This window comes from Vanellus vanellus, assembly GCF_965231255.1.
Source record: "Vanellus vanellus genome assembly, chromosome: 11".
NCBI classification, from domain to species: domain Eukaryota; kingdom Metazoa; phylum Chordata; class Aves; order Charadriiformes; family Charadriidae; genus Vanellus; species Vanellus vanellus.
This window is the reverse complement of record NC_138916.1, coordinates 11,880,510-12,024,688: the sequence shown is the minus strand read 5'-3', so window position 1 is coordinate 12,024,688 and position 144,179 is coordinate 11,880,510. Positions and strand designations below refer to the sequence as shown.

At 38.5% G+C, this 144,179-nt stretch overlaps 2 protein-coding genes across 2 annotated transcripts; one reads left to right on the top strand and one right to left on the bottom strand.

Moving 5' to 3' along the window:
- Positions 1 to 50,207: 50,207 nt before the first annotated feature.
- Positions 50,208 to 104,600, top strand: DMXL2 (Dmx like 2; the record flags this gene model as incomplete). The annotated part of the gene is given in 44 exon segments (XM_082488539.1): positions 50,208 to 50,294; positions 58,922 to 59,047; positions 60,784 to 60,855; positions 61,554 to 61,632; positions 62,250 to 62,406; positions 63,356 to 63,422; positions 65,265 to 65,440; positions 66,149 to 66,332; positions 67,337 to 67,511; positions 68,300 to 68,533; positions 69,015 to 69,292; positions 69,481 to 70,177; positions 71,965 to 72,086; positions 73,131 to 73,220; positions 74,614 to 74,731; positions 75,464 to 75,583; positions 76,060 to 76,287; positions 77,016 to 78,697; positions 78,988 to 79,093; positions 79,839 to 80,008; positions 81,360 to 81,457; positions 81,617 to 81,782; positions 82,746 to 83,010; positions 83,711 to 84,810; positions 85,888 to 86,079; positions 87,692 to 87,768; positions 88,480 to 88,610; positions 89,311 to 89,559; positions 91,138 to 91,319; positions 91,676 to 91,806; positions 92,722 to 92,807; positions 93,025 to 93,226; positions 94,294 to 94,411; positions 95,237 to 95,299; positions 95,698 to 95,784; positions 95,865 to 95,986; positions 96,739 to 96,877; positions 97,455 to 97,515; positions 97,602 to 97,729; positions 99,268 to 99,345; positions 99,960 to 100,051; positions 100,632 to 100,684; positions 101,819 to 102,036; positions 103,136 to 104,600. Coding segments are annotated over 44 exon segments (9,216 nt in total). The 3' UTR covers positions 103,346 to 104,600.
- Positions 104,601 to 105,952: 1,352 nt separating this feature from the next.
- On the bottom strand, positions 105,953 to 129,956 carry GLDN (gliomedin). Its single transcript, XM_082489033.1, has 10 exons — positions 129,820 to 129,956; positions 125,265 to 125,316; positions 123,167 to 123,184; positions 121,845 to 121,952; positions 119,622 to 119,768; positions 118,894 to 119,019; positions 111,646 to 111,726; positions 111,439 to 111,564; positions 110,593 to 110,743; positions 105,953 to 107,252 (listed from the first exon to the last, which is right to left on the bottom strand). The coding sequence occupies exons 1-10, from the start codon at positions 129,850 to 129,852 to the stop codon at positions 106,793 to 106,795; spliced, it is 1,302 nt and encodes a 433-aa protein (XP_082345159.1). The 5' UTR covers positions 129,853 to 129,956; the 3' UTR covers positions 105,953 to 106,792.
- Between the last annotated feature and the right edge of the window lie 14,223 nt (positions 129,957 to 144,179).

The window sequence follows — 144,179 nt, the reverse complement described above, 5'->3', positions numbered from 1 at the left end:
TTCTGATATTCATGTGCACTTGCAATGATTGCACAGGCAAACACAGGTACACAAAGTAGAATGGAACCCAGGCCCCATTAAAAATACAGCAATCACTACGATTAAATAGAAGGTTTAGGACCAAAGAACAAGAAGTGTCACCAGGTTGAGTCAACTCCCACTACAAACAATAACACCTTGTACCTTTTCTGGGAACTAACAAAGTTCCAGTGTTGACAGTTAAGGGGAAACAGAATTAAAAGGGGTTTTTTTTTAGCACTATTCAGTTACAATTAGAATTTCCCCTTCGATAGGTCAGTTTCAGGCCTTTCTAGAGGGAAAAGTAATAACACCTCAGCAAAGAAGAAAGCCTGTGGTTCTTCCAGCTGTATAAACAAACTTCCAACTTAGTAGCTCTCAGTTTTACAAAGACTACAGATGCTATGCCACATACTTCAACATCCACAGGTGCAAGCTCAGAATCAGCAATATGAAAGCTTTACAACTATATACTAAAGTTTGTGACTGCATTAAATATAGAAGTCAGCTGAGCCCAAGGTTCAATAGAAATTGTTGACAAATCCCACCTCAGAAGAAGTTGTATAAATCAAAATAACATTACTCAGTAACAATATATTCTTTAGCAAATGTTTGAAGTGAAAAAAAGATTAAAGTGCCTTCCTCACCACAGCTGCAATGTGTGTTGGGTTTGTAAAACAGTTAATCAGGTCATCAAAACCCATGAAGAGTAGTTCTTTACATAGCAGTTAAATCATAAAGGAAGGCAACTGTCAATTCAAATTCAAATTGATTTTATCTTTATCTGGACAACAAACAGTTGTCAATCAATACTGTGTTGCACTCATAACAGCTTGAACCCCTGTACAACTTATTCACTGCTCTGATCATACATGCACATTTTAATAAAACCCCATTCAGTGTTTCTGTTTCCTCTCTAGTATAAAAGAAATATAACTTGTCTCATGTTAAAAGGACCCCTAACCAAACAATCATTCTCAAATAATTAAAAGAAGTATAAAATTCAACAGGAATTTCCACCTTCCTAGCTCTCAGTTTATACTTCAGTATAAACTTACAGTAACCCCTTTTCCAGCCCTGAGACATAATACTTTCATATTCCCCAAGTGAAACTCCAAAAAAGATGACTGGAAAGGAGACATCTCTTCAGCTGATTTGCAGATCAAACACAGTGACAGTGTTCTGGTCCTGGTTTTCGTTGTTTGGAGCAGCATTCACAGCAGGCACGTTTGTACAAGTCCCTAAATGTGTATCCTGGGCTTATAGCTGAACTATAGATATATGTATAGGAATATAACAGTTTAGATAAGAATTTCTGTGCTGAATGTGTAAACAGAATCAACTCAGAAAATATTGTGGAATAGTGCACCTTTGCAAGGAAAATAACATTCTATCTTTCTTGGTTATACACACACACACACGTGTACATATATTGGGAAGAAGGTCATTTCAGCTGGCCCCTTTTTAAATTATTCATTGTTGCACACACAGATTTTTCGTACTATAAAAGGTCACTCCTCTTCTGATTCTGCAATGCTTTTTTGTGGAGTAAAGAAGTGTCCCATGAATATGCAGACGCACACCCCTGTAACACTTCAGTCACTGTGCATTAATGTGTGCTCTCTGTATATTTCAAAGTCAAACAAATAATACCTGTCATGAACATGAATTTCTAATATCTTCTATATTTCATTTTAAATGAAATGTCAAAATGATGGAAAATATTTTCCAGAAAGTTTGCAAAGGGCAGTGCTAGTAAAAAGCTGCAATATGTAATTCTGCACTGGTGCAAAACATCATTAAAGGAACATTGCCACAGCTTAAATCAGATTTTTAAAATCATTATTTTACTTACCTTTGTCAATCCTTGCACCGTGTAAACTGAGAACAGAAATCTGTTTGTAATCCTGATTTGTCATTCTCCAATTACAATAGCCAGTGATATTTCCCTGCAGCTGAGAAAATGGATGCCACTATATTCTTTTTCCTTTGTTATGCAGTATCATGTTCACAAAATACTTACAAAACACACGGAGCTAGAAGCCAGGTTTGGATGGATGGTGATTGCAAAAGATTGATTTTCCTGGCTCTGTCACCTGGCATGTATAAAAGTGCTTTTATACATTTATTCACTAACATTGGTTCATGTTATTAAGCACCAAGGAAGTCTTAATCAGTTTATGTGGGTATTCCAGTCACTCATATTCAAAACATAAGCTGCCTTTTACATCAACAAGCCAGGCCCAGCAGCTCTCCTCAGCAGTCCTTAGTTCCTTGACTTTACATCTTTCTCCGGTCCTTGGCAACCCTCCCTTCCTCATAGCACTCAGGTTGTATTTTTTGAAGTCACTCAACAGCCTCCTGGCTTTTGCTTTTCTTCCCTGTCCCGTAGCTAGCAGCTTCTGACACTCAAGGAGGCCACGGTTGGCTATCCTATATGCTCAAGTTCATACTGACCATACCAGAAGCAGCTCTTATCCATTTCTCTCTCAGGCTACAGAAGTTCTGTTTTCCCATCCTCTACTTCTCTCTCCCTAAACTGTCCAGCCCCATCTCCCTATCAACAAGAACATCAGTGCTTAAGTCTACTCAACTCCACCCACCTGGATTTCTTATCTGTCACTTCCCACAAACCCAAATTACCTTCCCCTCAGTAGCAGAGCTTCTCAGAACACTCCCCTAGATGCACCATGATGACAGATGGCAAATGCACAACTCTTTCTTGCAACTGTGAAAGTGTTTAGCCTGAACAACCACCAAAAAAGTAGACAGTGCTACAGTGCTTCTCTAATTCTCTTTAGGATAATCCAACAGTTGCTAAGTAGTTATGCCTGCCTTTAATATGCTGCAGATACAAGTTATTTCTTAGTCAGCCCTTCAAGGCCAATTACAGGTACAGTCTCTCCATTTTAAGTGGTAGAGTCTCTCTCCTCTCAAAGGAGCAGTTCCTGATTGAAAACACTGGACTTCAACTTTAGCAGGTACAATTTACAGCAACACCACTAATTCAAAGGATCTATGTTGACTTATGCCTACAAGGGTTGGTAACAAATGCCTAGCTGATAAATGATGCTGCACCTGATTACAAGTAGCAAAATCATTCCTTTTTAGAACAAATTTGGTGGAGAGAGTCAGATTTCCTTCTTTCTATTTGTATAAACATTTTGCCTTAACTACCAAAGCTTTCTGTATACAACCCTTTTGATCTTCAAGCATTTTTGAAAGATTTGGATGTCCAAGATTGCTTCAACTAGAATTGTACGATCAGCTATTGGATATTGCTCCTGTTTATTAAAAGAGTGTAAACAGATACAGTGCTCCTGAACACACTCTGAACCAAACAGCAATACAATTTCTTTAGTCATTGTTCTAAGCCTTTTGGCAGTCTGCAACTTGCTGAGATGCTAACTCCCACTCAGTTTTTTTTCCATAGCTGTTCTTCAAATGCTTTACTAACTATAGATATAATTCCTTCCTAATCACATTTTGGAGTTTTTGCCTCCCTCAGTTTACCCACCCCAAAAAGAGCCCTTCTTCCACCCAAAGAACAATACTTGACCTCCTCAGCTCTAGAATAAATTCTTAGGCCACATAGCATAGATTCTAGACAACCCAAACACTTTTTCCTTATGTGAGGACTGTCAGCAATTCCCTTTTATTTCTCATAAAGGAACTTAAATTGTGCTGCTTAGGAGGTGAGGGGAATAGGTGTGTATTCCTGGGGGGGGGGGGGGGGGGTAGGGGGGTGAATTGCCTTTCTCCAAAATGAGTTGTAGCATTCACACCTGTGTGTTTCCTCTTTCACCTCACGTACTGTGTGTTTGGTTTGTGTACTATGCCAGTGAATCTTTAACCCAGTAACTTCATCTTTCACTAGATTAGCTATGTTAATAAGAAGAGAATAAGCCATTAAGCCAAGTGACATAATTTTATCACTAGCTAAGGAATACAGGAGTGGATTTTAGTGGGGTTTTTTTGAGGGGTGTGCTGGTGGGTGGGTGTTTGTTTGTTGGGTTTTTTTGTTTTGGGCTTTGTTTTTTTTTTTAGTGTTGGCACAGTCTCAATTTCTTTCAACATTAATATTTCAAACTTGTGATCCATCCAAACACCATTCACATAGATGAAAAGATAAATCTTACCAAAAAGAGAAAGCATTGATTTTCAGGCAGCAAATGAATCTCTAATGTCCACACTACCTGCACTGTGATCTCTGGCAGATAAATTATTAATGCAAGTGTATGAACATCATTTTGTTGTGATTAGATTTCACTTAAATTTTAATTCAAAAAAAGTCACAGGGGAACGAAGAAGCAGTCACATAAGATAAGCAAGTCAGTCAAAGTTTTATTTTTCATGTTTGTGTGCTGGGATTATCTGGAATCTTATCATTCATGCAGCAAATTACCAAGAACTACATTAAAAATGTGTATAGCCATTTTCATTTTTGAAAGATTCAAGACTATAAATAATTAAATGGGTGAGACATCTGTTATTTATGAGCTGAAATGACAGTTTTAATTTAGTTCTTCGTTTAGCTGAGCCTGACATATTGAGACTAAGTAAAAGAAAACATAGGAAATATTTCAAAATGACATCTCTCAGAGCTTAGACCTTCCAAGGGTGCAAATCAAACACTGTTGGGGGGTTTTGTTTGTTTTGTTTTCCTTCAAGGCCCATCAGAAAACACTCTTCATTCATGACCTAGTATTACATGTCCATGTGGATTCTGATGACAAGGTAGAGCAACCACAGTGGCTTCACAAAATAAACTAGCCATGTTACTTCTTTGCAGACATTCTGAAGAGACAAACTGTTTATTTAGCACATGGATACCAATCAGACATGTTGCTCAAAGCACAGCACTATTATGAAGCAGATAATTCCCAACTTTTCCCATTTCTTTTCTCTCTACAACTGCACTCCTGCACTTGTCTATCTAAAATATTACGCTGACCTTTTTCAGTGAACGTGTGAAATTCATAGACTTACTTTCTTGAGGGGCAAACAGGAGCTTGGTTTATTAACAGATAAAAGGGAACATATGCAATAATACTTATAACAATCCTGACACAAGTCATATTGTTGTGAATGGAAATATTCCCTGTGAGAAAATAAGGGACTCCAAAAGCTCCGTAACAAGGTTTCCATAGAGCTGTCTGAGTCAGATATAAATAGAAAGTTCCCATCTCCACCTTGCTTGGTGAAACTTGTGCTTCGGTTTGTGGAGGAGAGGTTAGCTTTTTCTAGAACTCTTGCTTTGCTCTGTCTCTCTTTTTTATTTTAAGAAAAAGACTATGTACTATAAAATGATCCCTTAGGAACAGGCCTTTAAAGCTTCTACCTCAACATTGATTGTTGAAACTACTTAACATCTCATACATCTGCTAGCTATGAAAGAAAAGGGATTTGGCCCAGATTTACTATTCAAAGCACTTCTGCAGACTTTGGTAAACAAAAAGTGACTAGAACATAAAAACAATTTTTTTTAAAGTAAAAAATTTTTTTTTTGTGATCCCAGTTATTTGTATATACCCCAGCTTCAAAAAGCACATGGCCCTGAAAGCCCAAGTACCCAGAAGTCAGAACTCCTAAGCTGAAGAAAAGAGATGCAATTATTTGTATAAATCCATCATTACAATTAATGTCAGATTAAGTTTGCCTTGGAATTGGCTGTTCTTATTCTCTATTTGAGAAAGACAGATTCATAGCTTGAGGGTACCACAGGTTGAAGGATGGGGGCAGAATTCCTCTAAGATGGAAGCTTTCCAATGAAGAGGAATGTCATAATTCTTCTCAAACTCAGAAGACTCAGGTCTGGACTCCCAAGTTATCAACATGGGACAGAACTTATTTTCGGGGATGATGGACATACACAGCTTTCACTGAAGTCAATGGTATTCATCATTGCTCTTTCTCTGAAAAACACTGCTGTGAGAGAAAGGGTTCATGACACGTTGAATCCAGTGATAAAGGAGGGTGGTGGAAAAAAGAACTGGAAAAAGGCCTAAGTCCAGAGACATGAGCTTTGTAATAACAAGCTATCTTTTATTACATCAGTTATGAGAGGCAGACACAAAAGGAGAATATTCTAGCTGGTCACATAAAAAACTTTATCTGTCCCTATGAACGCTGCATTTCTTAAATCCTAGGCCATCACTGACAAAACAACGTTATTACCACGTCTAGAATCTGCAGTAACTTTCTTTTGATATCTTCTAGTTTCACATAGAACCAACTATATATTCAGAATCTCAGGGTAGTATAACCCTCCCAATGTTACACAATTGTAATGGGTTTTTTTGGTGAAGCGTGGAAGAACACCAGTGTCTCAGGTTTTTGTTTCTTCACCTACTGCAATACAAGGATAAAGGCATTTCAAAATCCTGTATGTTTTACATCTTTTCTCTTAAACAAAAAAGGGCAACACAAAGTAATACTGACATTTCATTCCTGCAGAAGAAAATAAGAGTCTTTCTCCACATCTTATCTCATTTCTCATTGATTAATGCCCACTTATTTAGTAGGAGAAAAATGCAAAGTATTGTTTTTTTCCCCCACATACACACAGAAAAAAAAAATTAACAGTGAAAATGAGGGGAAAAAATGGAATCTATTCTTTTTTCACTGGAAGATTACCTTGTCTGAAAAAAAAAAAATTCAGAACTTTTCATATAGTATGTAAACAATTACCTTTCTCCCCACTGCTATATAGCAGTTGAGATACTTTTTAAAAGGGAATCTGGAAGAAGGCAGCAGATGTTGAGGAGCATTCCAGCCAAAGACACCTGCTGTAGATGTCAAGAATATTGAAAGAAATTAGGGACATATGAGAGGACAAACACAGGTGAGAGCTAGAAAAGTAACAAGGTGTCAGGAGAAAAATTGGACAGTACTAATCACACAGATGAAATTAAAAGCTTATTGATAAGCACTGCTGGGATGCACTCCCCTTGAGTATATTCATTTGTAGCCGCAGAAATAAGTCTTCAAATTTGCAGCATGATGTAAACTTGGTCTTATACATCCTATAGCTTTACAAACATGTATGAGTTCATTTCAAAGCCACTTTTTTTTTTTTGTCAGAGGAAACTAATATACGTCCTGAAAACAGCTAATAAAAAGATAAGAACATAAGCAGGACTGCACAAAATAGACTGTTATAAGGTAGTATTTGAGAGCATCTGGAAATCAGATGTCAACTGAGTGACTTTGAGTGAAGAGAGAAACACCTGCTCCAGTCCCAGCATGTGGTAGCTATTTCAGCAGTGAAGCTGCTGACTGCCTGATCTACTGGAATATACTGCATCTGGAAAACACTTTCTCTTTGGCTCTACTTGAAATGCAGACTCATTTGAAGGGCATAGACCATTAAGGCATATTTTAAAATGTATTAATGAATTACAATTTTATTTTTGTAAGTCAAATTTCATTAGGAAACTCTAAAAGCTGTATAGAGCAAAAGTTACATATGAAACTACCAACAGCATTGCTTCTCTTAGCCCTAAAGCAATAGAAGAAACACATGCAAACCCTCTGAGCCAACAGAAGTAATTATAATGTATATGAGCTAAAGCTCAGTGCCTAGCAGTGAGAAGGTATTACCTCTCTTTTAAAGAAAAAGGAGGCCAACTCTATGCATTCATTTTCTGGACATGGCTCAGTGGTTGTCTGTAACAGGCAGAGAAACATTTGACAGGTTGACAGACACACAGAGAAAGTTTGCCTTGCCAGTCAGCAACCCAGTGGCCTTTGGTTCACTCAGGCCTGCAGCAGCACTGAGGGGGGGAAAACCCTGCTACCTCAAGACCCACAGCTATGAACCTACACATAGTTAATACCAACTGCTTTTGCCACTTGCCAGATTTCTGTAGGAAGTCTTGGGGAAAAGCCCTGGTGGCACTCATTAAAGGACAGATAGGTAATATTTGCGGTCACTTAACAGCCCAAGGACAGCAACTGATTAAGAGTTTTGATAATGAGTCTAGGGCACTGAAAATTGAACAGAATACTATGGTCAGATTAGTAAAAAAAATTTTGCCATCATAAAAGATAGGGACTGACCACGCCGTAAAGCAAAGAAAAAGGCAGACAGGTGCTGAAACAGGGAGAGATCTGCTCTATAAACAGGTTTAGAATTCAGTATGCAAAGAAGCTGCTCTCAGCTTATTTCTATACTGAACAAGGTGTACATCTTGTATTGCTGACACTCACACACATTCCTTCCTTCATTTTACTACCATGCTATTTCGCAGTAGAGGTTTTGGGCATTATAGAAAACATTAGAACAGGTATGTTTTTTGTATCAGTATGCACTATATATTAAAAACATCAAAAAGTGTTCAAGATGAATGAAAGGTTTTAATATTTACTGCAAACTCACTTTCTCACAAAAAAAAAAACTATAATAATTTAAATAGCATTAATTTTAAAGCACATAAGTGGAATACTCCACTACTATCAACACTGATCTCAGATTAAAAATGAAGGGAGAGTATGTTAAAAATCAAAGTTAATCAACCCTTCACTTGTACTCTTTCCAATGTACCACTGAAAGAGCTTGTGTGGTAGATCAGACCTTTGCAAAGTCCAAGGATTAAGAATTCTGTAGCTAGATTATGGGTAAAATAACTCCCACAAACTACAGAATACTTATTTTCTCCACCTTAGTGCTACAAAAAGAGTCGCTCAAAACTTGCCATTTCTGCTTCCCCACCAAAAGAATTCAGAACTGAAAAATTTCCCAAACTAGACTAAATCTGGAAAATAAATGCTACTTCAGAAATAAACTCAAAGTTTCATATGAAACAGTCTTTTCTGAAAAACAGTTGTCTCAAAATTTTAGAATATTATGACCTAACACAAAGGTTTTGAAGAAAGTTTTGCCTCTAGTTCATGGTGTGCTCTGTTTTCCTATCAAGTGTCAAAATATCAGATTTTGTCATTACATATACAAGTGTGAGATCTTGATTTTAATTACAGGATGTTTCAGGGAGTGCTAAACTGTGTCCATTAATAAAATGGATTAAAAAATACACTAGCTTGTCTGTTTCTCTGTCAGTAAACAGGACATAGTGTATCCCAGCACAGTATAAGAATGTATATCTTCTCCTGTGCCAATATTCCTGACATATTAGGCAAGCATGGAAGACACAATAAGATATAGGATCTCCTGTGCCAATGCTACTGACTTAATAGTATACCATGAAAAAATAAAGTGACATAAATATTTTTTAAAAATATACTGGAACAAAATTTAATTTTTAAATAAAAGTATTGAAGGGAGAGGGAATTAAGAGATGTTTCTTTGAAGCTGATGTGGTTTCATAACAAAAAATACATTTAATTGGCAACGGAATACTGCTTTCAAATGAAATTCAAACATAAGTGCTTTTTTTGAGTCCACTGATAAAAGTATCCTCATGAGTTAAAATCATAATTATAATCCACCCATGCAATAAAAAGAACAAATCATTTGCCATTCTGTAACAATGCTTCCAAAGTGTGGGAAAACCAAGTTGATGGATTTTAGGTTAGTTTAGTTTATAATTATTATGATACGAAGAAAGAAAATCCAACTCCAAGCTTTGAAAGGATGAACAGCTCTCCATGTGCAAATCATGTTTACCACAGCTTAAGTACATACGTAACTATTTTCAAGCTATTATGTGCAAAACAAAAGTAATGGAAATCTTGTATTCTCCTACATTTGCATAATAGCTGACTGCATTTAACTGAAACCTTCCGCAAAACTTTTGAGCTGAGACTAATGATGGCACTTTTGAGACAGCAGAATTTTTCAAAAACGTAGTTGGTGGGGATAAAAAGAGGGCTATAATGAAAGTCTGTTTGCAACATTAACTAGAGCGTTTACTGGTGCAGAAATACCAGAAATTATCAACATACATCTTTGCCCAGGTAGGCTGCAGATAAAATTTATATGGCAAAAAGGGAAATTTTTCACTGCATTTCCACAAGTGCAAGGTATATCATCCCAAAAGCTTGGTGTGAAAAAGAAAAAATATTAACTTTTATTTCTACAAGCCACTTGCTTGAGGTCCCCAAAGCAGAGAAAACTGCTTATAGATGTACAACACAAAGTCAAGGGCAAATCTTAAACAAATAGGAACTATGTTAGCATTTCTCATGTGAGTTGTCCCAGTTGTTGTTCAGGCATGAAAAAAAGGTTTGCTGATCACAGTAACAAGCAGTAATACTTCAGTACAGTGGACCAGAAACAAAAATTTCTATATAATTAATCAATTTATACAGATAATTTAGTCATATCTGGGATGAAAATAGATCAACTTAACATCAAATATCTATCTGTGAAATAATTCAGTAGTATCTAAGCTAAGGTAAAAGGTACTGAAATTTAAGAAATTGTAACATGTCCCAGTGCATATAAATTTACTGTTTATGGGAGATGGAGGACTAGATGCAGTAAAGGACAGAAGCTCAGAAGCCAGATTTTGACTTAGTACATAACACTAACAGCCTTCCTGTTTAATGTCTTCTATGCCAATGTCAGGACATGTAGGACACCTAGATGCTTGCCTTCTGCCTAGAATCCTGAAACACAGAAATAAAGCATCCCCCATCTTAGGAAGCCACCAAATGAGCAGGTTTAAGTGTTAGGGGTCTGTTTCTACAAAGGTTTAATGATGCATTCTTTGACAGAAGCATGATCTGAATGCACATGTAATCTAGCTGTAGATATAGCACAGGCTAACACTTGCAGACTTACATGTTGTATTCTTGGGTATGTTCTCAAATAGACCCAAGAAAGCCAGATCACAAGCTCTGCTGCCTGATATAAAAGACAGCCAACAAACAGAAGAGGATCAGCAACTTCAGCACAAAACCAGTCCTAGTCAGCATGCTGCAGGGAACAATGATCTCAGAAAACATCAAAAATTGATCTCGGAAACGTCAAAAATGGCACCAAATGAAAAAAGGTATTTTCCCCACTTTCACTACACCCAGCTCCTTATGCTAATTCTGTTCCATCTTAAATAACTGTCTTCCTGACTTTGAATATGTAAAGCATAAATAGGTGAATAAAAATGAATAAGAACACCCAGGCTTTCCTTAGGTATTTAAGAAAGAAAAACAGCAACAACCACCACCCCCCCTCAAAAAAAAAAAACACCAACAAAAAAAAAAAAACCAACAAACTGTTTCATTGTCTACAAGTAAACCACACAGAGAAATATCTGTCATTGTCAAGCTCCTACCCTTGGATTTCTTGCACTGAGAATCCAATTTAGAGGTATATTTCTCTAGTGCAATAATGCTTATTCACCTATTAAGTTAATCAGTGGTATTTGTTCCCTCTGGATATGTTTTTGAAAAATTCTTTTAATCCGACCTTTCTTTTCAAGATGGCAGTCAAGACTGGAGGCAAAACAAAATTAAGTCTGTACTGAGCTACCAAGTTGCATGACTCAGCACTACGGATACTAAAAATTCAGCTGTGAAAAGGCACACAGTGCTCACAAATACCTGACAAGGCCTGCTTTTCTTAATTGAAAAGCTGAGTCTGAGAAATTTCTTAACGGACTTGTAGCAGTGAGGAACAGGAACCTAAGGATATGTTTGTATGGGATGGACAGCCAGCCTTGAGTTGACACAAGCAGTACTTCTCCATAGCATAGCACAGTAACACTCTTAGTGTTACTGCACAGTACTGCATTCAAACAAACAGTTCCTGCTGAGTTCTGCAAGCTTGCATCATTTCTACAACCTCCCACTGCAAAAGGAGCCTGCTTGACATAGGTCAGGGATATTTATCTAGCTTAGTTAAAGAGTATAAAAAAAGCCAGCCAAAATTGTTGCCCCCTGGCATAATGGGATATGGTAAAATACTGCACCATCCAGAATTTCTATCACAGTACCTCCTGTACCTTTTGGCACACCTGGCCACACAAGGGCTTAGCTTGGTTCCTTAAATGTATCCTCAGAACAGTACAAAGAAAACTAACAACTGCAGTAGCCTGCCATAGCTATCATGGAATCACGGAATTTTCAGAGTTGGAAGGGACCTCTAGAGATCATCTAGTCCAACTCCCCTGCTAAAGCAGGATTGCCCAGAGCACATTACTCAGGACTGCATCCAGGCGGGTCTTGAAAATCTCCAGAGAAGGGGACTCCACAACCTCCCTGGGCAGCCTGTTCCAGTGCTCCGTCACCCTCACCGTAAAGAAGTGTTTCCGTGTATTTGAACGGAACTTCCTGTGTTCTAACTTGTGCCCATTACCCCTCGTCCTGTTACTGGGAACCATTGAAAAGAGCCTGGCTCCATCCTCCTTCAATCCACCCTTTAGATACTTGTACGCCATAATAAGGTCTCCCCTCAGCCACTGTAACCACTGGTTACAGGCCTCCAACTAGACTCTGTGCCACTGATCACAGCCCTCTGAGTTCTGTCCCGCAGCCAACTCTCAATCCACCTCACTGTCACCTCATCTAGCCCATACTTCCTCAGCTTCCTAATGAGGATGTCATGGGAGACAGTGTCAAAAGCCTTGCTAAAATCAAGGTAGATGACATCCACGACTCTCCCCTCATCCAGCCAACCAGTTATAACATCATAGAAAGCTATCAGATTTGTCAAGCACGATTTACCCTTGGTAAACCCATGTTGACCACTTCCAATAACTTCCTGTTCCTCAACGTGTTTGGAGATGACATCCAGAATGAGTCGCTCCATTACCTTCCCAGGGACAGAGGTGAGACTAACCAGTCTGTAGTTCCCTGGGTCCTCCTTCTTGCCTTTTTTGAAGATCGGAGTGATGTCAGCCTTCCTCCGGTCCTCAGGCACCTCTCCTGTTCTCCAGGACCGTTCAAAGACGATGGAGAGTGGTCTAGCGATAACACCTGCCAGCTCTCTCAGCACTCGCGGATGCATGCCATCAGGGCCCATGGACTTGTGAATGTCCAGCTTGGCCAAGTGGTCTCTGACACGGTCCTCCTCAACTGAGGGAAAAATCTTCCTCTTTCCAGACCTTCCCCTTTGCCTTCCGAGTATGGGATTCATGAGGGACAGCTTTAGCAGTGAAGACCGAAGAAAAGAAGGCATTCAGTAACTCTGCCTTCTCTGTGTCTTCCACCACTAGGGCACCTGTCTCATTCACCAGTGGGCCTACAATACAAGCTATATAGTGGGCACATTGATTATACCCAGCTGGCAGACTGTTTTGTGTCATTTAGGAAAAGAGCACCTACAATGTCAACCTGTAATTCTATCCAGCTAAATCAGCTGAGGGTTGCTTTGTGTTTATACAAGATTTCACACATTGGATCCCTGACATTTATTTAAGCCTTGCAGTGCTACTGTAATAAGGACCAGTGATAACAGTTAAAGGCACATCAGCTTTAAAAAATTTTTTAAACAAATGTTATCTTGAGGGTGTTTAACCTTTCCTGCCTTTGATGAAAAGAGAAGAAAAAACCCAACCTAAGACCGTTGATCTCACATCTTGTCAGTAACAAGGGGTATGGAAAGGATGTGTGTGCTATGATCCTTTAAGAAACCAAAGTCATAGATATGATTTAGGTCATAAACCTGCCTAGGCAGATATGGGGACATACTGCACTCTGATAACTCCAACAGGTAGCTTCCCACATTTAAAAATCTTCTAGTTCTTCACACTGGGTTTCTGAGCAATATTCCCCTACAGATCTATGTGGCTATGACATATGAAAAGAAACAGTAAAGTGTTTCCACAGACAGGCCAAACTCCATGCTGCATAGGTCAACCTGCTCTAGTCCTGAGATCCATGACCTTACACAGCTTCTGTGGTATGCAGGACTGCAAATCATTACAACTTAATAGAGCTCTAACAGAAGGACCAGATATCTGCTTTGCTCCATGCACCTCTGGAGAGACTGAACAGACATCCAATAGAATGGTAATCAATATATACCTGACAAAAGTGATGTACATAAATTACAGATGAAAGACCATTTAAATACATTCAAACAGCACAGTTAGCCCTTCAGATGCACTTCAAACATACATCTTGTTATACGAAAATTGGTTTGTGGTACATAATTGTACAGGGAACATTTTTCAACAGTCATGCTACAAACTCTGGCATAGGGAAAAGACCAGCTGCTTCAGAGAGACAATACCATCAGACTAAAACCACAGTAAACTGCCAGGTATTTCCTGCTTTCCCAAGGTCCAGCTCCTTTATATTAACTATAATTTCCCTTAAGGTATTGATTGCCTTCACCAAAGTGTTTTTTTGCTTAGTGATTCTACACCATTCATTGCCTGCTTTTTACTTCCATATTTCTGCTTTTCTGATCACTTTGATTGTCCTTCAGGCCAAGGAGTGCTAAAGTCGCTACTAACAACATCATTTGTCTGTTGGCTGTCCCTTTGGCTCAAGGACCTGAGCTAAATAAAGGCACACATTATCATTTTCATCTTGCTTACACCACATTTGCACCAGAATAATTCCTCCTGCAGCAGTTCCTTAGCCATGTCTCCTGTCTTTGCCCGCACTATACTGATTTACACTAGTTAAGCATCCAACCTACGAACTCCACATAAGCACAAGGGAAAAAAAATCAAGGCCACAGAAGACCTCTTCTTTCCGTGGTGCCAGTGAGAAATTATCTGAAGCACTGACATAACTAGTCCATGCATTTGTCATAAGCAAACTTTTCATTTTTTGTCTTCTTTATTCATCTCTCACCCATTTTCCCCTTCACTTATCACTTGTTTCTCCTCTATTCTTTAAGAGCTAACTGAGGAACATGAGAAAGAGCAATCCAATTTGATTCAGAGATATTCCCCCCCTCAGCTGAACAAGGAGTGGGCACCCTCAAAAATAAGAAACTATAAAAGTTTATTTTGCAATAAGTACCGGGGAGTAAGTTATTACTCCAGAGACGATTCTACTTAAATCACAATAGCTGGGTACATTAGATTAGTCTACCTTTATCTTGTCATATACAAGGTGTGGACAATTTCACATGGTAATTAATGCATTAAACAACTGATTAGATCTAATTTGCTCACTAATCAAAAGGTCAGTGATAGAAACACTAAGAAAATCCCAGTTTCTCTTATGTCAAACTTATCTGAAATCTTCTTACTTCTATCCCATGTATAATATACTCACAGCTTCTGCAGTTTCTTCATACTAGGCTCAGAAACACATTATGTGCAGAGGTAATCCAGCAGACACAAGAAGAGAAAACTTGCAAGAGTAACTGATACAGAAAGTTTTGCACCACCAAACACATTTTCATCACTGAGATCACTCCTAGCTTTTTTCCTCATTAACTTATTTTCTTTAGGAATACAACTTGAAAGCCTGTGATGGCTCTTACAATCAAAATTACTTCCTTTATACTTTAATACCTCCCAGCTTTTAATATCTATTCAGCTATATGCAAGAGTGAAATATCCCATTAAAACTTTGACCAAGAAATTCTGTTGAAGAACTTAGTTTTCCCTTCCCGAAAAAAACATTGTCTAGTTTGAATTTAAACTAAGGAAAGTTGCTCTGCTGACAACAGCAAAAAAAGCCCAGAAGCACAAGACTCATTTTGGTTCTAAGAGATTTTCCCTACACAAGATGGCAAAAAGCAGCTAGAAATGTGCTCAACCCTCTCAACCCTGAGCATTCCTGTAGCATAGAGGAAATCCCTGGCTGGCATAGAGCTAATTCTACAGCCAGCACATGTAATAACGTGGTAAATACCTAGAGCTCAGTCTCTGCAACAGCTAAGTGCTTGAGTGCAAGTGCAGAATTAGTGCAACAAAATGGACTCATAAACTGGTTAAATAGTATGTAGCCTGCCTTGAGTTCTGTGCTGCCACATAGCTGTAATCGAGGACAATTCAGGTACATTAATACAAGCTGCAGTTACCACAGCTGTATGTATACCAAAATAGACTCTTTTGATTCCAAGTACCCAGAAATGCATAAAATCAGACCAGAAGCTGTTTGTAATAGATCCAGATTAACACGTGGCATAAGCCCTTTCCAGCCCATATGCAGTCCTGCCTAGAATCACTTAGCACACAAGAGCAGAGAATGACATCTGAATAAAATAACATGGGCTTCACTACATCCTCTAGCCAAGCATAAGCTTTACGGCTTTCATCTAGGCTGTGCCCTTTCCCATAGGAGCAGGGGAGTCACTGTTCCAGCCTAGGACAGTCTACAAAATGCTTTCTCTTACACTCAACTGCCAGCCTAGGGTGCCCCTTCTGTCCAGCTGTCCAGCCACATTGGCCACAGGAACTATTCACATTTCCCCATTCTGCAGCTCTCCCTTCCACTTTCCCACTGGGAAAGCAGGAATGGCAGATTAGCAAAGGGGAAAACTGTTGCTGGCAATTTTTTTTTTTTTTTTTTTTTTTTTTTTTTTTACAAAATTACTATATAACGTGCATTTTTAAAAGAAGGAGCTGTGGGTGCACTTCATTGCTGTGAAATGGGTGTATGTGAAATCAGTTACATAACAATGACTCAAATAGAAAGGAAGGCACAAAGAATTAATAAAGCACATTGAAGTTCACTTGAGTTGCGGTGATAGGATTGCACTGCCAATTGGCAGTCAGACAGTCTGGCAATGTCAGAGATCTTTGTGCCTCCTGATAAGAAAGAAAGCGAGGGCTAAATGAAACCTCTCTGGAGCGGTATCTGATGTGACTGGTGGACATTTGGTTAAGTGTTCATTATGCCTTTTTAGCCAAGACTTCAAAATGCAAGTGTCAGGTACTGTAACTCACAGCAGATCAAGGTAGAAAGTATATTTCTCCATGTATTAAACAGTCAAATAACCTAAGAATATTGTAGGTCAAACTACAATACAGATTTAGATACATGGATGAAGTACACGAAATATGACATCACATATAGACGCTGAATAGTATAGAATAAAACTGCCAGAGTTTAATTGCTCAACAGTCAGTACGACTCCAGGCAGAAATATCTGCAAATTGTATCATATTGTACAAGAAATAAAAGCAGCAAACCCAAACGTTTAAAAGCAGACTTGCAAAATGGAAGCACAGCAACATTCCCAGCCACAACTGTAAATCTGGATACAGCAATTTATTAGTAACACTAAAGAAATTAACTAAATGAAAATTGTAATAACAGCAGTTATGACAATGGACTGGAAGTTCAGAGGAAACTGGGTAATGTCTGACAAAGAATATCAAAACCTTACCGTGACCTCAGTATTTTTCACTCCTATACCACACTAGGGTAATACAGTGACAATGCAATCACACCTTTACACACAACCAGTTCCTGTCATGCATGCCACCATGTTCAGTACAGGCAGATGAAGCAGGGTTTTATTCTAGGTTTAGTAAGCTGGGCTGTAATGGAAGAGAGGGAGAGAGAATGTGAGATCAAATGATGATCGCAGCAAGCCCTGGCAGGAGTAACTGGGCTTAAATAAAAGCTTAGAGGTCAGAGGAGAAAACAGAAGGAGTCAGAGAGACAGGTCTATCTATCTTCTTTGAGTATTGCCAAGACATTCAGGCCACTTCTACTTCCTGGCAACACCTACCAAATATTTAGGGCAGCACTAAGTATGCTAAAGAGTGCTGAATGCACATAGCTTCTCCCCTTTACTTGCTTTCTTTCTTCCTTTTTTATTTTTCCTAGAATGATTGTATTACACTCTTTTCTCCTTTTGTTTCACGTTCCCTTTCAATTTACAATAGTGGGGACTGAGCCTAAAGGGAACGGCCTTGCCAAAGACGCGTTTAAGCCAAGCTTGAGTGTGCATGAGTCTGCCCTCTTGCTGAGGCAGCTGAGTGAAATCAGCAAAAAAACCTCACTGCAGAAAGGAAGAGATTCACTGGTAAACCCAGTTAAAAGTCAGTCAAAACTATTCATGAATGGAGCCAGTATTTTTGGCCAAAGGAGGAAAAAAAAAAAATCTGCATGACCGAAGAATGAAAATACTATGTCAAATATTTAAATTGATCTAGAATTTTAAGCAGGGTTCCAATGGTTAGTTAAATGAAACATCACATTGTTGTTGACTAAAGCAATTTTGTATCTTTCATTTTTATACTTGTCCACTAACAAAAACTCCACTTTTCACAAGTGTGTATTGCAAACCAATGCTGCAGCACAGAACACAGAACCAAAAAGCTGTACAACTTTTTTTTATTAATATAAAAAAAAAAAATCACATTGAGGATGATATTGTCATTAGAATTCAGTCAGCTGGTTCGCTACATAAAATACATTTGTCTCTGAAATAAGTTGGTAAATACTACCAAGAATTCAAAGAGAAAGGGATTTTGCTATTGTACACATCCTCCAGTGGACCTTTAGATGTTGCTGGTCTGGTGATACGCTAAAATAAATTCTTACGTTTTCCCATCTTTTCCCCATCTTATTACAAGTTTGATTTACATAACATTTCTACCTAAATATAGTTTCTATTGTTGAGGCTAATAACCAATATTTCCTACAATTACCTCCATAACATCTATATAGACATGTTACTTTAATGGCTGAAGATCCGGTTGTGGCCAACAGAATCTACAAGCTAGTATCTAACTACTTCCAGTGAATGCAAACGCAGCCCAACTAGATACCTCTACGTATACCTACATGTAGTCTTAACATTGCTCCTGCTTGACAAAGGGTGTCACAGCAGCTTTGTCTGCATGAAGAATTGCGTTACTGAGTAATCCATGGATGATGGGACAATGCAAAGAGGACATGAGCATAACAAGCCAAGGCCAACAGGACAAGAAAAGCTAAAACTGAGCATTATGAGCCTTGGTAGGATTTCTGAGTTAACAAGTGACAGGAGAATACCTGAAATTGCTGGAATGTTGTACCATTGATACCAGCATGGACTAATTTGATCAGCAGCCTGTGCTGATGCCTGGATATTTTTAAAAAAATAACAGGAGGAAGAGCTGGTGTGCACGCATCTGTCACCACAAAGAAGCAGCCGGTGCAAGGTAAAACAGTTATAGACTGGCACTGAGCTGCCACCACAACCTTACACTAAGATGAGTCAGAGCAAGTGTCCAGTGCCCTGAGCTTGCCTACACCTACTTGCTGGAGCAATAATTGAGGCAGGCCTCTTACCTCTGTGCATATTCATTTCTGTTTAAAGCTTCTCTGACATAGTCTATCCCTCACTTGGTCCACCTACTAAATAGAGCTTAACAGTGTCATGTTGTTTAGCGTTCCTTTTCCCATGGGGAAAGGAGAAGGCCAAAGGACTCTCCACACTGGGATATGTGGTTTAGCCAATGAATCCTGCTGATGCCTCATCAGCGTTGCTGACAGCTCTCCAAAGGAGTAAACTGTCAATCTCATTGCTGCTGAGTTAGGATCACTAAACACTACACAATTCAGCACAGACAGTTGGCTAGTAGATGCTCTTGCGTTTTTGCTCATAAGACTACCAAGAAATGAAAGTGGAGAAACACTTTACCTCGATATCCTTAGACTGCTAAAATATGAGTGCTTAAACATTCACAGACAGCTTTTGGCAAATAATCTTACATTTTAAAGTACCACTGCAGATGTCACAGTGATGAACTCACCAATGTAAAAAAAACACACTGACTGTTTGTCAACCCATTTGCTAACCACTGAACCAAAACAGCTCATCATTAAATATTCATAATAAAGCAAGAAATCATGCAAGTTGGCCCATTTTTAGGTTTTGCAATAAGCTTAGAACTCTGGTCACAGTAGGTTAAATCTTCTGATGTTCCAGGTCTGTTGTGAAGTGAACCACAGAAGAATTATGGCTTTCTAGTACCATCACAAGGCAAGAGACCATTTCACGTGATTTCAGAGGAACACAAGTGAAAAGCTGAAGTTCCAAGTTTCGCTCAATTCTGACGATAGAAGTAGATGTGTGAGCAAGTAAAATCAATTAAACTACACGTTGCTAAAGCAAATCTGTGCTTATTACCATGGAATCCAGGCTTTAAAAGTAAAAAAGAAAAAGAAAAAGAACACTTGGTGTCTAAAAAGCAAGCACATCACTTTACACGCATCTAAATCACTGAGAAAGCCACTCTGTCCCAAACTCCACAAGACTTCTGAGGAAAAAACCCTTTGTAAATACTGCTCAAACATTTCAGAAAAACTCCTGAAACTTGCTAATAAAGACTTAAATTCACAATATTCAATGATGCATCTTGTTCTTTTAGAAAGGAAGAGACAAAGAGTACTTCCCCAAATTAAAAAGCTGCCTAAGCACACATAGATGTCTTGGTCTTTATACTGTCCAAAGTTCCATGATACTGCAGATACTAACAGCCTAAGCTTCCACCTTCCAAAAATCAGGATTATTGTTGAAGTCTCACACTATAGCTTCTTCCTAGTTTGTGCGTAGCAAATTCCAGCTCACTAGAAAAGCTATTATCAGTGAGAAGCATGACCTGCTAGGTATATTGAGAATATATCTTGAGGTAAGTCTCAAAAGGCTCCAATGGTGGAAAGCCACTATGCTCAGAAGTTTTGCCCCAGACTGCTGTGCTTTATCAGGAACACTGAAACAAAAACATGACTAAGGGTGCCTAGCAAACATTACTGAGAAAACTGGAATTGCTCTGGACTTTCAGCAGGCTGTTCCATGCTTGGGAAACAAATGAGTTTTGTGGTTTTTTTAAGGACTGCAATTTTGAACTGTGCTCCTAAATCCTTTTAGGTGTCCAGCTTTTTATCTAATTTTGCTCAGTCCCAGTCCCCAATACCATTTGATTATGGAATTTTTTAGTCTGTCTGTTCACAGAGATCCAACATTTGCTTAGTGCTACTATACTCAGTGTCAGCTGAAGCAGGCTATATCCCTGCAAAGGCTTAGAATAACTGTCCTTTTCTATACATCATTGATTCTAACAGAGCTGCAGTAATTCCTTATCACAATAAATTAAGTTTTCTATTCTTGCTCTGTGAGTTAAAGAATTACCTAAACAATTGTTATATGCAAATTCCCTGTAGAAGGGAGGCAGTGGGATATATTGCCATCTCATATGAACAAGCAAGTTCATCTTATAAACAAGAGCCTTGCTATAGAGCTACAGTCCTCCCACCCCCAGACCCTAAAAGCAAAATACCTGCCATATTCATAAATCCCAGATAGCCTGTGAAGTCCCAAGAGCTACTCTGAAATGAGTTTCCACCTTCACAGGAACTATATTATTCAAAAGACCTTGCACTTCTAATTTGTCATTGTAATGTGTTCTTCAATACCTTGCACTGATATTGTGTAATTTGACAGTGTTACATGAATTGGTCTCTGAGGACAAGCTACCCAGTGCTGTTAGTTTCACTGCTGAACATGGCCACTTTTACAAGAAGGACAGAGAATTTAGTAATTGCAGAATAATTATTTCCATATTGGTTAATTTTGTTACAGAGAGTAAGAGCGGCCTCACTAAAGCTTAAAGAACCTCTACCACCCTCTCCCTCTCTGACAGTCTCTTAAAACAAAGCTGAAACTGCTGAGACAGCAGTGATCAAAATTTATCATGTTCTGCAACAAAATGTTCTACTGCTTAAAAGTCTTTGGGGATGACACTACTCTTTTTCATAAAATAGCACCTAAAAGACTTTGTACAGTAGCTCCACAGACTAAAATACATACTTCAAACCATGCATTGCCAACAAATCACTAACCATCATCAGCACTCAGCATACAGCTGAAGTGCTTTACTGAGCAAGGGGCAAAGAAAGGGAAAAGATTCAGGGCCAGTAAAGGAAGAACAGTGATGACAAAAACATGTATACGAAGTTCAGCACATCAAGGGATTTGTTCTTTATCCAGAGCATGCTGTATTCTTCATTCACATTTCTCTTCAAATAACACACTGCTCTAACAGAGTAGTTTGTTGGTTGTTTTTTTTTAATGACTAGGCAAACAATGTTATCACACATGTCCCTTAAAGCATATTTTAACATTGTTTAATTAAGAATTAAGGAACAACTATCACTGCAATCAGGGAAAAGTGCAACTCATTAGACCAGACTATTATGGGTGCAGAAAAAAAACAAACAAAAAAAAAACCCCACCCAACTATAAAACAGGTATTTAGCTATTTGATTATGGTTAAAAAAATACCAAAACAGTGATTATATAAAAATAAGTAGTAACAAATTTGGCAGAAAGATATATTGACATTTCAGAAGAACATCAGTCAGAACAAATAAGTATGTCTAAGTATAGTAATAGAAATTTTCAGCTTTCCATATAGCTTTACTAAACTAGGGGTTGCAAAACTAGCTCAGTTCCCAATAATTCAGTATACTTCTCCCTCTGCTGGAAAATCCATCCTACTACACAATCCAGAAATAAAGATGAAGTATGATTATAACACACTTCTCTGATTCCTCCTGCTGGGAGAGGTCAAAACTCAGTGCTTTTATAATGAATGCTGCATTGCCTCAATAATTTATTAAATTTGACTTGGGGTAGGGGCTTCATTTCTGTGAGCGACTTCCAATCTGAAGTCAAGGTATTATTAACAGTTACTAGTTAAACTCTTAGTTGATGACAACTTTAAAAATTATCATGCTTGAATTTTCATGATTAATGCACACATTGTCTCCTTAGGTTCTTCGTAAGGAGGGAAGAAATGCTGTACTTGAACAAAATTCTAGAAGCCCATTGTTTCTCAAACTGGAGAAAAAAATGAAACAGTATACAATTACTTTCTAAGAACTGCCACACACCAATACATACAAGATAAACTAATTTTAGCTTCTAGAGATGCTGAAGTTCATGCTTAGGTGCAAGCTGATGGTTGGAACAAGTAACAGGGTAACCAAACAAGTAACAGCAAGTAACCATGCTAATTTGGTGAAGAATGTAAGGTGAAGAACTGGTGGAATAAATTGCTCTGTAGAGATATTTCGCAACTAGCATAACCCATGCCACTGTTTAACACTGCAAAGAGGTTCCCCTAACATACGGAAGCACAGGGGTTCTGAGGTAAGCAAACATCTACACAGAGAAAATACATATGCAGACATAGTTTGATACACGCCCATGCTGCTGGAAGTATCTGCTGCCAAAATACAACTCACAGACAGTGATGAATTTGGGTTGGACACCTATTAAGGTTCAAACCACTCCAATGTTTCCAAGAACCAATTACCTAAATTCCACTCAAGTCATCAGAAGAACAATCAGAAAAGGAACAAACGACACATCGAAAAGCAATTTCTTAAATGTGTCATTTATTTTGTTTAATAGCTACATCATACACTTTAGGATGACAGTCTTCAACTTAGTTATCTAAATTGCATCATGATTGATCCCATTTTCTGTAAAGAACAAACTGTAATGAGTTTTGCAAAACAGTAGCTTACTTGCAAGTCAAAAAAATAAGATCTGATTAAATGGAAAAGTAGGACCCCATGAAATCCTGAGAATTGCTTTCAATCAGCAAGGCCCGATTCAGACATCCTCCTGTGTTGTCTCCTCTTGAGGAAAAAAAAAAAAAAATTAAAAAAAAAAAAAATGCAGCACTCTTCCAGCTTTAGAGAACTTTAAATTCTTTGGTTTGCACTCTTGTGTATCTCAGCCGGCTGCATACCAGCTAAAGGGCACCATCTGTCAGGTTTGTCACTGGAAGGTTAAAAGTGCTGAAGGACCTCACTAAAAGTCTTTTGTTCCTATGGCCTTATGGGACAAACGCTTTCAAGTACGATGCAAAAATTTTCATCTTACTCTAGTCTCAATATTGTCTACTTCTCACAAAAAAAAAAGCCAGACAAATTCAAGATGGATCAACACAACTCGTGACAACCCCAAGTCTCTGGACTGAGGATAAACCCAAAAAGTTTACTCAAATCAAGTGCATTTGAATAGTCAGACACAAAATTGTCCCACATCTGTTGACATCAAAACCAGCTCATCTATTAGCAGAATTAGGATGCAAAGGAATTTTGCACCATTGTGCATTTAGGTTAAGGTTTCATCTAAAGGCAGTATTATTGTCATGCAACTATTTATAATAGTATCAAAAATGTCATACTTTGGGAGCCCAGATCTATTTGTGTTCTCAAACCATTATTCAGTCTATAAGATTCCAGCATATAAAAATGCCTGCACTCTTCAGCATCACACAACCTGTGTTCATACTGCCGACCTTTATCAGTGCTCTCTATTGGGAATAGCACCCTCCTGTGCTACCCTCATGGACAGAGGCTGAGTGCCAGCTGGCATGAACCACGGCAGCAAGCATGCTAACAGCTAAACAGTATGGACTACCTCATGTCAATGCATCAGTCCATGTTGACACATTGACAGTTTTCTATTAGACTACTATGACCCTTCAGATGAATGCCAACTAGTATTTAGCATAGCAATCCTGTTCAACCGAAACCAGCTAAAATACCTCATCCCTGCACCAGAAGCCTTAAAAGGCAAAAGCTTGTAGTCTAGTAATAACCATTAAGCACTACAAAATTACATTTTAAAACCAGTCTGGATCACTAGTTTTCCCTTGCAAGTGGCTGATCCACACTCGGCACACGTGGTAAGCAGTGCTGAAGACTGCCTTCTGACAAACAAACTCCACCCAGAACACATAAGCAATACCGTAAGTCCCCATGAATATCAAAGAATGTTTGCATCTCTGCAATTATTACTTTTTCAATCCAGACAAAGGCTCTTAAGAATGAGTTTCAAACTGATGAATTTTGAGCCAGCAGCATGCCCAGGTGGCCAGGGTGGCCAATAGCATCCTGGCTTGTATCAGAAGTAGTGTGGCCAGCAAGACTAAGTCAGCAATTGTCCTGCTGTACTCAGCACTGGTAAGGCCGTACCTCAAGTAGTGTGTTCAGTTTTGGGCCCCTCACTACAAGAAGGACATTGAGGTGCTGGAGCGTGTCTGTCCAGAGAAGGGCAGCGAAGTTGGTGAAGCGTCTAGAGCACAAGTCTTATGAGGAGCAGCTGATTGAACTGGGGTTGTTTAGCTTGGGGAAAAGGAGGCTGAGGGGAGACCTTATTGCTCTCTACAACTAGCTGAAAGGAAGTTGTAGCAGGGTGGGGGTCAGTCTCTTCTCCCACTGTAAGAAGTGACAGGACAAGAGGAAACAGCCTTAAGTTGTGCCAGGGAAGGTTTAGGATGGATATTAGGAAAAATTTCTTCACTGAAAGGGTTATCAAGCATTGGAACAGGCTGCCCAGGGAAGCGGTTGAGTCGCCATCCATGGAGGTATTTAAAAGACAGGTAGATGCGGCACTTTGGGACACGGTTTAGTGGTGGACTTGGCAGTGTTAGGTTAATGGTTGGACTCAAAGGTCTTAGAAGTCTCTTCCAACCTAAACGATTCCATGATTCTATGAATTTTGGACATATAATTTTGGAGCCAGGCTCTTCTCAATGGTTCCCAGAGACAGGACGAGGGGCAATGGGCACAAGTTAGAACACAGGAAGTTCCGTTCAAATACATGGAAACTTCTTTACGGTGAGGGTGACAGAGCACTGGCACAGGCTGCCCAGGGAGGTTGTGGAGTCCCCTTCCCTGGAGATTTTCAAGACCGGCCTGGATGCAGTCCTGAGTAATGTGCTCTAGGCAATCCTGCTTTAGCAGGGGAGTTGGACTAGATGATCTCTAGAGGTCCCTTCCAACTCTGATAATTTCGTGATTACAAGTGACTGGCAACAAGAAACAGCAACAAATGGAAACATACTCACAAACTCGTTTAACTCAGAAGAAAAGGGTAGAGGAACATAAAAAATAATGCAGAAGATCTGAAAATTGAGATAAAATCAACAGAAATATGCAAGAGAAACCAAACCAGAGAGGAACAGGAAACAAATTACCCTGCAAGTTTCACACGCAGCTGCACAATCAATGATAAACCCAGAAACCTCTGAGTAGGAGATGCTTCTGCAGAGCTGTTTAAGAGTAAATCCCAGTTGGCTGATTTCTCTGCAGCACTTTGGGGGTTAGAATTTTACAGTTTTAATTTAAAGAATATAAGAGAATCCAGTATTTTCTCCCACTTGAAAGTGTGATCACAAAAGATGTTGCTATAGCTGCTCTCCAGGGCAGTCTCCTTTATCAAATGAATTCACCACAGTTTTGTTGAAGTAAGGTATTGGACTGGGAATCAAAAGTCATTAAACATTTTAAGTGCTTTGGCAGCATGCATTAAACTGCCATACATCTTTGACCAAAAACGCAAATAAAACCCAGGAACAAAAAGGATACTTACAATAGTACCTGGGAAACACAACTGGTCTCATCATTGCCTACATTTCCCAATAAGTCACTAGGCTGACTTATGTCTGTTAGCTACACTGACCTAACAATTTTAAAAAAAAAAAAAAAAGAAACAACCAAACAAAACCACCTCTTCAAAGTAACAGCACTGATAACTGTCATTTCTTTGTTATTCGTCAGCAAGAGAATGATCACCTAAATATGGGAAGACAGTGTAAGCATTGGTGAGGAGGGTAATTGACAATGAGCATCAAGAATGACTGGGATTCTGTACCATCCAGATCTCATGGGTTATGCTGGACTGGAAGTAACAATCCATCAGCTTTCATATTTGTCCTATCCTATGTCTCAAGCTTCTCCTGAGATTGTCAAAAATGAAGATACTTTTCGTTGCTGCGCTGTCTTACTACAGCAAGAACTGAACACAGAAGAACGTTCATCAACCTTTTCTTCATGGGTTGTCTACTGAGCCCACCAATTATGTACAGCACTTCAAAAAAAGATAAAATAAAAATCAAGTCAATACTTCCTTACTTCAGATTTGCTTTTTCTGATAACTTCTTCCCATATATTGCTCCTAAGTTTTGTAATTAAAAAAAAAAAAATTGATTTTCTGTATCTTTTCCTTCAAGCCAGTCTTTTTCAGATTGCATAAATAGCACAGATCAGCTCCCAGGTAATCTGAATGGTTTCTGTAGATGACGTCCTCTTAAAGGGTTTTACTTAAGCAAGGCCAGCGGGCCACCTAATGAAAAGAGATAGTCTCCTTTGACTTGGGCTCTTTTTTCCAAGGATTTTTTTTTTGAGGACATAAAATAGCCATCAGTTATTAGCAGTTTAATCCATTTAGCAAACCCATATAAGCACTCTATTACAAGTATGATTCTTGTCAAGTGAAAGCTATAGTGGCAGCCCTTTCATTCAAATAAGTAATATTCAATTCAAATACTGTATTTCAGTTACAGCTGTCATAAAACAATATTTTTAGAGTTTTTAATAATTTCTAGGGCAATGCCAGAAATTAAAGTACAAAATACACAGTCCTATCAAATGACTAATCAATCTTTTTTATTTAAATAGGCTTTGGATCAAGCTCCAATATAAAAAAGTTGCTGAGCTTTTTGCTAATACCATTGTAAAAAGTGTTAGAATGGGCCATAAAAATATGTCACATTAAGGGATTTTGTCCTATTGATAAGTGTTTTTCAACAATTTCAGTAAATATTTTAAAATGCAATACAAATAAGATAGATTCTTTGCTACATTTTCAAACCTGGAAATATTTTTCTCCATAAAAGTACCTGTGCACTCAGCTCCTACTCTCATGCTGGGTGAACCTGTCTAAATCTCTTTTTTTTTTTTTTTTTTCATACCAAGCACAGAAGAAACTCAGAACCAGCAGCACAGCTCATTGCATAATTATGAACTCCAGTAGGAGACTGAGTATGCATGAACAGTTTTGGAACTATTTTTTTTTTAAAGACTACCTTGCCTCTAAATCCTGAGTTTGATTTTTATTTTTCACTTTATTACAGGCGCATTTAGTTTGAATTTACTGCTGTTTTGTAAATGCTAGTATTTCTTTAAAAATATATAAACCCATAATTTTGCAACTTATGCTGATTAAATTTGAGAAATATATATTAAATGTAAAGAAATACTTCAGCATTCTCTGGCAGTGACTGTTACGTTTGGAAACAGTTTCTATTCATCTGAAGTTAGAGCTACTACTATTTTTAATAAACAAATACTTTGCTAAATTTAGCCCATTCTTCTTTTCCTGAATTGTTCATGCTGATTATTATTAATTTGAGAAACTACAAACTGTGAATAATGAACGTATATTTGCATGAATACACATAAGCCAACAGGTTGATCGAGAATTGTGTGCTTTTCATTCTTCCCCTTTTACTATGGTGTAATTGTTATTTAACTTGCCCCTTGGTAGTATGATTTATTCTTCTGAATTCAGAAAGATAATAAGAAAAATAGTTTCAAATTAAAGGTAACCAATCCACATTCCATGCACATATGTGTTTCTTCTTACAATAAGGACTGGAAACTCCTGTGTCCAAAAGTAGGAATAACAAATGTAAATGTCCTATTCAAGACCAAACCAAACAGCTGTTTAGAATTCAAACAAATGTGAAAAGGCTGTGTTGTATTGGCTCCAACCCAGCAGAACAACTCCACCCATTCTATTTACATACTGCATTTCTCATATGCAGAATTTTTTGAAAAATACTCTGGGACTGAAATTTTTCAGACATTCTCCCTACCCAAAAATGAACAGTTTGGAGAAAAAAAAAAAAAAAGAAAGAAAAACAACAAACAACCCTACCACACAGCCTCATCCATTTCCGTTATCTGCCTGCTAATGCCAAGAAACTGTAAACATTTCTCAATAGAAAGATACAACTGCTTGAAAATTGGATCCTTGGTACCAACCTCATCATCTGTGTTGGTTGGTGCCCATGTCTGATTTGTACACCAACAAAAAAACCAACAAGACTTAAAAAACTATGTTCTGAGTGTTAAGACTTAAAATTTTGGTACAGTCTAACAAAGTCTTTAAATAACCCACAACCTCCTCATAAAAAAAAGTTATTCAGACCATGCCACTCAGATGTGTTTTTATTTTAAAGAGAGAGCAGCTTTTGCAGTGGTGCTGTTGAGGACGCCTACTCCTCCTAACAGTTGTTCCTCTTCACACTGATGTTCCTGTATTTCTTACAATTGGCTTCTGCGGGTGCAGATTCAGTCTCCTAAGATCTCTCTTATCCACATTCCATTCTTCCAAATAGCTGAACCTAGCCAAGAATTTTAAATACATCTCTTCAGCTGCAGGTTTTTCATGCAAAATCAGAAGAAAGTCCCTTGACAGTTTATTGACATTTTTCTTAATTGTCATGATTTGAGAAGAGAAACACTCTTAGAGAGATTAAAGCCTGACTCAAACTTACAAAGTGTGCACACAGTCAGCCAGAACAATTAATGGCGACAACTCTATGCTAGCTGCACTGATACCTGTGCTCCAGTCCAAACTCTGCCTTGCATCTATACTCTCTTGGTACAAACTGTACTCAACCACTGGATAAGGCAAAAACATTTAAGCCCACAAAACTGGTGGGCCTCCACATATCCATACACTCTTTGGGTGATGTCAAGTGAACAACAGCAGGCAGATATTTCATTTAGAAAGTCCTTCCTTGAAAGATCTGTCAACTAAAACAGATGGGATCTGTAGACAACCAGAACACAGACTGCCTTTGTAACACTGAGAAATGTCACACTGAGCAACAGAAGTCCTATAGCTGTCACTGTGAAGCATCGCTGCTTCATCTTGCTGAGGTGTGCAGGCATATTGTTACACTTTATCTTCTTCCATTCACTTATCTCTTGTCTTTAAGCAGGCTCCCACACAGCACTGTTTCCTATGCACAACAGGAATTTTAGTGGAAGAAACCTCACATTTATAATTTAAAAGCTAGTAGCCTAAGGCCATGTCTATGTGAAAGAAATATGCCTCATCACAACTGTGTTAACGTTGTCATACTGGAACACACATACACATGCTGCATCTTCATGAGCTCAGCTGATACCAGCTTAACTTTATCTGGCAGCAAACCAAAATACATTGTGCCACTATACCAGGAAAAACTGCAAAAACACAGAATAGGCTTAAATAATGAGTTTTTAGAGGTTTGGAGCTGACTGTCTGTAACCGTATCAAGCTTCATAGCCTAACCGAATATATGCTCAGTACTTTAAATATAAAAGAGGGTTAAACTCAGTGTCCCTCAGAATATTCTTAATTCCAGGCTCCTGAACAAGGCCGCCTCCCAGTATTGATAACGTGATGAGACATATCAGACATCACAAATCATAACAAAAGTAGTGATTTTAATTTTGTATTTCTAAGTTTAGTTAATAAGAACAGATGCTGTTCCTTCCCTCTGTACGTTTTTCTCTTTGTGTTGTTTAGAAAGTACAGGCTACATTTACTGCTTTCTAAGTAACTATGAACCTGAAACCTTGTTTCCCAGAATTATTTTTCTTATTTCATCTTGACTGGCACTGTCAGAGCACAGCAATCTGCGAAGCAATCTCCATGCTCATGATTAAATAGGTCCTCAAGGTATTATTCATTTCTCTGGGAGATATGATAAATATATTCTGTAGTTAAAGGCATCCATCTGAAAAAAACATGATATTGGACTATTTCAGCTCAAGTCTTGATAAAGTAAGACAGATATAAGAAAATCAATCCCACACTGGTCTCATTTCATTTTCATGGATTCTCCCCTGCAATCATAAAGCAGAGTACTAGCCAATCTGAATGGAAATATTACCTGTTCCAAATTGATCAATATTACACAGAAATGGACACTAAGGACTATAGATACTACATGCTCAAGACACAAACTTTGTTAGGGCTGAGTGACTATTTTCAGGTTTCTGGTCAGTTCATTCTGCTGATCATTCCAAGACTCAAAACCAGCCACTTTACAACAGCATCTGTTGTGAAACAAGTACTGAAAAAGTGCAGCCACGCTCTCTCAGATCATCCTTAGCATCTTTTGAAAAGGGACTAGCACATTGCAAGGCAAGAAACATACAGGTGTTTCATTTCAAGAAACAAAGGTAATAAAAGTTTCAAACAAATTCCTATAAATTTTGAACAAATTAATACAAAATTTCACACACTGAAATAAGGTCATAAGTCACCCTAGCTAAGCTTTTCTTCTAAAATGGAGATGATAAACCGTAGGGTTTACCATGCTTGGTAAATGATGCATGACTTTGAAGGAAGTCTTGAAGCCCTATAGTATTCCTTAACAGTAGTAGATTTTATCCTGATTAAAAACAATGCCAACAGGCTTTCTCCTCCACAAAGCCTTTTTTTTTTTTTTCATTCCTATCAGTGAGATTCATTTACCTTTCTCAGTGAGAGAGAAGGTACGGTTTAGGACCACTAAACCAAGCATCTGCATACCGCACTGGTCTGGCTCCCATAAAAAATACTCTCGCTAGGCTTTAGTATATTTATTCTCAAAACCAGGGAAACACTGATGTCACTATTTTACAGATGAAGGCCAGACGTATTTAGAACTATATGAACTTCCCTAAGTACGTGTGAGAGTAAGGAACTGAACCCATATCTTCCTCATGAAGCTTCATGTTTACATCATCCCCTAGCTGTTCAGAGATAGGTTCTTAAGATAAGGTTCTATACGCATTAGATTACCTTTTCTCCCCTGCCCCCCATCCACATCCCTCTCAATTTATCTTTTCTTTTCTTCCTCCTAGAAGCCCAGAAGGGTACTAGTAAGAGCATATCACCTTTGTTTTGCTGGGGTATGAAGTCTTGCTGTCTGGCCCCTTTCATATCCTCTGCTGGAATTACTATCCTTGGGACCATCCATATTTAGGAGATTTATTTCCAAGTCTGAGTTTTTAGAGAAATGCTCAGACCACTTGCTAAAGGTTCAATCCAAAAAAATAATCCTAAGAAACTTAGGAATACAAAACTGTCACTGACTTTGGCAGCAGGTTTTGCTTGTGAATAAGGCAAGAGTTGACATAGTAAAAAGATAAATAGTTTATGACCCAAAATTTCAAAACACCTTGAAAACATTAATCAATTAAATATATTTGCAAAATGACAAATCAAGTCCTAGCAAAACAAGCAAGGTACAAAACTACAAAGGTACAGTGTAAAATTGCAAACCCAGCTTTCTGTACAGTTACCTAAGCCATAGCAAAAGAGAAGAATAAATCATATGTTAAAACAGTGCACTACTTTAAAATGTGAAATAAAGAGGGGAGGTAGGGAAGAGAAAGAAAGAAAAAGGAGTGCATTCCTTACAGCACAAGAACACTTTCCCCATTGTCATTAAGTCTTTGATAAAGCGAGAACGATTTCAAAACAAGTATGAAGTGCCTTTTTTTCTTCATTCCCTTTACTTAAGCTTATGCAAATTTGTAAGCCAGACTATGCACTTTACAAAGGCACACTGACCTCAAAAAGTTTTTCCATGGGCTCTCTGAACTCCAGTTTTTATAAGTAAAAAAAGCTTAGAATAAATTTTATAATGCATATTAGTCCATAACCAAATATAACCACTGGGTGTCACTAATGTTCTATAAAAAAGGCAGCCAGTGCTAGCATTTTACTTTTATTTTCTGGTGGAAATATTTCAGCTTGTTTGGCAATCCCCAAGCCTTCACAAAATACCCACATATTTAGGGCCAGCATTAAACAGATGAATAAATGGGACTACAGACTCTCAGGAGCTCTGTGTGTTTTCCCAAGAATCAATACTATCTCTGCCTCAACTCTAACTGAATAGGATTCAATTTAGCAAGCAACAAAATCCTGCCATAGAATAACAATACATGAAAGCAACTGTTTCTATGCAGTCGTTCTGAGAACAGACCAAGCTAATTAGCCAATGTCAACTAGAACAAAAAAGCCAATGTGCTCCTATGGTAGAAATGAACAGATATTTTGTTACCATTTTTTTATCAACTGATACTAAAATCCAGCATTGACAAGAACTTTTCAGTGTGCGTTGTATGTCTGTGTGGTTGATCTGTAAGTGAGGTTTAGAGGTGAGATTCTATAAACAAGTTCTTTTTTTGCTGTCAGTAAATTAACTTTCTACAAGCAAAGCTCTATTTCAGCCTGAATAAAGCAGATGAATTAAAAGGATTTTCTTTCATCAGGCTTAGGGAAGGGGTTTGTCAAGTGTCAGGTTCTCAGCCTTCTAATCACTTAACAAAAGATGTACAAACAATAAATCATTCAGGACAAAATCAACCTTTTAAAAGTGTTTTCACTATAAAATAAGATATAGTTTCTGCCAGAATAGAACAATATTCAGTTTTTTAAGTGCAATACTAAATAGGGGGTTTTTTGTTATTTTGTATTGGAAGGATCAGTTGTGAAAACATTGCTTTAAATCTAAAACTACTGAGTGCTACTACTACCCAGTGCTATGAAACTTTAACATTCAGTATGTATCAACTCACTCCAAGAAACCTGGCAAGGTGACATGAACAGAAGCAGTCTGGTCAAAATAAAACACGTACAAACTAGGGAAGTTATCTTGCAATTTTTCTCCATACTTCTATTTTCCAGTAGATATTAAAATATGTATTTTATGGTTTACTAAAAGAGATATGTATGCATAAAGAAAATATAGATAGATAGATATTTGGATGACATTTTAATGAGATTGAGAATGATCCTGAAGTGATGTAAGCAGATATAGGTCTGTTAAAGACAGCAAAGCAGTGCTAGTATACATCAACAAAGGCCCAAAGTATCTCTTTGGCACAGACTCTTTCTAAATACTCTTTTCTTGACCACAGTTTCAAAAAATATATTCTGGGATCAGAAAAATTACTTCATAACTGAAGGTTCTCTGGTGTCTGGCATCAACAGAAAAACACACATACTTCTGGGAAAAAGAGAGAGCTAAAAGCCTAACTTGCACTAATAGAGAAAGTTGAAGATCTTGTTTCTCTCTTGAGATTGAGGAAGACAGAATTATTCCATAATCACTTCTTGACACAGGAAGCCCTACTCCTAAATAAGTGATTCTATGTAAATTGCAATAGCCTTGGGTATTCCATAGTCTTCATGCTCTTTCAGTTTTGGAGGGGGGGGGGGGGGGGGGGGGGGAAGTTGGTTTCCAGCCATCTATGTCCCTAGAAATATTTTCTTTAACTTATGAAAGCTTATTATAAAAAGTCTGAAAGGCTTCTGTTGTCTCTCCAGATATCCATTCTGTCAGTATGTGTCCTTTCTGGAACATAACATGTTATGTGATGATGCCTCTGAGGGTGCTTAGTCATTTTTCCAAGGCAGCTACCAGAGTATTCCTTGGGAAATTATTCTATTTCACACTATTGCTGCTTACTAATTACGAGCAAGGAGTGACAGATTTGAACTTTGGTACACTAAATTAGAAACTGAATAGTAAATGTTTGAGAACAGCATAACTGAGAACAAAGCTATATAGAGGTGTATTTTTTTGGGCTAGCATAGATCATCGGAATACCATCTTGCAGATCTTGTCCCCAAAGAGTTACTTGAAAATAATCCAGCATTATTCCAGTTCCCCCCCTCCCCCTTCTTTTTGGTTCTTCTACTAGATATCCCATTCCTCGGCTAATCTTCCTACTACTTGTTTCAAAATGGGGAGGAGAGAATTTAATAAAAGTGAAAAATCATTTCTCATTTGATTTGTTACTGTAAACACAAGGTAAAGACAAATTCAGTGAAGAATATTTTTGAGTAGATAATGCAGGTTTTTGAAATAGCAAATTTACGGTCTGTTGAAGCCCGAGACAGAACTACAAGCAAAAATAATTTCTAATTGCATCTCACTGGACAAAGTAACCAGGATGAAAAGTAGCATCATGAGAAATTTCCTTTATGTCCAGCATCACATCTGGTGAGACCAATGCTGGTTTCTACCAGTGACTGGACCAACAAGCCTGAAGCTCCTCAGTTGCCATGACAAATATTTTACCAAATGAATCACAGAACTTTCTCACAGCTAACACCATCTGGCAGAGTTCTGAAACGCTGGTGGTTTTATTACCTTTTAGATGCAACCCTTTCCAAATATAGTAGCACAGACTATTTCCCTTTCTGATATATCCAGGTAGCAACCGAAGAAGTTCTTGAGGCATGGACAAACAACACTCAAAACATACCTGTATATTTTTGCTGCCTTTTCTTCAGTAAGTGCACTGTCCTCCCAAATTAAAAAACAAAACAACAACAACAAAAAACCCCAACCCAAACCCCATAAATTAATCCCACTGTCTGTGCTGGCTTGTCATTTTTTCTCCCACTCCCATCTGTTAAGTTTCTGTCAGCTGGAAATGAGAGAAAAAGCCAGCAACGTTCAACCACTCTGTTCCCTGGAAGTTGGAGCAGTCAAGAGACCAAAGTCTAGAAATGGACCCATGTTGTAGATATGTTTTTTTAAATGCGTTGATAATTTATATATATATTGCATATATGTCTTACCATCAAAAAATACAAATTGTATAGCCTGGTCAACATGACTGTAAAAAGACTGAACATAATAATATTCAGTTATTTTACAGTCATGTAACAGGATAATTCCTAAGGGGATAAGAATGTTACCTGTGCAGGTAACAGGATAATTTCATTCAGCCTTTGGGCTCTATATAGCAAAACACATAAGCCCTCTCACCTCTTTTCCCCATTAAAAAAAAAAAAAAAATTATTAGAGTCACTTTCAGTTTCTGCAGTTGGAAATGGAAATGATTCCCGGTGCTTTTTGCAGCATCAGCTCCCAGGTTTCCCAAGCTACACACCTTAGGTAGTGATGGTGGGAAAAATTACACTTCAGGCAGCTCAGTGTCTGATACTCCCAAATACTTAAAAGAATTATTACTTCAAAATTTCTTTAAGTTTTTTTTTTTTTTAATTCCTGCTTCATATTTGTACTGGTTTATATTTTTTTCAATAAAACATTTCATACTTTTGTTCAGAACAGACATTCTGGTCAGCCAGCTCTATAAATTAATCTGAGCTCTTTACTTCGTTAGTACAACTGCACAGATGGAGAATTTACACTGATGCTAGAGGTCTAAGCACCCAAGCATCAAATTAAGTTGTATAAACCATAATAAATTGCTTTATAACTCAACTGCAAAGTAGTTGATTTATATCTACTGCATTTCTTGGTCATGGCAGGACCAAATAATCCAGTCATTTGCAATGCTGAACCATCTCTCTTGGGCATCTCTCCTTTTCAACATTTTATTTATTTATTTAGGACCAAGAAATAACGGGCATAATTAAACTTTGTGCTGGCAGTGGGCCCAGCTCAAGAACCAAATGGAGAGCACTTGGCTGCTCTTGAGCCTGCCAGCATTACTTTGGCTCTTTGATACAAAGCAGACCAAATTCCAGGTTGACCTAACCCACTACATGCAGCAACAGCTGAGGTGTATTGTGGTGCTACTGGTAAAAAGCAGTTGGAATACACAAGTTCAGCCTGGATGTTTCCTGCTCCAGAGATCCCCAGAGATGAGAAGCAGAAGAGGAAGCAACTACTGTTCTCATCACCTGCAAAACACTGACAGATTCTTCAGCTCAGTGAAAGTTGATGACTCCAGAACAGGTTAACGAGGCACAAAGAGGTGTTGGGAGAGAGAAAATTGGAGACCATTTGAACATCAGAATATATTGTTTACAGATCCCGCATGCTGTACATCAGATCTTCTAGTACGGTTCAGTAATACAGCATAGCTGTTGTCCAAACAGCTACTTGCAGATGGGAAAACAGTCAAAGACGTTTAATGTTCCTACTAATACTTGCTATTACACAGCTGGTCCTCTTAATAAAAATTTGTATTTAAGACCAGCTGACCTTACCTTTACAATATAGTATCTGATACTAAAGGCTGGTAATCTGAGACGCTATACAAACAGACCACTCCACAGCCTTAGATGGGCTGCCCAGTCAATACTAAAAATAAAAATAGGTTAAATAGGTTATTTAGAATCATAGACTGGTTTAGGTTGGAAATTGCCTTGAAGATCATCTAGTTCCAACCTCCCTGCCATAGGCAGAGACACCTTCTGCTAGACCAGGTTGCTTAAAGCCTTATCCAACCTGGCCTTGAACAGGATGGGGCCTCCACAACTTCCCTGGGCAACCTGTTCCAGTGCCTCATCACCCTCAGTGAATTTTTTTTCCTAAAATCTGTTCTAAATCTACCCTCTTCCAGTTTGAGGCCATTACCCCTCATCCTATCACTACATGCCCTTGTAAAAAGTCCCTCTCCAGCCTTCTTGTAGGTGTCTTTCAGATCCTGGAAGGCTGCTATAAGGTCTCCCCGGGGTCTTCTCTTCTCCAGGCTCAACAACCCCAACTTTCTCAGTCTTTCCTCATAGGAGAGGTGCTCCAGCCCTCTGACCATCTTTGTGGCCCTCCTCTGGACCTTCTCCAACAGGTCCATGTCCTTCTAATGGTGGGGGCTCCAGAGCTGGATGCAGTACTCCAGGTGTGGTCTCCCCAGAGCGGAGTAGAGGGGCAGAATCACCTCCTTCAACCTGCTGGTTACGCCAGGATACAGTTGGCCTTCTGGGCTGCAAGTGCACATTGCCGGCTCATGTTGAGTTTTTCATCAACCAACACCTCCAGGTCTTTCTCCTCAGAGCTGCTCTAAATCCATTCTCTGCCCAGCCTGTATTTGTGCTTGGCATTGCCCCAGCACATGTGCAGGGCCTTGCACTTGGCCTTGCTGAACTTCATGAGGTTTGCACAGGCCCACCTCTCAAGTCTGTCTGGGTCTCTCCAGATGGCATCCCTTCCTCCAGCGCGGTGACTGCTCCACACAGCTTGGCATCATCAGCAAACTTGCTGAGGGTGCACTCCATCCCAACAATCCATGTCACCAACAAAGATGTTGAACAGCACTGGTCCCAGTACCGACTCCTGAAGAACATGACTTGCCACTGCTTGCCACTTGGACATGGAGCCATTGACCGCAACTCGTTGAGTGTGACTGTCCAGCCAGTTCCTTACCCACCAAGTGGTCCATTGGTCAAAACCATGTCTCTCCAATTCAGAGACCAGGATGCTGTGTTGAATGGTGTCAAATGCTTTGCACAAGTCCAGGTAGATGGCATCTGTTGATATCCCCTTATCCACTAATGCTGTAACTGCATCATAGAAGGCCACCAAATTTGTCAGGCACGATTTGCCCTAAGTGAAGCCATGCTGGCTGTCACTAATCACCTCCTTATTTTCCATGTGCCTTAGCAGAGTCTCCAGGAGGATCTGCTGCATGATCTTGCCGGGCACAGAGGCGAGATTGACTGGCCTGTAGTTCCCCAGGTCTTTTTTTGTTTGTTTTACCCTTTTTAAAAATGGGGGTTATGTTTCCCCTTTTCCAGTCAGCGGGAACTTCACCAGACTGCCACGACTTCTCAAATATTATGGATAGCGGCTTGGAAACCTCACCCACCAGTTCCCTCAGGACCTGCGGATGAATCTCATCAGGTCCCATGGACTTGTGCACCTTCAGGTTCCTCAGCTGGTCTTGAAGCTGGTTTTCTCCTACAGTGGGCAGTATCTCATTCTCCCAGTCCCTGCCTTTGCTTTCTCCAACTTGGGCAGTGTGGTTAGAGCCCTTCCCAGTGAAGACCGAGGCAAAGAAGTCCTTGAGTATCTCAGCGTTCTCCGTGTCCTGGGTGACCAGGTCTCCCATTTCCTTCTTGAGTGGGTCCACATTTTCCCTAGTCTTCCTTTTGTCACTGATCTACATATAGAAGGCTTTTTTTGTTGCCCCTGATGCCCCTGGCCAGCTTTACCTCTATCTGGGCTTCAGCTTTCATAACCTGATCCCTGCCTGCTCAGACAATATATCTGTATATCTCAGACAATACCTCTGTATACATTAATATGGCCAAGAATAATGGCAAACACCCAGTAACAAATGTGGCAGCAATTGTGATTATTCTATTTATTTGCTTAACTCTAAAAATCAAAATGTAGACTGATAACTATGACTACAAGGTCACTGTGAAATGATCCCTTTTTGGTACATTATCAACAAGATATAAAAATTATTATACCATCCACATAACAGACTGCTTCTCCTGCTACCTTAATTACTGGGTTTACATATTTGCTGGAACAGCAAAGCAAAACAAAAAAAAAAAATCCATGTTGATCAGATATGAAGAAAATATTATTTACGTAACTAAGGCTCCTTTACTTAAGTTTATAACATCTGTGGAAATTTCAAAATATTAAAAATGAAGGGTCTTGACCCAAATTCAGAGAAAATATATATCCAGAGCAAAAACAAAAGCAAGTTTTTCCCACAAGCTTTAACATAAGGAATATTATACAATTTTCTGCTTCTCTAAATGCAGCAAACCTTTGTGAACAGATGGTAGCAGATCTGTGTGATGCAGTGGGCAGCATTTCCATATCACGCTACTGGCAAATATCACCACCATTTTACTCATGTACTCCTGTGCACACCCTCAGAACACACATACACATTGCTGTCCTGTCAGACGTGTTTGGCACATACCACTCAATTCAATGATAATGAGTGCTCAATACTAGCTTCTCCTTATCTTGCACACAATGAACAGTTAGTTTTTTCATTGCTCCTTCAAGGACTACAAAACTAATATTTCCCTCTGTTTTTCAGGCAAAAAGCAGATAACCTCAGTTCACCCATTCTAATGTAGCCAAAAGAAACTGAAGCTGAGATAGGTCAAGAAACCAGCTGCCACACGTATTTGGCTGGTAACACTAGAGGACCCCTTTTCTGTGACATGAGTTGTTACATGAGCTGTTATAGTGGTTTGGTCTATCTCAAACCAGAACAGCAGTAGATCAAATGAAGCCTGCCTGTGAGCTGCCACTTCCTCAGTCCCCTTCTTACTGCCCTGCCATGTGCCTTGTGACATCAACCTTCTCTTTGACACCATCACTTCCTTCCTCTAACCAAAGTACTTCCATCCATTTTCCTCCTGTTCTCAACAAAACAGAACTGTCAGCCTTTCACTGCAGCATTTCCATCAGCGGGGCCCTAATTAGTCTCTTTTCTCTACCTTGTCAAGAATTTCCATAATATGTACAAGGGAATTCAGCATTTGATAAAACTGAGTTAGGGAATTCAAGAGTTTGGGGAGATTGGGGGGGGGGTGGGGGGGGGGAGGGGGGATTACAGAAAAGGAGAAACTGGGAGGGGGGGAGGAGGAACGAGGTAACAAAGCACTACAAAACCCCAAAGACACAAATTACAGAAAACCTGGAACACTATTCCCACCAACCAAGTCACTGGCAAAACCTGTTTGTTTATTTTGACCCAGATTTCACCTTTTATCTTGACTTAAATTAAGGTATATGACCGGATAGCTAAAATGCACTTTCAGAGTATTGGTTGCCTAGCATAATTAATCATGGCTAACATTCAGTTCATTTCTCATATCCTGTTTGCAGTTGTAGGAACCGATAGGATGTTTTTCATATGCATACATCTTTATTACCATCTCAGAATTGTCTGCAAGATCAGAACACACAGTTCACATTCCAAAATAATCCTAGAGATTCTCAATGCTACATAATACAAGGAGTCAAGAAAATTTCACTTTAACACATACTGCAGAATTCTGCAGACCAGTTTGAAGCCTAGAGTAAAATCCACATGTTACTTCCCAATATGTTGACATAGGAATCAACAATCATTAACTGCATCTGCATTGAGAATTTCCACTGTTAGAAACCTGTGGAGACCTCTCACATTCTTTGGAGAGAAGATACAGAGAACTGAGTTGTTCCATATATAGTCTTCTGACAAATATATTTAGTTTATTGTCACCAGTAACTTGCTTTTTATTATTTGAGTAATACAAATCCCCCCAAATAAGCCAGTCCCCAGTTCAAAATTATGAAGTCCACAGAGCTTCACAGATCACATCATCCTTCAACTTACCGCTACGTCTGAGAAACCTTACATGATGCATGATTTTATCAACTGAATACATAGATAACACTTTGCTCAAGATGTCACTTCTAGAATGCCATTTACAAATATATAGTGCATGTACCTTAAGTATTAATGCTCTCTATATTAATGCAAAATATTTTCAAAGGCTCTTCTGTGGACACAAATTATAAGCAGGTGTTACACCAAGAAACCTCTGCTCAAGTTCAGTGAACTCCATGGCAGTTATGGCTCACTAACTCCCCCAAACAAAGATGGCAAACCTCTGCCCTCCTGAAAAACAAATTAGGGTAGCAACAGTTCTAGATAAAATACTCTACAACTAAATGGGCTCAGTGAGAAAGGGTACCTGGGGGTCTCAGTTACAGGACTTCTTAGCGCTTTGAAAAAAAAAAAAAAAACAAACCACAGAAACAATATAAATCAAGATACCAATCTCAATTGCAAGCTCCCCAGGACATATATTAAAGATCTTACATGTTCACTGTCAAAAGAGCAAAGTAGTAAAATCCCAGCCTTTTCTGAGTAAGTCTCTAAATGCTCCGAGTAAACTACCCACTTGCCACTTCAGCTACTAGCACTTAGAAGTAGCATCTAGAAGTCCCACTCATCAGAAGTCATTGAGCCAAACATCAAGCACATATGTCAGTCCCTTTCCTAGTCAGGCAATTCACAATTGACACTGAGCACAGCGCTCTATGCCTCTAAAATGTTTTGTTTTTTATCTAAAAGAATACTAAAAATTATAATTCCATATTTCTTTCATTAAGAAAGTGCCAGTAACTCAAACCTAACTCAGTGGAAGACTGCTCATTGGTGTCACTGACACTTACTACCTCCTAAAGCTTTCTTCACTAAGACTGTTATAGAACAAATGAAAAACAGATGAATAATACTCAGTGGAACCGATTCCAATTAATTTAGTTTTCAGCTAGAGAAGTGTATCAGTTCTTTGCTTCTTAGGGCTGCAAGACAGCCAAAATGGAGGTATTTGGGGGGAAAAAAAAAAAAAAAAAACACCAAAAAAACCAACAACTTTAAAAGGTTATTTTTTAATTTTCCATTTCACAGGAGATTTTGTATTTTCAGCTTCTTGCTCTGATTGATGGTGGGGGACGACTCTCATACAGTCCTAGTTCTTACTAAATGTGTGTTTTGTCCTATATCTCTAGCTTTTTAAAAGTCAATTAGGCACAAGAACCTCCCTCAAGTTTTAAAAATAAATTTCATCACTAAGCAGAGTTTGTGAGAGATGCCTCAAGAGTTATGTTAGTAAGAAGAAATATTGATAACTATTTTACTTTACTTCAGTGATTCATGTCTGTTCTGACAGTCTCACTGGAAATGCATAAAGTAAATTAAATACATGTGGTCCCAAAATTACCCACATTGAACACATTTGTACTGCTTAAGCCACAGTCCATATAGATACATTGCATTGTTGTTCTCAACACAAGAAAATATCATTGGGTTAATTAGCAATGGTCCAGCTTGAGTGTCAACAAGGTCACAAATTTTATGCTCCAGACATGAGTACTTAGAATTTAATTATTAGATCCTCAAAAAAAACCCAAAACACCACACCACAACAAATTAAACCCCAACAATTGAGACACAATACTTCAATTACACTGTACTGTGACATGTTGCACAGTCTTATTTTACAGACCGCTTTTCATAATGTATTCCCTGTATAGTCAAGAAACTAGTAAGATGTTCCAAAGGGCAGTCTGAAAGACCTAGCTAGGTACTCTACGTGAGCTGTTGCTCACATATGCTCTTCAGAGACTTAGCTGAGCATATAAAGAAGAAAAATTAAACAGTGTGGATACTGTTTCTACTCTTCTTCCTCACCCAATGCAAATATACCTTTATATTGAAAGATAGCATTTATTGTTTTTTTAATCTTGCAAACAGAAGAAAATAAGAGGTTCACAGTGACTTTGAACCGCTAAATCCACACGATTGCACACTTTATTTGCATCTGCAGTTTAAAGGAAGCAAAAGTGACAGCTATAACGTTACTAGCTTGGTTGTTTTTACTTTAAAACCCATACTACAATCTTTCGAAGCACAGATAACATTAAAATAGGCTTAAGGTAGTTAAGGTCTCACCAAAAGCCAGCGAGTCTTAAGACTATGTTGCTTTAGGATACATTCAGGTACCATTAGAAAATAAGTTATGCAAAATGACACAGTGCCTAACATGCAGATGCATGTTGTTTTAAAAATAGTCTACGTAAGTGCCAGTAAAATTCAAGCAGGGTACCCTGTGGAAAGCAAAATGAAAACAATACAGGAGAAAAATTATTCCCTTACAGATTCTTTTTTGTTATTAGAAGAATAATTGCTATTATTAGAATAATAGCTATTATTAGAATAATTGAAGTTAGGATGTATTAATGACAGAGCACCTTGAAGTTGAAGAAATATACAGTACAAGAGCTACTAAGAAAGCAACACAAACCTAAACTGATGACACACTTTTCAAATGTCAGTCCAAAATATTTTGGCTTAAGTTTCCCAGAAGGGCTTTTCATTCAAGTCTCCCTCAGGCTTCACTACAGAATTGTTCTCGTGGGTTGGTGTTGAAGATCTGGTCTGTGCCTGAAAACACTGTCATCAGAAGTTCATAATAGGAATCTTCTTCTGGTGTCCTCCAGTTCCTGGACATGAGTCTGTGCTATAAATAGCTCCATGCAACCCCTTTCATTACCTCCTTAACTACAGAAATATCTGCCTTTGAGAGATGCAGAATTGTGCTTTGCTGCAGCACAATATGACTCAGTGTGCATCTGAGGGGTTTTTTGGAGTTTTTTCCTCAATAAAAGATGAACAGGACAAATTCCCAGAGCATCTTTCTTATACACCTAGTGCCATCAGAATGCTCAGTCTGATACAGAATGCTTGTTCAGATGTCAGAAAAGTTATCTGTGTAAAATTGACAATAAAATAATTTGTCATTCTACTAAATCATCATTTAGAGGTGAATTTAAAGAACATGTAATTAGAATGAATAGCATGTGGTCATTTGTGATTTCACTGGAGGGATTCTATTTTCCAGATGCTTTAAAGACACATAGAAAGGCAAGATACACAGATGATCACAACTGCAAGATACAAAGTATTAATTCTTGCATCTGAAGAAAAATATTTGTATTAAAACAACAGTGCCTCCTACTGTATATTAGGATCCAGATGCTCAGAAGATCATTCTAAACATTTTGTTCACTAGAAGTTTCACTAAATTTCTGGATAGCATAAGTATTTAGCAAAGAGCTAAATAATAAATTCAGCCAACGGAAGTAGTTAATACTTAATCCTATGTCATTAAAGTCCAATGTCATGCCACATATCACTACTAGATGTAATCTATGTTTATTCTGTCTTTCCTTTCTTAGCATCTAAGTACTTGCGACTGAACAATCACCAAACTGCTCAATCATTTCTTAGAAAAACCCTATCCCACTACCCCAAAAAACCTCTACTAGTCTGGAACCTCCATCATGATTAGACAGACTGGCAAGAAAACATAAGCCTTGAAGCTTCTGAAGAGAATTAAGAGACAGCACTCCCAGACATAGCCTTCTCCTTAGCCATGGAAAGTCAGCACCTTCAAATAAATGCCTCAACTCCTCTGTGCTGTTTAAAGTATCTGTCCTTTCCCCTGCTCCACTGTTTAATGGATTAGAACTTTCAGTCATTAGTTCTTTCTTCCATAAGTACCTGATTGTGGTTTAAAAGAATTATTGAAAAGGTTTTTTTGTTTTGGTTTGGTTTTTTTATTCTTTAAAATCCGAAGCATGGCTGATTACTCTACAGGACAGCAAGGGTCCAGACAGGGGGAAAATGTTTAGACACCTATGCGCTGCCAGAAGTGTTCAGCATTTAGATACCCCTGGGGAAACAAGACTGCCAGTTCCCACAAACATAATCTTTTAAAAGTATTCAAGCAAAAACTGTGCTGTAGCAGAGTCTTTTCAGTACAGAAGAACTGACCATTCTTCACAGGTGAACGGCTTTAAGGTCTTCTACAGAAATACACAGTGAACAACACTTCACAAATTAAGATCATTATGGGGGCAATCTTGTTCTATCAGTAATAACAAAAGTAGAGCAAAAAAATCTCACACTGCAGTTCAGAAATTAATAGCATAGAAAAGGTGTTGCATCTTATGGATTGAAGAACACAATTTTCTCCAAGCTAAGTTAACAGCTGAATTTGAGTTCTAGAGAAAAACAGGCAAGTAGCTTTTTTTTTTTTTCAGGGAAAAATACAATTTATTCAAGAACACAGTGAACATTTGAGGCAATCACCACGGATCATGATTATCTCTCTTTACCAGCATTGTTGAACCCCGGGCCTTGGGAACAAAAACCCAAGTTGATGCACAGACCCACCACCAGTGAAGGAGGAGTTGATATGCAAACTATTACAGGAGCTTGACCCCTACAAATTGATGGGCCCCAACAATATCCACATGAGGGTGTTGAAAGCTGGCTGACATCATTGCGAGGCCACTCTCCATAGTCTCTGAGAAGTTGTGAAGGTCAGGGGATGTCCCAGAAGACTATAAGGCAGCTAATGTCACCCCCATCTATAAAAAGGGCTTAAAGGAAGATCCAGGAAATTATAGGTCCATCGGCCTTCAGTCCCTGGGAAAGTTATGGAACAAATCCTCCTGGGTGCTACCATAAGTCAAATGAAGCATGTGATTGGGAAAAGCCAGCACAGACTCACCAAGGGCAAATCGTACTTGACAAACCCAATCGCCTTCTACAACAAAGTAACCTGCTCGGTTGATAAGGGGCGAGTGGTGGACATTGTCTACCTGAATTTCTCCAAGGCTTTTGACAAGATTCCCCACAGCCTCCTCCTAGAGAAACAAATGCGTTACGGCCTAGACTGGTCTGTGCAGTGGCTGGGGCACTGGCTGACAGGCCACAACCAGAGGGTGGTGGTCACTAGCTCCTTTTCAAACTGTCAACCTGTCACAAGCAGGGTCCCCCAGGGATCAATACTGGGCGAAACACTGTTTAATATATTTGTAAGTGATCCAGATGATGGGATCAAGTGTACCCTGATAAGTTTCCTGATGACACCAAACTGAACAGGGAACTGGACACTTCAGAAGGGAGAGCCACCCTGCAGGAAGACCTGGATAGGCTGGAAGGGTGGGCTAACAAAAACCTGATGAAGTTCAACGAGGACAAGTGTAAGGTCTTGCACCTGGGAAAACATAATCCAGAAGCACAACACAGGCTGGGATCTACCCAGCTGGGGAACAGCTCTGTGGAAAGGGACCTGGACAAGCAGCTCAATATGAGTAAACAGTGTGCTGCTATGACAAAGAAAGACAACAGAATAGTCAGTTGCATTAACAAGGGCATCACCTTTCCAGGAGACATAAAGAAGTCATAAACCCACTCTACTCAGCATTTGTCAGGCTGCACCTGGAATACCGTGTTCAGTTTTGGTCCCCGCTATGCAAAAAAGATGTGGACAGGCTAGAGAGGGTCCAGAGAAAGGCCACCAAGATGATCAAAGGACTGGGAAGCCTGCCATATGAGGAAGGGCTGAGAAAATTGGGTTTGTTCAGCCTCGAGACAAGAAGGCTTAGGGGAGACCTTATCATCATGTTCCAGTATTAAATGGGTGGCTAGAAAGAAGATTACTCCCTTTTTACAAGGAGTTACATGGAAAAGATGAAGGGTAATGGGTACAAGTTACTCCTGGGGAGATTCTAGTTGGACACGAGGAAAATTTTTCACACCAAGAACAATCAGCCATTGGAATCATCTCCCCAGGGAAGCAGTGGGTTCCCCAACATTGGGCACTTTCAAGATTCAGCTGGACAGGGTGCTCGGCCATCTTGTCTAGACCATGCTTTTGCCAAGAAAGGTTGGACCAGATGATCCTTGAGGTTCCTTTCAATCTCACATTCTACGATTAATAGGAAAATATTCACAGAATCATAAAAGCATTGTGCTCAGAAGCTCTCTGTTTCTTGTGGAAAGCTAAAGGCCTTCAGGAGCACAGAAAACTGACTGAGTGGTTGAAACAGGGTGTGTACTCAGGTTTCAAGATAACAAGGCTGGAGTGCAGCATTTAACCTTTGAAATAAAAGGCAGTCCTTGCCTTGCATGATGCCTCTTATGAGTCTTGCTTTATTTTGCAAGGCTGTGTGCAGCACATTTCTTTTGCATGTGCCTTAGGATTTCTTCCCTATGCAAATTTCACAGTAAAATCTTTTGAATTCTCTCCTTTGTTGTAAAACACTCCACCTTTTTGCCAAAAGCAAGAAAATCTAACTATTTTTTCCAGTTTTTCCTAGGTGTAAAAGATAGGAGGGTATTTTTTATATAATCATGGTTTCTATATCAAAACATGGCATTTCCTTCTGATTATTTTGTCTAATACCACTTTATTTTGCTAAGTGAAAATACGTCTTCCTCCAGCAAATGGAACCAAGATATTTATCCATAGTATCTGTGTAGTTCAGTATCTGTTTTCTAAATTTGGACCTCTTTCCTTTGCCTTCCTCTCTTTTCGGAAGCAGCAGAAAACAAGATGAAAGTCTCAGCCTTTGAATACCTATAGATTATTTTTTTTCCTTAGTTAGAGAAGCAGAAAGCAAACTAGTACAGTCATCCTCATACATGATGCAGACAGGGTCTTGAGAGGTCATCTAATCCATCCTGCTATACCAAGTGTAGAAAAGTACTCTGACCATTCCTAACACATTCCTAAAACTCCACCTATGGCAGCTCCAGCTGCAGCTTATTAGCATAAATTTAATAGACCTTTTGGTTCTATACAGCTGCCACTCTGAGAGCTTCCCCTCCCACAACTCCAATTAATTTCATGCCAGAGCAGGGAATTCCTAGGCAGACAGACTCCAGCAGAGGTACTTTTCCTTAGGGTTAAAAAGAAAGAGTAATTGAACAAAGCAACAAGACAGTCAGGAATTAAAGAAAAAAAAAAAAAAAAAGAGAAGAGAATGAAGGCACCTTAGATTATTTTTTTATTATTATTATTTTTGTATATATGAGAGAGATTGCTTCATGCTCTTGGACATAGAGTTCACTGCACTGAAAAATACTTTAATGTGAGGTATTTAACTCACTAATAAGAAACAACCAACTAAGGTAAATAAAACAAATCTGTCAGAAAAACTCAGGTGAAAATACTTGTTTTCAGGAAGAATGTGAAGGCCTTATCTGCAGATATTTGCTCAAAGATCTGTGTACAGAGCTAGCCATGTCTATAGGTTTCCACAGCCACAAATAAGAGTATTTTACTGTTAAACCCATTGGCATTATTTTTAGTTTAAAGAGGAACTTTGCTTTCTTCAAGATAATACACGTTCTCTGTCCCACAGCAAAGTCTCAGATGAATTAGAGTACCACACAAGTCAAACACTGTGAAAAGTTTCTCACCAACCCAAGCAATAAGATGGAAGTCTCTCTCACAGTTGGCATGCCCAAGAGTTACTGGCAGTCTTACTCTGATTAGGGCTGAAAATCAAAACTCTTCTTCATCATGTCTGTTACCCAGGAAGATTGAACTGATCCTGCAGGTACTCTGCTTTCACTTAAGACTTTTTGCCATCAAAACCAGATAACTTTACTACGCTTAAGACAGGAAAATGTTTTCCTTTAGATCATACTGTTCTATCATCCTGCTTAATATTATGACTGCCTCTGCCAATTCAAAAGCCAGCTCTTTTCAGGCATTAGTTGGACTTTGTTCCACTAATTAAAAAAAAAAAAATGCAAAAGAAAAACCCCACCACATTGCTTTTGCCTCTAAGTCCTGTTGCATGCATTTGAAAAAAAAACTTATCCAAAATAAAAAACAGTTGTAAATTAGCATACATGTGGAAGAGCCTTCAATCAGAAAAGTTATGGAATAGTAAGCATCAGTGGAAGCATATGAATGTTACATAATGGTTTCATAGGTAACCAGATCAACTGAAGATCAAAATGTTTTTTCCCCTTCCACCCCAGCTAGAGATACTGGTCCCTTTAAAAAGAGATTGCCTTTAACAAACATGGGAGTAGACAAAGTCATAAGTGGTATATTACAATTATTTTTTTCCTCATTCAAAAGTAACTTGATTATATCTGCATTTACCTCTACATTCTGAGTAAACTAATTTATTTAGTAAAAGATGTACACTTTCTAGAAGCAGTCTAAGGCAAGATGGATCTTGCAATCCTGACTCAGGCAAAACTGCCATAAACTTTAAAGCAGATTGAGCTTTGCAGCTCCAATCATTAACATCAGTGGTACAACTGCAAGACTACCGTATTGACCCAGTACAAATGGAGAATTTTCCTTATGTCATGACACATAGGATACAGAGTATCTTTACCCCCCTTTAGCGTTTGGAATCCCTCCCAAATAATTTTCAGGATCCAGCCTTCTTCACACCTCTGAGACAGGAAAAGACGGGCACATTTAAAGGCTTTTGTTTTCAACAGTGTTTGGCTGTTACTACAAATAAAGCGGCAAGAGCCTCACCATATTCTGTGCGAGGTCACATAATGTGCATAAAATGCAAACAAACACCTTAATGAAACAAGGTAGACCCCCGCCTACTCGTATTGTACCTTTTAGTACCAAGTACCGGTCATTTTCTCACCAACCTGTAAATGGATATTTACAAGGACCCTGAAACGCGGGCACAGAGCAGCCCCACGCTGGAACCAAGAACACCTGAGGACACCCCCTCAGAGCGCGCGGCGCTGCCGGCTCCCCGCCCGCCAGGCGCTGCCCAGCCTCTCCTCCGACGGCGGGCGCTTCCCTCAGCACCCTCACCGCTCCTCAGGCGGGGGACACGCCTCCCCAGCCCGCCTCACGGCCGGAACGCTGCAGCGAGCGGATAAATCCCCACCACCGCTACACACCCCCCTCTTCTTTCTCCTCCCTCCCGCCCGCCCCCGTGAGGCGCCCTGTCACCCTCTCACCTCCAGGCGCCGGCCCAGCGCACCGCATCCCCCGCCTCCTTGGCCGGCCGTCCCTCCCTTCTCTCCTTTAAACCTAGCGCTCTCCTCTTCCCCCGCCGCCCTGCCCGCCTCAGGCTGCCCGCCGGGCCCCGCACTGACAGACCGGGCTTCCCCCGCCCCGCCCCGCGTTTAACTGCCCCGCGGGCGCGTGCACAACGGCCGCTGCTCGCGCAGCGGCGGTGCCCGCGCGCGCCTCACCTGACTGAGGCGCGTGCGCCGCCTCTTCCCCCCCTCCCCGGCGCGCGCTCGCGGCGGCTGCGCGCGGGGCCGGGGCCCGCGGGGCGGGCGGGAGCGCGGAGCCATCCGGGTCTCCTCCGCTCCTCCTCGGCGGCGGCGGCCGCGGCGCTGCCGTCCCCAGGAGAGCCGGGGGAGGAGGAGGAGGAGGAGGAGGAGGAGGAGAGAGGGGGGGGAAGGGGAAGGGGAAGGGGAAGGCCGCCATGCATCTTCATCAGGTGCTCACCGGCGCCGTCAACCCTGGGGACAACTGCTACTCGGTGGGCAGCGTTGAGGACATCCCCTTCACGGTAATGGTGGCGAGGCGGGGGCGCCCGGGCTGAGGCGGGCGGGCGGGTGGGGGTGGTGGTGGGGGTGGTGTAGGCCCGAGGAGAGCGGTGGGAGGGGCTGGAGGGGATTAACCTGCCGGGGCGGTTTGCGGGCCCTCGTCCCGGGGTCGTTGAGGCGGAGATTACGAGCGAGGGCCTCGGGGCGGGGGGGGTGAGGTGGGAACGCCCCTCCGGGGGAGGCAGCGGGGGGCTCCCGGTCTGGAGAAGGCGGCGCGGCCCCGCCGTTCGCAGCGCCCGCCCGGGAGGGGTCTCGGCGCTCCCTCGTGCCGGGGCGCAGGTGGAGGCTGGGATCGGCGGATGCCGCCGGCCCCTCTGGCCAGCGCTCCCCGCGGCCTCGCCGTTCGGGTAGGGAGCCAGGGAAACCCCCAGCTGTCCGTGCCCAAATTTTGCTGGGTGCTTTTTGGTTGATCTTTTTGGGGGTGGTTTGTTTGGGGGTTTTATTAGCTGTTTGTTGGGGTTCTTTTTTGTGTGTGTGGTTGTTGGTTTTGTTTTTGTTTTTTTTGCTTATGATCCTCCTGCAAAGAGAACATAGTCTGTTGCTCTAGGCTCCTTAAGAAGCCTATCCACTATTGATGAGCGTCTGGCTTCAATTACTGTGGTTAATAAAACACAAATTTGTCCAATGCATTTTGTAAATTAGAGGGGAAAAGAAATGGAAAGAGATACACTAAGTAAATTCCAAGAATCCAGTAATCTATATAATGAAATCTGTTTATCATCCACAGACTATTTTTGTCAATTCTAATGTTAATTTCCACTTTTTTAGCTTATGATACGCTTCTCTGATTTTAATGAGCGATCAGCTTCTGCAGTGTTTTGCATACTGTCATCTAATCAGTATGTTATTATTTTGGAATAAATTGTCTCATTAGATTTTGTATTAACATTTACAAGATTGTATCCCAGCCACAAACCAGTTCCTAGCTAAATGATACAGAGCATCATTTTTAGTCCAAGATAACTGTCAGCAGACTTGTCAAACACTTAAAGCTTGCTTTAGATTATCACAGATGTCTAATTTCTGTAATGAATGCTTGAAAGTCTTAAGAAATAAAAGGTGCTGTATCTGTCTTGATTTTCCTTGTTCTGCTGCTATGCAGCCAAACTGCTATTAAAGGGACCTCTGTTACTTTTGATATTTATATAAGATGTTGTTTACACATATTCATATTCTAATGTGTTTCTTTTTACTGTGATAATTAGAAAAGTCAATCAACTGTTATTATAAAAGACAACTTTATGCTAACTCTCATAGTAGTTTTGATAACATCAAAAATTAATTATGACATACACTATGGTTTATAGAAGAATTTTCCAAGAACAAAAGTCATGTTTTACAAAAAAATGCGGTATCATTTGGTAGCATGTTAACTGTGGAACTGCATATAACAGATCTCACTGTCTTCTCTGGCTGCTGTATCCAATTTTTTTGTAATACAGTAAAGTAGGAACTAAAGGGATAAGTAGGTTTTAATAAAGATATCTTCTGTAATTCCACAGCTTTAACTTTCTTCTTCCCTTTTTCTCCTTTCTCTGTATTCGTGGTATTATTTCCTGTTGTTCTAGACTTTGGTCCTATAGTAAACTGTATCGTTAAAAACATCTGTTTGCAAACAGTTTGGGGTCTTGTATCCAGATTCTTAGGAAATTAGTCACATGAATCCATATGAAGTCAGGCTGTGGCAGAGGAGCCGTTGTTTGTGTGCGCATATGCTTGTTTATGTGTTTGGTTGATGTTAGGGCATTCGTTTAAAATCATAGAATGGTTTAGGTTGGAAAGGACCTTGAAGATCATCGAGTTCCAGCCCCCCACCATAGGCAGGGACACCTCCCACTAGACCAGGTTGCCTAAGGCCATGTCCAGCCTGCCCTTGAACACCTCCAGGGATGGGGCCTCAACAACTTCTCTGGGCAACCTGTGCCAGTACCTTACCACCCTCAGTGAAAAATCTGTCGGAACTAGTTCAAAATTGCTACAAGTGATTCAGTGCAGCGACTTAAAAATATGGCTTTTTTGTGTGCAGAAATGAATCAGTCACATTGAAGTTAATCCACTAAACAGTAGAATGTGTATGTATATATATTCACTAGTTAATAGTTTTGGAACTATTTCCCTTTTTTTGGAGGAGGAATGTCCTCTTAAGATGAACTTGCTTTAGATGCCTAACTCCACTAGTCTTAGGATTCTGAGAGAAGGAACACATTTTCTTCTGACCTGATTAGCGACATCGCAATTCTCAGGTTCTTCTTCATCCTTCCTTTCCTCTATGGTGTGCACTTGGCTTGTTTGCATGGCTGGGAGTAAAGGTAGGCTTTTAATTTCCAAGTCAGTGTAGCCAGAGCTAAGATGATAACTTGTACCTCAATGGTACTTTTTTAAAGCTTTGGTGAAATTAATCTAGTTATTCTGAAAATAAGAAAGGGAAAAGAAATAATTTTGCCATTAACTTTTCTTTACCTGCTAAAAAGCAAGTATTAGTGACTCCATCAAGCAAAACAAATCCAAAGAGCTAGGATCAGACAGTTGCTGTAGGCTGGCGACAAAGGTTTTGTGCATCCTCTCTCTGAAATGCACATGGTGTTCCTTCCTCCCTGTGCTCCTGCATCTGCCTGCAGTATTCCTAACGTGTACCTAGCATTTCCCAAATAAGGGATGAAACACAGAAATGTTTGGTTAACAAACTGGCTTGTGGATGTTGTAGCTGTATTGTGCCCAGTCTAGTAGAGTGCATAATACATAGGAAAAATTGTTTGAAGGGTGAAGTAAAATAGCTTTGTAATGCTGTTTTCTACCAAGCAGTCTCTTCAGCTTCCCTGCCTTTGGGCTCCAAACAGGACCCTGCATAAGCAGAGGGTTTAAGTACAAAATGACGGAAGTTCTGGTTTTCTCATTTCTGGTAATAATTCCGTGCACTATTCAACTTGCTGTTGCTGCATGTTCTCATTTCAGCAAATATTGTTAACCATGTTTCACAAATGAGTTTACAGAAGATCAGAGTTGAGCTTTATACAGAAGGGCCTTACAGCACACACCCTGCCTAGACAGAAGAAGGGTATGTTATTTGAACCCCATAGTCTAACTGGCAGCTAATCAGTTTTCAAAGGTAGTAAATTGCATTTTTCAAACCATGGTTGATTTCACTTAGCTTTTGTTGTTAAGCAGCTGTTTTATGTTGAGCCAATTTCAGTCACTGACCCTAACTGTGAGAGGGGTATATGTTACCGACCTGACTTTCCATGATGTGGAGTAAGGTGGTTTAAAATAAAGAAGATAAACTGTTCTGATTCTGTTTATATAACTTCTGCCCTTTGTCCAAGCTTAGGGTTGTTTTTTTACCCCTGAAACTCTGAACAGAATTTAGCTGTTTCTAAGGTCAGTCTAAGTTTAAAAAAAAATAAAATTGAAAATCCATAGGTATTACCAAAAGGCTGAATTACCTAAAGGCTGAAATACTACCTAAAGGCTAAGTATAAAAATTCCAAGCTTTGGCTAGTGTCCCACAAACAGAAGATAAAGAATATTTACTTCTCTTAAGAGGTGTTACTAAATGCACAAAATACGGAGCTCTAAACATTATTAATGAAAAAATCAGAATATCAGATTGTAGGGGTGTCCGTACATAAGATTTTTTCTGGTAGAAGTGAAAAAAAAATTAATTTCTTATTTGTCATTTTTGAAAAGGACAGGCTTCTTGGCATCTTCCATGCTTGTACTGACACATGGCCTGGAACTGTGTGTAACAAATTTCAGAAGCTATTGCAGATGAGTCTCCCACACCCATGTAAACTTTTTTACCTCATTGAAAACAGCAAAATCTTCATCCACACCATTATGTCCACAAGACACAGGAACTGAGAACAGGTTTTCTCTGCTATGTAGGGTTCTCCTCTACCTCATTCTTCTTGAAAAATTACTTATTAAACCCCTTATTTGCAAATCCCTTTCAGTTATTTATTAATACTTCTACATATCTATGTTCCCCACTGTGTCACGTTTATGTGAACAGGATTACAGATGCTTAACATCTGAATCCTTGGCACATTCCTTTTTCTCTGAAGCTTTGTGTGTAAGCATATTGTAAAGTATTTAATCATGAATTTGTCTCAAATGTCAGTTTAGGAAAGCCTGTTCTACAGGCCACAGGCTCGTAGTGGGTTGACGTTTCTTTCAGTTATCTTGCTAGTTTGCATTAAGTGTGTGTAATTCTACTAGTACTTAGCCAGAGGAGGGGGGAAAGGGTAAGTGTTGTGTCCTTTGATGAGAGTATGGGCATGTCTTGGAATTCAGATGTCTTCGTCACTAACAGGAAGGAAGTGGAACTTCTGCATCTTACGTGTTTACTGCCCATAGCCAAAAACGTATGGATAAGTGTTGTTATACTGGAGGAATACCATAAGCCCAATACAGGCTTTAATTCAGGTTTTAATACAGATTTTAATGAATTTATGTAATTTTAGATGTTTATGAACTTTTTTTAAAAAAATACCATTGTGAGCTGATTGTGTTTCTTCCACATCATTTAACATCTTGAAATGCAGCCATTCCCCTAATAGTACACACTGGAGCTTGAGAACTTCTGGTCTATTTCACTTATGCCAAATTTGTACAGACTTGCAGGTTATAGAAAGAGAAGAATCATTTTTATACAGAGAGAAATATTTATATAAAGAAAAACAAGTAGAAAATGTGAAGTAATGTTGTTTCCCTGTCTGGTAGTTCCAGTCTTCAACGTTAAAATTGGAGAACCAAACAGGAAGCTGGGCAGCTGAAAAAGAGAGATGCATGTGCTGCTTTTGTATTATTTGAAAATTGAGGCTATAGCATAAACTCTTACAGTAGGACAGAATGTCCTACTTCTGTCTGGTGCTCCTGCATTCAATTAGAGCTTTGTCATTGTTCATTTCAGTGGTCCCAGATCTTGACAGTTAGAGCAGATATTGGCAAACCACGGCTTATTAGTTGCTTATGGATCCTGCAAGTCATCCTTGCATTCTGGCAGTTTTGCAACTCCATTTAATTTTCTTTTTGAAGTTATCAGTGACTTTAGAAATGGAGGTTGGCAGATACTCCATGTGGGTGGTTTTTACTGCATTTGCTTCATTCAGTAACTGCTTATAATTCTGTTTATCTAAGGCCTCTGTGCTGTTCTCATCCATTGCAGTATCTCAGCATCTTATTTTCCATGTTTCCTTTTTTGTATGGCTTACCAATTTTCCATTCCTTTTATTACGCTATGCAGATTGTTAATGTGTAGCCACAAATATCGTGGCTGCTGTTATTCTGGCAGGAAGGACCTGTGGTGGCATGAATGATTTCCCTGAAGATGTTTTCAGCTGAATCCTTAAGAAGGAACTACTGATGATACATATTATGACACTTCCCTATTCTTTGCCAATGTAGGGTGCTTCTACTTCATTACCAGTTTAAGGAATGAAAGGACAAAATAAAAAGAGGATTTAATAGAAATGTGCTCTGTTCAAGTATAAACATGTAAATGTATTGAATATATTAGGAAAGCCTCATAAAAGCAATCAAATTGAAAACTTGTATTTAGATGTAGAATATGAAATGTGGAAATATCTTTCAGTACTGAAAAGTATATTGACCTTTTCTGTTCTGAGAAATTTGGAGACTATAAATGTGAAAAAGTGAGCATTTGTTTTAAAATAAGGGGACACCTTTTCTCAAAGTTGGGGTTATAATAAATGTACTTCTTAAACTAAATTTAAGATTTAAGTTAAATATACTTTAATATATTTTCAAGAAATGAGAGACATTCTCAGAATAAAAATCTACACTGAAAAGATGACCCCAGAACCAAGAGACAGCACTTGCTCAAAGCACCTAGAGCTAAAGGCTGATACCGCACTGTTGGGATTGTGTTCTGACTAAGGTCTCTAACAGACTAAATCCTCTCTGTTGGCATAGGACACTTAGGTGTGCTGAGTCACTTGTTGGTGCAGTGCCAAACACAGGCAAAGAGTGGGAGGGATGTGAGTGACAGTAATAAGATTTCACTTAGGAAAGAAGTCTCTACATCTTAATGATTCTTTAAAAAAAAAAAATATACTGTAAGCCACCCTTTTAATTCACAACCACCTTTTCACTTAACTTTGTAAAAAATATGCTAAATAGTATAATTAGCCAGAAAAATACTCCTTTGTTGCTATAATAAGTACGGATGGGGACAGGAGGGAAAGGAAACTAAAACATTTAAAAAGGAAGGCAGTAAATTATTTTGCTTCACGGAGTCAACAGACATACTGAAGTATAAAATATTTTGTTTCATGCATTATCAACTCTATACACACATAGTAACATGCATGTTTAAGTACTGTAAGTGTGAGGAAATTAAAGTTGAGAAGTCTTTTCCTTTCACTTTATCATTTCTGAGGCACATGTCCATATCCTGCTAACAGGATTGCAACTAGTGATAAATTGTGTTTAATTTAGTTTGAAATTTACAAGTCAAGTTATCAATATAACAATGAAAAAATACGGTATCCAAAAGGTCCTTGTTTGAAGTGGATTGGTTCTGGTTTTTTACTATATTAGATAACAATTTAAATCATGGGTTTGTAGGTTTGTATTAGCAGTTACAAGGCAGACTGTTGAAAAGAAGGTGAGTCTTTCAATTCTTTGCAGTCTTAATTGCTCACCATTTGAAATAAATAGTAAACTTGTGAACATTTGCTGGCCTGTCCAGCATTCTACACCGCTGGTGGAGTTTGTTTTGTAACAAATTCCAATATAAAAAATTGGAAAACAACAAAACAAAAAGACTTTCTGTTCAATGCCAGAACTTATCTCAGAATCTCATCTTTCTTTCTCTTACTTTCTGGAAATAATCCTATTCCATTTTAATAATAATTTACTCCCTTCCAGACTGGGTCTCGTAATTGCATAGCCTAGTCATCAAGGAGCTATGATATTCTGTTACATAGATAATCTCCCTCTAACAACCTTTTAGTAGTTGTTTTTTTCCCTCTCCTGCTTGCATTGTGAATAACTCTAGTATCAGTTCCTCAAAGCTTCCCAGAACAATGCTTGTGGGCTTGAGGACTCAGACAGCACCACGTTGCTTTATTTTTGTGAGGTGACCTTGGAAATCTTTTAGACAATCTGTTTTGTATGCAGTTTTCATTTTTGCGTATGCAATTGTATGGTGTGTTAATTTCTGAGGCCTGAGTTTCTGCTTTGCTGCTTGTATTGCTGCTCCTTTCTTGTTTTAGCAGTGACTGTCCTTTCACCAAATTAAGCCTTTTTCCTAAGACTTTCTCACTTGTTCCTTCCCAGGAGGATCAGAAGTAGATCTAAGATCTACTTCTATCTTAGATCTACTTCTATCTTAGATCGTGAGACCTAAATTGTCCATTCTAATTCTTGTGTTTATCTTGCACCATTATATTAGTGTGTCTGTCAATGGGCATTGATCCTGTAAATCTATAGAAATACTCACAATTTCTCATATGCTTCTAAAAAATAATACAGGTAGCCTTTAAGCTGGTTGACCTCAAAGGAGAGGGCTAGGACTCAGTAATTTGGAAATTATTGTGAAAGAAGCAGGGCACAAGTTTAAATGACAAAAGTAATTTTGTACCTTGTGAAACTGACTGTTGAGGACTTGTACGCTCTCTGCTTAATTCAGCTGTCATAAAATTTCTGCCTACCACATTGGAATCAGTGGAAAACTTACTTTAAGGAAAAAGACATCTAGCTATAACAGTTTACTTTAAAAAGGTTTATTGGTAGATTGATGATAGGGAGGGATTTCTGTGCCTGAACATGGGAGTTCAGTGGAATGGGTCGTCTGGAGTCATTAAACTTTTTAAGACTATTCTGGCACACTAGGAGAGGTGAAAGGTTGGCAGACATATATATTTATCTTGACAATAGAAAGTGCTGTAAGCTATCATTGTTCTATAACTTATTCTTAAACAAAGTATTTAGACTGCAGTGTGTACTGCACAAGATACAATATATCCAAGACAAATCTTTGTTGTTTTATAGTCTTATAGTAATGTGCACTTTTTAAAACTCAGAAAAGCCCAGAAATTGGATTCTTATAGAAAAGAATCACTTAATATTCTTTAAAAAAAAAAAAAAAAGGGCAGGGACACACATATTTAAGAAATTTATATGCAAATTCAATAAGTGCACCTGAATACTAAACTCTCGGCTGTCTTGCTCTAAGAGGCAACAAGAATTGGAGAGGAGGAAAAAAAAACCCAACTGAAACCTAAAAAAAACCCCAACCCCACCACAAAACAGAAAAAGTGAATGTATGCACAAAGCTTAAATTCTAGATTAAGTTCGGGGATTGGTTTTTTGTTTTTTGTTTTTTTTTTCTTTTACTGTTTCTGTTTGCAGTGATTTAAACCTTGTAAGATTTAAGGTCTCCTTTGCTACTTTGTTTTTACCATTGCTTATTCTGCTGGTGCTACTGAATTGCTGAGGAATAAACCTGCTACATAGTAACATCTTGTTTCAATGGAGATTTTTCACAGTGCTCTCAAAAATGTAAGTCATCTAATCAGTATTCCATTTTTTTAATAACTTTTTAATTTTATTTTAAAAAATATTTCAGGCATACGGCTCTGGTTGTGACATTGTTATTCTGGCAAATGACTTTGAATGTGTGCAAATTATTCCTGGTGCTAAACATGGAAACATCCAGGTCAGTTGTGTGGAGTGCTCCCAACGACAAGGCAGGGTAAGGATTTTCATAAATTTGTATAGAATTAAAAAAAAAAAATACTCTAAATAATTAAACAGCAACATAATACATTAATGGTTTTAATGAGTTAATTTCATGACAAAGATCATTTTTTACTGATCTGAACTTTCTAAGTAACATCACTTGTGTTTTTCAGACAATTGTTTTAATTTAATAGTAATTTGGAGGGGGGGGGAGGTGAAGCAGGAGGCATGTTTTAGCAATGGTTTTTATTCCATGCCAGGACCATACCAGGTCTCACAAAATGTGGAAATATGTATTAATTACAGTATAGTATCAGAAGTGGAATGATACTAAAAAAAAATGATACTAAAATTATTGTTATTGTCTCCATTATTGCAAACTTTCATGCAGCTAAAGAAGAAATAGATAAATCATTCTTGTATACATATACATACACACACATATGTGCATGTGTGGTTTTGTGTGTCCTGCAAAGTAATAAATTAGAAATAGTTTATTTTTCAGAAAAGCTTAGGCAAGTTTAATGTATTTAGAAATGCTACAGTATGAACTGTCATAACTGCATGGCCCCTTGACTGGCTACGCAGTTTTATTTTTAATTCTTAAACAATGCTAAAGAGACAGTTTGGATTGCTGAGAAATACTACTATGAGTTATGGTAGTGCACTGAACAAATTTTAACAGTTGTCACTGCCTACGAATATTAGCTAGTTAAAAATTGGTTGCAGTATTGAGAAAGCCCTAGTTAGCAGTTGGGCAGGTTTAGCTGGCAAGGCCCCTGCACTGCAGCAGTGCAGTCCCAGTAGGACTGGAAGAGAGATTCCAGCTGCACAGATGGCCCATGCAGAATGTCCATGAACCCCTGGGTGGTTCTGCATTCAGGAGTCTGAACTCAGGGTCTGTTCCATTCTTTGGAAGTGTGTTGTTGCAACCTCCCTCCCTCTCCCCCTGAAGAGGAAATAAGATTTCGTAATAAATGTCACAACTTTTACATCATTTCTGTATTGAGGAGAACAGATCCTGAATGGGAAGAACTTATAACCAGTTTTTCTCTTAAAAATATTTTAAGGAAGAAAAAGGAATTTTAAAGATAGTCAAAAGTACTCATAAGCATATGCATATTACGAACATGACCAGATAAATTCCTCATAAAGACCATTTTGTGTATGGAGGTTTCTGTGAAATAAGTAGGTGAAAAAAAAATGAGGGGTTCAGGGGTATCAGTCCTTCAGTTTTTCTGTTACCAGTTGCCCTCAAAATGTATTTAGCTGTTCAAAATAGAATTACATTACCTCCTGTTTCTCGTAATTATTATTTAGTGGTACAAAATGGAATCTGGGAACACACCAAAACCCAGACACTAATAATTAATTTATTAGTTAGCTGTGAAGTAGACAGAATGTGAGAAGAAGTAGTGAAGGCATTGGCTTTCCCTTATGCATTAACAGTAGTTACCCTAGAAGAATATATTAGATCTGATTGACAGTGTTTATCCCACTGAACAAGATGTCTTCCCTACTTAGAGTTAAAATCTTAAAGATAGGCTTGTTTGGAGGTACGTATTTCTCAACTTCCTTAAGAAAGTATACGTATAACACAATTAATGACATTTGTATTAATTTCACTTTTCTTGAACAATGGCACATAGAAGAGGTATTGGAAATTCTTTAGCTATTTTGGAATACTAAGGAACAGTTACACTTATCTCCTAACCTCACATTTTGAGTCTTCAATTTTTTTTTTTCCAGATTGCAGCATCATATGGAAACGCTGTTTGTATTTTTGAACCTCTTGGTATAAATTCTCATAAAAGAAATTGTGTAAGTATGTATTTCATGATTGTAATTCAGTTTAGGCTTTTATAAGAGACAAAAGTCTGTTTGCCAGTTATTATTATTATATTACATTGGCACACAAAAGACTAATGAATAAATATTTTCCACCATCCATAACAAAATTGGATGGGTAGAATCTTCCACTGCATGAATTGAACTGGGGACTGCACTTCGAAGTTGACAACATCTTGTTCTTGAATCTCATACTAGAATGACATGGCAACAAGTTGGTGTTTCTTTGACTTGAAGGGGTCGTCAGATCTGTGGGACAGAAATATGACTTAGACTTGCATGTGTGTACCCAGGCTTGTGTTAACAGCACAGCCATGGCTGAGCATTCAAGCATTAAGTATGGTCTCAAGCAGGTTTCACAATATTTGTTGCATCTATACTGCCACCCCTTATGTTGTTGAAAGTGTATGACCCAACTAGTTTAAAGTAATCTACAGATATATTTGTATGTGATGGGTCCAGATCCGGTTCGCAGGGCACTCTGGGATACATTTAATTATTATAAAACAATTAGAGAAATTACTAGAACTAGAGTCAGCAATCTACCACTGGGTCCTGAATGTTTTTGCAACAGGCTTAATAGTAATTTCATAGAGAAAGAAAGAAATACCGATACCTTTGTATTTTGCTGTTGATGTGAGAAGTAATCCTTTACTGTTTTTAAACTACAGCAACTAAAGTGTCAGTGGCTTAAAACTGGGCAATTCTTCCTCAGTTCTATGACTTACAACCTGGCATGGGATCCTCAAGGTAATGTGAAGTTGGTGAAGTATTTGTTAAACACCTGTAGTTAAGAGAACTTCAATGCAAATTATTTTTATTGTAATAAAGTGAGGGCATGAATATGGAAATTTTAGATTATCTGTTCTCAAGCAGTGTTGCATAAAATGTGAGGCTACAGTTAGCATTTGTGAAGCTGCCGTGCCAAGTGTTTGAGTCTCCTATGCATAATCTTAGTTTGGGAATCACAGTGTTAAGTTGCTAAGTGACTTAAATTACCACTAATAATCATTTAAATTTAATTTTATCACAATTATAGTCAGCAATGTACCCAGACACGGGTATTTATAAGATGTCTAATAATGTGTATTTATTTGAGGTGTGAATGGCTATTTAGCATCTGCTATGCATTTATCATTTGAAGTCACCCAAAAAAACTTGATGTTCTTTCTTAAAAGGTATTGTAAATTCAAAATGTTTTCATAAAAACTGATATGATTGAATACCCCATCATATTTCAAATGGACATTATAAAGTTGAGTTTTCAACCTGTTTTGAATAGTTCTCAAAAAATGCGATGACAGACTTAATCTTTCAATATACATGCATCATCTTGGTTTCACAGCTTTGGTATTTCTCACTTTCAGGTAACAGGCTGCTGACAGCAACTGACTTTTTGCAATTGTGGGCCCCTCCATCTAGTGACATTCTAGAAGAAGGTGAAGATGATGATCCTGACAATCAGATCAAAGATGATAAAGTTCTCCCAGTTCTAAATGACTGGAAATGTGTCTGGCAGTGCAAGTGAGTGAGATAATTTTTATTTTAAGACAAATTGCAATCCCACCTCATATATCAACCCTCCAAAACCATATTTTAAAATCTGCTTTTAAATCAGCTTAAAATACCATAAAATTCAAACAATGTAAGTTACTCCAAATAAAAATTCCTCACTTTTTCAAGTGACCTATCACCAGATAACCTAGTCAAAGGCTGACCCACACGATACCACTGGCAATGTATCAAAATTATCCCCTTTTTCTCATCTTTGAAAGTAGTGCTGAAATACTGGATGAGACTGAACGGAAGAGCAGTAGCAGGTAGATATGCTACACTGATAAAGATGAGAACTGCTTCCTGAATCTCAGGAAGAAGGTCCTGAAACTCTTTCTACCTGGTTCTATTTGAGATCCATGTTACAGAAGTGCTTAATGATCAGCCATTTCTATATATATGCAGACTTGGGAAGCAGCTGCCTACGAACCTGTTTTCTCTTGATTTTTTGAAACCCATTTTAGATTTTGTGGCCACAAAACACTGCATAGGCTGCTTTCCTCTTTCAGACAGCTGACCCATAAGCTGTAGTCACAAATAGTATCACAAATTATTTAAAAGATCTTCAATTTTGTTTCTTCCTACTATTTGCCTTGGCTTGTCTGGGAGTAGAGGAGCAGGGGGGACAAACTTCACTTCTGTGATCTCATTGGATCTAGCCTAGGCTTGCCTTATTATTTTATTTTATGGGCTGTTTTTCTGTAAAACTGAAAATACAAAATACTTTGTTTCATAGTAGCAACTGCTTTTTATGCTTCTGCTATTTCTAAAGTATGCTTTAAGCAACAACTATAAAATACTAATCTATTTCATTTAAATAATGAACAGTAATAGTTAATCAACTGAACACATATGGAATAATACTATAAAATAAACAGACTTTACTTACAACTTGAAACTTTACTCTCGTGTTATTTAGGACTGCAGTATCTGTACATTTGATGGCATGGTCGCCTGATGGTGAATACTTTGCAACAGCTGGGAAGGTAAGGACAAAAAGAAGAATAAATAAGCATTTGCAATATTTTGCATTTGTTTGACAAAAATAAGTAAGTTATATAGAATAGTCCTAGATCCTACACTCTATTGTAGTCTGAGCTAAGCTAAATTATCTCGTGTAATGCTGTATTTTCATGTATTTCCATTAATTTCAGCAACAAGAAACTGGATTTAGCTGTATACTCTTACTGAATACTTGAGAATCAACCTGGAAATACAGTGACAGTGATACAGACTTGTATATATATATATTTTTAGATAGAGTATACTTAGATGAACTTATAGATATGCATAAACATATTTTTCTATTTCTGTTGGAAATAATGAGGATAAATATTAGATCATTATGATAGAACACACACATTTAAACTGGTATAATGTGCACACCTCTGGATAAATTAGAAAATATTTTCTATTTAGTGAATTGTGGGTTCAATTGTCAGTTCTTAACTTCTATTTCAGTTTGGTATATTTTTTTGTCAAATTGCTATTCAAGCTAAGTTTTCAATTAATAATTCTCTTTAATGTCATTTGATTGATTCCCCTTGGTTTTCAAGTCTGGATATGTAAGCATTTATTGCTTGCACTTAATATTGGTTGAACAATTAGATGAATCTTAGGAACTTTTTTATCTTACACTTACTAAAGAGGACAACTGAATCATGAACTGCATTGTTTTATGACTAAAAAAGTACTTACTACACCTTAATAAATACTACATTTCAAATCTTTGTGGTTAGAAAATTATCAAAAGATTTCCTTCGTTCCATATTTCTATTTCCCGTGAATATACTTTTTTATAGCTAAGAATTTAACTAAGTAGATGAGGCAGATTGTTCCAGAAGTCATTTTCTGTCTGTAGGACAGCTCTATATTAGTTTTTTCATGAGATACACAGCTTTCATCATAATTCTTAACAGGGCTGCCTGTCAGACTTCCTTCTTGCAGAATCTGTGGTCAGATACTGTACTTTTTGATGCTTGTCAGGAAATACTATCTTTTATCTACACTCTTGGAGGTTTGTAATTTATTCATTTATTTACTTTATGTTGCATCTCCACTCCAGCAGCAAGTTCTGAACTCCAGGGATGTGGCATCCAGGTGCATAAAATGTACTGTCGTCATACTAGTAATGTTGTCCTTAGCTGACATCAGTATAGTCATACTCCAGTCTCACATAGCAGCATTTGTAGTATTGCTGTGTCAGCATTTCAGTTTTGTTCCAAGTAATTGCATCAGTGGTGCCCAACCATTCAAACCAGAAGGGTAGCATAGGTTACGCTGGTGGAGGGGAAGGTTGTAATATGCATCTGCTCTTCTATTGTGTGCCTATGCTCAGTAGGTGCAGTGCTTTCCATGAAAGTCAGGTTTCCTGTGCACAGGAACCAACAGTGACTTAGAGCATGAATTGTCTCAATGGAGAAACTCACTGTTAATGAGCCTAACATGGGAGTGTGAGTGGCAGCCTATTTCTGGCTTCTGTCTTTGCAGGGAAATGGACATGGGATTTAAGCATGCATGTGTGCTATGCAGAAAATGCATAGAGAACCAAGAGAAAAGTAGGGGGCCAACTGCACTGGAAGAAAAATTCCTTATGGGAGTGGAGTGTTGCCAGCAGAATATTTCTTCAGTCCTGTAATTCATTCCAGGATGACCATCAATGAAATAAGCGGTCTTGAAATAAACGGGTTGTCTGAAAAACTGCCAATAGCTTTGGGCCACAGATCAAGTTTTCATGAGGGATACCAGAACAGCAGTTTGGGATTTTCTTTTTGTGACATCTGTAATAATAGCTACCTGACTCCATGGTTTTTTATTGCTTTACCTAGGATGACTGCCTCCTAAAGGTTTGGTATCCTATGACTGGTTGGAAGTCATCTCTTCTGCCACAAGAGAATGAAGAAAAAAAGTGCTCAGGAGTTGTCCACTTCTCATTTGTTTATTTGGCACATCCTCGAGCAGTGACAGGATTTTCATGGCGTAACACAAGCAAGTACATGCCCAGGTTTGAAAGTTTGTGCTTTTTTTTTAAAAAAACAATCAAGTCTTTGACCAAGTGTTTTTTAACACTGCTTAAAGTTTAGCCATCAAGAACATGGTTAACTTCCTCTGCTTATACTTTCAAGAAATAAAGCATATCAACATCTTTGCATAAGCTTCTGTATTACCTAGTACAATAGTGATAGTCATGTTAACAGGTGAGATTTATTCTAAAACGGTCTAAACTTCAGTGCCTTCTCAAGTTATGCCAGGAAGCATGGATTTAAGGCTTTGTCTTCACCAAACAGTTCTATGACATTGGAAATAAAATATTTTTTAAATTATTAGCATTCAGTAAGCTATGTTCTGCACCTTGTTGTGTATACTGGTGTTTAATTAGTTGTTCACTTTCGCATTTCATTATTTAGTGAAACTTACGCATTCTTCACATAGTCCAGCAAGTCAGATAGTTTAGGCAGTTTCATAACTGCAGTTTTATAATAACTGTTGCATTTATCAAATAATAACAATTCACACGCACTTTTGCCAATAATCTGTGGGTTTATCAGCATGCCAAAAATCACTCCTGATATAAAACCTCTAGTTAGGAGAGAGGCAGAAATTTGGATGAAACAATTAACTACTAAATACTTGGATACTCCCCTAATTTCTGCTGTGTCCGTATAGCTAATTTAATTACATTGGGTAGTAACCTCGATATGTCTGTCATTAGGGGTTTGGTCTGTAACGTGTTACTCACATCATGTCTTGATGGCATCTGTCGGCTGTGGGCAGAGACGTTGTTACCAGAAGATACTCTTCTCGGTGAGCAGATCTGTGAAACTAGCACTTCCAGCATTAGCAGCACCATCTCTCAATCTGGAAAGCCAAAGGACAAAATACAGCATGCACTAGAGGTACAAGTAAATACTGATTTTTGTCAATTTTTTATATCAAAATTCTTAAAACAAATATTTAAAGGATATAGAACTCTAAGAATGTGTATTATCTAGTTCTTATAAGCATAACAGAATAGTCTGAATTATTTCATATCAGTTTTTGAAATCTGTTGCTAAACACCGAAGAAGTTGGAGAGTTTGCATCCGTGCACCCAAGCTCCATGTTCTTAAAACTCAATCTACTTTTTCTATAGCTAACTAACAGTGCTGGGAAAAGACAGTGTTTAACATGAAATAGTAAGTGATGGTTTCTGTTCTGATTGGGTCTGAAAGTCTGTAACTTTAAAAACAGTGGCAGCAGTAAATAAACAATTTTTAGTTCTCTGATTTGATAATTGCATTTCCAAAAGGTGGTAATATGGGGCTCCAAATTTCAGTAGCAGTCATATCAAGTCTTTTAAGTTTACAGTAAGAGAAAACCTATCAATATAAAAACAAGAAAAAAAAAAAAAAAAAAAACGCAACCACCCCAACACTCGTTTGTAGACTACTGCAATCAGACTAAGGTTTTACTTGTTACGTATCATGACCATCAGCAAATAGGGAGAGTGGAACCAAGTAAGCTTCGGGCCGTTGAATCAGTTGTGCTTTCCACATGCTTTCAGCAATTTTCAGTTACATAAAAATAATTAGTTATAAAAGAATATTGTGAAGGTTACTGCTTTTAGATTGTTGTAATCTTGTTTATGGATGTCACACAAAATAGTGTGTATTTTTGTGGTGTTGTTGGAGCAGATATTAAAGGAACTTTCAGAAGAGTGTTGGAAAAGTTTTTGCCTTTGGCCAGAAGTGATGTACGTAAGCGTTACTAATCTCTGTTGAAATCTATTTAAAATAATCCTTTTGAAATTAGTCTTCACTTTTTAGAAGGAAATTAAAAAAGCTTTAGGCTTCATATAAGTGTGAATTTTTACCTTACAGTTTTTTAGTATTTCTTCATTTATTTTTTGTAACTCTACCAGACAATTCACCATTTGAAAAATATGAGAAAAGGGCAAAGGAGATCTTCAGTTCTTGTTACCCACACAGATGTATTGCCAGATCAACAGGGTACTCATGAAGTTCAGCGTCATATTTCGCATCATGCAAATGCACTTGGTCACTTCCATATAGCAGCAAGCATCAACCCTACTACAGGTGAAATACAACCATTTATTAAACTGTAATAACATATTTGCACAAAATGAAGAAAAATAAATAAAGGGGGCTGAGATGCATGTTCTTTGCTTTGCTTAATTGAATACAGGTAATTTATAGGAAGACTTATTTTACAAGTCTGTTACTTGACAATAGAGTTTTGTAAGACAAATGAGGCTGTATTTATTCTGAATGCCTTCAGCATTTTAAAAGCCAATTAAATTCATCTTTGCACATCAGAAAGCAAAAGAAACCTAAATTTCAAGTCTGCTTAGCATTTGATTGTTGGGTTTTGGGAGGCAATGGTATGGGATGAATAAAGTATTTGCATCCTAGAGAATATATTGTGAACGGAAAAAAAAGCTGTACCAGATTTTTTTGGCAGGAAACTAGCTGCTTTTTATAGAATAGTTCAGAATATTTTAAACAAGGAAAAGACTAAAGAGCAATCATGTGCCTTACCTAAAATCTTTCCCTGAAATGACAACACTGCAACCTATGAAACTGAGCAATTAGAATTGGTATTATCTACCATTCACTTAAGAATCAATTTTAATGTAAATTTATTGATGTTAAAATATCATTACATTTCTGTAATTAAAATTGCATGTAGAAACTTGATCTGCATCTTACCTTTTCTAATCTTACAGGTGCAAATTATGTTCTACCTAAAACAAGTTAAATGTCTTAACTAAGAAATCTGTGTATATATGTGTGTTTGTGTATCTATATAAAGATGGACAGTTTAATCCATATCTTTTTTTTGTTTTGTTTAAAATTATCCACAGATATTCCATCAGTCTTGGCTGGAACAGCTTTTAATATAGATGAAGGAAATGGAGGCTTCGTTGTTCACTGGTTAAATAATAAAGAATTTAATTTTACATCCTCTATTGAAGTATTTATGCAGCATCTAAGAAAAATTTCAGAGCAACAACTAGAACAAGATTTTGATGTTGAGGTTGAAGAGGAAGAAGAAATAGAAGAAAAAGAGAGAGGTTTACATATGAAATTAGATCATGGTAAGTAATATTGAGGTATGTAGCACAAGAATTATTTTGAAGCAACAATTAATGCAATTATTTAGCCCAAGAATTACAAGTGCTAACATTTTATCACTAATGTAAAATAAATAGACATTTACAGCTGAAATTTTGGCTGCTGTAATTATAAGCATGAAAAATTCAATGATATACTCTGTTGGGATGCAATAGGAATATACACAGTGAAAAAGAAAGGTAGCTTTAGTCTTTCACTTCTATTTTGGATATATTTGACTGAGCTATGAAATTATGACTAAGACCTGCTCTCTATTTACCTTACAATTGGATTGTCAAAGTCCAGAACCTCATATTACGTATTGACAGGCCAAAGAAAGATGTTTCTACCCGCAATTTGCACGAATGTTCTTATCAGATATCACTATTAGAAGATTTAAAAATGCTGTGTTGTTTTGAATGGAAACCTATTTGCAATGGATAAAATGGCACATTTCTCTTGCAGACTTGTCTATAGATAGAGAATCAGAGACAGGGACTGGTACAGGCTCTTCAGAACACGAAGATGGAGAAAGAGAGGGAAGCCCCAAAACATCTCTACTAGCAGGGCCACGCATGCCTCTTCCAACAGTTTTGTTAGATCGGAAAATTGAGTTGCTCCTAACTGAATGGAACAGAAATCCAGATATGCTTTTTACTATCCATCCTATTGATGGTACCTTTTTGGTGTGGCATGTGAAATACTTAGATGAATACACTCCAGGCATCTTTCGACAAGTTCAGGTATTGTATATTTGAAATATTTTTATTATTTATTATCTTAATCAACGATCATTGTGTCCTTTCTTTTATATCTGAACTTCAGTATGAATTTAATTTTAAGTACTTCCTGTGAAACAGATAACATTTATTCAGACTTAAGCTGGGTTCTTGTATTCTAATTCTTTTCTCTTGGTTTTTTTTTTTTTTAGGTTTCATTTTCTTCTAGGATTCCTGTTGCATTTCCATCAGGAGATGCTAGTTCCCTTAGCAAAAATATCATGATGTATGCTTGCCCTGTCTTTTTAAAAGATAACAGTAATGCTGTATATCAGAAGACAATGGACTTTCCAGATAAGACTCTAGCAAATAAAGGACCAAGCTGTGCCCAGGACAGTGCAAATGTGAATATAATTTCTCCCGTAGTAATGATGATTTCCAAACATATAGATGGCTCTCTAAATCAGTGGGCAGTTACTTTTGCTGATAAATCAGCTTTCACTACTGTGCTAACTGTATCACATAAATTTAGGTACTGCGGCCACCGTTTTCATCTCAATGATCTAGCTTGCCATTCTGTTTTACCATTACTGCTAACATCTTCTCATCATAACGCTCTATTAACTCCTGAATCAGACAGTTCCTGGGACTCTGACAGGATAAACAGGATAATGGATCCTATTAAACATGTGAAAGGTTCTTCTAGGCAGCAACTTAAAAATGCAGCAACCCGCACGTTCCATGACCCTAATGCAATCTATAGTGAGCTGATTCTGTGGCGTGTAGACCCTATAGGACCTTTATCATACACTGGAGGAGTATCTGAATTGGCTCGAATTAACTCTCTTCATACCTCCGCTTTCTCTAACGTAGCCTGGCTTCCAACACTTATTCCCAGCTACTGCCTTGGTGAGTATACTTAGCATGTTTCCATATAGAGTTAACAGAGTCATAGAATTAATTTGTTAAAATAAATTACTATTTTGTTTGGAGTATATTTATATTGACTTTTCAGCAATTTCCTTGTATTATGTAAATTAAGTATTTTTATTTCATTTGAGGCTAAGCTACTTCAAAACATTTCATCTGGTCTGAGTGTGTCGGTGGTTACTGTGGATCAGCTGACATTCAGTAATTTCTTTATGCGAGTAAGCAATCATCGCTCTCACAAAGAACAAGATTATCCCTTTCCTCAGTGTTTTAGGCAGCTTCACTGAGTGTTCCCCCCAATGACATGGTGTTAATAATGCAGGTGTTCTGATGACTTAGGCATCTGGGTTGTTGGCTACATAGAGTTGTAGGAGGCAGTGGGTTGAACAGAACTAGTAAGAACTAGTATTTGGACCACTTGAACATCTGAATTATTGAGAAAGACTTTCAGCCAAAATTTGCAGTATCAAAATCTTTTAACATGCTGGCTAAGAACTCGGATTACAAGATCCTGAAACAATACTGAAATTCTTCAGGCCATCAGTGGTTTACAAAAGTTCCATTAGAAGACAGAATATTTTTAAAGAAATAGACCGCATTAACTTCACAGAACTACAAACAATACTTTTTTCAGAGGTCAGGCAGTACAACATCTGATGTGTAACGCCCTAAGACAGTTCTTCAGTTTTTGTGTTTAATTTTAGGGCTTTCTGTTGCAGTTAGGAAAATTGTTTCTATTCAGCAACTCAGATGCTTATTTTTGAATTAGCATAAAAATGCTGTTGTAGTAGTTGTCATCTTTGTATACAGTACTAAAAATGTCATTTGTGCTGTGGATGTAACATTAAATTTTATACTAATAATGCCAGGTTATTTTATTATGCTAAGGCCAGTCTGACCTTTGCAATGATGAAATGGGTGTCAAAGATGATGTACAACCACAAAAATCCTAAATATGCTTAATAAATGCATAACATATCTTTGATTTAAAATAAATCCATTTTGTCTGCATACATAGTAACGTTCTGTGCTGTCTGAGTCCCACAGTCTTCTAAACACAAATAACTAGCTGCTTCCCTCTGATAAAAGTCAGAGGAAAACATAGATCAGAATAGAAAACCTTGTGTCAAGCCTGTTCTGTATACTGTAGAGAAGCAAAAAAGACACTGTTACGGTTTTTCATATATTATTCACTACTAAAAATATATTTCTCCCTCCACTTTTATATCTGCAGTTTTAACTGGAGGGTAGAAGGGAATATTCGTTGTGATTAATTTTACCCAAAGAGCCTAGAGATGGCAAACCAGGAAAGAAGCTGTAGCTAATGTAGCTTCTCTGAACAGTTTACCTTAGACTCCTACTCTAAATAGTCTCTGACAAGCTAGGGAAGCTAGTGTTAGCCCTTCCGAGCACCTTCTGAGAGGGGACAGGGAAGAGAACATAACCATTTTAAGGGATGGCAGCATTCCTTTAGGTGTACTACATCCTGGTTTTTGCATGCATGAACCATGTTTGTAAACATGCTTAGGTTATTCAACTTTTATGAGGGGTTTCAGTTAGATAAATGAGCAGAAAGGGAGTTATTTCAAAGGTCAAATAATGGTGTTTTAATGCAAACATTTGCTTAGGTGTTTTGCTTCAGTATTTTATGGAAACTACGTTAGAAACGTATTCAGATATTGTGAAGTGGATTGTAATAGACTACCTGATGCCATTTGACTACCATTTTTTTTCTTCAACTATGAAATTTTTGTATTTTCTATTAGGTACATACTGCAACTCTGCTAGTGCTTGCTTTGTTGCATCTGATGGCAAAAACCTGAGACTGTATCAAGCTGTTGTAGATGCACGAAAACTTCTAGATGAATTATCTGACCCTGAATCATCTGTAAGTTTTATGTAGGAATGGTTTGAAAGTATTAAAACTAATTCAGGTAACGTTTTTTTCGACTCCAGTGCTTTGTCTTCACATAGTCCTGTATAATTTTTGTGCCAGTCCACGTATAAGATCTTATTCATTATGCCTTGCATAATTACATGTTTTGCAGCTGTCTGTAAATGCACCTATTACTACTAAAAGTGGCCAGACTGAAACAAAATTTCCCTGACTAGTTTCCTCAATGTGTAGCAGGTGGGGAAAGGAAAAATTGTCTGTCTTTGTCTTCTCAAAAGAGGGGATTCAGGAGCAAGTTGGAAGGTGAAGAGAGAAGAGCAAGACTTAGGTGTATCCACCCAAGTTACATTTATATATGAGGAAGGGCAGAGATGGTGGGATAGGAGGGAATCAGCGGGCTATTGCTAATGGTAATATTAGCTCTTATTTTTTCTGTAATAAGTAATTTTTTCATCATTTTTTATCTTTCATTTGTTTGACTAAGCAAAGTAAAGCCTGACCTTTCACTGTTGTTATATAAAGAAGCACATCTTTCATTTTTTTCCATTCTTCTATTTTATAAGCCATCCTGCAAGACAGAGCCTGTCAGTATTCAGATCAGTCTAAGGAATCTGTTCTAGGAGCAATGATTGTAAACACTCCAGCAAAAATCAATAGAGCCTTCAGTTTATATATAAGCTGTACTGATTTATTTTTCTATGTGTTGTGACAAAACCTGAAGCTTTAAACAAAAGTGAAGCAGTATACTTGAGTTTCTCATGGCACAGGTGTTATGTTATGTTATGAAAGGATAAATCTTAAAATAAACAACATTTAATTTCCATAAAAATGCTCTCCCAGTGAATAGCTGCAGCCTCACAACAGTGCAGATGTCTTAATAAATGGATTATTCATAAGTGCCAAAATGACAACAGGAAGAAATCTGTTACAGGTTATGCCGATAAGGAAAATTAAAGCATCAGTTTATTGTAAATGACTGCAGTTTCCTTCTGTCTGAAGGAAAAATATACTAACTTTTCTCATTTTGCTCTGTTTCAGAAACTTATTGGGGAAGTGTTTAACATTGTGAGCCAACAATCTACTGCTCGACCAGGATGCATTATTGAACTCGATGCAATAACTAACAAAGTAAATAAATGGTTAACTTTCTACGGGTATCACGTAAAGGTGTTTAATAGCTCTGCCTGTTAATTAACCTAATCTGTTGAAAAGAGGTAAAAGAGATGACATTTCTCTATGGTGATAATGACTGCTGTGAATTTTTGTGAATATTGAGATACCTTGAACATTTTAGTCAGACGACTTTTTTTCTTAGCTGCTAGGAGCTCAAAGCCCGTTGTTAGAGTGTGAACAATATTTTCTGAGCATAAATCTTGATGAAACAAAACTTAACTAAAGACTAGAGTACAAAACATTATAACTTAAAGGGGAAAAAACCCAAATAATCCCCCCCAAACCCAAACAAACAAAAAGATGAACAACATTTAAACAAAACCCAAACCTGAAAACTAGAGCTAAATACTCCAAAGCGTAGGAATCATAGCCACGTATGACTTCGGGTTTTTTTGTCTGTTTTGTAAGACAAATTTTCATCTGTTAACTAATCCAGCTATACATTTCAAACGATGAGAAGGTAGTATTATTACACCTTGTTCTTATTCACAGTTATTTTGATCATGCACGTTACGGTGCTGTTTTCTGTTAGGAAGCAGCCTGTGAAAACTGTGTTTTACCATTTCTTAATTAGACATCTGTATGTTTTTGACATATGTAAAGAAGTATTTATCTATTTGTCAATAGGTTTCAATGTCTGTTAAGTATTAATCACACAGGATCTTCAATTTTAAGTTCAGATTTACAAAATATTTTTCTAGAATTTTTATAGATGATTACAGGGAATGCTCTCTTTCCATGGTTCTCTGGAAAAAAGAGGGTGTTTTGCAATATTAAAACTGCTATCACTGGTTTTGGGGGACATATTTTTTCCTTGCCTGCAGGAAGGGACTTCACTGCCAGCAACCTCCTTTGTAGAGAGGTGGAGGTACTGCAAAGAAATCTGTTGCTGTCAGGAAGGACAGCTGTTGAGATATCAGAGAGAAGGAAAATCTGCAATTCATTCCCTTAAATTTCCTAAGCAATTCACCGCAAACATGTCCTCCCACTGAGGAAGGGTAAAAGTCTAAGAGTTTTTGCCGCTGCCATTTATTCAACGCATAAAGAAATAAAAACCAATGAGATTCTAATTCATCCGTCAATAGCTGCGGCAAAAATGTTATTACAGAATTTGTCTAGCATGGTAGATCTCAGTGAAATTATTTCAATATACAAACAATAGGTTCTAGAATACACTGTTCTTAATATGGGGGAAAGTGTTTAGTTTTTCTGATGCATTAAAATAATTTTCAACATTATAAAAGAAAGCGATCCTCATCCATAGCTCAATTGCACAGAAGAAATAATTGCATTAGTACAAAACGTTGCTCTACTATTCTGGAAGCATAACTATTGCTTAATGTTTCAGTGTGGCTCAAACACACAATTGCTTCATGTCTTTCAAGAAGACTTCATTTTGGGATACAAACCACATAAGGAAGATGTGGAAGGGAAGGAAACTGAGATATTTTTCCAGCCATCACAAGGTATAGCATGAAAATAACTAACATGAATGAAGTAGGTACCAAAAACATTTTTAAAGAATATTGAAATCTAGCCAGCATATGCTAGTTTCCTTTTTAATGAAAACCTGTAGAATTCAGTAAAATGTCTGTTTCATGTTGCTCATATGAATTGTTGTTTACACAGTAATGGTATTAAACAAAGGCATTCTACTTTGATTGGAGTGAAACATTTTAACTTAATGACAAAGTCTATTTTTCAAAATGCTGTATGTTATATGTAAAAATGTGTACAAAATACAACAGAAGTGTATTTTCTGCATCAATACATAGTTCCAGGTGACAAGGTGAATATATCTGACTTCCAAGTTAATAAAATAGAAAGTAACTGAGGACTTTGGTAGCAGACTTAAAACTTGAAAAGGAAAAGGAAGGAAGCAGCCAGGTGGAAAAGAGTCTTTACAATGTAGCAAAGTAGTTCAAACTGACATCTAATAAATTAGATTTGCCACTAATACTCAGGTTGTCTGTAAGTCAGTCTGTCTATTTTCATAATCCTGTAGCCATGAGCAAACAAAATGTTGATTAAAAATGTTATTAATGGTACTGTCTGAATATTTTGTTTTATAATCACACAATTTCTTTCAAAGAGGAAAACAGTTTTTTTAATATCAATAATTTTTAGAGATTCTGCTGTTATTGAAAATTATTTATGTTGAACATAACCACAGCAGTGATAATATGTTTCACTTGCAGGGTATCGTCCACCACCTTTCTCAGAAAAGTTCTACCTAGTAGTTATTGAAAAAGATAGTAATGGCTGCTCTGTTCTTCAGATGTGGCATCTTCATCTCAAATCTGTGCAAGCCTGTTTAGGTGAGTGAGTGACTGTAACTTTCTTAGAGACAGACGTTTCTTTTATATTATTTAAAATAAAACTTACAGCTTGGTGGTTTATTTTAAAATAAATTGTGTCACCTTTGTCAAGCAGAAGCCTCCAAGTGAGGAATCTTCGGAATAATTTATCAGTGCAATAGAAGCAGTAAGATTCCTTACAAACACTGGTTGCATTCTATACCAATAGCAATATAAAAAATTGTTGATAGGGTGAGTAATGTACTTAATTGCTGGATTCTTTATTTTAAACTATCAGTATTTCAGAATGTCATGGGTATCTTAAAATGAATAGTCAAAGCATGCAATAAAACTAACGCAGCCTGCACATGTCATATAATTATTTTCTGTGTAACTTAAGCACTGCTAAAAAAAATAAATCTGATGATAGGATATTCATGCCTTGTCCTTACTTATAAACAATTTTTTTAACACCGTTGGCATTTATTTTTATATAGCAAAACCAACTGAGGCTGCTTCATCAGAGAATAAGCTTAGTGTACCTGAGCAAAAGACTCTGGATTCTTCTCCAGATATATCACCTGGCATAAGTCCCATTCCACGGTCTTCATCAATTGCTAATCTTCAGACTGCTAGTAAACTCATTCTGAGCTCCAGACTTGTGTATAGCCAACCTCTGGATCTTCCTGTTGGCGTAGAAGTAATACGAGCAACTCCTTCAGCAGGTAAATTTAATGGGTTTTTTTCCTATCCAGTTAGTCCATTAATTTACCTCCTAGTTTATAGGATTGTATCTCCTCAGCCTTTTGCATTCTGATTTACTGATACAAGGAACATGGGACTAAAAAGGCTCTCAAATCATTGTGTCCATGTCATGTTACCTTTTCATAAGCATATCAAGTCACCACAGGAAAGCTGTTCCTGAAACTTCCTGCTCTAATAGTTGGAAACTTAACTTCTAGTCTTAATTTATTAATGAACAATTTATGCCTGCTTGTTTATCTGCCAGCATTAAAGTGTTGGGTGTATAGTGCCTATTTTTACCTGATGCGCTTACACCTTCTTCTGTTTTTCTGTCTCTCCTGTTATATCCCCCCCCCCTCTGCCCCTTAGTTCAATTTTGGTAGGCTATATGAACCTAATCTTAACTTCTTTAATCTCATCTGATTAAGGCTCTGTATTCCTCTCATTATTCTGACAACCCTTCTATGAATTAGTTCAGTTCCAGCTTATCTTCTTTGAATAGCGACCAGAAATGCAGATGATTAGTAATGTTCAAGCTGCAAGACTGGTACCAGTCTTAATGTATTTGTCCTTACCCGAGTCCAAATTAGAAAAATAATACCAGGTTGTAAAGTTCTCTATCAGTAGTTAGACAGTGTTACGTCTGCCTTATTCACATAGGCATTCTACTTTATATTACTAAAACTAAATATGTTTGTTCTAACTTCAGGTCACCTGAGCTCTTCATCAATATACCCAGTCTGCCTTGCACCTTATTTGATAGTAACATCATGTTCAGACAACAGAGTGCGCTTCTGGAGATGTACTGTTGAGACAGACCTAAACAGCAAAAATGAAGAAAGGGAAACATACCATTGGAGAAAATGGCCTTTAATGAACGATGAAGGAGAAGACAACAGTAGTACAGTGAGCATAGTAGGAAGGCCGGTTGCCGTTAGCTGTTCTTACACAGGGCGTCTTGCTGTAGCATACAAACAACCCATACAGCATAATGGTTTTGTTTCCAAAGAATTTTCCATGCATGTTTGTATACTTGAATGTGAGTCTACAGGAGGATCAGAATGGGTTTTGGAACAGACAATTCATCTGGATGATTTAGTTAAGGTTGGAAGTGTACTTGATTCAAGGGTCAGTGTAGATAGTAATTTGTTTGTTTACAGTAAATCAGATGCTTGTTTGAATAAAGACAAGTACCTGGTGCCTAGTATCAAGCATTTGGTGCATTTGGACTGGGTATCAAAAGAAGATGGTTCGCACATACTGACAGTTGGAGTTGGTGCCAACATCTTCATGTACGGAAGACTTTCGGGAATTGTAACAGATCAAACTAGCAGCAAAGAGGGAGTAGCTGTCATTACATTACCACTGGGTGGTAGCATAAAACAAGGTATAAAGTCAAAGTGGGTGTTGCTTAGATCAATTGATTTGGTATCATCTGTAGACGGCACCCCTTCGCTGCCTGTTTCTCTCTCCTGGGTGAGAGATGGCATACTGGTAGTGGGAATGGACTGTGAAATGCATGTTTATGCCCAGTGGAAACACGCTGTCAAGTTTGGTGATGGAGAAAGTGATGTTTTTACTACTGAAGACTCAACAACACAAGATCCACTCAAAACGAGCTTGATAGCAAAGAAGACCAGCGTAATTGATGGGGCAGGTATTGTGGATGATGTTTTTGGCACTCCAACTGTAATTCAGGATGGTGGCCTTTTTGAAGCTGCTCATGTTCTTTCGCCTACTCTACCCCAGTATCATCCAACCCAGTTATTAGAACTTATGGATCTGGGTAAAGTTCGCCGAGCCAAAGCCATTCTATCACATTTAGTTAAATGTATTGCAGGAGAAGTTGCAATAGTTAAAGACACAGAAGCTGGAGAAGGAACTGGTCCTAAGCGCCACCTTTCTCGCACCATTAGTGTAAGTGGTAGTACTGCAAAGGATACCATCACAGCTGGAAAAGACGGTACTCGAGACTACACAGAGATAGACTCAATTCCCCCACTGCCACTGTATGCGCTGCTTGCTGCGGATCAAGATGCTACTTACGTTTCTGAAGAAACTTCTAAAATACCTCAGGGCTCTGAAGATCATGCTAACAGAAAAACAGAGGATCAGTACTCAGATCTATTCCAGATTCAGCCTGTTACAACTGAAGACTTTATTGATTTTGAGCCTGAAAAGAGGGAGAGTAAATCCAAGGTTATTAATCTGTCACAGTACGGTCCAACTTACTTTGGCCGAGAACATGCTAGTGTCCTTTCAAGCCACCTGATGCACTCAAGTCTGCCAGGCCTCACTCGACTGGAGCAGATGTTCCTTGTAGCTTTGGCAGACACTGTGGCCACGACAAGCACTGAACTAGATGAGAACAGAGATAAGAATTACTCAGGTTAGTAGCTCGCATATTATTGAATTAACATTCTTATTCTTCTCAGCAAAGGTAAACTTAGTCCTTGGGTATTTTGGGATAACAAAGCTGAAAGCTAACATCAGTTATTCAGATTAGATACAGTAAGAAAGAAAAACACTTAAATATAAACCTTTACATATATTTCATACATAATAAATAACTTGTAGTTCAGGTTCTCGGCAAGTTTAGAAACACCACACAGAAGTTGCATGTACACCTCTTGTAGACACATTCATGTTCAAAAGTCAATATTTTATATTTCATAGGAAGAGATACCTTGGATGAATGTGGCTTACGATATCTGTTGGCTATGCGCTTGCACACCTGCCTTCTGACATCACTCCCACCTCTGTATCGAGTTCAGCTGCTTCACCAAGGTAATTCTTAGAGCGAAGTATTGCTTTCATTTGATCTGTTTGAGCTGACAGGATCTGGTTATGTTTGATTCATAATATTATGATATTTTTATTATCTGCATATTCATTTTAGATCATATCTATTCCATTAAAAGCAAAGCTTAGTATAGGCTTCCCTATGTGCACTGTGAGTAGACAGAAACATATAGCTCTAGAACAGGAGAGAGATTCTGCCCCATTCAGTTTGAGGCATGAATAAGTTCCCCAACCAGATAGCATATAGATTGTATATATATTTTGTTGGTTTTGCTGGAGGAATGAAGATACTGCTTTACACGAGCATGGCTTTATCTTGCCTTAAAGATTATTCTGTTTCTTCACAGCAGTTTTTTTCCCTTGCTCAATCTGAGTAAATGCTGGAAAGAAGAGCAGTTACTACCTAAATAGCAGGCAGAATGTTTCTGGCCCAGAATGGGTCTGCCTCTGCGATAACAGAATATTTTTCCTTCAGTCTTTCACCATATAACTCTAGTACGTATATGAACGGGGTACTAGAAAATGATGGAAGAAGCACTGGGGAGAGGACATCCCTAGTGGGCAAGAAGTTATTTCAGCTGTTCCTTTAGCAGTTCTACTTGCTGTAGAGGGAAACAGTCTCTCAGATCTACCTAACTCTTGGGTTGGAGATCCCACTTTGCATCTCTGACATATTCCATTTGCCTATTAACAAGTCTGCTGAATTTTATTTTCTTATGTTATTGTTTAGGCCTATCTACTTGCCATTTTGCATGGGCTTTTCATTCTGAGGCAGAGGAGGAGTTGATCAATATGATTCCTGCTATCCAGAAGGGAGACCCACAGTGGTCTGAATTAAGAGCTATGGGTATCGGTTGGTGGGTCAGGAATATCAACACGCTCCGAAGGTGCATTGAGAAGGTACTTTTTATTGCTTACAGATTACAGTTACGTGCTCTTAGGTATGCCTTAACGGTTACGCACGGTGACTTATATAGCAGATTCCTTTGTACTCCAGCCCAGCCAGGAGACTGTAACAGTTTGTTTTTTTTTCTATGCTAACTGATGTTGGCAGTCCTGTCTTACAAATTTTGTTATTTGGTAGTAAAATATAATACAATTGATGTAGGGAAAGCCACTTCTGAAGCACCTAATTTCCCCCCCCACACACGTATTTTACAGTATGTTAAAGATCATACTAAGTACTCTATTTTAAGAAGAATCTTGTTTTCAGATATACAAGACATTATCATTAATCTGTAGATTAAACAGGGAATTATGCTTTGAGTTCAGCAGCAGGTTTTATTTAAGAAATAAATATATCTAAAAATAGTAGCCAATAAAAACTACATAAAGGGTGTTTTTGCAAATTTTGTACTTTTTATAATGGACTAGTATAGAACATAAAAGATCTGAACTGCAAATAAATGCAGGTATTACTCTTCTGAAGAGTCGCAAAATTACTGTTTTATAGAAATATGCACCTATATTAGGTAGAACCAAAATAACTCCAAATCTCTTTTGTATGCAGAGTTTTCTTATAGGAGGTCTAATAATGAATAAAATGCAATATATTTTTGCGATAATATCTAAAACTGTTTCCCATGGCTACAAATGTGATTTAAATTCTTGCTTTAATAAGAATTTCAGCTTTCTTATAACTTGAAGTTTGATGTATTTGAACAATTACTAGCTTTTGCTTTGAATTACAACAAATAATGCAATCTCTGAAATGTCTGTGGAACAGAAGTACTTGCTAGTTCGCTAAATTTCCAAGTCATCTGCTGTAAAAATACATTTTTAAAAGTTACAGGATACTCAAAGAATCCAGGAGCAAAACTTAATTATCCAAGTACTCCAAGTCAAATGCAATTACATCTGGGTCCTACACAAAAACCAAACAGTGTTTATTAAGGAAATACTTGTATTAGCTTAAGTATATGTAAATAATGGGTTGCAAGAGGAATTTCATCTAATAGTATGAGAGTTACTATAACACTTTTAAAGAAAATATTTTTATTTACACGTTTGTAATGTTCTAGTGTGGTTGAGAGGGGTTAACGTCTGCAGTAGTGCTGTTTTTCTGACTCTTAAGAACATTTACATTTTAATGAGTGCTGTCTCATATGAATAAAACATTCTGACAGAAATTACTGTTGCTTTGTAGTAATAATACTCACCTAGACCATCCTCCCTGACAGAGAACATAAGTTATTTAGCTAAAAGCAACCTTTATATTTTCTCTAATAATAGTAGGTTTTGTTTACTACAGGTTGCAAAAGCTTCATTCCAGAGGAACAATGATGCCTTAGATGCTGCACTTTTTTACCTTGCTATGAAGAAAAAGGCAGTGGTGTGGGGTCTGTTTAGGTGAGTTCTGCTAACTGTAAGTTTGATTAAATCTGAATTGAACCAGGAATGCAAAGCAGAACTCATTCAAGATTACAGTATAAATTAAAGTGATGTTGTTCAAGTGATTGTATGCTAAAGTTATATAATTAGTGGTGTCCATTGCATTTCTTTACGCAGGTCCCAGCATGATGAAAAGATGACTGCCTTTTTCAGCCACAACTTCAGTGAAGACAGATGGCGCAAAGCTGCTTTAAAAAATGCTTTTGCTTTGTTGGGAAAACAACGCTTTGAACAATCAGCTGCATTTTTCTTGCTAGCAGGTTCACTGAAAGATGCTATAGAGGTATCCGCTTTTGAGAAATTACGTTTCAGTTTCTTATTTGACCTATGTAACTTCACTCTTACAAGATTTTCTCTGCTCACATTTTCACAAATTGTGGCAGCCCAAATGGTATAGTATGTCCACACGTGACCCCCTTATGCTCTGCAAACATACCATTTGCCTCCACACTACTGTGAAAAGCAGCTTGGAAGCTGCTCAGAAGGCCAGAGTAATTGTTCAGATACGTCAGTCCTCAGTGGAAGCACTCTGGAATACCAGTCGTGACCCGTCTGGCAAAACTTTCTGTTTGATCAGCACAGTTAAGTTGTAGCACTCTGTTCAGCCTCCAGCTATTCTGCATGACCTATTGTTATAACTTTAAGTAAAACAAGAATGCAGAGTTCTCTTCTGAAGCAGCCCTAGGATCCCTTTTTAGTGGAGCTGTGATGTTGCCTGCCACAAAGGAGGTGAGAGCTGTGAGCAGGATCATAACCTAAGCAGTACCTCTCAGGAGAGAATGGGAATTAGAGAATCTTTAGTTATCCTGCCTATTTATGTGCAGTATGTTTGTCTTTACCTGCAAGAATTTTCCTCAGAGATGTAATTCTGTAGATGAGACAGTGTGTAGTATATCTTACCAGTCATGTATTAACATTAAAGTTGGAAGTTATGTTTATTCTACTAGGTAGAATAAAAATAAACATCTCTTTATCTTCTGCCATACTAAATTTTGACATGCTGATGTACTGCTATGCATATCATAATTCCTGAAATAGAAGAAGGTACACCTCTTTCCAAACACAAAAGAAAATGTTAGTTAGATATATATCTCCACATTTTTGACCCAAAGATGAATATATACTTTAAAGAACAGATATGATAAGAAAATCTATTCTGTAAACATATATTGCTGTTTATGTCATTGTTATTTTAAAGAACTACCTTTCCCTCATAAAGCAATGTTTTCCCCACTTCTTATCGTAGGTGTGCCTTGAGAAAATGGAAGACATCCAGTTGGCTATGGTTATTGCTCGTTTATACGAATCAGAGTTTGAAACCTCTGTCACGTACACCTCCATTCTTTATGAAAAGATTTTGGGTTGCCGTAAGGATGGAACTGGATTCAGCTGTACTAAATTGCATTCTGATCCATTTCTGCGAAGCATTGCATACTGGATAATGAAAGATTACACTAGAGCACTGGACACATTATTGGAACAAACACCTAAAGAAGATGATGAAAACCCAGGTACGGGAAACATTAGTCTGGGACAAACTTATTAAGACAAAGTAGAGAAGGAGAAATACTTTCTGTGTTTGCATACGGTCCTTTCTCCTGAGATGCAATTACGCTGAAATCATTAATTGGCTTATGTACTGGCCAGCTCAATTTCTGCTTCTTTAAAAAAAATAATAAATCTTTTTCCAATTTCTTCCAAGGACTTGTCTCCAACCCCCCCAATACCAAACTTAGTTCTGCGGTCAGATAAGCTCAGGAGGACCTCTCTACTACTGAATGCTGGCTAGTAACTATTCAAATGGACTTCAATTCTCATTCTTAGTTCTAGGAATTAGCAGTGTTGTAGTAGGATTTCCTATCCTGTCCCTTCTGAGATTAATGTTAAGCGACACTGCGGCTACATAGCTTTCTGTGGCATATCCCCTGCCTTGGGGAAGTCTCTACCTGGCTGATCATCTCAGCCTTAGCTGAGTGGAATATAACAGTGAGGCAAATGAGAGAACCTAGTATCTTTCTACACATCCTGCTCACGCCTTTCATCCTTGGGGGGGGAATAAGTAATTCTTTCATTTTGTTTTGGCAACTAGACCCAAAACTGTCTTTGGTTTTGTGTTTTGATGAATCTCTGTAATGCAGGAAATACTGCAAAACAGAATAATACCATCTTAAAGCCATTTTCAATAGATGTCATATCTGTTTAATTCCTCAGTTATCGTCAAGTCATGCAATCCTGTGGTATTCAGCTTTTACAATTATCTTCGGACCCACCCTTTGCTCATCCGAAGATATTTCAGTTCACCAGAAGGGACTTTGGCCACCTTAGGTCTAAAAACTGAGAAAAGCTTTGTTGATAAAATTAATCTTATAGAAAGAAAGTTGTTCTTCACTACTGCAAATGCTCATTTTAAAGTGGGCTGCCCTGTACTAGCTCTTGAAGTCCTTTCCAAAATTCCAAAAGTAAGAAAAAAGTCTACTGTAGCTGCAGAGGAAGATTCATCTAGTTCTCCAATACAGGCTGGTGTTACAGATTCCAAAACCCTAAGGGATGGTGCTGGAAGTGGTGATATAGACTGGTCGAAGCCAATTTCAACTTCCTTTGCTTTGGAGAATACTGTTGAATCTTCAGCACAATTTGACTGGAGTCAACCAGCAGTGAAATTTGATGATGAGCCCCTTACTCTTGATTGGGGTGAAGACAAAAATGGGTCAGACGAAGAGGACAAAGATGTTGGTATAATGATGAAAACCTCAAAATCTGATTCTAAGAATGGAGAGGATGATGAGAGACCCTCAGACACCAACATCCCACAAACACCACATGGGGAGATTTCTGATTCAGGAGACACTGAGGTTGATGTTATTGCTGAACAACTGAAGTTCAGAGCCTGTTTGAAGATCCTTATGACTGAACTGAGGACTTTGGCTACAGGTTATGAAGTAGATGGAGGAAAGCTCCGATTTCAGCTGTACAATTGGCTTGAAAAAGAGATTGCTGCTATGCATGAAATATGCAACCATGATGCAGGGGGCAAAGACTATTGTAAAACTTATTCCAAAGCCAATGGGGATCTGCTTGATCATGATGATAATGTGGATAAGCCAGACATTGGTTCATATGAGCGGCACCAGATAGAAAGACGTAGGTTACAAGCAAAACGAGAACATGCTGAAAGACGAAAGTGGTGGCTGCAGAAGAACCAAGCTCTTCTAAGAGTTTTTCTAAGTTATTGTAGTCTTCATGGGGCACAAGGTGGTGGTTTAGCATCTGTAAGAATGGAGCTCAAGTTCTTGCTGCAAGAGTCACAGCAGGTAAAACAAATTCAACTAATTTCTCTTCACAAGTGTGAACAGTTCTGGACTGCCAGTTTTGTCAAATGCTTAAGTTTGTGCCTAGATAGATGCTTCTTATGTTCTGCAAGTCCAATGGTCATGATCATTTTAATGCTCTTGGAGAAAGAGCTTGGTGTTTAGGTGTACTGCTGTTGCACATCCTGATTATTTGGCTCTTAAGAATCTGTTATATGACATGGAGAATTAGGCTACCAATAACTACGTTGCTATTTATATTATAGCTGCAGCATTATACGTGTGTTCTAATGAAATTATAATTTTGATCACAATATTCTAGGTACCTATATATTAAACTAAATTCAGTTGCTGAATCATTCCCTATACCTCTGCGAATCATGCAAGGGAGCTACAAGGAATGGGATCTTAGCTGCAAGGCTCGACAGATAATACCAAGTCAGACAGGGTAGTGCTCCCTTTTACTATATTATGGCATTTTCTACATTTATTTCATACAAAAAGAGGTGTTTTCCAGCAAGTGTTAATGACTAACCTGAGCTACAGCAGATATTCTGCTACTGGGCAAGTCATTTAACTTGTTCTAGTCCTAGATTTCTCACGTTGCAAATAGGAGCAGTAAACAACTGTTTTGGTGGTACTAGGCTTAGCACATACTTTTAAGAATAAATAATTCTGTTTGTTTCCACTCAAGAAACTCATATTAGTGCAAATTTTACTTTTGTTATTAAACTCAGACCAATGAGTATTATGTCAACTTGTGCTACTTGAAGTGCATTTTTAGCTAGTTTTTCCTAATAGACAATCCCAACGCTTCCTTATGAACTACATAAAAATACTCTTCCTGCACTAAATCAAAAATTGTTCCAGCAAACTTGGCTGTCAGGTCTAATCCATGTTATTGTAGTAAATACGAACTTACTTTTGACATAATTCACTGTGAAGTCTTGTCTGTACTGAGTAGAGACCAATGGAAGAGGATAAATAACCCTGGAAAAATATTCTAGATGTAAAATTATCATTTAAAAAACTTTTTTCCTCATAGCAATAATTTTAAATGCAGTCTTTTCTTTTAAACAGGAAACTACTGTAAAACAACTTCAGTCTCCGCTGCCATTACCCACAACGCTACCGTTGCTTTCTGCAAGCATAGCATCCACAAAAACTGTGATAGCTAATCCTGTGCTGTATTTAAACAACCACATCCACGATATTCTTTACACTATTGTGCAGATGAAATCACCACCGCACCCTAATGTTGAAGATGTCAAGGTAATGCAAAGCTTTCAGGAAATGCTTAATGATTTTTTACAAAATGAGGAGTGAGCGTGTGAAAAATAAAACGTGGTGTTTGAGTTAACTTTTCAACACTTCCCCTTTCACAATACTGACCTCCTCCCTTCCTTCGGCGAACTGAAAACTCTACTTAACCACTTGCTTTCTGACATCTTTTTGAATCCGGTTAGTTCCCATTCACCCAAATTCTGGTCATTCTCAGGAAACTATTCCAAATGTGAATGTTCACTAAACCACTGAATTCTTGGCTCTTAAAACAACAGGATCATGTAAGTTAACTAAGTATTATCATTCTGGTCAAATCCTGTAGGGATGTTAATGAAAGTAGAGATGACAGAGTGTAAGTTATGTTATAACATTCTATTAATACAGATACTGTAAACCTTACTCTAGCGCAAATTTCCTCAAGTGTACTGGTTTTTAAGGAATTGTGGTGAAATACTTTATCTGACTCCATACTCCGAGGTGAATAAATTCTGTTTAGATACAGTAAATAGATGGGGGGGGGAAAAAAAGCCAAATAGCCTGAGACTATGACACAATTAATTAGTAAGAAGCTAAATCATTATTTTATATGTTTAGATCAATATTAATATTCATTAAATTAATTTGAATTTCTATTAACTAAATGAAAGTAGGGAAAAACTGGGAAACAGAATGTGTTGTCCCACTGCAAGGCAGTTAAGTTTCTAAAACTTAAACCCAAGCTCATTTACACCTCATTTTCTGTCTTACATCAGCTGACTCCTTTTCCATCCTATGCTACAGCAAGCATCTTTCTTACTCTCAACACTTATACTTCACATGCATTTTCTTTTAAAACAGAATTCAGAAAGTGGAGCTGACACTTCCTACCTGCAGAACAACTATTGAGATAATTCATAGCTTTAATCTAAGGTCTAGCATTTGATTAAATGGGAAGATGGTAGGAAAAGGTGGAAATAAACACAGGGTGGGTTTAAAAAAGTTTACATTTTTAAGTTTGACAGTACCATTTTCTTCACACTGTGGATTTCATCGGACTTTCCAAGAAATCGTTGCATTTCTTCTGTTTAAGAACTGGAGTGTTTCTGTTGCATTGTGAGGCAGTAATGGAGTATTATTCTTGTTACTCCTGGAGACTTCTGGAAATCTATAAGCACATAACTGATGCAAAAAAGAGATTATAGATAAAACAACCATATAATGGTTACACAAATGTTTGTATTTTATGCATATTGAGCAACCACTACTACATTGAACTGTGATACTATGTAATACGGCTTCCAGGAACCATTCTGTCAAATTCATTATTGTAACAGGACATACTTAATCACTCCTTCAGTATACTCATTCACTGTGGCAGTTCTATATTAGAATAAAGTTAATTATCTTGACATAATATTAGAAGGTTTTGACTGCAATCAAATGAACAAGCAGTTGCAGTTTTCAAAGTACTGTATTGTAAACTTAACAGTTACTGTTTCCTGCACCTGGTTTAAAACTAGGGCATTCCTGTATAACACGTTTCCAATACTGTTTAGAAGAATTGTAGTTTACTCACCTTTATATAAACTTATATATATCTTACTGGCTCTTTTTATTTTAGGTGTACACACTTCATTCTTTAGCAGCTTCACTTTCTGCATCCATTTATCAAGCACTATGTGACAGCCACAGCTACAGGTAAAAATGGAAGTTTTCTTACAGTCCTACATTTGGAGTATACTTTGTGTATCGAGAATGGAAATTCTTCATGCACGTATCTAAAAAAGGGATTCAATATCTGTGAATGGGTATAGATACTTACACAGTTTACACATTGCTAGCTTTGATACGCCAGATCAGTTTTACACAGATAAAATAGCACAAATCATTCAGATTTTGTCCAATAAGTAACAGGAAAATCTGGTGTCAGTGTCACTTGGGATGCTTCTGAAAAAACATTTGAATGCTGTTTTCCACAGCACATTCATTGCTGAATAGGGGTGTAGGGGAAACATTTGAGCCTAACAGAAGTCAGGTTTCGAGTAGTTTTTATTCCAAACTGGAACTGGAAGAGAATGCTGTAAAAACACTTTAAAAAGTCTTCAGAACAAATATATTACTGAAATTTTTGAAAAAGCCTTTTTTGTATCCGGAGCAATGCACACAACATATTAAAATTGATAATGCCACATGGAAACACTTCAAGATTTAATCAAAAATTTATTTTGTATAGCAAGAAATTGTAAAATTCTTGACTTAGTCCTATAGAATTTTAAATGTTGCATTTTCTGATTAAAATGAGAAGCATGTATATATACTGTAAGCAAGTATATATACTGTACTTTATTACAAAAATACAAAAATATTCAAAAATCCTTTCTCATCAGAAAAAAATTAATTTGTATTTAGCAGTCAAACAGAAGCGAATCAGTTTACAGGGATGGTTTATCAAGGACTGCTTTTGAGTGATCGGCGCAGACTGAGGACAGAAAGTATTGAAGAGCATGCAACTCCAAACTCATCTCCTGCTCAGTGGCCTGGTGAGACAAAACTAAGATTACTTTTAGCACCACTGGACCAGCTTCACATTTCAAAATTATTTCACTGTCCTGTAATATGATGCATGAAATGACGGATGACCAGCGATGGACAAGTGTTCTAAAGTCTGACTTACTTCTCAAATTAATAACAGCCTTTAGCTTTTTCATGTATCAAAACAAATAAAAATAAACTTTCTGTATGGCAAACATCTTGCTTGAAGAAGAGACAACGATCTTTAGTATAAACTCAATAACCTGATCATTTGTCATCATAAAACATGTTCCTCCAGCATGCCTCACCCCCTAGCAAAACTATTTCTGTTAGCTGTTTCTACAGTACTGTCTTACATCTGCACTGCACTTGGTATAGCTACCAAAACAACTACTCCCAATGTATGAGCATAAATTCAGTATTTTGAGGTCAACTGTGGAAACTGTGCAGGAATTTCATAGGCAAGATGAACTGCCCGTAGTATTTGCAGAGAGGTACAATGCAGAAATCCCAGAATCAAGAAGGCTTTTTAAAATTTTCATTTTTGTGATTTTAAGAAAAATATTAATAGTATATTTCATCTGAATAAATGTATCATGTGGCTGTTAGTATATGTTTAACATAAAACACAGATGTGAAACATTTCCTTTTTTTCCATTTGTACCCCTACTTACTTAATGTAGAACTTTTCCTCTTTTCTCTTTGCAGGCGTGAGTTCACTTATAAATCTCTTAAGTTCAGCTCAGGATGAAGATCAACCAAAGTTAAACATCCTACTTTGTGAAGCTGTAGTAGCCGTCTACCTGAGTCTCCTCATACATGCCCTTGCAACCAATTCTTGTAATGAATTATTTCGACTAGCAGCCCATCCTTTGAACAGTCGAATGTGGGCTGCTGTTTTTGGCGGAGGAGTGAAACTTCTCGTAAAACCTCGAAGGCAGTCAGAAAATATTCCAGGTACTTTGTTTTCTCTGGGTCATACTAATGATTTGCATTTCATACCTTTTAGTAACCCAGTAGGAGAGATTTCCTTTCTTTTAAGACATAAACCAGGCAAGCAGAATTTAAGTATCTACTGGCAAGAAAGCTTTTATATTAATTAAAAAGCAGAAAAAAGAACAGTCTTGCTATTGTCATCTGGAATGGCACCCAGCTCATTTTGAATTTGTCATAAAAACTGTACACCTATTATATTGCTACTGTTGCTATTAGATGCTTACTTATAATGCCTCTCAGGACTTTCAGTCATTATCTTTTAGTGAAAAAACAGATGGTATAAATCAGTGTTACACCTACGGTTTTCTGTATGTGAGAGATGAGTGTTATTGTTTAAGGACTGCAGTAACTCGGAAAAAGTATTTCTGAAACCAATTTCTTTTGCAAGAGATGATTTCACCTTGCACAAGACCACAGAGAAGAAATAGCAACTTGATCTGTCAGAAAAATAGTTGATGCGTGTGTAAGCTTCAACTAAAACCAGGAATTTTACAAAGACAGATGAGCATGCCTTTGTATGCTGCGTGAGGAAAAGCAGAAGTGGAGACTGAATTCAGGCTCTGGAGACAAAGGCAAATACAACCATTTGTCATAGACTCCACGCCGCAACAATACTGCAAATCATGTCACATAGACTTTCAAAACAATGATAGGCTTGAAACTTATGCAAAAATTAGATGTTCTGTACCTGAAATATAAACCAAAACAGTAATAGGGCAATGCACCATTATAAGTATGCACAACAGATATTTGTCATTTGTGGAATAACTTAAACTCATTTGGGGCAGTTATTTTCACAAGGTGTTAATGTGAGTAACTTACATAAAGTCATGTCTTCATTTGAGATATATTCTGTTTTCCTTTAACCTACAAGCTGCTACAGCTTCTGATGTTTCTGAGGATGGTAATGAAGGTTTGTAAAAACTTGCAGTGTAGATGAATGTTAGTAGTGGCTTTTTTAAAAAAAAAAAAAAATGTTTTTAAATATCTAGCTCCTTTGTAATAAAGTAAGTGTGACCTTCAATGTTGCCTGGCCGATAACACTTTGAAAAACAAATTCCATGTTAGTATTTTGATAACTATTAAGACATTTTAAATCATAACACTTTAAAGCAGACTTCAGTTGTCAAAAAGCCTGCCTCTCTATTCAAATTTACTTTGCTGTCTTAAGAGTTCCTTAACTTGTATTTGGAATAACTGCTTCTCCTTGTGCAGCTTACAGTTTAGTGAAAGTTCTATTTCTCAATAAAATTTCTTTCTTGAGAGATTTTTCAGCTAAAAGTTTTTACTTAAAAGCAACATCTCCTGAGAACTTAATCCAGGCATTAAAATGTATTTCTCATGATGTATAAATGCCACTGCTATTGAATTTATCATTAGTGAACTTGTATGATTACACTTACTTTATTTGTTGGCTTTGATTTCTGAAACAGTAGACATTAGTACTAATAACAATGGGTTTAGTTGCTTCAATTATAAAATACAGTCATTTCTAAAGATGCAATATTAATATCAGCTTTTCAAATTACCTGAATTTAGCACCACCTCTTCCGTCAGAAGAAATGGATAAACACCGCCGTCGGTTTAATATGAGAATGCTAGTGCCAGGAAGACCAGTAAAAGATAGCACTGTACCACCGCCTGTGCCTGCAGAAAGACCCTCTTACAAAGAAAAGTTTATCCCTCCAGAACTCAGCATGTGGGACTATTTTATGGCAAAGGTAATTTAAAATGGGAAATATAAGTCACGGTTCATAAATCATATCTCTTGTCCTTTAAAGTTTAACAGAGAAAAATAATGTGAAAATTTTGAGTGCTCTTCATAGTAAGCTGCAGAATATTATCCTTGTAATAATAGATGAAGAGCCTACAAGTCTATTCCTTGACTTTCAAAACATGTCTCTTACCAATAATAGAGATTAACACTTTTCCCCTTGCTACCTGTTTATGTTTTAGGGAAACTTTTTTATAGGTTAAGTTGTCATTTCAAGTCTATGACAGTGATAACTAATGTAAGAGTTGAATATTAAGAGATCAGAAAATGGCTTTTATAGCCGACTTTTATTTTGCATTGCAGCCATTTCTTCCTTTATCAGACAGTGGTGTTATATATGATTCCGACGAAAGCATTCACAGCGATGAGGAAGAGGATGATGCTTTCCTCTCCGATATACAGATCCAGGAACACAAAGATGCAAATTCTTACAGGTTAGCAGAAGTTGCTACTGTTTTAGAATAATTATGTCGTGTGCTTACCTTTGCTTCCAAATTAAAGAAAATACAGGTCCTCTGCACCATCCAGTTTAAGTCAAGTAATTTTAGTCCTATGAATAGATTTATCGCTGGCAATGGGATTACAGAAATGACAAACTCTCATCACAGTAACAGTTCCCCATTTGCTTGCCTAAAAACAGTATTAGTAAGTCAAAGCTGTGTTTTTTGGGGAGAGGAAAAACCAAACCTGTCTTGATTTTTAAGACGCGAAGAACATGAGGTACCACAACGCCAGCTCTAGAATGATGTTTTAGACTACTGATTCAAGCATGATCTTTCATTTTCGAATGAGGGGCAGATCAAATAGAACACTCAACAGAGAAAATGTTTCAAGATAAAATGAAATAAAGTGGATAACCTCAGCATGATAATAATGGAGAAAAATGATGGCTCTTTAATGTGTTCAAGTCTGTCGTTAGTTCTTACAGCTCTACTGTATAGGTTTTGTATCTTTAATATCTGTGAGACTCGGCGTGAAAGCTTCTGCCATGAATGCCAAACTCAAGTAACGTCTTGTCTGAATTTCAGGCGATGTTTCAGGGGGCTTGTCCTTAATTCTCAGTCTTGCAGAGGTTCGCACATGCACACTTTCATCTGGGGGGAAAGTACAATAATTGGGGATTTGTAAAAGAGAGAAGGGGATAGTAGCTGTTACAGAGAGGTGCCATCGGAGGCATCCTTATGTTGCATAGTTGATATACAAGTAGCTTTCTCTATTTGTCTGGTGAACCTCAGTGAACCATCTACACTGTTTTTCTAATCTATGTATTTGGCAGAAGGAGAAAAATATTCTGCAGATAACTGTGTTAATGTTGTTTTAACACAACTAAACCTATTCTTTTTATACAGCTGGGCTCTTCTGCATCTGACAATGGTAAAATTAGTTCTGCACAATGTTAAGAACTTCTTTCCCATTGCTGGTCTGGAATTCACTGGTATGTTAAATTGTGCTTTACATTTTAGTTTTCTGTATAAGTGACTTTCTGTAAGACTTTGCTTTTTAATTTTCATTTTTAAATTTAAACAATTTTGTACATTATTTTTTACAATTGCCAACAAGTACATTTCCTTTCCAGATTTTTTTTTTTTTGGATGGCTGTATTATTCTGGATTTTATACACACTGCTTTACTTTATTAATGCTTCTGTTTAGATCTGCCTGTAACATCACCATTGGGCATTGCTGTAATAAAAAATTTGGAACACTGGGAACAGATTCTTCAAGACAGAATGGACCAGTTTGAAGGCCCACCACCCAACTACATCAATACTTATCCTAGTGACCTTGGTGTGGGTGCAGGACCGGCCATTCTCCGCAATAAAGCAATGATTGAACCTGAAAACACACCATTCAAGTAAGTATTTTTTTCCTAGCAAAAACACATTCTTTGATCATAGAAATACTAAAGAGCATTTCCACCAAAAGTTAAACAGCCAAAGGAAGGTTGGTTAGATCTTAGTCCTAGCCAGTGCTTTACAGAAACCACTTTTCCACGTCCCTTTATTCCTTCTTATGCAGCTGTGTCCTGCAGCAGCCTGTACTTATTCTGCTGCACCTTTCACAACTGTAGCAAGAAAAGAAAATAAGAAGGAAAGAGCAGACCTTGGAGGACTACAAATCAAGGGCAACGGCTGCTGCTGGGAAGACCCCGTTCAACCTCTTTTACTATTCCTCCAGTAGCAGCTGCCTCCCACCCTACCTCAGCAATGAAAGAGTTATACAATACATGGAGATGTCGGGAGGAGGAGAGAGAAAAAGTTGGAGTACAGTCTTTGTAAAGCCAATCCTCCTGTGTTCAGACCACTGCCATGCTGGCAGGTGTCTTTAAATGCAGATAGTGAACCATGTTTTCAACTCAAAAATAGCTTGCTTTTATCAATATACTAAAAATATAACTTTAAGTTTGCTCACTATATATGACTTCAAATTTGCATGGTTGATACTTCTATAGGATTTTATTAAAATATTCTTACAAACATTCACCACTTTAGAAATATTTGTCTTCAAATCTAAGGCAATTAATTTTATTTGGCTCATACATGAGCTAAATATTTGGGAATTCTTTTGAGTACTGGAAGAAATAAGTAAGGAAATTCTGTACAACCAGCATAATTCCAACAGAAAAGCAGTTTTAGTAGAGTGCAAATACAGACATAAATGCAAGTCAGCAGATTAAACTGTAGTACTTAGAAATTAGTGATTTAATGTGGATTTTTAAAAAAAACGCATGAGAAAAGTATCTCAATATTTGCCTCAAACAAGTTTAGAGCTTAAACTTTGGTTGCTTTTTTTGCTATTCTTCAAACTGGAATTTCATCTAAAGTCATTCAGAGTCTGTCTTTTTTTTTTTTTTTGTCCACCTTTAATTACATTGAAGCTTTTATTCTTCCCTGCCCCCCTGCCTTCTTCTGTTTTATCTAGATCAAAGGATTATTCAGCTCTTCCAGCAAAAAGACTCTGGCATTTTCTTGTGAAGCAAGAACTTCTTCAGGAGACTTTCATAAGATACATATTCACAAAGAAAAGAAAGCAAAGTGAGGTAAACAAAGGATGTAAATATTTTTTTTTAAAGGAAAGCTCAATTATAACTGTTCCTCAGTCTCTTCAGTATTTCTTTTAATTTTTCTTCCCATCTTTTCGTTGGCATTTCAATTTCCTTTCTTTCATTTAACAGTGTTTGGAATTTTTTTTTTTTTTTTTTTAAATCAACATGACTGTCATGTTGTTTATTGAATATCAACGGAACCAAATATTTTTAGACAAGACATATCTCACCTTACCTTTATGTATTTGAATACCATCCTAATAAAGAAACAGAACATTTGCGATAATGGTAATAAGTAAATAAATTTGAGTATTCATATAATACTTTTTGTGCGCGTCATATTGAAAAAGAAATTTAAATGAGCTATTACTTTGTGTATATGTATATATGCATGAGTAATATATACATATAAAAGTAATATTATATAGCAATATATAATATGGGGCTTTATGAATTGTACCAGTTACAACTGTAATGAGTTCTAACTGAAAATTTAAACCAACGCATAAGTACCATGGGAAATAAGTATGCTACTTAATATCTTTAAGAATTCCTGTAAGTATGGAGTTTGTGTGTGTATTACCCCTCCATTTATTTACTATATCATACATTTTGTGTTCATCTAGGAGGCATTACATTTTAAGTGAGTTTGTTTAGATTCCTGTCTTAGTTTCTGTGCCTTTTATAAAAAGTTAAAAATACATTTGTCATCATTTACTGACAGAGTGGCCTTTAAAAATCTAGTTTGGAATGTTTCATTCTTTTTTTATATTTGTTTGTGCATGTGTTTTGTGTTTGTGACTGTGTGATGTTATGTAGTCTGTAGAAGATCGTGTGGAGCAGGTCAAACAAAACTGCGTAGCAGAAGATCACAAAAGCAAGGTAGTATCCCTTCTCCCAAACCTCTAGCACATTCTTAAAAGTTCTGTGGAACTGGCTTTTTTTTCCTCTAACGTGACTAACAGAAGCTCTATGTTCTGTGTAGTCTGTGTGGCAGGCTTTTAATCGGTGAATTAACTTGGGATGTCCTTATAATTGGAATGAGTGAACACCTTGTAAATAGCGTTGCACACACAACTTTGTGTTTCTTACACTCAAATATAACTTTTGGCTTCTAGAACACCAAAGAGTATGAGAAGTCTAAAGTTTAGCTTCCTAAACAATGCTGAGGCCACTGAACTTTTCTTGCATGAATTTTGTATAGATTTTTGCAGTCTGAATGTACCACTACAAAATGGATTTTCACGCTAATTGAAATTTCTTATAAATATGTTTTGTAGGTTGAAGCAGATCTTGGCTACCCTGGAGGAAAAGCAAAAATCATTCACAAAGAATCAGATATGATAATGGCATTTGCAGTTAATAAGGTAAGCCTCAACTACTACAGTAAGTGTAATAAAAAGATCTTAATTACAGTTAGTATAATTTTTCTATTTGTGCTGCATAGGCAAACAGCAATGAAATTGTTTTGGCATCTACGCATGATGTTCAAGAACTTGATATTTCAGCTCTACTGGCCGCTCAGTCGTTTATATGGATCGGGGAAGAATATGACAGAGAGTCTAAAAGGTAGGATTGTTTCTTTGTGGTTATATTAAAAGTAGTAGTTTACTGTGAGGCTGCATGTATAATACCTGTGTAAGCGCAAGGGGATCGTACAAAAAAAGTAGTTACTTTTCTTCAGTAGGTTTCAGATCGCTTTACAAAGGAGTGAGGGAAAGTAAAAGAATAATTACTGTCTTTGTTTTGCACATGGAGAATCTAACGTTTTGAGGGGTTTGAGTATTTTGGGCGTATCTGCACTGCACAGTGAAGGAAAATCCCACGGTGCATAAGCTAATAAAGGCAGTGCCACCTTAGAAACACTGCAGCTGCATCACTGCAGCCTTGAGGCTAGTTGTGGTAGCTGATGCTAGCTGTATAACGCAACGGCCTGAATTGCTGTCTTCTCCGTTATCGTGCTGAGAACTGTGAATGTATCAGCTGCAGCAGCACTCATCTGTACCACGCTGCATTGCACAGAACAGAGATACATATAGACACGCAGCTCAGCAATATTCCAACAGTGTTCTTCTCAAGACAGCGTATGTTCTCAACATCTCCCTACCACAGTTAGGATCATCTCTTGAGGTTAAACACCGATACATTGTACAAACACTTTCCACAAGCTCCGATGCTAAGTGCAGGGATTATCCCTTTATAGTCTCGTTGTAATCACTTCCTCTACCCACTGCCATTAGGCTCTTGACAATCAGATAAGCAAACAGAATTGGTAGTAAAGAAACATTTGTTTAAAGCAGAACACTGCTGCTCTTTTACAGTTCTGATGACATTGACTTTCGTGGTTCTACCACAACACTCACTCAGTCAACTGCACCATCTTTTGGAGTGAATCAGATGCAACCATCTTCGTCTATGCCATGGCTAGGTAGTGGTCAAACTAGCACTGGAGCTGGCGTGGTAAGTGCTTTTGGCGCGTGCAGCTTGGGAGAGTTTTACTTTTTTTAGTCTACTACTTAGTAGAGAGACCTAGTGTGCATTAGTCATCATACTGTTAATTCAATGTTGACATAAAAGGCCTAGACCTGGCCACAAAGAAGGCCAAACTAAGCATTTTCTTGTATATTGTGGCACAGAAAACAACGGGGCAATCAGGTTTTCCTCTTTCTTGTGGGAACTCTGAAGTAGGACCTGGAGTTTCTGGGAACAAAACGAAACAAACAAACAAAGCCAACCAAAACCAGAACAATCCCAAACTTGAAATCCTTGCACTGTGACTAATACCAAAAGCATACATATCACCATGTGCTTTGTATAATAGAAGATAATGTTAATACTGTTTGAACTTTCATGTCTATAAAAGCTGTCATAAACAGGCTTTAATTACCATACTGCAACTGAACATAATTAGATGCAACTAATGTTAGCTTAACAGGCTTTTTTTAACTGGGGGACACTTACTATGTAGTAGTATGAACAAAATTGATGAGTGTATGTGTGTCTTTTTTTCAAAATAATTTTTTTTTTTTATACAAAGCTTATTAAAAGAAATCTGAATAACGTCAAGAGAATGGCTTCACATCCAGTCCATCAGTATTGTAAGTGAATCACAGTTACTAGTAGAGAGTAGATAATTTCCTATGAAATACTGTACTATTAATGAACATCTGTCTTTCAATCTTAGATCTTACAGGAGCACAAGATGGTAGTGTTCGAATGTTTGAGTGGACAAGGCCACAGCAATTGGTATGCTTCCGGCAGGCTGGGAACGCCAGGGTTACGAGAATGTATTTCAATTCCCAGGGCAATAAGGTAAGTACAACATTTAGGATTTTTCCTTTTTTCATTCATAAGGAAACATTTGGTTTTGCTGTGACCCCTAAAACAGTTGTAACTGGTAACATACAAAACTCTTAAGATGTCCCAGAATGATGGGATAAACACTATCATATCATTCATTTTGGCCGCATACAGAAGCTTTGGAATAAATGCTGACCCTTATTTTCCTTTCTCTGCTGTCAGCTTCACACTGCTATCCTATATCCCATTTGCTGCATTTTTAGACTTTTTGTTCTCCTTGTTCTGAAGTCTGCGTTCCCATGTGGTGACCTTTTCATATTAAACATTAAAGAAAAAATAGTGAGCTTACTTATTTTGTAGAAACAAACGTGTATCAATCTAGGCACCGCTCTTCAAGAAGGGCTTCACACTTTGCATTCTGGCCAAGATAGTTTTGACAGAATGCATTACCGAGAAGATATATATCATACAGCCTATTAGTTGAAGCATGCAAGGACACTGTGGAGAGCAGAGTACAGAAGAGCCATACGCTTTGGCCAGAAATGATTCTGTGAGGTATGAGAGATGCAGAAAACAAGAGTGGACAAAGAAAGAAATTGGGAGGAATACCCACCTCTTCGGTTTTTCGTGTTGCCCATTCTGTTACTCTAGCAGGTCTTGTCTGCATTTTACTGACAAACTATTTAACTTTATTATTGTTAAAAGCCATAAAAAGGGAACTAAAGGAGTTGGGGCATGACAGCTATAAAACAGCAAAGCTCAACATTTAGAAATAGCTGGAAATGGAAAGTATCTGCCAGCGTATCTATTTTCAGGTAGCATAAAATCTCATTTAAACTTTTTTTAAAAATCAGTGTTTTGGTTATGTTTTGAGGTATTGCAATCTTAACATTACATGGGAATCAATTTTAAGTAAGAAATTAAGACGTACTAGTTGTCCCTGCTGCTTCACATGGAGGTCACTCAGGTAGGAGTCTGGGAACCTGACTCAAAGGAGAAAATATAAAAAAAAAAATTCTAAATATTTCTAACACCACTTTGTAAAATGTTTATAGGTATAGAATATGCCGTATAGAATATACAGTATTAACTGTTATGCATTTTGGTTAACAAATATCTCGGTCCTTTTACCATTCATGATACAGTACAGTCCTTCCATAATTGTTCTTATCATGCTTTTATGGCATGCTGGCACGCATCTTACTTTACTAAGCATTTGTAAGTAGAGTCCTGGAGTAATGATGCCTTTGTAAGCTTGAGCATTTCAAATTAGGATTTGAAAGATAAGCTTCCATGCTTAAAAAGCCTCCATTTCCAGAAAAGAGTTAGGTATGTAGGAGAGCAACAATCATTAAACAATAGGCACTGAACTCACTTGGCTTCTAAACTACCGTTTTTGTACCTGACAATCATTGTTGTTGATATCTAATGTGCAGGCAACGGTTTGGTGTTTAGGTGGGTTTTTTCCTGAAGCCAGCTGTTTACTGTCAGGAAGTAAGCATCCTGTGACCAAGTACATCATGCTAATAAACACAGTTCATTCCTTGCAGTGTGGTGTTGCTGATGGTGAAGGATTTCTAAGCATTTGGCAAGTAAACCAAACCACCTCAAATCCTAAGCCCTATCTGGTAAGTAAACAGGAACTTGTATTTTTATTTTTTTCTTTTTATAGAGGAAAGTTAAGTCTTTGAGACTTCAGACAAGCCAAGAGCGTAAGAGTTTCACTGAGACATTTTTGATTTTGCCGCTTTCTAATTGGCAGACTTTATCAAAACAACTGTAGCATTTCAGTGATACATCTTTGGAAAACTAGTGGTACAATAACCAGAAGCTGCAATGTAATTACAAATACTAATTCAGCATCACCCTGATTAAATTAAAAATCAGAGCTGACAGTAATGACTTTACAACCCGAAAACTTAGTAAAAATACACTCTTTGGTTCGTTTCGCTGCTTCTTAACAGTACACGAAGACCGTTGTTTAATTTGAAATTCAGGCTATTCTGATACACTATATTGTGGATTCATTATAGTTCACTTATTTTAGTGTCTTCTATGCTGGATTTTTAATCCGTTGCTCCATTCGCTGAGGTGTCAAACTGCATTGCCCGTCAGTTTTTGAACTTTGTTTAAAAGACTGCTTGTGTTGTGCTATCAGTGACATCAGGCTGATAGTAACTTTTGATGCAGACTACAGCTGGTAAGATTGCATCTCTTTGTTTGTTTGTTTTGTTTTTACTAGAGTTGGCAGTGCCACAGTAAAACCACAAGTGACTTTGCATTTATAACCTCTTCAAGTCTAGTTGCTACATCGGGACAGTCCAATGATAACAGGTGTGTTTAAAGAAACAATGAGGAATTTCACCAAAGCTACCTCTTCATCTCCATTAATTTGCTAGCTCTTGTGCATTAATGTGTGGCTGACATTTTCAGGCTTTGTTACAGCTTGAACTTGCCAGGTGATTTCTTTGACCATCATTTCTTCAGTCGTTTGTTTCCCAAATTTAGTTTTTGTGAAGAGTGGTCAACAGTTTAAACGTTTTTTCTCAAGGTGTATTCCAAATGCAGCTAGCTTGATGTAATGCTCTTGCTGGGGGGAGAAATATGTTCAGCAAAGGCAAGGGAATTCTTTTTCTCTGAAAAGAACAATTTCTATGATTTCTTCATACAACCCAGGATTAGTAAACTTCTTAAAGGTAGAAAGTGCAGTTCCACTAAGAAGCATAAAAGAGCATAGAAAAAATTAAAGCCCTTAACTCTTTGCGTGCGCTCTTCAATGACTGCAGAGAGTCAAGAGCTCCTTGTTCAGTTCTACCTTCTCCACTTTGACATAAAATGTGAATGCTTTCTGAGTCGTGTCACCCCATGAATCACTTAGCAGCAGGCCATAATGATATTTTTTTTTTCCCCTCAGAAATGTGTGCCTCTGGGACACTTTGGTTTCATCTGGTAACAGTCTTATACATGGTAAGCACTGCAGTGAAAATTAACCTTCTACTTCCTATTGACTAAGGAAATATAGTATGTGTATGCATTTGGGGCAAGGGAAAAATTTGCACCGGGGAACTGGTCTAAATACACGTTGCACACTAATGCAGGCACCAGAACTGCTACGATATAGTCTCTAGCATGAGGTTAATCTGCTTTATATAGAAAATTATGAAGAAACAATGTCATATACAAAGCTGGTTTTGTGACAGTCTTAATAAAGTCTGAAATATTTGAATACAATCCTGGAAAAAAAAAAAAAAAGACACAGCTGACTGATTAAGGCTGCATTATTGAACTCTCATGTGTATGTAGGCTTTCACTTAAACTATCAATTAATATATCCAGTACTCTGTTGAAGCACAGAGGAAAAGACAACTGTAGGTGGTAGTAGAAGCAACTCGTTCTGGCTACTGTCCTTGTCTTTTAGCACTTGGACTGGATTCTTAAAAGAAGTTTGTGTCTATTTGACACAATATTTTAATCTCTATGTAACAAACTAATGCAAAATTCTGTCACGTTGCACTATGAAGGAAAAATAGATACAAATCCAAATATAATATCCTGGACTTTTAAGAAGAAATTCAACCATCGTAAACATCTGCAAACAACTGCAGTACTTGAATAAGCAATAGGTGTGTTCTGAGATTCATATTCAAAACTAGCAGATTGCACAGAAGTTCAGCCTCATGGTAAAGAAACCGAGTCAGGCTCCTATGAAAACTATGTTAGGAAATTAGAATATTAATTACCTTATAGATATGTATTATTATATTTACTTTAAATTTTTAGTTCAACTATGCTATTTTTTAACTCAGGAATTTAATTAAACTTGATATGGTGAATTTTATATTTTCTCAATTTTTAGAATTCAGGTATGTGCCTGTATTCTAAAATAAATTAGACTGCATAACGTGCTTTCTTGTGCATTAGATCTGTGTAGCTCTTATGAGAGTAAAAAGCAGTCAGCTGATATGACATTATCCATAGGAAGGAATGTATACGTCAAGTTAGGAAATATTCAAGATAACAAATTATAGAAGAAATGCGTTTTAAGATGGAAAGCTACTTACAGTTTCAAACCTATTAAATTCTGACATCTTCCTCCTTCAGCCTTCACTTGTCATGATCACGGTGCCACAGTACTTCAGTATGCACCTAAACATCAACTGCTCATTTCTGGAGGTAGGAAGGGATATATCTGCATTTTTGACATCAGACAGAGGCAAATCCTTTACACCTTCCAAGCGCATGAATCAGCTGTTAAGGCCCTGGCACTGGATCCTTCGGAGGACTATTTTGCTACAGGCTCGGCGGAAGGTAACATGAAGGTAAGGTATCAGAGGAGCCGAGTTGTATAGGAGAGTATTTAGCTGAAGTAACGGATTGACATAAGTTGATCAGCACGCTGTAAATAGCCAGATCAATGCAGTAACAAAACAAAAACAAACCCCAAACCCCCAAACCTACATTTGATATACAGGATGCTTGCCTTATGGTTGTAACAAACTTAAATATACTAATATCCTTCTGTCCTGGTTTGAGGTAAAGCAAGTAGGTTTTGTTCTCTGCTAAAGAAGATTAAACAGTCTTTTTATAGTTGTGTGACTGAATTTTAAGTGCATGACTCTGAAATCTCTATTTTTCTCTTTTAAAATGTTCTGGTTTTGCCTTTGGCTATTTCTCTTTGTAATACAGGGGGCGCTCAGTAACTTCAACATCGTGTAAAGTTTCTGTAACACTAAGTTGGCTTTCCTCTTGATGCTGTAGCCTCAGACAGCTCCTGAGATGACATAGTAGTATGAAACAAACAACAACAAAACAAAAAACACCCACAAAACCCAAACAGAAGTACAGTCCCTGTTTTTAAAGGGCTTATTTCCTGAATACTAAAGAAGGGAAACACAAGAACATGGTGAAGAGAAGGAGAATAGAGTTTCTTTCTGTTTATCTGGGCTGCATACTGTTTAATAGGTGCTTTTTGTGCCTCCGCCCACTTTGTGGCCTGGTCTTGAGGAGGGCTCCTGCAACTTAGGACACAACAGTGAGCTCAGACAGCTCTGCTGCCACTCTGCGTGCTTATTAATTACGCAGCATTCCTTAGCAGAAAAGCATTGCCACCTGCTGGAAAGCTGACAATAGTCATCTTAGATAAAAATGCAAACTGTCCATTTCTGCAGCTGCGTGGGGGGAAACTGGGAGGGGCACTGCTGACATGGTACCGAGTCACCACCAGGTCCACATTAAGGTATGCTTATGCCTCATCAGGAGCCTCTCAAAAATGCTTGGACTTGTAACTGTTGTGAATAGACAACAAAAAAACACCCTTTATCTTTGCTGAACAGGGTTTACAGCAGCCAGGAATCTGAAATATTAGGGAAAAAATACAAATCATAATTTTAATCTCCTTTTCTCATTCTTTTGATACAGGTGTGGAGACTGACTGGTTATAATTTAATTCATTCATTTAAAAATGAACACGCTAAACAGTCCATTTTCAGAAATATTGGTGCTGGTGTCACCCAGATTGAAACTGTGCAAGGCAATCGTATCTTCTCCTGTGGAGCAGATGGCACGCTGAAAATGAGGGTTCTTCCCAATGCTTTCAATGTACCTTCAGGCATTTTTGACATTCTGTAGTGTTATGTGAGCCAGTCCTGATTTTATATAACATCCCTTTGAGTAGCTAAAATCACGGTAATATGCACTGTGGTTACTGCAACATTAAGTAATATGGGGGGAAAGATTAAAAAAAAAAAAAAAAACACCACAAAAACACACACCACCCTTCTACAGCAGTATGAGTATGCCCACAAGGATCACAGGAGTGGAAATGCATGTACGGTATTGTAAAAGCAAAGAATTAAACCCAGTACAGTCAGTCACGGGCAGGGTTATTGCTCAATAACCCCCAAGCTGCAATTAGTAAGCGTATTGTAAAGATTCTGACAATTGTCAGTCACTTAACAAGCACTGTGGCTCTACCAGTCAGTAAGCATTTCTGATGTGATTCTGATTATTTTTATTCCAGTTTTTCCCACTAATTGAAGCATGTGTACAATTTCTCATTGTAAAATAGTTTAGTTTTAATTAAGGGTACTCAGTGTATTTGATTTTCGCAAGAAAGTGTAATGGATGCAAATGCCGTGGAACATGTGCAATCAAGAATGTACTGAGACATGTATTGTTTTATGCTGAGATTTTTTTTTCCCAGTTAGTATTAATACACAGTTGATACTGTAACTTGCACATCAACACATTTTTAATGCAATGTTTCTTAATTTGCACACTATTTTCCTTTCTTTGACAGCTATGTTTTCTATTGGACACCTGGCTTTACTTTAGGAATGTATTTTAAGCACTAAATGTTTGTAGTGAAGACATCCATGATTCTAGTTAGCTTTTAGTTTTGAATTTCATTTGTCCAGAAAATACTTCATTAAATGAAGCTGTTCAGAGAATACCAATGGAACGTATAATGCCACATTTCAGATGAATGTCAGGCTTTACGTGGCCAGCTAGTAAATAGTGGATAAAACTGGTAATTAAATTATTACCACAGTATATTGTATAAACTATGCAGAGTTCAATATTGTTTGCTTGTAATATAACTAGCTACTGTTGTCAGATGTATTTTTCTGTTGTAAACAAAAAACATGTTCTTAAGAGACTGGAACGGATGTCTGCGTATTTAAGTGTTAACAAACTGTCTTATTCCTCCAATGAAAATTTTGATGTCTGTGCTGTATTGTAAAATATACTAGAATAAAAAGCACCTTTCTCCAAAGGTGGTTATAAATTGCAGACTGTGAAGTGTGGGAAGTGTGAAAAGAAAGAAGACTAAATGTCATTGTTTAGTTTTCCCTTTGTAAGTTAAATAAATTACTTTTATTTCATGGAACAGTCCATTCCAGAACTCTTCCTTATATTTAGATTTAACTGAACCTCCAGTAGATTGACTGGATACTGCCTGAGCTAGCTTTAATTTGACCTCAGACTGTACTGAGATAAAAAGGATCAGCTGTTTACATTTTATTTCAGCTGTCCTAGAAAAGCATAATGTTAACAGAATGTAGTTCTCCATCTCCAACAAAGGCAGCTGCAAGAAACACAGCCTGGTTCTGTCACTGAGAAAAGAAGCAGAATTTGCCAGCCCTCCTTCACCAAGAGGTTGATCCGAGTGGTTAAACAATGACATTCAGAAATTTACCATGGTTTAAGATAGGCACATTATCTAGAAACTGTCACATCTGGCTTGAACTGTATTTGCCCAAGTATATTGCTGAGCTTTTTTTTTTTTTAGCCAAAAAGTCTACTTTATTAGTACCATAATTCAATTTAAAAAAAAAAACAAAACACAAACCAACAACAAAAAAAGACCAGAAGCCCCCCCGAAAAAAAAACCCACCCCACAAAAGTCAAAAGAAGCCCACATACACAAACCTGCATCTCAGAACTGTGACGTTTTGCACTCTTTATAGGTATAGACAGAATTCTTGGTATATGAGTTTTGATGTATATACTGGTTCAAAGTATTAATTATGCATTTTTGTTTCCCTCTGCATCTCTCTTCTTAGCATGCAAGGCCTGAATGCTGGCCTTAGTCCAACCAGCACGCGTGCTGAGGAGAGAGGATGCAGCCCGGGCCCAGCCAGCACTGCATCACACGCTGGAGCTTAGCTGCAACAGAGGTATTTTTCCAGCACATTTGCAAGACAAGGTTCTGCAGGCATAGACTTTCCCAAATTCATCAATCCCTTTGATGGTGCCTGGATGTCACATAGGTATTATACAGCTCAGTGCAGTTCAGGGTTTAAGTGACACTTAGCTTCCAAATATTTGGAAGCTGAGTTCTGTGAACTTTACCAATATCACTTAGAAATTCAGGTAGGGGTTTTCTGAGAATGTGATTTTGAATACAGATACACAAAGCAGCAGTAGGGATTTATGTTTCAATGCTGAATTTAGAAATCTTAAATACCAGAACAAAATTAAAATAAAAAAAAATCCTATTATTTCTCACCTGTAGCTCTCAAAAATTTGAATGTGAGTGGGCAATCTCTGAAATAAGATTAACAACAGTTTAAGTCACTAAGCACTATGAATACATGCATTCCTGCTCCAGATATTTTATTTTTCTAATAGCAGCAAAAAAGTATACCCTTCATTTTATTATTTCTTTTGCATGGATGAACGTGGGGAGAATTTGTTTTAGAAATATACCTTGCTATAATTAAATATAGTTATGAGCAAGTTGTAGTGGTATAGTTTACATGGCAGTGAGGGGCAAGGAAGCATCTGTAGCAACACAAGCAACTCAAACACTGTTAAAAAGGGAATTTTAATCATATATTTTACATCTTCTCTTCAATTTTATACCTCATTACTTTTGTTCCCACGCTCCATTTACTAAACCCAATGTCATGTATAATCAATATTTAATAATACCTTTATTCCCATTTTCCTTATACTTGGGCTGGATTTTGCTTTTTATTTCACTGGACTTGTCAAATTTGAAGTTTTCTGCTTTTTTTTTTTTCCTATTTAAACAACTGTTTCCATCCCCATTATTTTTAACAGCTGTATATCTTTGTCCAAAAAAAAAAGAGTTCACAGAGAATCAGTGGAAAGTATTAAGTGAAAATGACAAAGGTATTTGCACACAAAAGTTCATTATTTAGACATTTATGCTAGACCATAATCACCGACTAGAAAATGACTGCAGATAAGATGATTGCAACTGAAAGTTATAAATAGTTTCTGCTGAGCACATGACCATGGAATAATCAATGTACATTAGATGTAATTATTGGCTGAATAACAGGGGAAAGACAAAAGCAAGTCTGTGCTAACTGTGTGCCAGCTGCAATATTGAACAGCTATTCTTTTAAAAAGACGAGAATGGCCTACATAATTCAAGTGTGCTTATACCAAGGCCCCTGATCTCACTTTTATGCACACTCACAAACCACCATCGGGTGAACAGAAAATTATACCAAGTGAAGAGACCCCCATGTGTATATCATATACCTTTAAATAATCTATTTAGTAAAACATGGATCCCATACACAACATTTTAAAATATATTCATCTGCCAAAATGTACAGGGTATACCATTAAGCTCCCATTCTCCCACGTATACAAATTCTTATCTCTTAGACTGTATGAAAGCATAGCAAGAACAGACTGTGAAGACCGCAACTCAAACCTTGCATCAATCTGCTTCTCTTTCAATAAATCAAAAGCAAAACTTACTGTCATATCCTTAGTATCAGTAACATACATAATGCCACATGCTATGAATGCATTACCAGCCTTGGACTTAGGATATGTAGTATTGATGTGCCGAATGACTGAAAATGTCTCTTCATCAACGTGTGCGACTATTATATTTTCGTCAGTGCTTGAAGCATATATAATCCAAAGACCCTTCTCATCCACTGCTACGTTGAAATACGTCTTCGAGTTAGAAAAGAGGTAGTTACGACCATGATACAAAGCATTTTCAATTAGCAGTGTGCCCAACGATGCTTTATCAAGCCCAAATCTGAAATGAGATAAAGTATGCAAGATGTTGTGTTAAAAATTCATTTTTATACGCACTGGTTAGTCGAATGAATTCAGAGTGCATTATTACTCATAGAAACATTGTTGAAAATGCTTGAGTTCAAGGACCATTCTGATGTCTCTTAAGATCAAGTATTCCACTCAAAGCACCTTCCAAAACACCAGGAGAAAATTCCAAAGTAATAACCAATCTAAAAGACACACAAGAGCATGAACTTGCTTGGGTAGGTTTCGCTTTATTTAGTCTATGAGCTTCATTATCACTAGGATGAAAGAAGCAACTGAAAGGAATGGGTATGAAAAAGAATTAGATACCAGGTGAAGGCCCAAACTTGTGAAATGAAATCTGTACAGAAGTTTGCTTTCTACTAGGTGGGAACTAAAGGGAGAAAATGTGATTGACGAAACCAGCATGAATTCTGGGCAGGTTCACCTAGTCTTAGAGTTCCTCTTTTGAAAACAGTTCAGATAATGCAGTGATTTGCTCAAGTAAACATCAAAGGAATAAAAATCTTGCTTTTGCAGAGCCAAAATTCTGACCTCATGCTGGCCTCCAACAGGACAGCCTGAATGTCTCATCTCTGATGTATAAAATTGTTTTTATTCTGCGAAATTCCTTAATAGGATGATAATCGGAGGACAGCGGCATTGAGCAGCTAAATTGAGTTCCTCTACTAGTTTAAAAGGGTAATCAGCTACTATCAAGACACATTTGCAGTTAGCATTTAATCACTGAATAACGCAGTGCTTTAGCGAAGGCAGAGAGAGAATGCTTTATCCTTTTAAGTAATGCCTTCTGTAATGAAGCACATTTCATTGTCTGACTTCTATCTAGCTGTTCCTCAAATAAAGGAAAAAACATTACTCAGTGCAGGAAATCTGCTACAGTTACAAAAGTTTTCTGAAAAAACATGCTTAATGACAGGAACATTTCAGACCCAGGAACAATAGGAAAAAAAAAATACTGCAAAAATAGTTTCTGTGGAAGAGGCGTTGATAGCGTATACTGGAAAAATCATCTTAAGAAAAGTCAAGAATGACTAACTTGATGCTTCCCCTCAGCTTTTGTAAAACGCATGTCTGCAGCAACTCCATATTCCAGCAGCATGTATGTGCAATAAAAAAAGAGAAGGTTTCTGACAAACATGTGTCAGCCAGGATAATCTTGTTAGTTGCTTCACATTTGTAACTAACCACGGGGAAGGGCTAGAAGGACAGCACATTTTCTTCAGTTGTTTTTTTTTATATAAGGAGCTAACAAGATAAAAAGCATCTCAAGATTCATTAGAAATGTGCAAGGTCTGCAACACAGAACACCCTGTCTTTTCCTCTTTTATGTGAAAATCCTGAAGGGAGCAGAAAAGTGAGGTTTCATTCCTGAGGTTCTCTTCTGCTCCCTCCAGTCAAGGACAGTCTAGCCTAGAACTCCAAGCGGTCGAGAGATTCCTTAATCTTCTGGCACCTTGGGGTAAATGACTAGACATAGTGTAGTATTTTCATCAGCCACAGGGAACTCAAGCTACAAACACTTCTCTGATCACTAAGATGAATGAAGTTAACCAAAAATAACAGAGGTGGGAAAGCAAGTTATGAAATAAAGGAAGAAAGGATGAAGCAATCAGTGTCAGAGATCTGACCATCATGAGAAAATCTCCCAAAGGTCAGCCAAACCTAGTTCTACCAGCTTTTAAATATGACAGGAAACTCCTTTTAAATTTTTTTTTCAACATTTGCAAAATGAACTAACCAGGTCCTCACCTATTCTTTCCCATTAAATCGATACAAAAATTCCCAGAAGCTTTTCTGCAGCCCAAAATCAAGGACTTTACTGTCACAGAATTCATAGTGCCTCATCCTATCAGTGCTGAAGGTAAATAATCTTAAAGTGAATAACTGAACAGAAAGGCCATCTCTCAGCAACTTCAGAGAGGCTTTGAAAATTCCACGATTAGCTTGTGTTCATCTGTAGGTGAAGGCATTTCCCAATTAACAGTACCCAAGCAAAGGTGAGGAACCTCTGTCCTATCACTGCACATTGCTTAGAAAGAGATGGTCTTTTACAGACGTATGAACAAAAAGCTCTGAAGATATTTAAAGGAGGTTGCCAAAAAGTGGGCTTGTCTTTGACAGAATAAATATTACAGAATCCAAGCAGCTTGCTCACATTCCTTGGCATCCAAATGAATATAGGAAGGCAGCACTCACACCTGCTTGGGAATAGACATCAAAGTACAGTAATGTTCTTGGCTCAAACATCAGTCATGTAAGAGAACTTGAAAGCAGAAGCAATCTTGCCACTTGCCCTTGGACTGTCTTTCTTTGGCTCTTCCCACAAAATGAGATTTTGGTTTTCATTTGTATTGTCTGTCCTGTCCTCAGTAGAAACTGAAGTAATAGAGATGTAAATCCCAGTTCCAACTCAGGGAGATACATTGGGAGAGTTGTGGGAACTTCGTATTATGAGGAAATCAAACAGTGGAGCCACTCCTCCACAATGGAATGTGCAATTCACCAGGTCGCCATGTCCTCAGCTGGTGCCCGAGTGCATTCCTCTGCACTAGCAGCATTAACTCAGCCCCTACCGGCTCAGAACAGTGCTAGCTGAGAGCAAAGCACGAACATCAACCCAGCAAGAAGCTCTGGAAAGCCAAGTTCCACGTGTGAGCTACAATCATATAACCACTCATCTGTGTCCCCCAAACTGCAGCTGAACCAATTCTTACTCTGATGCTGTAAGATGCACAGCTTATTTTTTTTAAATCAAATACTTCTTTTTCACCCCCAAATTCCTTAGTCAGTTCTCATTTCTTTCTCACAATTATGAACACAGCAAAGAATCCAAGTGCAACATCAGCGTAAAGTATAACAGAAACCCGTTGGACCCCAGGATCACCAAAAGAAAAATCCGTTGTCACCTCTGCACATGGCATCTTCGTAATCTGGAGGCCCAGTTGTTCTATCATGTAGTAAACTGCTCAGGTAACAACTTAGACACAGAGCTGAACAATGCTTAAAGAACTGTCACAGCAGAGTAATGGACCTGGACTACCCTCCCCGCTCCTCTCCTCCCACAGCATCTGCCCACAGAGATGGAAGGCTGGTGGCCCACATTCTAGTTACAGATTGGAAAGAATTAGTTGTTCTGTTCTGGAAAAAAATATGAACCATCCCTCCATTTTTCCTATTCTAGATAAGACCAAAAAGAAACACAAAATGGTACAAGAAAAGCAGACTGTTTTTCTGAGGTTCACCTGTCACTCTAACCCATTGCTCCTCCTTCCGCAACATGGCTTGCCGTAAGCCAGCTGTGTTTGACTTACTTCAGAATGACATTGGTTCCTCCCTTCTGATAGTACAGATGATTGTTATGTACTGCATGACCACAGCCATAAAAGAATCCTGTGATGTTAATGATCCTGTAGCTGTCATTCAGCAAGGCATTGGAATTCTCATATTCTTTTACAGAGTTTCCTAAACAAAGGGGAAAACATGAAAAAAGGACTATCATTCAGTTCATCTAATTTTGAAATCTCTACCTTAAAATTCAATCTGAATCAAACACCTGACAGACAATTGTATTTTCATTTCTGGAACATGATAGAATAATCCAGAGACAAACACAAAAAAAAAATTAAAATCTACAGAGGTGTTCAAGGGCCTGCTTCCCACTGACCTCATGGGCCCTAATTTGGAACGCAGTTGGTAAATATACAGAAAATATTTCCTTTTTCCATTTAGATCCCGGAAATTTTCCTGCACTAAAAGTAGTTCATGCCGCATCTGATTCATTTTTATGCCTAGCTAAATTAGAAGGCAAAAATCCTAGCTACAATTGAGAGAAGTAAAGCCATAGGCAATTACTGAAAGAATAAAAAGGCATGAACAACAGGCATTTAAATCTTGATTTTATTTAAATAAAAAAATCTAAAATCCTCAACCTATTTTCAAAATCTGATGTTGACTCAGAAAACATCTACAGATACTACAAATGTCTATAACCATATGTATAATTAAGTATTATACAGGTAATATGGAAAATATTCTGAAAAAGATGTGGGTAAAAAACCCACCATACTTGATCAGAAATATTAGTTTAGGTTGAAGGAATTAAGGAATCAATATTAGTATAGCAACTCATTTTTGATCAGTGCCTACTACTAGTGTACCTGAAAAATGCATGGTAAGCCAAATCCTTTCATCGCTTATATTTGCAGGTTCCCGCATCCAAGTTCCAAATGTTTGCTGTACACTGACAAAGTGAACAGGACTTCCTACGGATGTTATGACACATGCTGCTAGAGAAAAAGCACATGTCCATTATCTGTGACATTAAAACAGTAAGTAGCAGTTAGTCACACTCTGTAGCAGGTTACCAGCTTTTTTTGAAGGACTGGGGGTTCTGTCTTCAGCTTTTCCAGCTAGCGTGTCATCATTTGGTACAGCACATGTGTCGCCTAGAGTTGAGAGAGAAAGGGTAAATATAGAAACATGACATGTTGAAAGTTGGTTAATATTCAAGGACCACCTCCTCCAAGCTCAGGAGCGATGCATCCCTACAAAGAGGAAGGCAGGCAGAAAAGCCAGGAGGCCTGCACGGATGAACAAGGAGCTCCTGGACATGATCAAAAGCAAAAAGGAGGCCTATAGGGAGTGGAAACAGGAGCAGGTAGCCTGGAGGAATACAGAGGAATCGTTCGAGCAGCCAGGGATCAGGTTAGACAGCTAAAGCGCAGATAGAACTAAATCTGGCCAGGGACAAAAAATCCTTCTTTAAGTATGTCAGCAAGAAAAGAAAGACTAGGGACAATGTGGGCCCTCTCCAGAAGGAAACGCAAGAACTGGTTACCCGGGACAGAAACAGAGCTGAAGTACTCAATGACTTTTTTGCCTCAGTCTTCACTGGCAAGGACTGCAGCCACACTGCCCATGATGCAGAATGCAAAGACGAGGATGGGGAAAATGGAGAACTGCCCACTGTAGGTGAAGATCAAGTGTGAGACCACCTGAGGAACCTGAAGGTGCACAAGTCCATGGGACCTGATGAGATACATCCGCGGGTCCTGAGGGAACTGGCAGATGAGGTCGCTAAGCCACTAGCCATCATATTTGAGAAGTCGTGGCGGTCTGGCGAGGTTCCTGCCGACTGGAAAAGGGGAAACATAACCCCTATTTTCAAAAAGGGAAACAAGGAAGACCCAGGGAACTACAGGCCAGTCAGTCTCACCTCTGTGCCTGGCAAGATCATGGAGCAGATCCTCCTGGAAACTCTGCTGAGGCACGTAGAAAACAAGGAGGTGATTGGTGACAGCCAGCATGGCTTCTCCGAGGGCAAGTCATGCCTGTCAAATTTGGTGGCCTTCTACAAAGGGGTTACAGTGGCAGTGGACAAGGGAAGAGCAACTGATGTCATCTACTTGGATTTGTGCAAAGCGTTTGACACTGTCCCACATGATATCCTGGTGTCTAAATTGAAGAGACATGGATTTGACAAATGGACCACTCGGTAGATAAAGAACTGGCTGGACGGTTGCACTCAAAGTGTTCGGTCAATGGCTCGATGTCCAAGTGGAGAGCAGTGACGAGTGGCGTTCCTCAGGGGTCGGTACTGGGACCTGTACTGTTCAACATCTTTGTCGGCAACATGGACAGTAGGGTCAAGTGCAACCTCAGCAAGTTTGCTGATGATACCAAGCTGTTTGGCAAGGTAGACATGCTGGAGGGGAGGGATGCCATCCAGAGGGACCTGGACAGGCTGGTGAGGTGGGCCCAAGCCAACCTCATGCAGTTCAACAGGGACAAGTGCAAGGTCCTACATCTGGGTCAGGGCAATCCCAAGCACAAATACAGGCTGGGCGGGGAATGGCTGCAGAGCAGCCCTGAGGAGAAGGACCTGGGGGTGCTGACTGAGGAGAAGCTCAACATGAGCCAGCAACGTGCGATCGCAGCCCAGAAGGCCAACCCTATCCTGATCTGCATCAGAAGAAGTGGTGGCCAGCAGGTCAAAGGAGGTGACTCTGCCCCTCTACTCCACTCTCGTGAGATGCCACCTGGAGTACTGCATCCAGCTCTGGAGTCCCCAACATAAGGAGGACATGGACCTGCTGGAGCGTGTCCAGAGGAGGGCCACGAGGATGATCCGAGGGCTGGAGCACCTCTCCTATAAGGAGAGGCTGAAGGAGTTGGGGCTGTTCAGCCTGGAGAAGAGAAGGCTTCAGGGAGATCTTATTGCGGCCTTCCAGTACCTAAAGAAGGCCTACAGGAGAGATGGGGAAGGACTTTTTACTAGGGCATGTAGCAATAGGACGAGGGGGAATGGCTTTAAACCAGAAGAGGGCAGGTTTAGGTTAAACATTAGGAAGAAATTTTTCACTTTGAGGGTGGTAAGGCAGTGGCACAGGTTGCCCAGAGAAGTTGTTGAGGCCCCATCCCTAGAGGTGCTTAGGGCCAGGCTGGACATGGCCTTTTGCAACCTGGTCTAGTGGGAGGTGTCCCTGCCTATGGCAGGGGGGTTGGAACTTGATGATCTTCAAGGTCCTTTCCAACCTAAATCATTCTATGATTCTATGTTTTGACATGACAGATGTGCACATCAGCGACTCCACTAAAATAAAGGAATGACAACTGGGATTTTGTTTCATCTGGGAAAAAAAGCTTAGGTTCATCTGGTCAAAAAATGAGATAAAAAAGACTTGCTCTCACTTCTGCCAAGGAAATTAAGTGTTCAGGCTGGTTTGTTTCCTTAAAGTTGCGAGGCTGACAGTCACCTTTGAGAAGTAACTAATTTTGCTCAACAGATTTAATTCCTTAGCTGTGAATTTCAGAGTAGCTGCTTAGAAAGATAGGATTCCCCTTTCCTTAGATAACTTCAGGCAACTGAGGTAGCTGGCAGCTGGCTGATTTAGCAGCAACATCAAAAATTCTTTCTTGGGAATGAGTGATGGCCAGACTCAAAAGACTTGTGCCCAAATCTACGTACACCAGCAGAGGGGGTGCATTCTGCAGGCAACACTGGAAGTTTTACTCATGCTGTTAATGCCCGAGACAGTAATAAAGTACTAACACTTAACGCTGAGCACACAATGCGCAAGAATGCAGGTCAGCCATCCATGCCATTAAAGAAGCAATGTGAAAGGGAAATTACACCATATTCCTTACACACAGAGAATTGGTTCACATTAGAAACAAAGAAACACCTGGAAACATTTACCCCACCCTTCAACTATTTAAAGAGTTACTGGTTGGGTTTTCTCTTAGCATTTACTGTTAAAACAATGCCTGAATGAAATTATTTATGGACCTGTTTCTATAAACCCAGATACCTCTTCTGCCTTTAAAACAATGCAACACACTTCATTTTGCCTAGAATGAATACCCACAGAGAACAGTTCTCAGCTATCCTGATTTCATTGTAGCCTTGTTTTATAAATCCATTCTTAACTTTCATCTCCTTATACATTTCACACTGCTTGACATGCAGGCTACAAATTCTTTTGTTGTATTCCAATATATTTCTAGGATTTACAGGGCTGTGATGAAGTTTAAATGAGAAAGACAGGAAAAATATGAAATTACTATAAAGTAATGCTGAAAGGGTAGTGTGACATTCAGGAAAGAAAGGGCATATTATACTGCATTGCTATTTTCTCCTTTACGTTATATCCTCTCTTTGTTCACGCAGCAGGAAACTACTCCAAGATAGAGCAAGAACAACACATATTTCTTCCACCCTTTTATCTAGGACATTTGGTGATAGGACATTGAAAGTTTGTAAGTGATCACAGTGTATCTCTGAAATAAGGCACAAAGTCAATCCAACCATGGGAAGATGAAAGCCTATAGTTAACATCTATCAATCCCTCTAGATCCCTTTCCAGCTTCTGATCTCAAAATATTCTCAAAATGCCTCAAAAAAGGAATCCGCTCAGCAGAAATTATAAATTGCAATGCACAAGTTAATTTTCTTGTGCTAAGTCTAATAGATACAGTTAACTGAATGAGCAGTTCCCTATACAGTAGTTTATCTGAGCCTATAGAATAGTCAAGGACCAGGTCAGTGTCTGTAATGAAACCGGGTGCACTATTTGGATTTGAGAATATTTGCAATACTTTCTGAGAGCTTCCAGGTGCATGAAGCAGAAAGCAACCAAGATTAAAAAGACTGAGACTCATATGTGGAATTTTCACTGCTTTCTTTCCATCAAAAAAAGATAAATATCCTACTGATTATGATCATAAAATATTCTGGCTGAGAGGTAATGGATTTTACAAGACATTAAAACTATTGATTTGGTTTGTCTGGGGAGGGTGGGAAGGATGGAGCAAGGGACTGTGGAGCAGGGATGTTTTGTTACTTTTAGAATTAGCTAACTACCATTGAGAACAAATACACCTGAGATTCCAACTAATTATTCTCTTCTCTGAAAGAAATAAAGTTTTACCTGATTCAAAATTTAATTTAAAGAAACCATTCTTGCATTCTTATGTAATGAGTTAATTACAGTTGTAAATCAGCATGTGTATTCTCTTTTCTTCAAAGGGATATGAATATTTAATTACAAAAGCTGTTTTATACCTTGAATTTTGGTAATAAGATCTCACAGCCTACTGACTCATAAAACATAAATGCTCATTGAGGAAGATCTCCTCTTTGCAGAGTTATTTGAGTATAACTCCCATTTGCACTCTGGGTTTTGAAATCCATCAGAAATCCAGCCGATAGCTTATCCTCCAAAGCACTGCAGTCTGTTTCAACACTTGAAAAGAGGCTACCCGAGTAAATGGTCCAATTCTATGTTGTATAACAGTTCATGCTTTTCTGAATTTCAAATAGGATGAGATTTCTGCTCCAGCTCTCTACTTTCCATTGTAAGGAGGCTCTCTGGGCTCTGTTCTAACCCTTCAATACCCAGCATCTCCTGATTGAGGTTCTTACATGCTACTACAATTACAATTACATGCTATATTAAAAATAAGAGGCAGAAGTAATTGATATATGTTCCACCCAGTATTAAATATTCACTGGTTAATAGCATTTATAATAATAATAAAAAACATTTTTCATCTCTGCAAACTGTGCAGTATGATAGTGACATAAAAACTTATCACCTTATTAATGGTGAGACATACAAATTGCTCTGCTTGTTTCACCCTTAATAACTGCACAAAGTTCTGCTATTCCATTTTGGCATCACAAAACTACATTTGCAATTACAAAAGAAACCCCACTTTACCAAACGCTGTCACAGATCTTTCTCCTTTTTTCCAGAAATGTGAAAGATTAGTAACTGAGACATCCTTTGCTATTCTTTGATAGGATCACTCTGACCTCCCTGAAAACAGGCATCTCATCTGGGAGGAAAATTCATGCCAGAACTGTGGGGGTAGCAACAGTCACTGAAAGCCGCAACCATCTCGAATGAAGCACCATCCAGGGGTAAAGGACAAGGACAGCTAGATCCAGTACGCATACCCAAAACCAAAAGTTTGCTCCCATTCTCAAGCTGGAGTAAGCTAGAAATACAACGCTGTTCTTGCACCAGCTTCTCTTTGCTTCCCATAGTCAGCTAATAGCTTGAACCAAAGTTTTCTACTTATCACAATACCACAATGTTTGTAGAACCCATGTTCCTGAGCACCCAAACCACCAGCTCCTCTCATCTTCCTCATCTTCTTCCTCTCATCTTCTACTGCTAATTCTTCACTGGCCACCAAAAAAAAAAAAACAAAAAACCAACAACCCAAAAAAAGAAACTCTCCAGGCTCACCTCTTCCAGTATGTAGAAATGATTTGAAATGCAAGTCTCAAAACCAGATTATTTTTGAGAGAGAGTTTTCAGGAATGTATGACAACATTTTTGGCCAAAAAAAGTCCAGAAACTTCAGACATCCATCTTGAAATACTTTAAAAACTTGTCTGCTGATTTTCAAAAAGTAAGAACATCCTTGATTTCCAAGCACCAGCCTTCCCAACCACGCCCACTCTTCCCCCTCAATGTGCCTGAAGTGGCACTTAAAAGCACTAGAAAAATCAAACCCTCATTTAATACCTCTAATTCAAAACAGAATTGTTTAGAGCATTAGAGAGATCAAAGATCACAGAGATTACATTTTCTTTTTATTGTTGTTGAATATAAAGGTTACAATACAAAAGTTGCAAATACTTTCACGGATTCTCAATGTCCCTGTTAACCTCTTAGAAGCTATTCCCACTTAAACATGCAAAAAGAAATTCAAGTCTATGCAAAATATCCAGTTTAAAATGAAATTTTTCTACGATAAATATAAATATCTGTAAAAATAGAGTAAGAAATGTGTTCACTATAGAAGGGTTTTAGAATATAATACACTCTTTGGTATCACATTGACACCAACACCTTCTTCCACAAAGTATTTAGCTATTATTAATATATTTAAATCCATATAAACTTCAGGCATGGAAAAATAAGGTCAGTACACTTTATCTGTCAATGTATTTACAAAATACACTGTTCAAGACAGCAGAGTGCTTCCAACCAGTCACCTGCTGGAGGGGGAGATAGATGCCAACTAGCTTTCTCTGTATGTGCTCCACACAGCAGAGGCAGCATTTTATTCATTAAAACACACACACGGGCACATGCACGTACACACGTATTTGAGGCATAATTTTAATATGTTTGAGAAAAAGATCTTCTAAAACACGAATAGAAGTTGTGACATGAAACACTGACATGATATTTCAATAACCCACAATATCAAGTTCAATCCATGAGTATTTACTGTTATTGAGCACACCTGAAAATCATACCAGAGATATCTCACAGCAAACTCTTAATTATGTCAGCACTCTAATCAGTGATTTAAAAAGAAAAAAAAAAAGCAGCAGCTGCTACACTTCAGCACACAGTCTGTGACCTGGCAGTCTGGATACTCACACTTTGGCTCTAACAGCATCTGCTGTGTAATTTGCAGCCACAGTTTGAAGAGAATCTACTCTGTCTGTAATTTTTCCTTTCTTAATATTAGCCATATATCTCATCAACATAGCTACAGTAAAGGAAATAAAAGGGCTTTATGATCCACCTGTCATTCGGGATACAATAATGATAGATAGCAACAATGGAAAAGAACTCAAAATCACTCTGCTCCCAAACTTACATATTCAAATGGACACAAAGTCTCAGAGAATCCTCTTGTATTCTTCCAGCTTTTAAAAGTCTTAGCTAGTTCAAGTTTGCTTCAAGTTTTGCCAATGACAAGGCAGTTTTATTTTGTAGAATACAGTGAAATGTAGCCTGATTAACAGGTGTTATATTTACATGTAAAATTAAAATGCAGCATTTAAAAGCTGAAAATTTCAACTGCAATTCTCTTACTTTCCAAATATACTCCCTCTAACAGAAAAAAGAATGTGTAAGTACTTCTCCTGAGCATTAACACAGCATGATTAAAAGACCAATCTTATATTGGAGATAGCTTGCTGCCTTATCCAGATTATATTTCAGCAGAACATGTAAGCACATGCTCAGCTTTAAGTTTGTGCAGTTTTCCTGATGCCAGCAAAATTAAATACAAGCTTACTGTTTTGTGAGACTTGGAGCCATGGGTTTATAATAGTAAAAAGAACACTGGAAAGAACTAACCTTTGCATTTGCTGCTGTATATGTTCTCCTGAAGCTGTGCTTTAGCTTTACCTTTACGTTTTCCTGGAGGCCCTGGGGGTCCAGGTGGTCCAGGGGGCCCTGGCGGTCCGGGTTCACCTTTTGCACCTATGTACAAAAGAGAGTACAATGTCGCAGGCCCTGTAGGCAACAGGCAACCTGCAGAGAACCGTACGTGCCCACATGATGGACTTCGAGGGATCTCTAAAATAGCCTCTCTCTTCCTAAGAGGTTTCTGTGTACAGAAATATGGTGTAATAAACTCAGTGGGATGCTGCTTGTTAGAAGGTGAACGATACGGAACTTCACAGGTTGTAAGACATCACTGCAATTTATCTGTCTGGATTACAGGCACATTACAGAGTTATCAAGCACTGTTACCTTTTACTTACTGTATTCTAAGACCTCAACCTTCAGGTGGTACAGTACTATAATTTTACACAGCTAATATTTGTGGCTGCTTCATGTATTCCTGAGTGGAAATCTGCCCCTTATTTTCTAATAGAAAAATAAAATTACACTGCAAGAAAGCGAAGGTCAACCGTCTGGAAGTGTACTGGAAAGGGTGGAATTCACGTATGCCTCAACCCAAAGCCCAAGCAGAAACATTTTTGTGAAGACTTGCATTAAAAAGAGAACATAATCTCCTGGGCAGAGCAATACTCAGACTTCACTGTTGCAAGGGAGCTCCCAAGATCACTTCTTCCTACCTTCTAATATCACATCATTGTTTGCATCCCCTTTTTCACCCTTTGCTCCTCTTGCACCTTTTCCTCCTGGCATCCCATCCTTGCCAGGTAAACCCATTTCTCCAGGTTCTCCTTTCTGTCCTTGATCACCTTTTGGTCCTGGAATACCTGGAAATAAAAAGCATTTCAGTACCAAGAACAACTGTTCCAGTATTAAGCATCAATCAAAACATTTTTTTTAAATACAAAACTTATTCACTCTAGTTGTTTTTTCACCTGTTTTTAACTGTGTAGCTGTAATTTGTTCTGATTTCAAAACAATGTTGTAACCTAATATGAAGGGAAACTGTGTACAATCCATTTGGTTCAAACAATACATTCTTTATCTAGTGATCTCTGAGTTTTGAACATGAAATGTGCAGACCTGGGCCTCACTAACACTGGCTGGAGAATTTCTGGGTAAGTAGAAATACTACAGAAAAATGTGAAGTAATATATTTATTTCACATTTGTAAGACATTAAAGAAGGGTATTTTCATGGTTCCTCTAGACTTTTTCTTAAAGTATTTGCACACTAACACTACAACACACATTGCACTTTTAATATTTTCCACTGTCCCAACAACTAGTAACATTTTCACGTGGCTGCTAGAACCCTCCCTCGACACTTGTTAGAAGCATGATCAATCCACATACTTTTTACACTTGATCGTTTAGTAAAGTAACATATTTAACAAGGTATTGCTTTGTCCCGTGTGATTTAATTATGCAATAAGGAAAACAACAGTGTGTTTGTACAACTGATGCATCGAAACCTTACACTCTACTTTTGTGGCAGTGAGTATTTTCTTGCTTTAGGAGAGGGACACATAACAGTGGTACAAATAGAAGTGTCAGTGTTCTTGCAGGCGTAGGTTTCAAATAAATTACATTTGTTAATACTTGAGAAGAAAATGCTTGCTTTTCTACTGATGGTTTTACTATTTAAATTGAACTAGACAGAACTACAGTTTTGGGGTGAAATCTGAAAATGTATCTTTGGCACAATTGCCACCTGACTCTCTGAAGACTTTCATTTCCCTTTTTAAAAATGTGTTGAGGATACTGAAGTGACAGACCATGTAGCGTCTCAAGATATAGTAGATGATTGTTCCACTTGTACTGCCAGCAAGCCACACACAGCTAGGTGCAAAAGCCATAATAATAGATGGGGTGTTATAAATACCAACCTGCTAACATCAGCCTGTCTGCTCATCAACATACCCTTCCCTCTTCTCCACCACCTCTCAGTTCTACCAGTCTAATGCCCTTTTGTCTCCTTACCCTCCTACCACACACAACCCCCTGCTTTCTCACTCTGATGGATAATTGGTGCCTTCAAGTCAGTGCTTGCACTTGGCTGTTGTGCATCAAATACGGCAGTGGATAAACCAATTACTGCTTTACAACTTCACAGTAGTTTACAGGCTCTGAGCACAGTAACTGCCTGCCTGCCATTGCAGCTACTGCGCAGTGATCTGTTGGATCTAGCATGCCAGGTCTACTGCTGGTCTCCACATTCAGCATTTGCCCTGTCCCATTTCCTCATGTGCCGAGGAGCTGGGCGGCTAAGAGATGACAGCACTTCTGCTGCTGCTTCTCTGTGTTCTTAACAGAAACATGTACCCAGAGACCCTACTGCATTACAAAGTATATCAAAGACTTAAAACAAAACCAACCAACCAAACAAACAAACAAAAACCACACACACTGCTCCAAGAGTTTCCAGCCTAAATGGGCAATATAGCAAAGAAGAAAAATGGGGAAATATACTGCTCTTGCCATAGTAGTTATGAATCTGGGACCAAAACTCTGATAACATGTAACAACTTCTACCCACAAATGCTGGCTTTAAGACATGTGAAGTCAAAGGGCCATTATGTCGGCAGATTGAAGGAATGGAAATATTCTTACAATAACATTATTCACTAACAAGTTCGGAATACTGAGTATCAATTAAGTGCATTCAATAGCTGTAATGTGCAATACACTATAGCGCATGTATAACATCTTCCTCACTGTGGAGTAAGTCTGAAGTAATCTACCAAAGCTTAGTGCAAGACAATGAATGCTATAGAATTCTGTAACATGCAACTTCTTTGTAGACATTGAAACCCTTCTCCCTGTACAAAGTTCTAAAAGTAGCTACATGTGAATACAACAGTAAGAAAGGATTTCTTTTTTAACCCACCCCAAAAAAATTACCTATTTTTCCTCTTTTTCCATTTATTCCTGGTTCTCCCTTTTGTCCTGGTGTACCTGGGACTCCATCTGATCCATTGTAGCCAGGCAGTCCATCAAGTCCAGGAGGCCCTGAACAAACCAAACAGCATAACTGAATTTTCACTGTTAAATGCAATTTATCCTTAAAACTACCATATTTACATATAGTATGTCTATATATTTATATATATTCCTTAGACATACAAAATCCTCTAATTGGCCATTACATTCTCCATGTCAATAGAGTATCCTCCTTAAAAAAGAAAAAAAAAAAAAAAAAAACCTACAAACAAAAAACCTGCTGCTAAACCAAACAAAACAATACAAACAAAAAACTACGAATCACAGAATCTTGGAATGGTTAGAGTTGGAAGAGACCTTGAAGATCATCTAGTTCCAACCCTCCTGAAACCAAACTTAAAGGTAAGGTGCCTGTTTGCCCTGGTCTTAACATAAGAAAACTGACTGAAATGAATACTGCACATGTTTTGCATCAAGGCCAGCATAGATCAGCTTGTTGGATTCCACTTCAAGGATAAACACAGCAGAACCCATCCTATTTCTCAATCTGACAGTGACTATAACACCTTCCACAAGCCACATAAGCTTTAATGTTGCTTGTGATATTGGCCAGACTAGTTAACACAAGGAAGGCATTTATCTACTTGTCCAGCATACTGTAGTGCCAAACCATGATTGGTTGATACAGAAGATATCACTCCTTCTTCGTTGCTCTTTGAACCCCTACAAGCAAAAAGTACCTGATACTTTTCTGATACAGAGAATTATTCTAAGCAGACCCACAGCTAAAGCAGCACAGAAAGAATGCAAGTAACCATTCATATAGCCTAGCAACCACATGAGTGAGAACAGAGAGAGAATTAAATAAGAAAGGAGGAAAAGTGATGGGGGAGGTGGGAGGGTGGAATCAGTAACCAACATTTTTTAAAGAGATGTTTTTTAGTTTTAAATTATAATATCAGTTTACTCCGGGGTTTTATATACATACATATATACGCTAATCTCTTCAGCTAAATGCTAAACACTCTTAATTCCATTTTGTTTCGATTAAATATGTTTTAGCAAATGTGAAACTATTCTATTCCCTCCACTAGAAAAGTATGTCTAAAACCTCCCCCCTCTCAGAAAGGGCACAAGTTGACCTGAATACTTTCAACCCTTCCTTATTCTAATTAGCAAAGGAAGACTATTCTATAAAAGATATGTTTCTGCATTGCAACATTTTGTAGCAGCAGCTGTTATAATTACCCAAAAATGTTACTGCAATTGTCCGATCATCTTACCTGGGGGACCTGGGGGGCCTACAAGAACAAGCAAAAGAAAGAAGAAACTATGAGTTTAACTTGGCAAGAAAACAAAAAGCAATTCCAAAACTGAATTGATAATAGATCAGAACAGTAAAAGGGGAGGAAAGCCCCTAAAATGTCAAAATTAACACCTATAGATTTAACTGCTTTGTATTATAAATAACAAGGCATCTAACAACCATTACGCTTCCTTTATATACACATTCTATAACAGCATCTTGGAGAACAACAGCCTTACAATAATGATGAAGGTCACAATCAAAAATCCTGTTGAAAACACACATAAAAATACATGCTATACTTTGCTGTGTTCTATGGACATTTCATTGCAGTTCAGGATTTATTTAAATAGATTATTTAAATAGATTTATTTAAATAGAAAAGAAAAAACAAAAAGTCTTGTTGTTCCTATTAATTGCATCTAAATCACAATCAGGCTTTCCACGTGTAATTGTTCTCCAGACTGGACCAAGCTCCCCACAGAACCTGGTTGGTATAATAGAAATCGGACTTGCTTCAGTTATTCAGCAACATGTAACACAATAAAATCTGTCTCACTCTTTCTGACATAGTTCAAGTATAGGGCCTTAGTGAGAAGAAAGCATAGCAGGCAAGAGTAAAGCAAGGGTAAACGAGAAAACATTTCTGTAACAAGATTTATCTTACATGATCCCCAATACACACTTTAAAAAAAGCCCCAAAAATAACACACACCAAACAGGAAAAACAGGTTAGGGGAATACAAAGAAAGGTGGTAGTTGCAATTAAAGAACCAAATTAGTTCTGTGAACATTTTTATCCAGCCAAAGTACTGTCTTGTTTCAACAAAACCCTCTACAACAGAAAATAACAGTAATTACCAGATTTTCCTAAAGATGACAATTTCCAGCATTAATTAGAAAGCATTATGAGTAAAGTGAAAACCATTTTATAATACCATTACAGCAATTATCCCTTTTAATCAGTACAGGCAGTAACATCAGTTAACATCTTTCTGCCAATTTTCCAGTAAATGACCATTTTTTCCACACTACAATGCTATGTCCATTAGTGCATCCAATTAGTTCCTCATTTCAAAAACTGAGGATCTTGATTCTCCTTGCATAAGAGAAATAGAAAGGTGATTGAAAAGTAGCAAATACAGAGGCCTATAGCAGAGAAAGCCAGTAAAATAGAGACAAAATTTAACAGTGTCAAGAGAGCAAAAAGGTGCAGAAGGCACCAAGTAGCATGAATTTGTAAGTCTGGAGCCCAAAGAAACAAACTTTTAGGTTGTCTGTGGTTCAGCCCCACGAGCAATCAGAACTCAAATACAATTTCAGAAGTAGTATTTAATATCTCTGTGTACTATAGTAATTCTGATTTATGTTAAATCAGTTGAGCCAAATGGACCTTATAGCCATTTGAAAATACAAACAGACAGCAAGTGAAACATTTTCTTAAACTTACGAAAAGTGGCTTATTTCTAATCTTCTCATTTCCAAAAAGAACACGACTCAGTCTGTTATAGACTTCAAAGCTGGACCATAACCCTTAAATCGGCTCCTACCTGACATTCTCTTCAGCAAGTCACATAGAAACTTCCACATCTTCTCCTGTCCCAGCTCCTCACTGGTAACAAGCGAAACTGAATGTCCCATTACCGTGGTCCGAGGCGGGGCGGGGGGGCTAACACATTGCTCACCTAAGTCCCACTATTCCACAGCAGTTACAACAACTCTATGCTCATCCCATGTTAGCCTTGAAGTGTGGGGACATACACAAAAATACCAAGACTAAATCTCAACTAGTATTTGAAACACCCAAGTCTATAAGATTTGCTTATGAAAATGGGAAAGAAATAGTAACATCAGCTGAGCTCCTTAAGTTCCAGCATTTATATTAAGTAGGTATAGCTAAGTCCCAAAGTAGCACCTATCTTTTTTTAAATAAATAACCCAAATGATATGTAAATTCTGATAGAGTAAATAGCATAGTTCTTTGACTTAGTCATTGACCTCTAGTTCTCTGAAAACATTGTAATTCTGTATTCCTGAAGGTAACGTAGGTGTAATGCTTAAGGCAACAAACATACCTGTTAAGCATATCCCTTTTGTGCTGTTACATAAATCCACCATCACTCGGACCTGATATTGCAAAGAAAATAAAGTTGAAAATAATGCATGCTATAAAAGTATTTAGTTTACCTTGCATACAGAAATAATTCCAAAACCAAAAAGATAAAACTGTCCACTCTGTGTTCAGAAGAATAAACTACTTACAACTACCTTAACATTATGACACCATCCATCTCTTCAGCAGTGATTCTCTCATAGGAATCAGTTCAAGATACCTCATTTTAAAACTTCTTGAAAATATTAAGGAATTATTGAGCAGACAACCCCATACATCATGCCTAGGCATTAAAGTTCTTGCATTACTGTAAAACGTGTGGTTGTCCATGCATCAACTCTATCAGTGGAAGGTATTAAGAGCCAACATCAGCCAATAAAAACTACATTCAATTTTATGTTATATTTGTATTAAATGACGGATACTTTTCCAACATAGCATATCCAGTGAGAAAGATGAACTATATTCCAAGTAAGCGATTTCTTATCTTGGAATAAGCAAGATCTGCAAATTTGCAAGGGACCTTCGTCCATTCAAAATACTTCTTCCCAACATTCCAATCCCGCCTTTGTAAAAACCAAGCTGGAAGAGACATTCATACAGATGCTTTTAATCTAGAATAGACAAAAATTTATCAATTAGAAAGTCATCTTTACAAAATAAATGGGTTTTGGCTGGGCAAACATTCACATTACAAGTCCTGCATGCTGAGAGTCCACACTCTAAAATGTTTTGCAACTCAAAGCATCCAACGGAAATGAGAATATTAGGAACACGAGCACTGGAAGTGCCTCAATTCTTTATGAGAAAGTCTAATGTTTATAGTCAGAAAACAAAAAGATTATTATTTTAGGGCTGCGCAATATATGATAATTTATGATCACATTTACCCAGAGTTGCATATGTTCACCTTTGTACAATCACTCTATTTACAAATAATGGAACGGACTAGCCGCAAAAGACAGAACAAACAAATGCAAGTCAATCTGAAAGGCAGACTAATGTTTAAGCCTAGCAAGGTTATTTGCTGCCATCAATCTTTATTTTTAAAATTAATGCATTGTTAGCTTCAAGTGACAAATCTTACAGACTCAAATAAAGGACTATTATTTTGATAGCAAGTATTCTTTTGCTGCAAAATCAAACTATATTTGACCATGGATTTCAATTCTGTCAGACACATATTGAGAATTTACTGGATTGCAGACTGTACTGGAAGAGCTCGTATATTTAGAAGTTTTAGACTCAATTTAAATTGTCTGAGAAGAGCTAACTGGTTTTGAATACCAGAATTTTCTTGTTCTCTTTCTCCTCACACCCCTCAAAAACAGTTGGCTTCTACCCTGTAATTTGTAAAATACACATTGTCTGTGTGTGCTCTAACTCAAACTGCATTTTAATGTAAATGGTTTTGTTGAAGTGGCTGAAGTGATTACAACTTGCTTTGGGACCCTCCAATTATCTCAGCAGCATTATTTTTAGCAATCAGTGCAATTCAGGTGACAATTAAAAAACACAGCACTCAAGAAGTGAGTGTGTAACAGCAAACCGCCTACAATAGAACCTCCAGCTTAACTATGAAAGATGAGTACACCAGTCATCCAACCAGCCAGCATCACCTTTGACACGGAGAAAAACTACAGAAAAAAGTATCTTATTTAAATGCTAAAAGTTTAGTTTTCTCATGAAGAAAGGGTGAAAAAAGAAAAAAAGACAATCTGAACTATGGGGGCACTACTCAGATAATTAGATATCCACAAGCCACCGCTTCCTGCACCGTTTTACATCTCACTTTCAAACTTACAGCTCACAAACTTCTTGGACTGTTACTCTCTCATCAGCCTTTCTACAGCAGCAGATTTGCCAATTCCCTATTTTTATTCTCTTACAAAATACATATATATTTCTTTATAAATACATACATAAATAAACAAAAGGCACAGAACCAAAAATATTCTCATACTATTAAAGGTAAAATGTGATTTTTGATGCTTAAAGTTATTTCAAAGATTCTTGACCGGTGGCCACAAGAGATGTCCCCTGCCCAGCGGCTGTGTAGGACAGGGGGACATTGACAACTGCAGTACCAGTCTGCAGAATCCGTGCCTCCACTCCAGGAGAGATCCTGCTCAGGCACAACCTCCTTTCAGGGACCACCTTCAACAGAGAAGGTTAGAACATTGCTCTAAGGCCCACCGATGCAGCAGGGATCATCTCACCAACTCTAAGGAGCTTTGTCTCACGCTACAGAAGCATTCAGGTCTTCATATTACATTAGTGGGAGTTAGATACAAAATATAAAAATGAAGGGGGGGGGATGCTTGAAATTTTTTCTAAGGACTTTTTTCCCCCTGAGCAAGTGGGTCTGCACACACACTCTTGTGAGCAGCAGCTGGAATGAAAAAGTATTTGATAGAAATTTTATAAGAACAAAAAGTCACAACCCCCCCCCAAGCAACTCCCTGCACGATACATGCATTTAAATGAAGCGCATCGCACACAGCAGTAGTCACAGTGGTGATTTAAACAGAGGAGCTGCAGAAGCGAAGAGTCTTGCCCCACGCTGTTAAAATATACACCCTGTCACTCAGTGCTATTTGGAGAGGGCAATAAAATTCATTTAATCCATACGTGCTACCAAATGACAGCAGAGTAGCGTATTTAACTGCCATTATCAAAATTATCTAGACTTCCAACTGCCATGAATGATTTAAGCTTGAGCACCTAACAGTAAATAGCATTAACAGTGTTCACTCCCTGTCAGGTTCTGAACCTTTTCTCTGATAATTTTATTTGTGGATCCCTTAGACTCAAAGAAGAGATTCATATCGGATGGAACACAATGAGCTGTAGCTGCCAAACACAAAGATGATTTCTTAATAGAAATAGGAAGAAGTTTTGACGAAAAGCTCAGGTACCACACACAATAGCATTTCACTGGGGCAGAAAATTTTTTTAACATTACCTGATCCAAAAAAATCTAAAGAAAACATACTGGGTTTTTTCCAATTTTTTTGGTACGTGTTTATAGAAAGTCATTTAAGTTCTTGAATTTGAAATGTAGCCATAACAGTAACTTGAGAATTATGTTAAAAAAATAATAATTTGACCTAAAATAGTTTAACTTTTTTTCTGAATTGACAAAGAGCCAAAATGTGTATTACCGATGTTATTAAGGCCATTTTGAGTACAAAACCACATGATTTTAAGACTTCAGGAAATTAAACACTCCTGCAAGATGCACAGGGTCCAGAGCAAAAATGTTGCTACTTTGGTAAGTGGAACTAGAAACTAGAAGCAAATATCCAATACCTTTCAATTTTACCTCTCAATAAAAAAGCCATTCTTTGAATTGCAGCAGTCTTGTACTGCAAATTCTAAACTCAGAGCACAAGGACTTAGATGGCCTTAGGTATAAAAAAATTATTATTTATTCTAAAACCCCAGACAACTGCGTTATCAAAACTCTATGCTACAAACACCTATACTCTACAATTTCATTAGCTCTAATATTAAATCACTGTTAAATCATCATTGCAATGGCTTATTAACAAAAATGCCAGCGGAACATTACTGAAAAGGTATCTTCTGTAAGTATTTTTTTAAACCAGTAACATCAGTTACATCAGTAAGAGCTTGAGTCAGCCTCCAATGCTTTTTTGGGGGCCTAGGCCCGCAATCCTTACTGGGGCAGAGTTTCCGCCAAGGTTGCCTCGATAGTAAGATTTTTCTGGCATTTCTTCTGACTCAGAACTTAAAAGCTTTTCAATCTATTCAAAATTTTTCAACTGTATGACCTGTATAATTTTTCAACTGCATGACCTAGTTCCTACCAAGCCATGATAATCTTTTCACTGAAGTGCAGTTTTGGCAGAGAAAGGACATACAGCTCTCTTGTGACCCATCAAACACTGCCTTAAATTTAACACTTACTGAAAGGCCATGATCAATTTCAAAGCAATGTGATGGTAAAGTAACATCCAGCACCTCATGTTGTGGTACTGAGCAGCAGAAAACATGGGGGGAAAGGGGTCTGTCAGTGGTGCAGAGATTTAAAAATCTGAAACCTTGAAAACTGGAAGGCTGACTTTTTATTGCAACAAAGTTTTTGAAGTTTCATTGAATCCGTGCTACTACAAATGACTCCGTTTGTCTATGTAACTATAATTTTAAAAGTTTAATCACAACCTGTAAGCTCTATGGATGGCGTCTGATGACAGCAAGCAACTACTGTTTCTTAGGCACTGTAGTCTGAAAGCATCAAGTAAGTGGTTTTGCACAACAAACACCCCGCAGCAGCAGCGGGCCAGACCGGGCACTGCCAGTGTCAGCATCCCAATCCGGAGAACTCTTCAGGCCGAAGCTGGGACGAGCCTCAGTTCCGCTGTCCCCAGGGCCACCAGCCCCAGGGGCTGGAGATTCCGAGGGGCGTCGTTGCCGGGTCCCCTCCTTCCCACCCGGGACCCCATCTCCCCAGCGGGAGCCTTTCCCGGGCAGCGCCCGCCCCGCCGCCCTACCGGCACCATGGAGTAGGTCAGCAGCATCAGCATCTCCTCGTTCTCGGCGCGCACCTCTCCGCGGACGCGCTCCCCGCGGCGGCTCCGCTTGCTGCGGGCGGGGGGAGCCGGGCCGGGGGTGCCCGGTAGGTGCCGGAGGGAGCCGTTGGCCGCCTCCAGCTGCCGCAGCGCCGCGTCCAGCTCCCGCCACTGCGCCAGGAGGAAGAGCGTCCCGGCGGCGCTGAGCGCCGAGAGCAGCCCCAGGGCGGCCAGCAGGCCCGGCAGCGCCCGGCCGCCCGCCATCGCCGCGGGGAGCCGGCCGGAGCGCGGGGAGGGATTTATGTGCCCCCGTCCGGGCGCCGCGGGACGCCGGACGGGCCGGGGGGAGTGGCGGCGGCGGCGCGGAGGGACGGGGCCGGGGGCGAGGGGAGGGAGCGCGGGCCGGGCAGCTCCCGGAGGGACCGGCGTGCACAGCCGGGTAGGAAGGGGAGGCTGCGGTTAGCGTTTCCAGAGGGGAATGCCCGGGACAGCCTTTAGCTGCCCCTGCCTGCGGTCACGGCATACTTGCACACGACTCGCACTGCCCATGACTTAGCCCGGGCATCTCCTTCGCTTCGTTCCCCAAAGCTGCGATGCAAGCAGTAAACGACAGTGCATAGTAAAAATCCCTCCTTCGTGCATATATGATCACTCTGCAGCTCATACAAGCACTTTGCTATTTTAAAAACGTCTTATGTCATTCGCTAATAACACTTCACCTGTTGCTTTACATGTTCAAGCACAGGCTTTTCCCAAATTATTCCTGCCAGCCCTTGTGTGACATGGGATCTATCTTTAATATAATATATTTTGCACTCAAATAATTCATGGTAAAGATAAGAAAATTAATTATCCAGAATTTCACTGTTGTAAAGAACAGCAGAATTTGACCAAATATGAAGACTGCATGAAGAATATGAAAGTTACTAAACTCAGAACAGTTTCTGGAAAAGTTATTTAAAATGCTGACATTTTAATTTCGAAGACAAAGCTGTTGTGCTTTCTCACATTGTTACTACTTCAAATCGATCTCAATAAATTCACAGCTTCTTCAATGCCAAGCTTCCTTCAATGAGGGTTCTTGACCTCAACTTTGTCAAAGTGACGGTTCTCCGAAGATCTCTGCAACTGATCAGGTACAACATTTTGTCTCCATTCTAACTATGCCATTGACCTGCAATTCATGCTAATCCCACAGTGCACTGAAGGGTGAACTATTCAGTCAAATCAAATTTGAATTTAATACATGCAGTTCTGCTGCAGTCAGTTAAACACAGTAGAGAAGACAAGATAGGAAAACAACTCCATCATATTAAAGTTCTCGTCTCTCTCAAATAAAAAATTACTGCAAAAAATGTTGAGGTCCTTAGGCATTGCATTGGAGACTCTTTCCTTCCGAAACAGTCAGGACAGGTTTTGGTAGAGTGGGATGAAGGTAGAGGGGACAAACAGCATTCCATCTCATCCCATAATGACAGACAAGACAGAAGAAAATAATCCTAAATCCAAAGGCGTAAGGCTCACCAGCATAGAATCATAGAATAGTTTGGGTTGGAAGGGACATTTATAGGCCATCTAGTCCAACTCCCCTGCAATGAGCACAGACATCTTCAACTAGATCAGGTTGCTCAGAGCCCCGTCCAACCTGACCTTGAATATTTCTAGGGATGGGGGCACCTAGCACCTCTCTGGGCAACCTGGGCCAGTGTTACACCGTTATGTAAAAAATTTCTTCATTATATCTAGTCTAAGTCTTCCCTCTCTTAGTTTAAAGCCATTACCCCTTGTCCTATTGCAACAGGCCATGCTAAAATGTCTGTCCCCGCCTTTCCTGTAGGCCCCCTTTAGGTACTGAAAGGTGGCAATAAGGTCTCCCTGGAGCTTTCTCTTCTCCAGGCTGAACAACCCCAACTCTCTCAGCCTGTCTTCATCGGACTCTCCCTCCGATCACTTTCATGGCCCTGCTCTGGGCCTGCTCCAACAATGCTAATCTTTCTCAAAATCCTGAACAAATGTCCTGTAAATTCACTGCACAATCTTGAAAGTCTGCTCCTGTGTGTGCTGAAATACAGGATCATGGGAATTCTCTTGGGTAGCTCATGCATATTGCAAATATATACAAAATGCCTTTTTCACCCTGTAAGGCAGACAGGTTTGGAAAAGAAAAAACCCAAATTCCACTGTATCGTGCAAATATTTCCTACCTTGTGGTCCGGGAACGGAACTATCTCAGTTCTGTTCTGCTCAACTTCTGCCATATTATAGTAAGTTCTTCAGCTTTCTATATTTTACAAAACAAAATCAGGAATCTAATGCCTCAATTGGTATTTTCAGAAAACAATACACTAGTTAAAATTTAATTCAACTATTCAAAAAAACACCAAACAACTTGACAAAACATCAACTGCATTATCTGATTCTATTTATATTCCCACTACTAGCCTCCTATGAAATGTTCACCAAAAAAAGAATCTCGCTGCTTGAACTCTTTACCATATTGTTGCAGTTAATCTATTTTATGTCAGATGACTAACATCATACGGATGTGTATATCTTTTTGCCTGATGAACAGACTTAAAATGTGTTCCACCAGTAAAATATTGACATTCTAAGGAGTAATAACACCACCAAATATGTAAAAAACTCATGAAAAAAATCACACCTGAGGCCTTGGGCCTTAACAGACTACTCTGAAGCTATCACAAAGTTCTACTTATATCTGAATAGTCTTTCTGATGCCAATGAAGATTACAAGAGTAATTGTTTACTCTGCAGTTGACTTCCTACCTTATCATAGAAGTGCATATTTGAGTTTTACTTACAGTAGTAATCTTGTGAAGGAAAAAAAAAGAAAAATGACCCTGCATAGAATTCCCAAAAGACATTGTATCTTAAGCAAGCTTAGTTTATAATTTCATAGATATAATAAAACTAGCGAGCATCTATCATAACAGGAAACTAAAGCTTTTTTCTGAGAACATAAACAGACCTGCACTCCAGAGACCATATAGCATAATAAACAGCAATTCTTCACCTTTATTGTCCCTTTCAGAGCATAATGATTGAGTTAAAAGAGTATAATAATCGCAAGCTACCATTTGGAGAGTAACAGAAGCAATACAGCACTCTTGTTTCCCCATCTGTCTGATCTTGCAGGATTTTCTCTGCAGCACAATCAAAAAAAACCTGAACATCATTCATTTAAAAAAATGAGCCATTGGATCACCATGAAGATCCTAACCAAGGCTGTGGTATGGAACCTGCTTAGTTGGCAGAGTTGTAGGATTCTTCCCCAGGCTGTTCATTGCTCCAGGGCTGCTACCTGTACCACAGATTACATGGCAGTCTGTGCAGTACTGTGCTTAGTTTGCTAGGACACAAAGAACTTCACTTCTGTCAAGAAACTGCCCTGGTTTTGAAAGTCAGGAATCAGTTGACAGCACAGTTTTGTGACAAAGGGGTTTGCAAGCTCAGACTACTTAGAAAGTCCTATCAGCTCCCCAGGTGGCAGAAGCAGTTGTCTTACTGGGCTGTGGACGTGCCTTTCCCAGCTTTCTACTGAGTCTCTCCACATACCAGCACTTCATCCAAATGTATCCATATCCTCTCATCCTCTGCTACCACCATATAATCCTATGTCTCCTTTTAGATCTCTTGATCCTCCGTAACACCTGAAATTTTGGTCCATTCATACAGGACTTGTCACCAACTGCAATGCAGCTTCATGATTGATGGCTCCATTCCTTCTCCATGATGAAAATCAAAGGTCCCATCTGTAGACTGGTGGCCAGCAAAGCAGAATAGCAGGCTTGCGAATGCTGCCTTTAAGTTCTGGAAACCTTACTCCTACTTCCTTACCAAAAGGACAGAAGAAATATGCTCAGTAGCAATCTCAACCAATGTGAGAAATCTGTTATCCCATATACCCATCAGTCTTTTTTTCAGGTAGGCAGAACACCAGCAAGCCACACTTCAATTGTTTCCTGGCATTTCAGAATTTGTTTCTCTAAAGCATGCTCTAACACAAACGTGCATCATAACTAACATGCAGTGAAGCATGGCATACAAAGATGATGCAAATGTGCCAGCATTGCATGGGAACTAGAAAGAAACTATCAATATAAATATGCAAACTGCAGATACATCACCACTTTTATGCTTTTCACAATTCCAGCTTAGTTGTACAGTTGAAATAAATTTTTAGGGGATAAAACATAGCTTCACCACAAGAGGTATTTTTGTAAACAAATTACACTCTGTGTATAATAAAGAATATCACTTAGAATCATAGAATCATAGGGTTGGAAGGGACCTCTGGAGATCATCTAGTCCAACCCCCCTGCCAGAGCAGGGCCACCTTAGAGCAGGTTGCACAGGAACGTGTCCAGGCAGGTTTTGAATGTCTCCAGAGATGGAGACTCCACCACCGCCCTGGGCAGCCTGTTCCAGTGCTCTACCACCCTCAAGGTAAAGAAGTTCCTCCTGATGTTTAGGTGGAACTTCCTAAACTTCATTATTCTGAGGCTGAGAATGTATTCAGATGGTGTCACACTTAACTAATGCTCCCGCTGATGTTTTACTTTGCAAAAATGGTTATTACTGAAACCTCATCTATTTAGGCAGCTGTCCCACTGGAGACTGGCATGTTGTTTTCACTTGGATAACTAATGCTGAAAGATGGACTGAGTTGCTGAGGATGATGCTCTTATTAGATAACCAAACTTCCTCTGACAATGCCATTAAAAGATTACACAGATTATGATCTTTATGAGTGCTATTAGAAAGACAATAATCTCTTTTCCTGAACTAGTTAAAGTGAAAAAAGGTCTTATAAAGCTTTCATAACCTGCCATGACAACTGACAGATTTTATTGAATCTCCTTCTTCTCAGGAAATATTATAGAGTTTTAACATACTTGTTTTAGGACTCCAAATCTACTTTACTCTCCAAACAGACAAAGGGGAAGATCATTCTTTGGATTCTCAAACTGATGAACAGTAAATGCTTTTCAGGAAGTTTCTTATGCTTTCCTTTGCAACAGTCAACACTGGTACATGTTGCAACTATATATTCATCCCGATATACTCAGGAAGACAAGCCACAGTAAGAGCTAGAAATGCCCATTCTCTTCATCCCTGTTATCACTGCTCCAACCACATGACACACTGGCAGCCGAGCAGCTGCAGAGTTGCTCCATCCCAATTGCAGTTGCAATTCAATATTGGCACTGAAGCCAACATTGTTCCTATAGCAAAGGCTTAGCTTTAAAATGTTAAAGGGCTTCTGACCACATGCAAAAAGAAAGGCTTGGTTTTGAAATTCATATTAGGTCCTAGTCTATTCGTGTTCAGAAAAAATGGAATACGTAGGTTTGAAATGTCTTTGCAGTAACTGTAGGTCAGCTACAATAGCAGACTTACAGTGATTCAGACTGCACTAAGCTCCATGATTAACCTCACCCCACAGAATTACTTCAGGCTTGTATCAGTGACAGTCATCAGAATGCAACCCACTCCATTTCTGCACATGCATCCCACATAGATTACAGCACATTGCATACACAGGCTTGTTTTTCAACAAAGGAGAGAGGGAAAAAAAAAGTATTTTAAAGAACTAGAGGAAAATAAAATATACAGAAAATAGTATAATTCTGATCATTTTATATCAGAGGAGGCAGCAGGTTTTTCTTGGAAGAAGCCTTGGATACTCCTATACAATACTACAGAAAGGTTAATGCAAGTAGTTTTGTGTATCAGCCTGGGCTGGAAGGTATTAATAGGAAGAAATGTGTGTGGAATTATTTTTTCATTGCAATACTTTGGCAGGAAGACTAAATCATTAATTCAGTTCCAGAAAATGGATGGGCCCCTAAACAAACAAACATTATTACCAAAACAGCAGCCAATTAAAAAAAAAAGTTACAGATTGAGCAGTACTGGAATAAGTGAAATTAATGATAGGAATATTTAATCAGATAGGTTAACATCCTTTCAAGCAATATTTTACAGCCAAATAAAAATTCTGCATGGCAAGAGTTGGAATTGCTAGATAATGCTTAACAAATTACTATCTGAAAAATCTGGAGCTATACCCCAACCCCTTTATGCTTCCACTGTGTATTTCTGTGTCACAAGGATATAAAGCTCCTTAAGGAGTCAGCAACATATACCTTAAGTATCACCTCTGATTTCAGGAAATTCCTACTTAATACAGAGTTGCAAGAACAAATAAACTTATGCAGAGCAAAGGATATACCAGCTGTGATTTTGGAATATCCGGTCCTAATGATAAATAATAAACTAAGAGCCAATGAAAAACAATTGCTTACTAGGTAAGCCAAGCCGGTGTTTAAAATTCAAAATAAACCCAATAAATATCTGCAAGTAGTGCAGCACAAAGAGTACTATTCAATGGCATCAGCAGAATGTTTCATTGTCTCTGAACAAACATTCAATAACCTCAGAGGAAGATGCCTTAGAGATGCATCATTAGGGCACTGGCAGCTAAAGACTATTTTCCCAGAAAACTGCTCAGAATTCCTCCAACACACATGCATATGTTATAAAAAAAAATCAAAGCTGAATCATAGAGAAAGATGACTTAAGGACCAAAGTCAAACTGAACAATTCAAGCACCATAGATACAACCTCCCATTCATAATTAAAGTATCGGAATAAAAGCAACTGATCAAAACACATGACAAATGATAAGTGGCTGGAGAGATCTAGCACATCTTTGTAACACCACTGGAATTTGTAAAACAAGGAATAGAACTGGAGAAATCCACAGATATCTACCCTTGAAAAATAGCCCTTGCTTTTTGCAAAGGATCCTGCATTTCAGTAAGAAATCAAAGGAAGAAGAGGACACTCCTCAACCACCGCAAAACCCAGCCAGGAATGAAATACTGAATATTCATTATCAAACCTAAATTGCCTCTATATTGAGAGTAGCAGGCAAAATAAGAAAAAACATTTTTTGGCAAAGGTATGTCAACAACACAGGAAGAAATCTGGAGTTTGTATACTATGGGAACTCTCTTACATCATCCACTTCCCAGGAACGTGTCCAAGGAGAAAGTGTGGATGTCTCTGTGGCCCAAGGATACCAGATTGGAAGAAGAAAAATAGCTGGATATAGAATAGTGGAGCATTAAGGTTGCCTCTCTACTTCAGAAATTTCTCCATCCCTCCACATCATACCACACGCATCCATCCCTCTTACAGGTAGTATTGCACAGAGTGCAACCTAACAAAGAGCTGATAAAAGCTATCTGTATCTCTTGGTAATTTTCAGTCAGAAAGTATTGAATACAAACAGTATTCCAGTTTCTTTCCCCTCAACTTTCTATCATTGGTTTTATTTACCATTGTGATTCACAGGGTATTAGAACTACTTCTGCTTATTTGAGCACTTTTAAAGTATTACTTTGATATATCACTATACACACCACAAATATACATCAGAAGACTATTTATAAAGCCAAGAGACAGAAATAGCACTATCTAATCTGTTTAACAAATCATACAGAAGAAATTTCAAATAATGAATTTACTACAGGTATTTATGACTTTCTGAAAACGAAACACAGTAACAGCTGCAAAAGAAATGCTCCAACTGCACTGAAAGAATTTATAAAAATCAAGAAGATGGCAATGAGATCTCAGAATATTCAACAAGAAAAAAAAGAACTGCCAGCTGTATTAGGTAGATATTATCAGCACTCTATATCAACTCAAGTCAAAACCACAGAACGGATTCTCTGAGGTCCTGACAGTAAAAGATACAGTAATTTCAAAGATACAGAGGGATAACTGAAAGGTAGAATCATAGAATGGTTTAAGTTGGAAGGGACCTTGAAGATCATCAAGTTCCAACCCCCCTGCCATAGGCAGGGACACCTCCCACTAGACCAGGTTGCAAAAGGCCATGTCCAGCCTGGCCCTAAGCACTTCCAGGGATGGGGCCCCAACAACTTCTCTGGGCAACCTGTGCCACTGCCTTACCACCCTCAAAGTGAAAAATTTCTTCCTAATGTTTAACCTAAACCTGCCCTCTTCTAGTTTAAAGCCATTCCCCCTCGTCCTTTTGCTACATGCCCTAGTAAAAAGTCCTTCCCCAGCTCAACTGTGGGCCCCCTTTGGGTACTGGAAGACCACAATAAGATCTCCATGGAGCCTTCTCTTCTCCAGGCTGAACAGCCCCAACTCCTTCAGCCTCTCCTCATAGGAGGGGTGCTCCAGCCCCCGGATCATCCTCATGGCCCTCCTCTGGACATGCTCCAGCAGGTCCATGTCCTTCTTATGTTGGGGACTCCAGAGCTGGATGCAGTACTCCAGGTGGGGTCTCACGAGAGTGGAGTACAGGGGAAGAATCACCTCCTTTGACCTGCTGGCCACCACTTCTTCTGATGCAGCCCAGGATAGGGTTGGCCGCCTGGGCTGCGATCGCACATTGCTAGCTCATGTTGAGCTTCTCCTCAATCAGCACCCCCAGGTCCTTCTCCTCAGGGCTGCTCTCCAGCCATTCCCCACCCTGCCTGTATTTGTGTTTGGGATTGCCCTGACCCAGATGTAGGACCTTGCACTTGTCCCTGTTGAACTGCATGAGGTTGGCTTGGGCCCACCTCTCCAGCCTGTCAAGGTCCCTCTGGATGGCATCCCTCCCCTCCAGTGTGTCTACGTCGCCAAACAGCTTGGTATCATCAGCAAACTTGCTGAGGTTGCACTTGACCCCACTGTCCATGTCACCAACAAAGATGTTGAACAGTACAGGTCCCAGTACCGACCCTTGAGGAACGCCACTCGTCACTACTCTCCACTTGGACATCGAGCCATTGACCACAACTCTTTGAGTGCGACCGTCCAGCCAGTTCTTTATCTACCGAGTGGTCCATTTGTCGAATCCAAGTCTCTTCAATTTAGACACCAGGATATCATGTGGGACAGTGTCAAACGCTTTGCACAAATCCAAGTAGATGACATCAGTTGCTCTTCCCTTGTCCACTGCCACTGTAACCCCTTTGTAGAAGGCCACCAAATTTGACAGGCATGACTTGCCCTCGGAGAAGCCATGCTGGCTGTCACCAATCACCTCCTTGTTTTCTACGTGCCTCAGCAGAGTTTCCAGGAGGATCTGCTCCATGATCTTGCCAGGCACAGAGGTGAGACTGACTGGCCTGTAGTTCCCTGGGTCTTCCTTGTTTCCCTTTTTGAAAATAGGGGTTATGTTTCCCCTTTTCCAGTCGGCAGGAACCTCGCCAGACCGCCACGACTTCTCAAATATGATGGCTAGTGGCTTAGCGACCTCATCTGCCAGTTCCCTCAGGACCCGCAGATGTATCTCATCAGGTCCCATGGACTTGTGCACCTTCAGGTTCCTCAGGTGGTCTCACACTTGATCTTCACCTACAGTGGGCAGTTCTCCATTTTCCCCATCCTCGCCTTTGCATTCTGCATCATGGGCAGTGTGGCTGCAGTCCTTGCCAGTGAAGACTGAGGCAAAAAAGTCATTGAATACCTCAGCTCTGTCTCTGTCCCGGGTAACCAGTTCTTGCATTTCCTTCTGGAGAGGGCCCACGTTGTGCCTAGTCTTTCTTTTCTTGCTGACATACTTAAAGAAGGATTTTTTGTTTGTCTAATGTCCCTGGCCAGATTTAGTTCTATCTGCGCTTTAGCTTGTCTAATCCAGTCCCTGGCTGCTCATACAATTCCTCTGTATTCCTCCAAGGTACCTGCTCCTGTTTCCACTCCCTATAGGCATCCTTTTTGCTTTTGATCATGTCCAGGAGCTCCTTGTTCATCCGTGCAGGCCTCCGGGCTTTTCTGCCTGCCTTCCTCTTTGTAGGGATGCATTGCCCCTGAGCTTGGAGGAGGTGGTCCTTAAATATTAACCAACTGTCTTGGGCCCTTCTTCCCTCCAGCACTTCATCCCATGGCACCATAACTTGGCACCATATCTTCCAGGTAACTGGAAGACTCTATTAAAGACAGCAATAAAATCATGCATTAGAATGACATTAAAAAAATACTATATTAAAGCAATTTAAATTAATCTTCATCGTTAAAGCCTACTAATAATCTAGAATTGGATCTTCTTCAGTTAGGGGAGTTAGAGTTTCCATTAATAAGCAAATAATTACCAACTGCCTATTCACTCATAATCAGCATAAAAATTACATATACTGGATCAACCAAAGAGGAACCTTACATAAATTATCCGTTACACCTCAATGCCTCTTACAGACAGGTATGGAAAATAAGACCTGAGAACAAGATGACTCACATCCTAGAAACAACTGGTTTTCCTCTACTGCTAACAAAGCAAGCCCAGAAGACAGGTTTAGACTTACAGTATTACCACTTGGGGAAAGTGGGATGCTAAGATAGACCTTATTAAGGCACATTTCTTAAAAGATTGACTTGATTTCCAAGATTTTATAATGTCATCTCAAGTCGTCACAGAACAGGAATAGCATCCAAGCAAAGAAGCAAGAGATGGAGTCCTTATGTATTAGATTTTTGTCATTAGATTAGACTTTAAATTTCAGTAGGGTGTTTTATATAAATTATCTAGATGCACAATTTTCAGGAAAGCTGCACATATAACTCAATAATAGACCAATACACACATAAAACTGCATTTTGAAAATTTTGCCTCATTTAGGGAGAAAGTGGAAGGGACTGAGGGTTTTCCAGGGGCAAGAAGGGGTGCATTCCCTCCCCTTCCCCCAAACACCCTTGTTTCAGAGCTTTCTAGGTCTTACTCTGCAGAGTAGAAAATGTGCAAGTCTGTGCAGATCTCAAAATGGCACACGGCTATGACACAACATTCAAATTGTTCTGGGAATACAGGATGGAGGGGGCACTCTGGCAGAATACTTAGTTCCTTTACAGGCATTGTAGCTACACAGCCCACGTCAACAAGCAAGCAATTTGGCACATTCCATGTCTGGGAAGAACCTCCTCAGACTGCACTCTCTGAATTTATGTTCCTTGTCTCCACATTAAAAGATCTGAAGATACCACAAAAGGATAAGAAATGCCACAAATCTTGTCTAAAAAAAAAAAATAGTAATTTTCTAAAGAAGTAGATCAAGTCAGAAAGACTTTTAAGAAAAGAGCAATTTTATCAGGCTTTTGAATGTGCATGACAGACACCGACCCAGGGCCTGGTATTTGAATCCTGCACTTTATAAAAAGAAAGCAATCTGAACTGCCTGTTCAGACAAATTTTCTTTTTTAGAACCCTGCAGTTATTTGTTGGCTATACTAAAAGAAGAGTTTAAGAGTTCAATAGTGACACTGGTAAGGGCTGTCAGGAAACCAGCCCAGATATCTATAACCAGGGAGAGAAAGGAGGAGGTTTTGCTTAATGGATTGTACTCAACTGCCCATAGGGCAAAAAAGCTTCCCATCTCTCTCCGTATAGATGGATAAATATGATGAAAAAAATAAAATGGGAGTTTAACTTTGACCAGATACCAATTTCTATTTTTATATAACAGAGCTGGTTGTGTTTTCTGTTTTTATTTTATGCTCAGTTTTGGGTTGTGTCCTACTTGTCACTTCTTACACACAGATATTAAACTAGAAAAAAAGATCACTGCATTTCCTTAAAAAAGTTCTAGCTTTTCTACATAACAGAAATGAGCACAAAGTTTAATGTATTTAGTGTATTTCTTACCTGTATGTAGATACAGATTTTACAACTGTTAGGACAGTTTTAATATCAATGCAATTAAACATCATTATACAGTATCTTCAGGTGGGAAAACTGGATATTAGTACTTAAGTTACTAGGTAAAGGAAGTCCAGCAGTGAGGAAGAGCTGTAGCATCTCCCCAGCCAAATTAGCTACTTAAAAAAAAAAACAAAACAAAAAACAAAAAACAAACCAAACAAACAAATTGACAGTTCCAGAGTGATTTGCCATGATACATTACTCTTCCAGCAGAGATCAGATGCAGCCCGATTGTGGGCTAATCCTAATAATAATCCTGGGATTATTATTTTTTTTAATATTCTTTTATTGATACAACTTGGAGGCTGATGAGTGTTTTTGTATAGCTAACTGACTATGAAAACCTGCCTGGTTTGTCTACTTAGATACTAATTTTAAAATTAATGCTCTTTTATATGAGTGATTATCATTTATGTTTTATAGAATTAGATCAGCTTCTATTACAGGTATGTAGGGAGTCTGCTGGCAAGCAGAGATGAGGATTATTGAACATATCAATTTTTATATGAAGCAAAGCCACAACGACTGGTTTGGTTATTCATTAAAAAAAGAACATTCATAATCAAGAACACTCTAACCCAATTTTTACACCTTACCACTCAAGCCTTTGATCAATTATTTACTTAGTTTTTATAGAAGATCTACTGGACCTGGCATCCTCTGAGCCTAAAAATATAACCTAAATCATAAAGAAAAATACAGACCATGAGGTTTGCTCTTGATTATATATACCAGCAATTTCACCTTGAACAGCAAAGCCAGTGGTTTCAGTCACCCAACCGCAGCAGAGAAAATTCCACCTGAGAACATTTACTACAAATCAGAGTGAATCATCACAGGCAAAGCACCAATCTAACACAGCGACTCTGCTAGCAGCCGCCAAGGTATTTCCTTCAGAGTCAGCTTAAGTATTACTGGCGAGTACTGCACTGTGCAGTGATGTTGTGAGACTATTTACAAAAGCTTCATTTAGAACTGCTAATAATCCTGAGTGTTTCAAGTATTAAAAGTGACTGGATTCCTCCAAACACTGAGTCTGCAGAGAGGGTTTTGCACTCTTTCCATTATCATAGAAACATAGAATGGTTACCTCTTGTCCTATCACTATACTCCCTGATAATAAGTCCCTCCCCATCTGTCCTGTAGGCCCTCTTTAGGTACTGCAAGGCCACTAGAACATATCCCCAGAGCCTTCTCTTCTCCAGGCTGAACAACTCCAACTCTCCCACAGCCTGTCTTCACAGGAGAGGTGCTCCAGCCCTCAGATCATCTTTGTGGCCTCATCTGGACCCGCTCTAATGGGTCCACGTCCTTCTTATGTTGAGGGCACCAGAGCTGGACTCCAGGTGGGGTCTCAGCAGAGCAGAGTAGAGGGGCAGAATCACCCCCTCCTGGCCACACTGCTTTTGAGGTAGCCCAGGATACAGTTGGCCTTCTGGGCTGCAATCGCGCATTGCCAGCTTATGCTGAGCTTCTCCTCAATCAGCACCCCCAGGTCCTTCTCCTCAGGGCTGCTCTGCAGCCATTCCCCGCCCAGCCTGTATTTGCGCTTAGCATTGCCCTGACCCAAATGCAGGACCTTGCACTTGGCCTTGTTGAACTTCATGAGGTTTGCACAGGCCCACTTCTCAAGGCTGTCCAGGTCTCTCTGGATGGCATCCCTTCCCGTCAGTGTGTAGACTGTTCCACACAGCTTGGCGTCATCAGCAAACTTGCTGAGGGTGCACTCAGTCCCACTGTCCATGTCACCAAAGGCGTTGAACAGCATCGGTCCCAGTACTGACACCTGAGGAATGCCACTCATCACTGCTAGCTACTTGGACATTGAGCCATTGACCACAACTCTGAGTGAGGCCATCCAGCTAATTCCTTATCCACTGAGTGGTCCATCCATGAAATCCACATCTCTCCAGTTTAGAGACCAGGATGTCATACGGGACAGTGTCAAACGCTTTGCACAAGTCCAGGTAGATGATGTCAATTGCTTTTCCCTTATCCACCAACACTCTGCCCTGGTGAGGCTGCATCTGGAGTACTGTGTCCAGTTCCAGGCTCCCCGGTTCAAGAAGGACAGGGAACTGCTGGAAAGGGTATAACAAAGGGCTATGAAGATGATTTGGGGACTGGAACATCTTTCTTATGATGAAAGGCTGAGGGACTGGGGTCTTTTAAGTCTGGAGAAGAGAAGACAGGAAGGATCTTATCAATGCTTATAAATACTTAAAGGGAGGGTGCCATGAGGATGGGAAGTCTTTTTTCAGTGATCCCAGTGATAGGACAAGAGGTAACGGGCACAAACTTGAACATAGGAAGTTCCATCTAAACATGAAAAGGAACTTCTTTACGTTGAGGGTGGCAGAGCACTGGCACAGGCTGCCCAGAGAGGTTGTGGAGTCTCCCACTCTGGAGACATTCAAAACCTGCCTGGATGCCATCCTGTGCAACCTGCTGTAGGTGACCCTGCTCTGGCAGGGGGGGTTGGACTAGATGATTTCAAGAGGTCCCTTCCAATCCCTATCATTTTGTGATTCTGTGATATCCCAAGTGACCAGGTCTCCTATTTCCTTCCAGAGAGGGCCTGTATTTTCCTTAGTCTTCC

Excerpts from the sequence above, each read along its gene's own strand:
- GLDN (XM_082489033.1), bottom strand. The coding sequence starts at position 129,852 with ATGCTGATGCTGCTGACCTACTCCATGGTGCCG. Across the intron at positions 125,317-129,819 it reads TGACCTACTCCATGGTGCCG|GTCCGAGTGATGGTGGATTT; the intron begins GTAGGGCGGCGG and ends TTGCAATATCAG. Across the intron at positions 107,253-110,592 it reads GGAACCAATGTCATTCTGAA|ATTTGGGCTTGATAAAGCAT; the intron begins GTAAGTCAAACA and ends ATCTCATTTCAG.